The sequence below is a fragment of the Vespa crabro genome, chromosome 25, assembly GCF_910589235.1.
Source record: "Vespa crabro chromosome 25, iyVesCrab1.2, whole genome shotgun sequence".
Taxonomy (NCBI): Eukaryota; Metazoa; Arthropoda; class Insecta; order Hymenoptera; family Vespidae; genus Vespa; species Vespa crabro.
In genome coordinates, this window is record NC_060979.1 from 977,067 (window position 1) to 1,097,154 (window position 120,088).

At 27.8% G+C, this 120,088-nt stretch overlaps 9 protein-coding genes and 1 long non-coding RNA gene across 23 annotated transcripts; 6 read left to right on the top strand and 4 right to left on the bottom strand.

Moving 5' to 3' along the window:
* Positions 1 to 11,884: 11,884 nt before the first annotated feature.
* LOC124432426 (fatty acyl-CoA reductase wat-like) lies at positions 11,885 to 102,294 on the bottom strand. 9 transcript variants are annotated; one of them, XM_046981392.1, is made up of 14 exons: positions 102,114 to 102,239; positions 100,583 to 100,914; positions 100,064 to 100,312; positions 99,826 to 99,971; positions 99,606 to 99,715; positions 99,340 to 99,535; positions 98,999 to 99,238; positions 98,648 to 98,905; positions 96,673 to 98,561; positions 13,868 to 14,071; positions 13,532 to 13,616; positions 12,724 to 12,871; positions 12,525 to 12,606; positions 11,885 to 12,308 (listed from the first exon to the last, which is right to left on the bottom strand). In XM_046981392.1, the coding sequence occupies exons 1-9, from the start codon at positions 102,130 to 102,132 to the stop codon at positions 98,456 to 98,458; spliced, it is 1,656 nt and encodes a 551-aa protein (XP_046837348.1). In that variant the 5' UTR covers positions 102,133 to 102,239; the 3' UTR covers positions 11,885 to 12,308; positions 12,525 to 12,606; positions 12,724 to 12,871; positions 13,532 to 13,616; positions 13,868 to 14,071; positions 96,673 to 98,455. The 9 variants fall into 9 exon arrangements, 5 of the variants coding, with proteins under 5 accessions (XP_046837348.1, XP_046837351.1, XP_046837347.1 ...); XM_046981394.1 differs by lacking the exons at positions 11,885 to 12,308; positions 12,525 to 12,606; positions 12,724 to 12,871; positions 13,532 to 13,616; positions 13,868 to 14,071 and adding exons at positions 94,340 to 94,763; positions 94,980 to 95,061; positions 95,179 to 95,320; positions 96,002 to 96,087; positions 96,340 to 96,543; XM_046981393.1 differs by lacking the exons at positions 11,885 to 12,308; positions 12,525 to 12,606; positions 12,724 to 12,871; positions 13,532 to 13,616; positions 13,868 to 14,071 and adding exons at positions 94,340 to 94,763; positions 94,980 to 95,061; positions 95,179 to 95,320; positions 95,745 to 96,087; positions 96,340 to 96,543.
* On the bottom strand, positions 16,128 to 32,297 carry LOC124432430 (fatty acyl-CoA reductase wat-like). Of its 4 annotated transcripts, none has more exons than XM_046981403.1 (9): positions 32,163 to 32,297; positions 18,375 to 18,706; positions 17,847 to 18,095; positions 17,609 to 17,754; positions 17,390 to 17,499; positions 17,123 to 17,318; positions 16,782 to 17,021; positions 16,432 to 16,498; positions 16,128 to 16,345 (listed from the first exon to the last, which is right to left on the bottom strand). In XM_046981403.1, exons 1-8 carry the CDS (start codon positions 32,179 to 32,181, stop codon positions 16,465 to 16,467), a joined length of 1,326 nt encoding a protein of 441 aa, XP_046837359.1. In that variant the 5' UTR covers positions 32,182 to 32,297; the 3' UTR covers positions 16,128 to 16,345; positions 16,432 to 16,464. The 4 variants fall into 4 exon arrangements, with proteins under 4 accessions (XP_046837359.1, XP_046837356.1, XP_046837358.1 ...); XM_046981400.1 differs by having other exon boundaries at positions 16,432 to 16,689; XM_046981402.1 differs by lacking the exon at positions 32,163 to 32,297 and adding an exon at positions 32,043 to 32,056 and having other exon boundaries at positions 16,432 to 16,689.
* LOC124432433 (putative fatty acyl-CoA reductase CG5065) lies at positions 17,400 to 29,404 on the top strand. Of its 2 annotated transcripts, none has more exons than XM_046981407.1 (4): positions 17,400 to 17,517; positions 28,165 to 28,466; positions 28,544 to 28,633; positions 29,273 to 29,404. In XM_046981407.1, the coding sequence occupies exons 2-3, from the start codon at positions 28,185 to 28,187 to the stop codon at positions 28,580 to 28,582; spliced, it is 321 nt and encodes a 106-aa protein (XP_046837363.1). In that variant the 5' UTR covers positions 17,400 to 17,517; positions 28,165 to 28,184; the 3' UTR covers positions 28,583 to 28,633; positions 29,273 to 29,404. The 2 variants fall into 2 exon arrangements, with proteins under 2 accessions (XP_046837363.1, XP_046837364.1); XM_046981408.1 differs by lacking the exon at positions 17,400 to 17,517 and adding an exon at positions 26,778 to 26,802.
* Positions 29,484 to 30,821, top strand: LOC124432435 (fatty acyl-CoA reductase wat-like). Its single transcript, XM_046981410.1, has 5 exons — positions 29,484 to 29,743; positions 29,874 to 29,983; positions 30,054 to 30,249; positions 30,369 to 30,605; positions 30,699 to 30,821. Exons 2-4 carry the CDS (start codon positions 29,929 to 29,931, stop codon positions 30,421 to 30,423), a joined length of 306 nt encoding a protein of 101 aa, XP_046837366.1. The 5' UTR covers positions 29,484 to 29,743; positions 29,874 to 29,928; the 3' UTR covers positions 30,424 to 30,605; positions 30,699 to 30,821.
* LOC124432432 (fatty acyl-CoA reductase wat-like) lies at positions 30,709 to 31,172 on the top strand. Its single transcript, XM_046981405.1, has 2 exons — positions 30,709 to 30,956; positions 31,043 to 31,172. The coding sequence occupies exons 1-2, from the start codon at positions 30,709 to 30,711 to the stop codon at positions 31,128 to 31,130; spliced, it is 336 nt and encodes a 111-aa protein (XP_046837361.1). The 3' UTR covers positions 31,131 to 31,172.
* Positions 40,048 to 57,297, bottom strand: LOC124432436 (fatty acyl-CoA reductase wat-like). Its single transcript, XM_046981411.1, has 8 exons — positions 57,118 to 57,297; positions 43,728 to 44,035; positions 42,677 to 42,925; positions 42,432 to 42,577; positions 42,231 to 42,340; positions 41,955 to 42,150; positions 41,066 to 41,305; positions 40,048 to 40,972 (listed from the first exon to the last, which is right to left on the bottom strand). Exons 2-8 carry the CDS (start codon positions 44,013 to 44,015, stop codon positions 40,669 to 40,671), a joined length of 1,533 nt encoding a protein of 510 aa, XP_046837367.1. The 5' UTR covers positions 44,016 to 44,035; positions 57,118 to 57,297; the 3' UTR covers positions 40,048 to 40,668.
* Positions 59,981 to 76,468, bottom strand: LOC124432429 (fatty acyl-CoA reductase wat-like). 2 transcript variants are annotated; one of them, XM_046981398.1, is made up of 9 exons: positions 76,344 to 76,468; positions 62,308 to 62,639; positions 61,789 to 62,037; positions 61,551 to 61,696; positions 61,332 to 61,441; positions 61,065 to 61,260; positions 60,724 to 60,963; positions 60,374 to 60,631; positions 59,981 to 60,287 (listed from the first exon to the last, which is right to left on the bottom strand). In XM_046981398.1, exons 1-9 carry the CDS (start codon positions 76,360 to 76,362, stop codon positions 60,182 to 60,184), a joined length of 1,656 nt encoding a protein of 551 aa, XP_046837354.1. In that variant the 5' UTR covers positions 76,363 to 76,468; the 3' UTR covers positions 59,981 to 60,181. The 2 variants fall into 2 exon arrangements, with proteins under 2 accessions (XP_046837354.1, XP_046837355.1); XM_046981399.1 differs by lacking the exon at positions 76,344 to 76,468 and adding an exon at positions 63,829 to 63,964.
* LOC124432438 lies at positions 73,384 to 74,055 on the top strand. Its single transcript, XR_006944257.1, has 3 exons — positions 73,384 to 73,611; positions 73,742 to 73,851; positions 73,922 to 74,055. It is a non-coding gene; the product is annotated as an uncharacterized LOC124432438 (long non-coding RNA).
* LOC124432434 lies at positions 92,022 to 94,186 on the top strand. Its single transcript, XM_046981409.1, has 2 exons — positions 92,022 to 92,440; positions 93,509 to 94,186. The coding sequence occupies exons 1-2, from the start codon at positions 92,366 to 92,368 to the stop codon at positions 93,752 to 93,754; spliced, it is 321 nt and encodes a 106-aa protein (XP_046837365.1). The 5' UTR covers positions 92,022 to 92,365; the 3' UTR covers positions 93,755 to 94,186.
* A 6,571-nt stretch (positions 102,295 to 108,865) lies between the features above and the next one.
* On the top strand, positions 108,866 to 118,886 carry LOC124432431 (fatty acyl-CoA reductase wat-like). Its single transcript, XM_046981404.1, is given in 11 exon segments — positions 108,866 to 109,670; positions 109,751 to 110,359; positions 112,880 to 113,062; positions 113,065 to 113,186; positions 113,989 to 114,237; positions 114,337 to 114,482; positions 114,574 to 114,683; positions 114,764 to 114,959; positions 116,291 to 116,530; positions 116,624 to 116,881; positions 116,968 to 118,886. Coding segments are annotated over 8 exon segments (1,464 nt in total). The 5' UTR covers positions 108,866 to 109,670; positions 109,751 to 110,359; positions 112,880 to 112,899; the 3' UTR covers positions 116,862 to 116,881; positions 116,968 to 118,886.
* The last annotated feature ends 1,202 nt before the right edge of the window (positions 118,887 to 120,088 follow it).

Consider the following 120,088-nt stretch of genomic DNA (forward strand, 5'->3'; position numbering starts at 1 on the left):
GTCTACACTTAAAAAGAATGTGTTGTATGTGTTCTATTTATCATCACATGGGCCATGATTTCCAGGCTGCTTGTAACATTTGGATCTCCGTAAAAGAAGCAAAGATAAGCAAATGAATGAAGGATAAAAATAAGCATAATTTAGGCTATCGCCTACGAATTAATAATTTCTTGAATGAAAATAAATCAAAATTAAACGGTTTTTATTCGTGAAATCTCGGACAGATATGTGGGCTAGAACTTTTTCCTTATATACTACGCCATTTATTGCACATAATATATGCTTATTTTTTTATATTTAATTTTTATTATGGCCGAATACTTAGTTACGAGTTTCATTCCTAAACTTCATTGAAACCATATATCACTTTTTTTGCATTTTCTCTTTCCTAGTAAAAATGAAAGTAAAATGAATAAGACAATAATTCAAAGTTCATTCGACAAGATTGTAAGTCATTTATTTCCCTTTCGAATTATAATTCATATCTTTTGCCCGAAAACGCATTCTGTATTGTTAATTAATTGACCTCTTTTTTGAGTAAAATTCCTATATGCCCGTTTTCATAGTCGGTTGACAGTGGAAAATATTCATTCCGAAGCAAATATATAAATTCTTATAACTATATCTATATCTATATCTATATCGCACAGATATTACATTGGTTCGTTCCTCTACTTGCACGAAATTCGTCAATAAATACAGCCTGAAATATGTTAAATCTACGTATGTACAGTTTCCCAATAAATATTTATATTCTCCAATATAAATGTCAAAAAAGGAAATAAAATCAAAACAATGCGAAAGAGCGAATATTGTTAAATTTAGAAGCAATATTATTGAAAAACTTATTGAATTTAATACGATTTTAATTTTTCTACGACACGTGCATGATATTTAAAATTCAAAATAAATTTACTATATATATTTCCAGGTTACAAACAGAAGAATTGGCAGATTTTTTCTTTTTAATTGCACTTTCCACCTTCTTGACAAAGACAATTATTCTCTAATACAGTTTCGATTATAAATAACCATTGTAATAACAATTGTTATTAGAAATTTTTATGCTAAACGTAGAAAAATAAACAAACTAATAAAAAACAAATGATAGATTAGGCTATCATCGTGCACTACATAGCGAGTTGAATGTACCTATTTTCTTTTAAACCTTTCGCTACGGGCGGATTTTCCGCTGCGGTACTTCCGCAGAATGGAGCGCCGCGACATCATTGCACGCTACGCGACGCCGTAGATGCCATCAGTAGCATCTTATGGAAGGCCACTATAGCGGCCCGTAGTAGCGAAAGGGTTAATCGTTTTGTGAATAAATCTATTAATAAATACAATAAATTATTTCGTATTTATCCTGTTCCTTTACAAATGAGTGTAAAATAAAGTGTGTCTATATCTATTATAAATAGATTTTAACGAACGAAACTAATCAAGTACACCATTGACTTTCACTCGCCTCATTAAGACATATCATGACAATTAATTTTACGATTAATTAAACGGTGAACGCTTGCCATTGAAAATCATTGTTCTTATCCCGTAACAGATAGAAAAAAAATATAATTATTCAATGCAAATTTTTTCATTAATCTTCTAAATAATCTAAACTTCTTTTTATTCCCCTCATCCATCACTATTCTTTATCACTAAAAATACCTGACTGTTTAATTAAGTCGATTTGATATTTACCGATTCTAATTATTATTCGAATAATCCCACAGTTCGTGATATTCTTAGACGAAGATAAGATAAAAGATAATGTAAAAAGAAATTATAAGATATGCCAAAAAATAATAATAAAAAAATAATAAGTGCACATGATATTTTTTATTGCTTTTTTTTCATTATCATTCATTCCGGAAGGCGACTTGATTATGACGTTAATGCATAATGTTAATGTCGATTTATTATTATATATCCGTCAGACTATATGGTTTATTAACAAGAAGTTATAAAATGTGATTTTCTTAACAAAACATAATTACGTATTCTAGAATGGATATGGCTTTAAAGTAAAGGAAAGAGCCTGAACTAGAAGCTAAAAAGTTACATTCATTTTTACACTCGCACGAAACTGATCGACAAATATAATTTGAAATATACATTTATGCATATACGTACAGTTTTCGAATGAATAATTATATTTTTACAATATGAACAACAAAGGAAAAAATAAAAGCAGCGGAAATGTGGAAGAGTGAATGTTTAGATAAATGAATGACTGTTATCTAAACGACTTAACTAGACTAAAGTCCACTTACGCTCAACTAGTTATATTAAATAAGCTTTCCTTCCTTCGTTGTTCTTTTCTGAATAACCATTGAATATATCCGACTGTTTATTTATATCGAAATGAAAAAAATCTCTCTTTTTGACTAAACTGAAAAGTCTCTTTCTGACTAAACTTAGTTTTCTTTCTTTTTGTATATTTTTAATTCGAATGTTAGCAAACTGTAGAAAAATTCTATTAAAATCGATATTGAATCTTCTATGGAATGTTTGATTTTTCTCCATTTTATTATCGTAGATTTTTTATTTTAGTGATTTTAATTGTGACATTCTTACAAATTAAGATACCGTTTAAAATTTTTTTTGCGTATTTACCTAAGATTTATAATTTTGGCTGCCCTCAATAAGTAATAATAAGCTTTACAAAAACGTCTACTACCTCAAAATGCATAGAAATAGGCATAAATTTTCTAAAGGTAACAAATTGTTTAATAAATAACGAAATATTCAGTCCAAACAAAACAAATGTCCGGACTGTTCGAAAAAAGAATTCCTGCAGATTGTATTGTGAACCTCTTCAACGCCACGTGTTGATTATTTTACATCTCTTATGCATATGTGGTACGTTACAAGGGTTTGTAAACCATAGCGCACGCTGTATTTTATTATAGTTCAATATTTTATTATATTTTACGTTGATGGTGACCCAAAGAAAAGATCGAAATGTTCGCCGTATTTGTTTGTATGTTAATAAATTAAAAAAAAAATGTATTATTAAGTTAATCAAATCGTTATATAATATTAAAATATATTAATGTATCAAAAAGTATAGGAAAACGTTCTCCCCCTTCCCCATTTACCTTGGCATGGCCCTAAATGCCTATTTAACATTATACAAATTTTGTTTTTTTATTAGACATTAACGATACATAATGGCAGCTTATTTTATTTGATCTTATTAAATTATAATCAAATTAGATTAATCAAATATCTAATAATCAAATAATTATTATAAATATAATCTTATTAAATCAAACGCCTGGATTGATTTTTCATCGTAATTTCACGTAAATCATAAATTTTCTTATATAACTTAAAAATTTTAATTATTTACTTGACTTATTTATTTGAATTTTTATAGAAATGTATCACTAAATTTTCATATCACGCATAGTTGTGATTTTTTTTTGTTCTTAATACATATACAAATTCTATTCACCTTTAAATGTATTTTCGATTTCACTGAATTGGAAATACACTCAAACGATAAAGTATCAAGATTCAAGTCGAACATCTTTCTTTTTGTTCTCACGACAGAAATATGTTGCTCGTATGAAGCTCGCGTTTATACTAATAATAAGCAGTAAAATCAGGTAGAGAGGTAAATAAATTAGATAACACTGACCTCTTTCCCGGTAGGACATGATCGTGTAGCATTACTTCCTTTCTAGGCGCACACATTTCCCCCTCTACACGCACAATTTCATAATTTTAATCGATTTACAATTATGAAAATCATAGGGAATTTAAAAACAAGTAATTTGTTAGTTTTAGTTTTATCTTTTTTTTTAAACATTCTATAAAAAAAATTATATTCTTTCGAAAATAATTTATGCTTTTAAAGTAAAGCTTTTTCAAAAATTCGAGATAGCAAAATCCTCGCTTAAACTTTCATATTTAAAATGAGGCATTGCTCATCAAAATTGTTTAAAAATTTTTTGCGTAAATATTGTTTTTAACGTTTAAAATAAATATTTACTTTCGACGAGAAAATGTTTCATACAGTGGCACTTTTAAAAACTTTCAGCAAAAGAGAAGAAACTTGTACTACCGACTTCAAAGTAGATGATTACCTTTTTATTCGTGTGTATAAATTGATAATGCTTCGATTTTCAAACGCAAAGAAATGAGTTTCGAGAGAAAATTACTGTAACTCATTTGGATATTTTAATGATGCTTTCGATAGATAATTTTATGGCAAAAATAAAGAAATAGGTGTTCAGCCGTTCATTCAAATGAATTTCAGTTTCTAAGATATTGTTAAATTTTAGAAAAAATTTATTCTTTCTTTTGTACTTTATATTTTAGAGCCTTACATTTTATAAGCAATATGAGACATCAATTTTATAAGCACATTGACAAGCGTTTAGATTCTGATCATATTTCGTCAGTTATTTTTTTATTGTATAGATTTAAGCAAATGTAATTGACTAGTTTATTCTTATTTCTCCTTATTTGATAGTTCAGTAGGACGTTAATATTTAATCTCTTATGGTTGATGTGCGTTTCTTGATGATTAGTTTTACATAGGACACAACAATCATACATTATTTAATTTTGTTATAATTATCTTTTAATTCTTTAAGTCAATTTGAAATATTTTCATATAAAGTTTAGAAATGAGATGTTACGATAGAGTTCACTATATTTGTTTATTTTTCGACTATTTAAAAAATTCGATAGGGTCAGTACGTGCAGAATTGGAAAGTACTTTCAGGGAAGGAAACCGAGTTCAATTGAATAAAGTAGAAGAAAACGCTGCCTCTCAATTCTATTTTGCAAAGCACTCACACGTACTTTATCGACTGTTAGCGCTTGGATATCCTACATACTTTCATTTCGATCGTAAATACTTCTGTATCAAAATCATAACAAACTTCGGTTTAGACTGTGGCGCGCGAATACTTAATTATGCTATTTCTTATTCATGGAATGTTAAACCAAACTTTTTCTTACTATATTATTCACTTTGATAAGCGTTGGGGACAAAAAACTGATTAATAAGCTGCCGTTAGATAAAATGCTAAATAGATCGCGTGACGATTGTGACGTAAATCATGAATACTACAGATCGAAAAAAAATGAGACGGCGAGCGATAAATTAAAGATGAAATCGTTGTAATCTCGGATCCAAAAAAATTTATTTTTCATCTTTTCCTCTTAAACTTGTGTTGGTTATATCTCTCTCACTCGTACATAATAATCGCTTTCTCGTTGCAGATTGTTATGATTTTGAAAATCATAACTGAAATTACCTATAGTTTTTTTTTTTCTTTTAAATGTGTGGAAGAAGAAATTAAATTCTATTAAATTTGATAAATTTTCAGTTTTGATCTCTATCGAATATTGCTCCCCAATTTTGTATGTAACATTTGCTCTTCCACATCTCTTTGTTTTTATTTTTCTCTTGAAATTGCAAAATATTCATGTTCATTCGTAATATTTATCGTTGACAAACTACCGCAAGACATAGAAATATCATTTAGATAAGAACCCATTTATCTAGCAATGCAGAGTCCATTTTTACATTTCAAATTAGGGGACTCGAACAAAACAGAGGCACTATAAATACTTATTTCGCCTTTACTATCTCACTTCTCCCAACATCCAATTAAATAAATAAGATTCATTAAGAAAATGATGTTCTACAAGTTCTTGCTAATATATTGTATAACCTGATTTATTGTAATCTTGTGTATATAATAATAAATTAGTCTTTATGAATTGATGATTATCCAAAAAAAGAAATGACGCATACATTACTAAGGTTACTTAATTCAATCACGAAATATGCGATAACGTGAATTACATATAATCAGATACGATAAATTTCATTTCGATATAAATAAACAGTCGGATATATTCAATGGTTATTCAGAAAAGAACAACGAAGGAAGGAAAGCTTATTTAATATAACTAGTTGAGCGTAAGTGGACTTTAGTCTAGTTAAGTCGTTTAGATAACAGTCATTCATTTATCTAAACATTCACTCTTCCACATTTCCGCTGCTTTTATTTTTTCCTTTGTTGTTCATATTGTAAAAATATAATTATTCATTCGAAAACTGTACGTATATGCATAAATGTATATTTCAAATTATATTTGTCGATCAGTTTCGTGCGAGTGTAAAAATGAATGTAACTTTTTAGCTTCTAGTTCAGGCTCTTTCCTTTACTTTAAAGCCATATCCATTCTAGAATACGTAATTATGTTTTGTTAAGAAAATCACATTTTATAACTTCTTGTTAATAAACCATATAGTCTGACGGATATATAATAATAAATCGACATTAACATTATGCATTAACGTCATAATCAAGTCGCCTTCCGGAATGAATGATAATGAAAAAAAAGCAATAAAAAATATCATGTGCACTTATTATTTTTTTATTATTATTTTTTGGCATATCTTATAATTTCTTTTTACATTATCTTTTATCTTATCTTCGTCTAAGAATATCACGAACTGTGGGATTATTCGAATAATAATTAGAATCGGTAAATATCAAATCGACTTAATTAAACAGTCAGGTATTTTTAGTGATAAAGAATAGTGATGGATGAGGGGAATAAAAAGAAGTTTAGATTATTTAGAAGATTAATGAAAAAATTTGCATTGAATAATTATATTTTTTTTCTATCTGTTACGGGATAAGAACAATGATTTTCAATGGCAAGCGTTCACCGTTTAATTAATCGTAAAATTAATTGTCATGATATGTCTTAATGAGGCGAGTGAAAGTCAATGGTGTACTTGATTAGTTTCGTTCGTTAAAATCTATTTATAATAGATATAGACACACTTTATTTTACACTCATTTGTAAAGGAACAGGATAAATACGAAATAATTTATTGTATTTATTAATAGATTTATTCACAAAACGATTAACCCTTTCGCTACTACGGGCCGCTATAGTGGCCTTCCATAAGATGCTACTGATGGCATCTACGGCGTCGCGTAGCGTGCAATGATGTCGCGGCGCTCCATTCTGCGGAAGTACCGCAGCGGAAAATCCGCCCGTAGCGAAAGGTTTAAAAGAAAATAGGTACATTCAACTCGCTATGTAGTGCACGATGATAGCCTAATCTATCATTTGTTTTTTATTAGTTTGTTTATTTTTCTACGTTTAGCATAAAAATTTCTAATAACAATTGTTATTACAATGGTTATTTATAATCGAAACTGTATTAGAGAATAATTGTCTTTGTCAAGAAGGTGGAAAGTGCAATTAAAAAGAAAAAATCTGCCAATTCTTCTGTTTGTAACCTGGAAATATATATAGTAAATTTATTTTGAATTTTAAATATCATGCACGTGTCGTAGAAAAATTAAAATCGTATTAAATTCAATAAGTTTTTCAATAATATTGCTTCTAAATTTAACAATATTCGCTCTTTCGCATTGTTTTGATTTTATTTCCTTTTTTGACATTTATATTGGAGAATATAAATATTTATTGGGAAACTGTACATACGTAGATTTAACATATTTCAGGCTGTATTTATTGACGAATTTCGTGCAAGTAGAGGAACGAACCAATGTAATATCTGTGCGATATAGATATAGATATAGATATAGTTATAAGAATTTATATATTTGCTTCGGAATGAATATTTTCCACTGTCAACCGACTATGAAAACGGGCATATAGGAATTTTACTCAAAAAAGAGGTCAATTAATTAACAATACAGAATGCGTTTTCGGGCAAAAGATATGAATTATAATTCGAAAGGGAAATAAATGACTTACAATCTTGTCGAATGAACTTTGAATTATTGTCTTATTCATTTTACTTTCATTTTTACTAGGAAAGAGAAAATGCAAAAAAAGTGATATATGGTTTCAATGAAGTTTAGGAATGAAACTCGTAACTAAGTATTCGGCCATAATAAAAATTAAATATAAAAAAATAAGCATATATTATGTGCAATAAATGGCGTAGTATATAAGGAAAAAGTTCTAGCCCACATATCTGTCCGAGATTTCACGAATAAAAACCGTTTAATTTTGATTTATTTTCATTCAAGAAATTATTAATTCGTAGGCGATAGCCTAAATTATGCTTATTTTTATCCTTCATTCATTTGCTTATCTTTGCTTCTTTTACGGAGATCCAAATGTTACAAGCAGCCTGGAAATCATGGCCCATGTGATGATAAATAGAACACATACAACACATTCTTTTTAAGTGTAGACTTCTATAATATTTACTTACTTTTTACAGAATTATTTTTCATATTGCAGAAATAAATAGACGTGTTTACAGTAAAGTTATGAACATTCGGAGTAGAGATTTTTTTCTATTCCTTAGGACAGTAGTAGGTATTGATTGAACAAAGCTCACTTTTGCATTGAAATATAAAAACAACCAAAAGCATTTAACCTTATTCTCCCACAACGTTTTATTGATCAATTCTTGATTGTCTTCGAAACTCTTGCTTTTTGTCCTTATATTCGAATATAAATCATATCCTGAATAATTCCATTTGATCATCGACAAAACGATGTAAAAAAAATTCCTCCATTATCTGCTTGCATTTCTTTTCAGCTAAGTAATTATGATCGTTCAAACTGACATATGGTAATCATAAAACAAGATAGAATGCAAATATAATGATGTAATGATAAATAAAAACATAATATAAGCGATATAGATCCGTATTTGTTTTGCATATTAAATTATGATAATTTTTTTTTGTATTCTCGCATTAAAAGTCCATTTATTCATCGTGTACATATCGTGGACAAAGTATTAGATCATATGAAATTTTTCAAGTTTAAAATTTTTAAATCTTCAATTGGTTTTTCTGTCTACCTTTTTGTTAATGTTAACATTAAAATTAATATTAAGACGGCATATGTTCTCTATTTAGTTATCTAATAATTTGCCTTGATGGAAGTGTTGTAAAAAATTACAGTGAAATACACTTTCGAATTTATGAAGAATGATCAAAAGAATGGTTTAGAAAAAGTGTTCCAAATTGCTGGAACACTGCTTCTCGTATATTAAAACATTTATGACCAAATGTGTAAAGCGAGACGAATAGTTGTCTAATTTCCAAAAGTCTATACTTGAATACCTCAATGTTCTGTTATTACAATATGTATGAATATAGGAAATATTGTTTCTTGATATTATTTTTACAAACATTATTTGTTTAAAATTTAAACAAGAAATATCAAATATAATTGAACAAAGTAAAACTGAAAATATTAAATTTAGAAAGAATTACTTAAAATGATTAAATATATTTCTTGAAAACGAATATAACGAATTTACGGTATTAACTCACGATTTTAACCGCTTTTATTTTCCATGCTGATAAAGAAGCAACCAGAATTCTGAAAATTTATGCCTATTTCTAAAGTAGTAGACAATTTTGTAGATGTAATACTTATCGAGAGCAGCTGAAATTATAGATTTTAGATTGATACTAAAAAAAAAATTTCAAACGGATTCTTTATCTGTAAGAGATACTAGTCACTATTAAAATCACTAAATAATGGAATTACTGTCACTATTAAAATCACTAAAATAAAAAATCGGCGAAACGTAAATCGAAAAAAATCAATAGAACGCTCCATAGAAAATTCAATATCGATTTTAATAGAATTTTTCTACAGTTTGCTGATGTTTGAATTAAGAATTTACAAGAAGAAAGAAAACTGAGTCTAATCATTTCAAAAGGAGTAAATAATAGATTTTAAATAAAGTAGAATATTTTCTTGAATCGAACGGTGATACAACTTTTTTTTTCTTTCCTTTTTATATTTCCTTATCTTGATCTAAATATATTATTGCAGGTTGTTATTTTTATAAATGTGATCTTATAATAGATGTATTTTTATTATTCCGGGTTATTCAATATTATTTCTTATGAATTTATATTTTTTTGTGAATGAATTGTAATATTATGAAACGATTAGATTGAAGTTTATGTTAATTATATTTGAAAACACAAATAATATATTTTTTCAGACGATCAATTGTTAAGCTTTTTTAATATGTAAAACTGAAATGTTACAAATGCGTATGTGATAATTTTGCAAACGGTTTAGTATTAATGTTAAAAGATTATTGCCATTCGAATACATTAATAATTCTTTAGTAACTACTAAGAGTGTTATTTACAATTAATAGAATGTTCAGCAATTTCCTGACTTTTATGAAGATTCCATTCGTCAAGTTCAATATAATCAGGTAGGTTTGAAAATAATAAGTACGAAGAGTTTCAAAGTTTAACCCTTTTATATATTTAATATGTGTATATAAAAATTTTTTCACTTTATCGATACAAAATCTTCATTGTTGCTTCGTATCCAAAATATTCATTGTTTTTTAAATATAAGTTATGATTCCTATATTGTAATAATATTAATACAAATAATATTGCGATTTTTTTCTACATAAAGCCAGTACAAATATTACACATTGCCCCTGAAAGTAGGCTTCTCCCAGTACAGTTCTGAAATTAGGATTTTAAACTCTATTATAATAAGTTGAAGGTATATAATAAGAGATGAAACGATAAATTATTAAATTTAAAAGATTTGAAGGTGTTCTTTTTTGTTAGGGGAATCAGTATAGTAACTGATAATCCAGAATAAGATGAATTTAACAAAATTTTAATTTATGTATGCTATTATTGATATTTAATTAATATTTAATTAATTAATTTAATTAATTAATTAATTAATATTTAATTAAATTTTTCTTTATAAAATTAATTCAAGGCAAAATATATAATATTGTTAAGATTTTAGAGAAATTACATTTATATCAATTAATTGGATTAGAAAGTTTCATTTTTATATGAAATCAAATTTGACGGTAAAATTAAATAAATTAATTGAATTAAATAAAAATTAAAATATGTGCAAATTATCTGTCAATTCTAATAAAATATTCTATCTAAGAAATTTTAAATAATTACTATTGCAGGTAGGTATCACAAAATGTTTTCTATTCAACATCGAGCTAACAATCATTAAATTAATTTTTTAAATTAAATAAACAGTTTTTATCTAATGCATTTAAGAATCCATTAATAAATAAAAAAAAGCACGAAAAGGAGAAAGAAATAATTGCAAAAGAAGTTTCCTCGCTAAAAGCACTGTTTCAGCTAGACACGAAGATTCATCCAAACAAGATGGATAGAAATTCGCGTCTCGAACACATCGAAAATTTTGCTTTGACCAATACACTCTCGCCCAATCTCGAAAAGATCAGCCAAAAAGTTTCCTATCCTACAATCGAGAAATATGGCGAAGAAAGACTTATAACAGCTACTAAGTTACGGCACTTTCTGCCGAAGGGTCCAGGGACTTTATTCAGAGCAAGTTGAGAGTTACTGACGAACACTACTAGTGGCTCACGAGAAAATTTGAATACTGTTTTCCATCGAAGTATATTACATAGGAATAGCAGACGATCTGAGTACTTGTGAGAAATGTAACAGTGACTCTCAATTTCTACCTAACTTTGCATTTTATTCGAACAATCATATAATATAAATTTTATTCTAATACAGAATGATTTATAATTTTAATATATTTCATTACTTATGACTGACTTTATAATTTATATATATTTTGTAAAATTTTACATAACTATTTACAAACGACAAAACCTCTATTTTTTCTATATTGAGATACAAAATTAGAAATATATCAAAGAACTTAATCAACAAGTTTACCAGAAAATAAAGTAATATATTAAAAATCATTGAGATACTTTTGAAATGACTTATATCGAAATATATATGCACAGAAAAAGTACAATTCGAATGTAATTAGTACGAAATACTATAAAATAAAAGAAATTACTTGTGAATTTGAAATAAAAAATTATTTACCCTTGTTTTCTGACAATCCAAACATTCTCATAGTTTATTTCTCTTCCTACATATTTGTAAGAAATAGTGTAGATCAATCGTTAGCAATTAATATAGTCTAAGGAGTAAAAATAGATTAAATATGACACAAATATGTACATATTAATAGATTTACAGGGTTATGAATCGATTGGAATGATTCATTTCAGACATTCTCTAATTAAGAGTGTTGACAATTGAATTAAAACTGACTGCCTTTTCCTTCTTCTTCATCTTCAGCGATAAAACACTATTCCTTTAAAAGAAGCAATTGCACAGTGGAAACACAGAGGGAAAGTGTGAGATATATCAAGATGCGACAATATCACATCAGCACCATGAATTTATCGTAATTTGGATGAGCGTGTCAGCAGAAGTGCATGTGCATATAACTGAAGATGTTTACTAAGCCTACAACGGAAATATTATCATATAAAATTGTATTTAATAGTTTTAAGTATATTAATATTTTAAAGTCTTTTAATGAGTCTGATATTAGTGCTTTTAATACCGACAGTGCTATTCCATTAAATTTGAAAGTAATGATATATGCATTTATATATAAAACGCATAATTAGATAATTTCAAAGTCGCTATTTTCTTCCTTATAGACATTTCACTACTCACGTTTCTCTTCTTGTTTATTTTCTTCCTTTGTTGCATAATTCTAGGTTCCTTCCATTACTACTAATTTCAATTCTCCCACAAACTACAATTATAAATTTATTAAATGTATAAGGAAATATAAATGTTGGTAATATAAAAATAAAAAGAACCATATATATGGATGACATACTTTGTAGTAGAACTAATTACGATACTTTACCTGCAGCTTATATGTCTTTTCTTGTTGCAGTTTTGTTTTACAATAGAATTTCGTAATTTCTTCCTTACACGTTTATTTCTTTGTCACAGAAGTTATCTCCTTTGTCAATTCTTCCAAAAGTAGATGATTCTATAATCGTGGACGTTTCCTGTATTAAAAGAGACTTTACATTAAAAAGTATTTCATTTAATTTTCCCATTTATATAGTAACCATTATATCAGTGGCTCATTTGAATATTGTATCTCTCTGAACATAATAAATGTGTATATATAGAATAGAGATTCTAATTAATATTAACTGGGATGATAACAAATTAAGTGCCTTAATTATTTCTATAGCTATAGTTTTTCTTAATCATTTCATTAGTCAAGTAAAAGGCAAAATATTACTCTTTTTATATAGTTCCTCGTTATCTGAGTAAACAATATGACTTTTAACTTATTTCGAGATCTATGCGATGAGAATTTAATTTTTGACAATTTTATTCAGTAGTTTTATGAATTTTATGAATGAATATCTATTTGTAATCGCTCGATTATAATCTAAGTTAAAATCTTGAAAGTATCAATTAGATTAGCATAACCATAATTCTCCAATGTTGCATATCTATCGAATTATATAGTTTGGTCTATATTATGAAAATTCAATATGTCTTCGTATGTCAAACAAATGTGCATCTGTCGTTTCATCCTTATCTTCTAAATATATACAGTATTTTCATCATTTAATTTCATGTCCATTCTTTCTTCTTTGTCTTGGCTAACTAAAGTATTGATTTCAACATCACGTTTTCATTATCGTCATTACCATCTTCGTTTTCTTTTTCACTGTTTTTAGAGATAAGCTTATTTTCATTTGTAGATAATTCCGAGTTTTCCTGGATGATTTGTTGCTGAAATTGAATATTTCTTTTTAATTGGTATAAATAAAATTATGCAGTGATACGAGTATTAGTTATATATGAGTATACACTAGATTTTGATTTACGAATTCATTTTATTATTGAAATAAGGTTATAATGTCTGCTTTAGAAAGAAATAAAATCTATATAATCTATCAAATCTTCAGACATAAACTTTTTAAAGCGAGTAAATTAATTTTACTTTCTTGCAATTTCTTCTAAAAAGAAATTGTAATACTTACTCTCATTTAATTTTTAACTATATATATTTTAGGAACGTTCGATGATATAGTGTTCCTTATAGAACGATTATTTAAGAATAATAATTTTTCTCATTTATATTGTAGAACTACAATAGTCATATGTTAATTTCAGGAGATTCCATTTTTGTATCGTTTCATGAAAATACATTTCCACTTCCTCGTCTTTTTCTTCCCTCCTGCAAGCTACTCAAAGAAAATACTTGTGTCATGTACTTTTTCAAAAGAACGATTTAAATTATAACAGTAGGGAATATTATTAAATAACATTTGGTCAAATATTATTGTATTATTACTAATATAATAAAACCTGAAATGTATCTTTCCATTTATGACGTGTTGATCTGTTCTTCATTTTAATATAATATTTCAAAACTGCAATTAATGATTCTAATTTTAATAATATTTTACGTCATCAACTTTATTAATTAATTGATAATAATGGTTTTCTTTACAGTCAGAACTTTTATTAAGCTGAACGTACATCTTTGTTAAAAAATTTTTATTTTGGTTAGTAGAAGAGTGGAATAATCAAAGCAATAACTTAGGCGACACCTTGCGGTAGTAATGTGTAAGCTTATTATGGTGGCGTTCGAGTATTTTGTTTTAGCTAGACTATCAAATCATAAGTTCCCTCGAAATATAGCTTCCTTATTTATCGACACTATGGTATCAGCCATATTTAAAAATAGAATCGATGAACGACATACTAGGCTCGATAATGATGCCGGGAGCGTGCCTGGAGAAAGATTACCAGAAATACAGTAGATTTTGTGAAAAATAAAACAGTTTTTGGAAAATGATTTTGTATGAAATACTTGTTAAGTATAAGATATAGTGCTACAATTAACTATCTTTTCAAATTCTCCATAGCATCTTATTATTTACGTTTATAAACTTTAAAACGTCTTATTTCTGTTCGTGTTTTTCTGAATTCTTTATAAACTCAAATGTTACTACGTTCATTCTTATTATATTTTTGCATTTACATATTCGTATCAACATGCAATGCAACTATGTCACATTAATTGATTTCATATTATTATAACAATTTTTTAATCTATTTCTGTCGATGCACATATACTTTTCGTTGATCCTATTTAACTCGCATTCTTTAGAATTATTTTTGTTCCTATTTGGTCTCTATTTTTCTATTAATCTTGTTCAAACACCTTTTTATAAAAATGTAACTACTAGATATCAATATGAACTCCAAGATAAAGGAAACTGTTCTCTACTTTGGTAAAGAAAAATCATGGATTTTCTTTAAATCAATTCAATCCACCATTTATCCTTACATCTGTTAGAAATCCATTCCAACTTTTTTCAATTTATTTTATTAATAAATGCTCTTATTTATTTGGTATAAGAACGTTTTCTTTTGATCGTATCAGCTCTTTTTTAAACGACAAATAATTACAAACATGATATCAGAAGACAATATTTTTATTATATTTATATATATTTATATATTTGTATCCTTCAATATTTAGTTATAGATTTTTTAAAATTATATGAAATATCCAGTTAAATATCTCGATCGAAAAACACCGTTCATAAATGTGTTAATATGTGAGAAATATGGCAAGGGAATAAAATTAATATATACTTTACTTATTTCCGAAAGTATTTCTCGTTTTGCATAAATAAAATTGAGGCACTTTCATCAAAATTATAAATGTTTGAAGCAAGTATTATTTCCTTATGTTCATGTCACGTACAGATGTTGTTGTCGAATGTACTCATCCGAACAATAACTTCTCCCTTCAACCATAGAAGGCTTCAACTATCAGTGTATGCAACACATAACGATCAAAAACTTTACATTTGGAAATTAATTTTCGACGTTTTGGTTAAATTTATGGGATTTGAGATCAGTATCATGAATGCACTTCAAAAAAAAATCCAAAATAATGAATTTACCAGTAAAAATGATACGGAATTAATATGTATATCGGCAACAAAACTCAGCAGTTATGATTTCGAAATACGTATTTGTCGAAAGAACATTGAATTATCTTACTCATTTTATCTTAATTTTCAATAATAAAGAGAAGATCTAGTAAAAGTGATACATTGTTTTAAAGAAGTTTAGGAGTGAAACTCATGGGTAAGCATTTGGCCACAATTTAACACTTAATAAAAATTAAATATAAAAAAATAAGTATATATTATATGCAATAAATGGCGTAGTGTATAAGGAAAAGGTTCTAACCCAAATATCTGTCCGAGATTACACGAATAAAAACCGTTTAATTTTGATTTATTTTCATTCAAGAAATTATTGATTCGTAGGCGATAGCCTAAATTATGCTTATTTTTATCCTTCATTCATTTGCTTATCTTTGCTTCTTTTACGGAGATCCAAATGTTACAAGCAGCCTGGAAATCATAGCCCATGTGATCATAAATAGGATACAGGCGATAAGAAGTTTCAATCCTTGATGCATCAGATAAAACCTTGAAAATTTGAAAAATCAATATTATTTGAAAGTGATTGTTAATAATAGAGGGACAACGAAGTAAAAATGCAATAAAAAGGATACCTTCGCCATTTTATACGAGCTTGTGGGAGTGTTTCAATAGGATCCTTTAAGATATATTTTCTTACACCTGTGAAATATGTTTCAAAATAAGTATTCCAAACGAGATCCTTCATATCACAATAGAATAATTCACGATCTTCGATCGTTAACTTCTTCAACAATTCGTTCCATCTTTCATTCGTAAATTTTTTTTCGTTTATAGAAAAATAACTAAGTAGATTTGACATTTCGTGAATCTTATTGTACATTCTGAATAACCTTGAACGGAAAGGATTATCGCCAGATGAAATTTTTCGCTTCTTTATCGTTCTAATATGCTCTCTCCAGAAAATAAGATAAGAGAAATTTACCTTGGGTTTCTATCCGTGCACAAAGAGAGTGTATCGATTATAAGAGCTGGTAGTAAATGTAGAAAATATACGTAGAAAAGATAGATCGACCGATATTTTGTTATTTCAAAGATAGGGCACCAAATTGCCTTTTCAAACGGTACCAATTCTCCATATGTAAGTATCTTTTCCAAAAATCTACCGTAAGTGAATGGATTGTCCTTTGATACGTAATTGTAAATGGGAATATCTTCGTTGGTTCTAAAAAGATTATTTATTCATACGGACGAATTAATTCAATATATTCTAATATCATTATTTAATTTGATCCTAAAAATATTGTTTCGAGTATTTGTCGTTACTTTCGATTATTTGCAATCTCCCATGCGCTAGCGATTATTCCATTGGTGGTCAAATCTCCAGGTACTATGTCCATATTTATCGATCCGTCACAATGGTGAGTTCGCATTAATCCCATAAAAACATTTGTTGTGATTCCTGTTGGTCCGTTCCTGTTGTCGATCCATCCTCGGATAGGTTCTCGATACGTGGATATAACTAGAAATAATACATCAATTAATACAACATTATTTATTACTTTGTTTTATAAGAATTGTTTTGCTACCAACCCATTCCTGGCCGAAATATTCCCAGCGGTATAGAATCAGCATGCTTTCTTATAAGATTCTCTGCGACTGTTTTCGTATAAACATAAGTATTTGGCCATATTCCGAGTAATCTACAATCAAAGAATTGTGTGAGTGTTTTATTAAGTGTACTATTCATTTTATATTTTTTTATAAATAAATATGAAACTAAGCAATCGATATTCCGAGATATAAACGTACTGTGGGGTAATATCGTCGAGCAATTTTTCATTTATACAGTTCACCAAATTTATCAACTCGTCGGGATCTATCGGTGGGTCATAAAATTTCTCCTCAAGTGGAATATGAAAACAATTGGAATAAGCCGTTGATACGTGCACAACACTCTGAAATTTTAAGCATAACAAAGATTTGTTAAAGTCAGATTTTGAAAGACCATGATTGTTATTAATACGTATACAGAGGACAAAGGTGGCACCTTCAGTTTTGACATTTCTTTGGACAAATTTATTATATCTTTTACACTTCGAACGTTGATTTCTGTCGCCAATTTTATTTTCTCGTTGAACTTAACGGTTGTGGCGACATGAAAAATAATTGAGACCTCGCGTATTAATGTAGCTCTATCGACCATTGAGATATCGAGATTCGGCAAGGTACAATCGCCATTGATTGGAACTATACGATTCTGGAATGTTGGTTGTTTCTCTCTCAAAGTGGAAAATAACTGGAAAGTTGATACAGAGTTGTGAATATTTTCTCTCTCATTATTATCATAATTATTATCATAAATGACAGGAAAACGACTTTTTGCGACCTTTTCCACGTTATGATAGACCAATACTTTGTTTCTCAAATATCTTTATTTTATATTCCAATTATATTATTTAATAGAAAGAGATAATTTCAAAGATGAATCAAAGGTGAAATAATAATTTACTAATCCCTGTAATAGATATAATAACTCAATGAATCTAATGCATGGAAATAAGATATAATAACTTACAGAATTTTCTATTAGTTCTTTCATGCGTTGATGCACACTTTTCCCTTTTTTCGTACGGATCAAAAGATAAATGCAAGTGATACCGGGACATTCTCTTAACAATTTCTCGATCAATAACTTTCCTATGAATCCTGTTCCACCAGTTATAAAAATACTTTGACCATTGTAAAATTTTTGAATGGGTGTAAGTTCGTAATTATCCCCGATGGGTTGAATATATGCAGGAACATATTTAGTTTCCGTAGCATCTCTCAAAGAACTTTCCGATAGGGCTATTTCTTGTTCACCTCTTTCTGGCTGTACGTCTATCATATTTGCTTTTCTAAATCGATCTGTAAACATAAACATGAACGTAAATGCAGAAATCTTCTCTGTTTCTCTATTGTATTTATTTATTTTAATCGTTTAAACGATAATGCAAATAAGTTCAAGTGTCCGTTAAAAGTATTATATGCGAACGTTTGTTTATCATTAACACAATCTTTATTCCGATGGGTTTGCTCTTTCTATCTTAATATCGATTATTAAAAGGCATTCATTGCATCTATTACTCGTCCTAATATATATCTATAATTTAAAATAGACAATTTCTTTATGATAGAAAATGATCGATAATTGGTGCTCTCAATTCGAAAGGGAAAAATATCACATATCATGTAAGAAAGAAACATGTACGTATATTAATATTAATTGCTTCATGATATTGTTTTTTATCTAGTATAAGGTAAAGAAAAACGTTTCAATTGCAAATGTATCGTTCAACCTGCCTCATAATAAAGTGTAATTAGTGAACATCATAGGCGAAGATATACAAGAAAAATCAATTGTGTCTTCGACTGCGATCATTTCTCTCTACTAGTCTACCTATAATTTTTCGCTTACTACGCAAACAGAACAACGTCTAATATTTCTCGTTAATAAAATGATATGAAATTCTTTCAACTAGAAAAATTTTTTAGTCTTCCTTCGTTCAGACAGGAAAAAAATATTTATTACGATTCTTGGAGAAATCTTTTCAATATTTGATAAAAGATAAGTGCAAAAAAGTTAAAAGTTGGTCTATGTGAAACTAAAGGGGATTATATAAAAATCGACAAAAAAGAGTGTCAAGAAATTTACTGTAGGTAATTACATTACAGATTCCGTATCAACAATGTTTATGTTAGATAAAAATATCTTTTATCGGTCCACTAACAAAAGAATAATCAAAGCTGATCACATTCCGTGTTTACACTTCTGAATATTTCGAAAATTAAAAAAAAATTTTGGCGTTCTATTTATCGTATTAATTATGGTGGTTGCAGCTAATTTTTCTAGATTTTGTTGAATTATAATATTAATCGAATACCTTTATTTCTTATATTTCCGTAATTTCGTGTAACTCACAAACCTTTTTATGCTTTTTAAAATTTTCACGTAATTATTTACTTGAATTTTCGTAAAAGAATGTTAGTAAATTTTTATACCACACACCTTTTTATTCTGATTCTTTTTAGATGTATACTTCTATAAAATTTACTTACTTTCAGAATTATTTTCTATATTACACAATTAAAATAGACGGATTTATAGTAAAGTTATGATCATTCGGAGTAGAGATTTTTTTCTATTCCTTAGGACAGTAGGAGATATTGATTGAACGAAGCTCACTTTTGAACTGAAATATAGAAACAACCAAAAGCATTTAACCTTTTTCTCCCACCACGTTTCATTGATCAATTCTTGATCTTCTTCGACACTCTTGCTTTTTTTTCTTATATACAAACATAATTAGTATCCTGGAAAATGCATGTGGTCCAAAAGAAGCGATCAGCACACACAGGTTATTGCTTTTTTCAATGCTTGATGTATCCAATAAAGCCTAAATTCGGAAAGGGCGCATTATTTTAAATTCTAATGACAAAGGAGGAATAAAAAAAATGGCAAAAAAAAAGATGTCTTTGTTATTTTATATATGCTTGTAGAAGTGTTTCAATGGCATGTTTAAGACATGTATATTTTTATCGTTAGGAGACGTGATCAATAGTATGTACTTAAACATTAAGAACGAGACTTAAACGAAAATGAAAATTATCAATCTTATTTTAGAAATGGATGAAACATTCATGCGATGAAGAAAAGGAGGGACGATCAAAATTAATGCGTAAAGTAGAATAACAGAAAGAATTTCTACATTCGAATTTACATGTTGCTTTCTAGATGAGTTTGGAAATGATGCAAGAAATTATGTAATTATTGGTACAGGCAGGCAGATAAAAATTTACATGGTCAATTACTTTCTTCTGTTCGGTACGTGTCAAAAGATAATTCAATTTTTTAAGTGATATCCTCGTCACAATTTTTTGTTTAATTATTACCTCCTGATTTTATTCCCCTGTTTAAAAATATTTATTTACGTATTTATTTTTTTTTCAATTGGTCGAAGGATCATTATCTAATTAAATGTTTAGAACGCTGTTAAATAAAAATTTTCGTAATTGCAAAATCTATGATTATTATGAATAATCTGATATCATAACATATGAATATATCAGTTTTTTCGAAATGGAAAAGTATCAAAATAATACGTAATATGTAGTGAAAAATGTTTATTACGTCTCTCAAAGTATCTTTGAAATGAATATCATTCATTGTTATGACCTTCCACCATAATTAGTTATCACGCTATACTTTCTCTTTTATTCATGGAGACCAGAGAAATGTGATTTCTAATTTTAATCAGGTTTAACCGGATTTTAATTTATTTGTAAAATAAATCGACACGATGCGTCTTAGTGAGACGAGTGAAAGAGGAATTACCTATAGTAAATTTCTTCTGTATTTTTATGTTAATTGTCGTGTGTTTCATAAAAAATCTTTAATCCTTTTAAATTCGTCAAGTTTTTAGCTATGGTCGAATGTAGAATATTGTCTCCGAATATAATTACATCCTCTCTTCCTCATTTGCTTGCTTTTATTTTCTCCTTTGATCTTTATATTAAAAATATAAATATAAATATTAGTAAAAATAAAAATTTTCTGTATTAAAGTATTACATTAATATTTAAAAAATTTTTGTCTTGCCAAATTGTAATCGTAATAATTGTGATTTATTAATTTAATTGTTTAAATTATAATATATTAATTTGAATTCTTCATATTTATTTAAATTTTGATTATACAAAAATATATAATATTTCAAAAATTATGAAAAATTTGTTAGTATTTTAATTATCACGGGCTATTTAAATTATTCGGTTTAGCAATATCTTATTACAATTAGAGTGCGATATTTTGCAGCTAGTTTTTTTTTATTTTGTTAAATTATGATAATATATAAATAACTGAAAAAATATTTCGCATAACTGCGTGTAACTCGAAAAGATTTTTTATACTTTTTTCAACGTAAACTTGGAATTTGTTGAATTATCATAGAGGATTATGACTACATCTTTTTAACATATTTTATAATTATGAATTTTTAATGCAAATTTATATTAACTTAACTTAGTTTTAGAATTATTTTCTGTTTTGCACAATTAAAATTGACGCCAATTCATCGAAGTTATAAACGTTTTTCTCTTGTGCTCATGCAATTTTTAGATGCTACACGAAAGAAGGGCATTCTTGCACTGAATTATAAAGTCTACTAGAAGTTGGTAGTCCTTTCCCTCTACCTTTCAAAACTTTAACTATCATTGTACACAACAAATAACGAACGAAAACTCTACATTTCATAATTAAATTTCGACGTATTTGTTAAATGTTTATTATAATGCTTATGTAATATATTTAATTTAAAATGATTTATTTCCCTATTTTCTGTATTTCTTCATTGTACTCATTGATTTTTAGTACTACCTTATCTTTTTATTTTTCATTTATTTCTAAAACTAATCCGATAATTCTATTTACTCTTTGAATAATTATCAACGGTAACGAGATGAAATTATTCAACGAAAAATTATTGAGAAATTAGTACGTCATCAGATTCATTTAACTTTTGATATTTTCGAAAATTAGTAAAGAACGTGCTTCCATGCATGACGAAACTCATGGAAGATTCGAATAATGAGTTGTTTAAATGTGATCGATTATTATTTCTTACTAATATCTAATAATATAATTAAATTATCTATATGATATCACTCTGATTAAATTCTGAGATTCCCTGTTACCACTAGAAACGGTATTTAATATTCAGTACATGTAAAAAGAAAAAAGTTGATAAATAAGTTTTGTAATATGATACACGTTGAACATGCTAGAAGTTGCAAACGGTTGTTTTTCATGAAATAACACTTATTTATGATGCGTATGTGAAAAAAACGGAAAGATTCACAGATCTTTCAATGTGTGATTTCCACAGTTATTTTTCAAGCTGAGGAATAGACAATCAGAATTTTGACATCGCATAATCGCAATCAAGGGCGACTGTAATTTGCCGAATCTCAGTATCTTTATGATCGATAGAACTATACCTATACGAGAGATCCCAGTTCTTTTCTATGTTGCTTCGACTGTGAGATACAAGGAGAAAATGAAATTGACGTCAGCTATTAACGTTTGAAGTCAAAAATTTTATATCATTTCAATTTGCATTAAATTATTCGATTAATATTGTACTAGGAGAGAATATCATTTGTATGCTGTTTCACTTCTTTTCTACATTCACGCAAGCACGATTATACAAATTTATCGATAATATTAATAAAGATCGAATGCAAATTCAGTCCAAGAAAAAAGTAAAAACGTAACCGGTTAACAAAAAATATTAGTAATTTATTCTTGTAGGTGCGCCAGAAATCTTAAATTATAATAATCATCGTCGAATAAAAATTAAAACGAGACTATGACTATGACTATATGAAGATATTGGTCACGAATCATTTTAGAATATCATTTGCCTAAGGGTTATATAGTTCACATGTAAAAGAAAATCCATATGTTTTTGTGATTCACGCCTTATACGGATGCTGCATAATAATCAGGTTTGATAAATTTCTGATCGACTTAATTAAACTGTCAAGGATTTTTGCTGATAAATTAAAAAAAGAGTAAGAAATGTAAGCAAGAGAAAAGATAAAATGATCTATTTAACTGAATGCACTAAATAAACTATTATGTAGATCTATGTACATATCTAAACTCGAACGAGTCGTTTGCATCAAATAATTTAATATTTTCGAATTTGTTTTTCAACGGGCAGTGTAAACTTTTGTATAACATAGAAATACCTTTTGGATTTTAATCTTTTTGGAATTTGATCCCATTTCAGTTCCAAATCTATAATTGGCATTTGTATTGTATTTAACGGTACATATTTAATGGTATAATATAATATATGATAGTAAATAATGAAATATAAAATATAAATATTAAATATAGTAAATAATATAATAGAAATAATATATAGTAAAAAATATAATAGAATGCAGAATACGAAGAAAATGAACGAATGATTGTGATTTTTCCCTCGTACTCGTCATACGTTATACGATATTCATTTATAGCCATGCGCGATAATTACGAGAAAAAAATTGTTTTCCTTATCAAATATTAATATATTTTAATGTAATATAAATTTGATTAAAATTTTTTAATTATAATTGATACAGTCGAATTGAACGAACCTTATGAACCTATCCTTGAGTCATTTTCAACGCAAAAATACAATAAAAAATTAAAAATAAACAAATAATTGTTAAAATATTTTGACAAATAAGACATAGGTAAATTCGCAATATGAATAAATATAACATTTTACAAAATAGTTTAGTGTCAAATTAAAATCGAATTGTCTCTCGTTAAATAATTCTCACGATAATAATTAATATAATTTATTAATACAACAATTATAAAGTCTTAGTATGACAATAACGTTTACTAAGCGAATTGATCATTGCATTTTTCAAAATGGAAATATTACTCACTTGATATTGAGTATGCAAATTTATGGAAATGGCAAGCGTGAGAGATATGATCGTGATCATTCATTTATTTCATATTTTCTCTGTATTCTTGTATTTTATAATATTGTTTAATGGTACAAGTATCACTGAAATATAATTATAGAGTTTTATTTCAATTGGGATCAAATGCAAAATTAGAAGAAGAAAATGAAAGCGAAAAATCACTCTTTCGAAAGTATTTCCACATTGCATGTAATTATAACTGCACGTGGTACGAATATTCAAAATTGATAAATATCTATGTTCATAAATCTAAGCTACATTATTTTATAAAATATACGAGCTCAATTGCACAGTTTATGCATCTTTTTTCTTCTCATCATCTGTCACAATTCTCTTTTTTTTTAAATAACCATTATTAATATCAGACCGTTTCTAATCGAGTCGATTTAAAATTTATCGAAATTTATTATTATTCAAATAATGTCAATATATTTCAATAACGATTAATGAACGATAGAGAAATATTACAAAAAACTAATTAATAAATTAAGCGTGCGTTATTTCTTTTTTTATTAGATTTCAAGATGAAGAGAGACTGACTGTTAATAATATATGCAGAAGATTGAAAGATTCATTTGATGTATTAATCATACATATTCATCATATTTTTAGTCGGTTATGAGAAAATATGTTACTTTTATTTTCCTTATAATATCTCCTTTCTTTTTCTTTCATATTTTTTATTCTTATTGAATACCTTCACAAAATTTGTCCTAATGTTTTCAATTATTCAGTTAGATCGTAAGATGTTAGCACTCGAATAATCTTTCTAGATCAAAATATATAACGGTTATTGCGACATTTCAAATGTTTCTAACGATTACATGTTTTAGCAGATTTCATTTAAAATTAAGTCATCGGGGTTGTATGATTATTTTGTAGAAAGACAAAAAAAGATATGGTACGTATATGGTACGTATAATAAATTAAGCGAGACATTATTTATTTGTAAATTCTGTCAAGTTTTTCTTCATAGTGGTGATTTTTTTATTGCTACCGCACTTTGGTTAAATACTAAATGATAATAATTATATATATATATATATATATATATATATATATATATATATATATATATATATAGGCTATATAAATTTCTTTTACTTGATTTTATTTTTCTTCACTGATTTTCCTGGACATAATTATTCGTGACTTTAGTCGTCTCTGATATTTATGAAGGATTTTGAACGTAAACCACTTTAGTCGATCATAATATATTAGGAAAATTTTATAGTGAGCAACAATAGTCACCCATGGAACCGAAAAAATTAATGTAATATTTTTAATAATATTCAAATATTAAGAATCTATTTAAGGATGAATTTATAATATACACGGACCAATAGAAATTACAGCAGGTGCTGGAATGGGATTAATAGAAACTAATTATCAGGATGGATTGGTAAAAGTGAACTTAATGTCCGGAGTTCTGATGATCAAACCGCTAATCATTAGTGGTTGATAAATCGCATAAATTAACAACCAAAAATCGTGAATACTTCTTTTTCCTTTTACGAAGGACTTTGTTTTTGAAGGATATTTATTTTCAAACATATCTCTTAAAGAATCTCATTGAAAAGCATCTACATGTTCGTGTAGAATAACAGAGATATCTTCTTTCTTGCATTTTACGTTCACTATCGCATTCTAATGATATTTATTGTTCGAATTTGTAATGCTTTAATGGAAGCATCAGATATTGAAATTCGTTATTCCCTGTATTTTCTTTATAATTACATGATTTCATGGCTTATCGTAATGTTCAGATTTTCGTGAAAGAAACAAGATTGTCAATGAAAATGAAGAGGAAAGAATAATTTCAATTCACGTTCTTGCAAAGTGCGGATCAATGTGTTCTCTTATTTAAGGGATTTTGTTTAAAATGTAAATTTTATGAAAAATTGTATCTTTAGCCTTCCTTTCGGGTGGCACGGAAAGATGGCTGAAATTATAATTATTTGGATATTTTTATTCATAAAAATTTGGTCGGATATTTTTTTTCTTATTAATTAACTTATTTATTACTTATAAAAATATATCCCACTATATTCTTAAAAACTTGTATAAAGTAATTAAATATTTTTTGAAAACGATATATCACTATTAGATGATTTGTTCTTCGATATTTATTGGAAGGCAGTGAAAATTAGCATGAAATTAATAATGCAATAATTATGCGTCAGGCCAATAGATGCATAAGTACATTGAGGTTATTATTGGCGAGTTTTTATTTCGAATATTTCTTATCATTTTCATCAGGATAAATTGATTTGCATTTTTTGTTTACAGTTATTTTAGATTTCAATAATCCGAGTAAAAATATAAAAATTAAATTTTGACCTTTAGAATTGTTAAACTTTCAGGTCGTGTTGGATATGCTGAATAAATAGTAGAGGGGAACAATATTAAGCTGCTTCTATCTGATTTTATAGTTTAGTGTAAAAGTGAACTCTGTTCGAGTATATACACTTATCGTGAGTACGGTAGGAAAGTACATTAGGGATCAAGTTAGTAATTACGTTAATAATTTTTTTTAAAGCACATACGCCATTTCAATCCATAATTGGAAAATACCTGTGAAAGAGAGTAAAATTTGTGTATTTATGAAAAAAAAAATATTTCAATTATTAAAGATTATATTTACAATTATGCGTGATATTACGCGAAAATAATAGTCAGTGTGAGAGAAACAATCACGATACTTCGTTTATATGTTTCGTATCTTTTTTATTATATTATTTTATAACATATTGTAATTTTATGAACATTTCTTTTCTGAAATTTTACATTATTATAAAATATTATATTATATAATTTTATTATGTTAATTTGCAAGTAGCATTAAATATAATACATATATAAACTATATATTTAACATTTGATAGGGGATTAAAAGTAAAAAACAAACATAGAAACGGATATCTAACATTATGTATTCAATATTGTATATTATAATATATAAACGACACTATTGTAGAAAAATCGTTTTCTCAATTAAATGAATTACATAAACATTTCTTTCTTTTTATTATATGCAGCTATTTCTTTTTTTTTTTTTTATTTCTCCATAAAATCGACAGTTCGATTGTTTAATAACATTGATTTGGAATTTATCGAATCCTGATTGTTATCTAAATGCTATGTTTTCTATATTGAATTGGGAGATGATAAATCAAGAATAGAGAGAAAACTATCGTAAAATTTGGCGTAAGATTTGAAAACAAAAAAGATAATGAGTGCACAACCTTAGCGGTTGTTTTCTTTTTTGTTTTCGTTTTTTTTTTTTTTTTTTTTTTTTTTATCGAACAATGTCTCAAAACGGTAGACTGAAAATAAGATACATATTTATTATAGATATAGATATGTATCTTATATTGCCTACACACTTACTGTGGATAAATTTCGACGAACCAATGTCACAATTGACTCTCACTGCCCTCATAACGCATTGGGTCAATTGATTTTTTTCGAATTATTTCAAGACAAGCCAAAAAGGTGAAAAATTCTTCCCACGAAATATTGCTTCTTTGATCATAATCATAATAGATTAAAGAAGAAAATATATTGTAATAAACAATTAAAATGCAAATTAATTAGAGGATATTTTGTTAACCGTATTTAACATTCTTTATTTCGCATTATTACTTTTTGTACGTTCGCATCAAAGAAAAGTAATATATAGGTATATATACACAAACGTGCTTGCCATGAATTTATATTTTATAATTGGAAGTGATCGTGGTCGTGTGGTCACATGAATATGAAAGCGGATTAAAGAAGAGAAAATTATGATATAGAATTTAAAAAAAATGTCTAATTCACGCTTACTTTTATAGGTCGATTTGGAAGAGTAGAAATGATGAAACCGCTGTTAGAAGAGTCTGACCAAGAAGTGGCCCTTGATTCAACAGTTGGAACATCAACTATAGAATCGTCTGCCGAAATAATCGACAAGCCTATTCAAAAGTTTTACGACGATGAAAGTGTATTTTTGACTGGCGGAACTGGATTCATGGGAAAATCATTAATCGAGAAATTGTTAAGAGGATGTCCTGGCATCAGATGCATTTATATTTTAATACGTTCGAAAAAAGGGAAAAATGTTCTTGAACGCTTGGATGAACTTATGGAAGAATCGGTTAATTGTTTATTATTTCTATATTTTCTTTGATTCTTTATCTATGAAATTCTATATTTATTAAATAATGTATACAGCGTGCCTTATTTATTTTGAAAAATGGGAATAACTTGTGAGAGGTCGAACTTAATAAAGAAAGTCTTTGTACGGAATTGTTTAATGTGAAGGTATACATCATATTTTAATTCCTTTTTAAGCGTGTTAAGCGTTGGGAGAATTTCAAAGTCAAATTCCTTTTTTTTAAATCGAACTATATAACTGCTTTTTAATAGTTGGATTGATATACTTTCATGTTCAATTGTATGCAGTATAACAGTCAGGAACTAGTGATATATATTTGTATTCCTTACTATTTAAGATCTCACGAATTTATAATGTAATGTAATTTAAAATATTTTATAATAATGGATGGCTTCATATAGAAAGTCGTCGAATTCGTCTCAAAAAATCATCCAAACGTTAAAAAAGAATATATATTTCTATTAAAAAAATCAATTTAGCTGTATAATTTTCCATATCGTTCGATTTATAATAAATAAATTTGACACCATACTAAATGTTTCCGATCATACCAAACAAATCTCTTCAAAAATTTTTTTGCTCGTTTCAATCTCTCAAATTTCAATTATTTGAGATAAATTGAATACCTTATATATACTTGCTAGATATAAATAACAAGAAATTAATAAATAAATTATTGGTTTAGTGTACTTTGAACATGTACAAAGTCTTCTAATGCTATTTATTTTTTTATGACATTTAATTAAACGAAATAGACAAAATTTACAATTCTGTGCGTTTTCTAGTTGTTTTCCAAGTTGAGGAAGGAAGAAACAAAATTCCGAAAACGAATAGTCGCAATCAAGGGGGATTGTAGCTTACCAAATCTCGGTATTTCCAAAATTGATAGAGCTACACTCATACGCGAAGTATCAATTGTTTTCAATGTCGCCGCGACCGTAAGATTCAATGAAGCAATGAAAGCGGCGATAGCTATTAACGTCCGAAGTCTAAGGGATTTGATAAATTTGTCCAAATAAATGCCGAATCTTAAGGTACCATCTTTATCCTGTATATACTTACTAAAGACTATCAAGATCTTTCAATTATTCAAGAACTTCAATAATTTAGAATTTCGTACACGTATCAACGGCTTATGCTAATTGTATTCATAATCCTATTAAAGAGATATTTTATGATCCACCCATGGATGGGGACAAGTTGATTGATCTGATGAATTCTTTCGATGAAAAATAGCTCAACGCCATTACACCGCGGTACATTTAGATTTCCAAATAATAATTCTTTTTACTTATTTCACTTATTTCACTTATTTACAAAAAAATAATTTAAGAATTTGTATTATGCATTAATTAATAATACATTTACATCGTTCCTTTTTTTTAGATTACTTGGAATATGCCCGAATACATACGTGTACACGAAATCAGCCGCTGAAGATATGATACGGAAGCATACTAAATCGATACCGATTGAAATCTTTCGTCCTGCAATTGGTTGGCAGTAATATAGTTTTTGTAGAATAATACAATAAATAATGTATATTAATTAATGTAATATTTTTAGCAATATCAACGTATCGAGAACCTTTTCCGGGATGGATCGACAACATGAACGGACCAGTAGGAATTATTGCAGGCATTTTAATGGGATTAATGAGAACTCATTATTGTGATGGGTCGTTAAAAATAAACTTGGTACCCGAAGATCTAACTATAAATGGTCTAATTGCGAGTGCCTGGGACATTGCAAATAATCATCGGTAGGTTCAAATGATTTCATTTACACGGAAATAGTATTTTCACGACCAAATTAAATAATGATTTTAGAAAAAAATAAATTATATCCTCTTTATTCGTATCGATAATCTTTCTGATTTAGCGATGATATTCCCATTTACAATTACATATCTGAAGATAATGTAGGAACTGACTGAAGGAACAGACTGAAGGAAATATTTAAATACGCACAATTAATACCGTCTAAGGAAGCAATTTGTTACTCTTCTTTAAACATAACGAAATATCTGCCCGTCTATTTATTCTACGTGTATTTTCTACATTTACTACCAGCTTTTATAACTGATACGATCGCATTGTGTTTATATGAACGGCCAAGGTGAATTTCTTTGATCTTATTCTCTGGAGAGAAGACATTAGAACGAAAAAAGGGAGAAAAATTTTATACTGATGATAATATTATTCGTTCAAGATTACTCTGAATGTATAATAAAATACACAAAATGTCGGACAATCTTTGTTATTTTTCTACGACTGAATGGAACTTAACAAATGAAAGATGGGACGAATTGACGAAGAATTTAAAGTCTGCGGATGACGAATTGTTCTTTTGTAATATGAAAAAGCTCGATTGGGATAGTTACTTTCAAACTTATATCCTAGGGATAAGAACGTACATTTTAAAGGATTCCATTGATACACTTCCGCAAGCTCATATAAAATGGCAAAGGTATCTTCTTTCTTTCATTTTAACATCATTGTTCATCTGTCATTAATAATAATTTCTAAATGATACTTATTTTTCGAATTTTCAAGACTCTATTGGATGCATCGAATATTGAAATTTGTCATCGTCTATTTCTTTCTTATGGTCACCTGGGCTATGGTTCCGGACCACTTTTAACGTTTAGAACATCGTAAAAGAAGCATAATTGTGAAAGAAAATAAAGATAAAATAATAATCATAATTTAAGTTTTCATGTATATACAAATCAATTATTTCTCATATTTGATGGATTTTAATTAAACGGTATGGTGAAGAAGCAGGAGCAAATTACTATTTTTTATTTGTTATATTTCAACAGATATATGGATTTTCCTTTTTTGAATTTACTCTACTACTTATTATTTACAAATAATATACTTATCTATGATTGGATGGGTATGACAAAATAAATATCATTCACAAAATATATATATAATATATATATAATATATATATATATATATATATATATATATATATATATATATGTATATATATAATAATATATATATTATTGTGATTATTGCAAATCTGTTTTAAAATAAATTTATAAAATGCTATAGATCGTTCTGTTTCTCTTCATAAATATAATAAAATATTTTTCATGAATTAAAGAAACAGTATATGCTTTTAGCTTTTCCTTCTATTTCGTGACGCTGGAACAATGGATATTTTGAAGCGGTAAAAATAACTTTGTTTGCAATGCAATTAGGTATTCCACAACATTTTGTATCATGAATGTGCATGGACTGCTTGGAAATAAAATCTTTTTGTACTTTCCTTACCTTTCCAACAATCGCATATGTTTCTAATTAGTAAGCTCGTAGTTGAATAATTTACCGCTTTCTTCAAAATTTCTCAGAAAAATATTAATTTGTTAACAAATTATAGCAGTTTCTTCGGATTTAACGTGTTGGAAAATAATGACACATCATCCTGTATTTAAGTGAATTAAAGCATTAAATGAATTTTCACAAAACAGTACTTTTTAATTTTCACAAAAACCAATAAAATTACGATTTTCTAAATGCATATCTATATAAATTTTACTTTCAGAATTATTTTTCATAATACTTTAAATGAATTTTCACAAAACAGTACTTTCTAATTTTCACAAAAACCAATAAAATTACGATTTTCTAAATGCATATCTATATAAATTTTACTTACTTTTGGAATTATTTTTCATAGGGCAGAATTAAATTAATGCGCTTTTAAAAAAATTATGAAAGTTTAAAATAAACGTTCCTTCCTTTCTTTAACTTTGGATAGAGATGTTGCTTGAACGAAGTCTATCTTTGCACTGTAGCAGTACCCCTCTACTTTCAATTATAAACTCAATATTTTTTTTAACAACCTTGCTTCTTTTACGCATAATCGAAGGTAAGTAGCCTGAAAAAAAAGTAGAAGGTAATAACTGGTTAGAACAAGTATTTATTCTTAATACATACAATGAGACCATAATTATTCAAAATCAAGAGTCTTTTAAAAATGATTGTGAATCATAAATGAGCATTCAAGAAAGAAGGAAAAAACAGGTGTATTTATCATTTTATATAAAATTATACAAGCATTTCAACAAGATTATTTAAGATACATATCTTATGCTCAGAAGATACGATAATTAAAAAGTACTTAAATATTATAAATGATTTCATCTAGAAACAATTCATTCACCGATCATTACTTGTTAACTTTCTTTTCGGTTCATTACATTTATTCATATACTTTCATTTGATAGTAGAAAAATGATCGACTACATCCAATATTTTGTGATAATCATTCAAAAGTTTGGAATCAATTTATATAGAATGATTACATTGTAAGTATACTCAATAAAATTGTACTCCTTTTGAATAATAATCGAAATCCCTGAAATGATACTTGATTATCATAATAAATAAATAATTTAGGATATGTCACACATTATATTACATAATCAAATATTAATTGAGAATTTAAATAAAGTAGAAGTAATTATTATTATAATAAATAAATAATTTAAGATATGTCATATATTATACTATATAAATAAATTTTTTATGAATATTCTTATTATAATTAAGAATGTGATTGGATAGTTACCTTATAAATTATAATTGATAAATAATTAATATTTATTTAAAATTAGAATTATAAGATATTGAATTATTTTAGAATCTTGTGTTTAATTAAATATTAAGTGGAATTTAAAAAGTAAGAAGATTATTGAAATAAAGAATATTTGTTAAATTAAGAAAAAAAAAAGAAATATTTAAAAATAAGAATTTAATTATAACATAATATAATGTATAAATAATTAATTAATGTATATATTTAAATTATAGAATATATTTATTAATTAATTATTATTATTTATATTTGTTAATAAATTTTATTATATTTTAAAATGGACTCAGATTCGCAAATACATCTTGCAGTTGATCTTATCTTTAAAAAATCAAGAATCCATCTTTTGTGTCATTGAATGAGAAAGCCATACAAAACTATCTTTCAAGTGAATAATTTAATTCTCTTTCAAAGAAGTGTTTACGCTCTCTTGATTTTATTTCTGTTTTTCTCAATTGATTTCGTGTAAACATAAAAGTTCGTTCATATTGTAAATATTCTAAAATCAAAAATATTAATGTATTTTATATAATGGAAGGTAAACGTACTCTAATCTAAATAAAATAATAAAACAAATCTTTTGATGAGTCGATCGTACTTTTTATCTCAATTTCATATTTGTTCATTTAAATATTTTGAAAGAATATTAATAATATTTTCTTACGATATAATTAATAATATATTTAATAATATATTCTTATAATTTTAATAATATAATAATATATTCTTACAAATTTTTCAATTTGGATTATATACATGGAATATACAAAATAAGTAATCGAGAATTTTATGACAAATAATGTAGAAAGTATACACAGAAAAATTGCTTAAGCCAATGTTTAGTATATCGTAATGAGCGATCGTGTCGTTCAATTCGTCGTCAGTAATGGAATTATCCTTAAATACGTAATTATCAACATGAATATCTTCGTTGAATCTGAAAGATCAGATCTATCAGTATGAGTTAATTCAATTGATTCTAATCATTATTTGTTTTGATTAAGAAAATATTATCTAAAAGTACATGAGCTCATTAGACTATTTACATTCGATTATTTACATGTTATCAATCCATTCTCGATATGTAAATATTACAAAAAATGTTACAACAATTAACATACATCATTTATTGTTTTCTTTTACAATAATTACTATTAACCAATTTCTGGATGAAATATTTCAATCGGTATCGTGTCAATATTCTTGGACACCTCATTCTGAACGACTGATTTCACATGTAACGCAATTATTCGGTCATATTTCAAGTAATACGAAATTAAAAAATTGTATAAGTGTATTATTAATTAACGCGTATCATCTATTTTTTAAATATATTTTTATATTAATAAATGTAAAAGTGATATAAAAGATTTATACTTGGAGATAATAAACGTTCTGCGTTATATTATCGTCGAGCGATTTGTCGTCCATAGAATCAATCAAATTGATCAACTTGTCGGATTGTACCAGATAATTAGCATAATTCGTAAATACATGAACGAAATTCTGAAATATTAATAATAACGGACATTTGCTAATGTCAGAATTTTCATTGAAAAATTCAATTTTTGACATTTACTTCAACAAATTTATCGCATTCTTCAAACTTCGAACATCAATAGCTGTCGCTAATGACATTTTCTTGTTGAACTTGACAGTCATGGCGACATTAAAACGAATTGAGATCTCGCGTATAAGTGTAACTCTATTTGAGATTTGACATAATCGCTCTCAATCATGACTATAATATTTCAGAATTTTGATGGATTTTCATTCAACGTGGAAAATAACTGAACAGAACAACACATTCAAATAATTGCAAATCTTTCACGTCTCGTATAAATAAGTACCATAAATACTTATTACGTTAAAGATGAAGATTTTTTGTACGTTCATAGTGCACTAAATCAATAATTCATTTATTAATTTCTCTCTTCTCAAATTTACTAAATACGAAATATACCAGTGGTAGTAGAAAATTTCAAAATTCAATCAGATTGAAGAAATGATATATACTACGTATACTAAACAGTTACATACTACATATACTATAATATATACTTTATATTAAAGTAAATCCTTGATAAATTCTTCTCTGTGTTGAAATATATTTTTTCTTTCTTCGAACATATATACACTTAAAAATAAATACACTTAATGCCGATACATATTTTTAATAATTTCTTGATGGATAATTTGCATATAAATCCTGTATCACCGGTTATGAAAATACCTAAGAAATATTATATATAGTATATACATCATAGAAGTCCTGAGTAAGTGAGTAAACAACCGAGGTAAATTTCTCATATCTTATTTTCTGGAGGTAAAGCATTAGAATGCTAAAAGAGAGAAAATTTTCATACTGGCAATAATACTTATCGTTAAATAAAGGTTACTCGGGATGTATAAAAAGATTCATCAAATGGCGGACGTTTTTGGGTATTTTTGTACGAACGAATTGACGTATACGAATGAAAGATGTAATAAACTAATGAAGAAGTTGACACCCGAAGATCGTGATTTATTTCTTTGTGATATGAAAGATATCGTTTGGAATATTTATTTTCCAACATATATCGTAGGACTAAGAACATACATATTAAAGAATCCCATTGATATAAACTCGTATAAAATGGCGAATGTATGTTTCTTCTTGGATGTTTTCTTCATTTCTTATCTACCATTGACAATCACTTCCAAATGATATTTATTTTTCAAATTTTCTAGACATTATTGGATGCAACGAATATTGAAACTTCATTTACTGTGTCTTTCTTATCATCATATGGGCTATAATTTTCAATCCACTTGTAATGTTCGGATTTTCGTAAATTATACAAAGATATCTAAGACTGTGAAGAGAAAAAAATAATTATAATTTATGCTTTCGCTTATCTATAATTTCATTTCTCAAATATAATGGATCTGAATTTAAGCGATATAATAAGAAATAAATTACTATTTCTTGATTTCCGAAAGATATCGAAATTAAATCTTTCAAAGTGTTTGTAAAAATGAACTGCAATTGGATATAGCGTGTCAGATAAATAAATAATTATCGAAAATGTTGAATAAATGAAACATAGTTGAATTCGCAATATGAATAAATACAAAATTGTAGAAAACAGAAATCAAAACAGTTGTCTATCAAATTAAAACGAATAGTACTTAATACTTAGTAGATATAACAGGAAAGAAATAATAAATAAATTAATCTTCTAGTGCATTATGACCACGCAGAAAGTTCTCTTCTTTGAAATAATACATATTCATGGTAACTACTTAACACGTTCCGTGCCATGTGTACCACCGGTGGTACACGCAGTTATTTTTTTCTTTAGTCAAAATATCAAATGCCCTGAACGACAAATCAGGAAAAAATGGCTTGGCACGGAACGTGTTAACTACGTAACTACTTAAGAAATAGAAAATATCTGTTGAAAGGGACAGTATTTTGAAAAACATTGATGTACCAGTTATTTTTCACTTTGAATGAAGACATACAGAAATTCCAATATTGATTAATCGAGAGGAATTGTTCAATCTCGACATCTCGTGATGGAGTAAAGCTACCCTCATATGCGAGGTATCAATTATTTTTAACACGACCATTAGATTAAATGAATCACTTTGTCTAAAGAAATAATGAAAGTAATTGTGCCATCTTTATTCTATTGGGTCGTTCGGAAAGTCATTTCGTTTTTTTTTTTGTGAAAATGAAAGAAAATTTTCGCATAATGAACAAATATTTTATTAAATTATATATTGGCCATTCTGGTCCAATACCTTTTGCCATCTTTTTGGTAGTAGCATGATTCCACGCTCATCAAATTTTTGGTCTTTGTTGGCAAAAAACTGATCGAGGTGGTTTTTGACCTCCTCATTTGAAGTGAAGGTTTTACCGTCTAAACAATTTTGCAGTGACCGGAACAAATAATAATCCGAAGGTGCCAGATCTCGAGAATATGGTGGGTGTGGCATTGTATCCCATTCAAGCTGTAAAAGATTTTGGCGAATGACCAAACTTGTATGAGGTCTCGTATTATCTTGGAGGAACACTACACCTTTTCTGTTGATTAATTCTGGCCTTTTCTATCGAAGTGCATCATTCAGTTTGTCCAACTGATGACAGTCTAAGTCCGAATTAATTGTTGTGTTATCCAGTAAAATCTCAAAAAAAAACGATTCCTTTAAAATCCCACCAAACAGACAGCGTCACTTTTTTTTTATGGATATTGGCTTTGGAAATGCTTTGAGCCGGTTCATATTTTTTGCTCCATGATCTCTTGCGTTTGACATTGTTATATACAACTCATTTTTCGTCCCAAGTAGTGATGCGCTTCAAAAATGGATCAATTTCGTGACGTTTGAGAAGCGAATCACGGACGTCAACGCGACGACACAAATTTCTCTCCATGAGAACATGGGGAATCCATATATCGAGCTTCGAGGTTAAATCCAGGCCTTTCAAGTGGTCATAAACTGTTGAATTTGATAAATTTAAACTCTCACCGATCTCATGTGTTGTTATTCGCCGGTTTGCATCAACTAATGCCTTTATCGTGTCTTTATCAGCTTCAACCGGCTTTCCAGAACGTAGTACATCTTCGACATCAAAATTGCTTGATCGAAATTTTTCAAACCAGTTTTAACACTGGCATACTGTCAATACATCTTCTCCATACACATCGGTTAATTTCTTTCTGGCTGGAACAGCATTTTTACCTTTTCTATAGTAAAAAAGTAAAATATGACGAAAATGCTGCTTGTTGCTCTCCATATTAAAAGGGGCACCAACCAAAAACTACTGCGTAGAATCAATTGAACTTTTTCACACACAAGCATTGCTATATCAGCTTTCAAAACATATAATGATCATGCGTCTTAAGTGTGAAATTGAGTGCAAAAAAAATACAATTAAATCCTCTGTCGGGAAAAAAACAAAATTGCTTTCCGAACAACAAAATTGTGAATGTAGTAATTGCAGATCTGGTTAAAAATATACTGTTCACAAATTTCTGTGAACATTGCCAATATTCGAAGGTAACTTTCAAAATATTGTTTAATCGGTCAGAATATTTTACCGTTCAAATAAAGTATAAAAATTATGGAAAAATCTAAATTAATGCGTGCTTTATCAAATACATAATCTTTCAGATACAACGAAGATATTTCCAATCGCAATTAAGTATCTAAAGATAATCGTCATCATTTTTTTGAAAGACATGACAGCAAGTACGAATGATTTTTACCAAATAATTAGTACTATAGCTTCAAAATGACGATACACAGACCAATGATTCTGTGTTTACTTTCTACAATTTAATACCAGCTCTTATAAACGAGACGGTCGCGTTGTTTGAAAATAAACAAAAATAAAGTTCTCTTATTTAATTTTGTTAAAGAAATAATATATGGGCAGAAAAATAGAGAAGAAATTCATGCGTGTAGCGACCAAGAGAGTTTTATGAATAAATGATCATTTATGGCAAGAAATTTTATGAAAGATGAATGGACACTGGTTGATAGATTTGGTGGAACGTATAAACAAGATAATGTTGGATGAGTTTATCGAGATTAAACCAGAGTATGTTTATTTTCGAGTTTTGATAACGCTATTAATTTTAATATTTACTAATATAAACTACATTTCTAAAAAATGTTATATGTTCGTTAATTAAAAATACATTAATATTTCTGATTTTAGAATGCTTGCAATACGGACGAACATTTACGTATGTACGAAATCAGTCGCGGAAAAGCAGAACCAATACTAAATAAGGGTAAGAGAATTAGATTATTCACTCGGAATGCTTATAATTATATATTATTATATTATAATGCTTATAATTACTCATTGCTTCGTATGATTTTGTATTCTAAAGAAGATGGATCTTTATTTTTTTTAAGGATATAGTCAAGTTTAATATATACTTGAGAATCAAAGTCCAATGAATAATCAAGTTTCATTTAAGGGATTTCCATTACTACTGAAAAGGAGTAAAATTGGATTAAGTGTACTTACAATATATACATGTAAGTTATACATATAAGTTCATTTCGAACATCTGAATGAATATTTGTAGATTCGAAAATGTCTTTTCAAGTAGTCTGATGTTAGAAACATTCGAAACTTTTACAAGTAGTACTTGAATTTTAAGTTAATTTTTGTTAAATGTGGATTGCTGATTCCACCATTAAATTGTCGGGCTTTTAAGTTTTAATGTAACTCGATTCTGGTTGCCGAAAATTGAGTAATTAGGAGTTAAAGATTATCGCAGCTGTAGTGACAATAGTTCCGTTATTTCAACGAAGTGATTATGAAAGTTTCGAATCTAATCAAAACTAGAATTCAAATATATTTAGGAGTAACGTTTATGCTTCTCAAAAATTTATAAAGAGTTCGAATCTATTTCTTCTGTACATCGAATGTACTTGAAACTATTGCTTCCCCTTTCGACAATACCAATGAATCATTCAAAACTGACTTTTATCCCCATTTTTTTCTATATGTATTTTCGCAAGATTAACGAAAACCTCTAGGAATAGAAACCCTCTATTTACAGTTCTTCTAGGAAAAATAATCTAGCAATACAAGAGCGAATAGCGAACGTTATACACCGTAAGTCATCTGATCGCTCGAGTTCAATTATAGTTTTCATCCACTCTTTATCGAATTTTAAAAAATAAAATGAAAATCAATCTCTATTCGACATCATTGATACTCGGCGTTCCTTTTCTATCTAGATTACTCAAAATTTATAATAAAAATCACAAAATGTTCTCGATCATTTTTGTACGATCGAATGGAAGGGTACGAATGATAAATAGAATGAACCGAAAAGAAAATTAATTTCTACAGTCTTGTATAAAATAAAAAATATATCTTCTTTCTTTCTTGCTTCTTTCATTATTCGTCTCTTATTGACAATCATGTCAAAGATTTATTAAGTTATTTGGAAAGTCAGCAAACTATTGAAAAAAACGATATTTGAATTTTCAGAGAATCATAGAATTTTTTAAATCCACGTCTCGTACATTTGTTATTTTGTGCATTTTGTACAACGTACATTTCAATAGCAACATTCGCACAGATTGAGAATTCATTTGAAATTTATATCTATTTCTTTTTTTTTACATCAATTTGCGACCTGCGGCAGATGGCCGTCATCAAGAGGAGTAGAAGAGTACCAGACCTTCAAAATGACGCAAAAAAGATCAAACCTGCTCGAAATTTTATAGATAAAAATTCACTAAAATATCCTTAACCCGTACCAAAAGTATCATTACCTCTCACCAAACCGTTTAACAAAGATTCATTATTATAAAAGAAATAATTGACTTATATTAAGATGAAAGAGTAAACTATTATTATTCCTCCTACATTTTCTTTGACGATCTTGCTTACTTCATGAAGATGGTAGCGTTAGAAATAGTCTTGGAACGCTCAGTAAAATACCCCATATGATCACAAAAAAAATACAGGCTATAGAAAGTTTGAATCCTTGATGGGCCCAGTAAAGCCTTAAAAAATCGAAAAATCAATATCATTTGTAAATGATTGTCAATAATAAACAGATGATGAATTAAAAATGCAAGAAACAAAATACGTTCGCCATTTTATACGAGCTTGTGGAAGCGTTTCAATGGGATCCTTTAAGATGTATTTTCTTATTCCTACAACATATGTCGCAAAATAAATATCCCAAATGATATCATTCATATCACAAAGGAATAATTCACGATCTGCGGGTGTCAACTTCTTCATTAGTTCATTCCATCTTTCATTCGTATACGTCCATTCGTTCGTACAAAAATAACCAAAAACGTCCGACATTTGGTGAATTTTCTTATACATTCCAAGTAACCTTTAACGATAAGTATTATTGGCAGTATGAAATTTTTCTCTCTTTTAGCATTCTAATACTTTCCCTTCAGAAAATAAGATTTGAGAAATTTACCTCGGTTGTTTACCCACGCACAATGCGATCGCATCGATTATAAAACTTGGTAGTAAGTGTAGAAAGTACACATAGATTAGATAGATCAGCCGGTATTTTGTCATCTTAAAACTACAGTACCAAAATTTTTCTTTAGACGGTATCAATTGTTCATACTTTAACGTCATTTCCTTCAATCTCTCGTAAGTGATTGGATTATCCTGAGATACGTAATTGTAAATAGGAATACCTTCATTGGATCTGAAAAATTATATTAGATCGGTGTATATGAAATGTCGGATTTTAATTACATATGAATGTTAATTACAATGCTTCTGTTATATTTTCGTTTAGTACATAAGCTATTTAGGAGTCATATTGTCTATTGCCATAGTGATATTTCGTCTAAAAAAAATCTTACCAGAATTGTTTATTCTTGTTATTTATTTTGAATATTGTTATTTTGAATATTGTTTATTTGAAATATTGAATAACAAGAATAAACTCGACTGCATACGCCACAACAAATAATCGCAAAATTGACTGAGTTAATGATAAAAATTTTCACACCACCGCATTCAGCCGACCTATCTGCAACGGACTGTCATTTCTTTAAACACCTTGAATTGTTATTAAGCGATAAACATTTTGAAAATGAAGAGAATCTTAAAACTTCCATAGCAGAGTTTATTAACTAAAACCAAAACATTTTGAAAAATGGCATTTATACACTAAAAATATATCTAAGCAAATGAAGCCTATTTAGATTAAATAAACATTTTTTAAAAAATATAACGTTTTTAATATTCATGAAGAGACCAAACTATCATATTCGAATAAGGATGAATTAATTTAATTTGTTCTAAAATCATTATTTAATTCATTTGTGAACGATATCATTTGACGCTACCTTAGATTATTAGCAGTGCCCCAGGCACTAGCAATTAATCCATTAATCGTCAGATCTCCGGGTACCAAGTTCACTTTCATCGATGCATCGCAATGATGAATTCGCATTATTCCCATTAGAATATTTGCTGTAATTCCTATAGGTCCGTACATATTATCTACCCATCCTTGAATAGGTTCTCGATACGTGGATATCACTAGGAATATTAAATTGATTAATATACACCATTTATTGTTATATTCTATAATTTATTACATATATTACATTACTACAAACCAATTCCAGGACGAAATATTCCAATCGGTATCGTGTCAGCATGCTTTTTTACCACATTCTCAGCAAGTGATTTCGTATACACATAACTATTTGGCCATCTTCCAAGTAAACTAAAATCAAAAAGTTCTACAAGTGTATTATCAATCAACGTGCACCATCTATTTCTTTAATATGTTTATTATAAATAAATATGAAACGTACTGCGGTGTAATATCGTTAAGTAATTTTTCTTCCATAAGGTCAATCAAATCGATCAATTTGTCAGCATCTATCGGTGGATCATAAATCTTTTCCTCGATCTGATTATAAAGGCAGTTCGCATAAGCCGTGGATACGTGAACGAAACTCTAACATATTAAAAATAACAAACATTTATTATAATCAGAGCTTTCATTAAAAGATCTTGATAGCCATTAGTAAGTATATATAAAGGGTAAAGATAGTACCTCCAGATTCGGCATTTCTTTGGACAACTTTATCAAATCCCTTAGACTTCGGACGTTAATAGCTATCGCCGCTTTCATTGCTTCATTGAATCTTACGGTCGCGGCGACATTGAAAACAATTGATACTTCGCGTATGAGTGTAGCTCTATCAATTTTGGAAATACCGAGATTTGGTAAGCTACAATCCCCCTTGATTGCGACTATTCGTTTTCGGAATTTTGTTTCTTCCTTCCTCAACTTGGAAAACAACTAGAAAACGCACAGAATTGTAAATTTTGTCTATTTTGTTTAAATAAATGTCATAAAAAAATAAATAGCATTAGAAGATTTTGTACATGTTCAAAGTACACTAAACCAATAATTTATTTATTAATTTTTTGTTTCTTATACCTAGCAAGTATATACAAGGTACGTAATTTCTCTCAAATAATTAAAACTTGAGACTGAAGCGACCAAAAAAATTTTTGAAGAGATTTGTTTGGTATGATAGGAAACATCGTATGGTACCAAATTTATTTATTATAAATCGAACGATATGGAAAATTTTACAGTTAAATTCATTTTTTTAATAGAAATATATATTCTTTTTTTCACGGCTCAATGATTTTTTGAAACGAATTCGACGATTTTCTATATGAAGCCATCTATTATTATAAAATATTTTAAATTACATTACATTATATATTCGTGAGATCTTAAATAGTAAGGAATACAAATATATATCACTAGTTCCTGACTGTTATACTGCATACAATTGAACATGAAAGTATATCAATCCAACTATTAAAAAGCAGTTATATAGTTCGATTTAAAAAAAATGAATTTGACATTGAAATTCTCCCAACGCTTAACACGCTTAAAAAGGAATTAGAACATGGTGTACCCCTTCACTTTAAACAAATCCGTACAAAGACTTTTTTTTTAAGTTCGACCTCTCACAAGATATTCCCATTTTTCAAAATAAATAAGATACGCTGTATACATTATTTAATAAATAGAGAATCTCATAGTTAAAGAATCAAAGAAAATATAGAAATAATAAACAACTAACTGAATCTTCCATAAGTTCATCCAAGCGTTCAAGAACATTTTTCCCTTTTTTCGAACGTATCAAAATATAAATGCATCTGATGCCAGGACATCCTCTTAACAATTTCTCGATTAATAATTTTCCCATGAATCCAGTTCGGCCAGTCAAAAATACACTTTTATCATCGTAAAACTTTTGAATAGGTGTAAGCTTGTTGATTATTTCGACAGATGATTCTATAGTTGATGTTCCAACTGTTGAATCAAGGGCCACTTCTTGATCAGACTCTTCTAACAGCGGTTTCATCATTTTTACTCTTCCAAATCGACCTATAAAAGTAAGCGTGAATTAGACATTTTTTTAAATTCTATATCATAATTTTCTCTTTTGGACGGGTTTTTTTAATCCGCTTCTGAAAAGATAACTGATAATTTTATAATCTTGACGTCACAGTATATATGCTAACGCGACTGAAATGTCTTCTGAAAAAATTATAAATTGTACTGTCTATTACTACGGACGCATTTTTTTATTCTAACACATTTTATTCTAACTGCTTCTTTTCTTTTATCTTCATATTCATGTGACCACACAACCACGATCACTTCCAATTATAAAATATATATTCATGGCAAGCACGTTTGTGTATATATACCTATATACTACTTTTCTTTTATGAGAACGTACAAAAATTAATAATGCGAAATAAAGAATGTTAAATACGCTTGACAAAATATCCTCGAATAAATCTGCATTTTAATTGTTTATTACAATATATTTTCTTCTTTAATCTATTATGATTATGATTAAAGAAGCAATTTTTCGTGGGAAGAATTTTTCACCTTTTTGGCTTGTCTTGAAATTATTCGAAAAAAATCAATTGACACAATGCGTTATGAGGGCAGTAAGATTCGATTGTGATATTGGTTCGTCGAAATTTATCCACTATAAGTATGTAGGCAATATAAGATACATATCTATATCTATAATAAATAGGTATCTTATTTTCAGCCTACCGTTTTGAGACATTATTCGATAAAGGAAAAAAAACCAAAAAAAAAAAAAAACAACCGCTCACGTTATGCATTCATTATCTTTTTTATTTTCAAATCTTACGCCAAATTTTACGATAGTATTCTCTCTATTCTTGATTTATCATCTCCCAATTCAATATAGGAAACATAGCATTTAGATAACAATCAGGATTCGATAAATTCCAAATCAATGTTATTAAACAATCGAACTGTCGATTTTATGGAGAAATAAAAAAAAAAAAGAAACAGCGGCATATAATAGGAAAAAAGAAAAGTTTATGTAATTCATATAATTGAGAAAACGATCTTCCTACAATAGTGCCGTTTATATATTATAATATAGAATATTGAATACATAATCTTGAATATCCGTTTCGAAAATGCGATTCTATGTTTGTTTTTTACTTTTAATCCCCTATCAAATGTTAAATATATAGTTTATATATGTATTATATTTAATGCTACTTGCAAATTAACATAATAAAATTATATAATATAATATTTTATAATAATGTAAAATTTCAGAAAAGAAATGTTCATAAAATTACAATATGTTATAAAATAATATAATAAAAAAGATACGAAACATATAAACGAAGTATCGTGATTGTTTCTCTCACACTGACTATTATTTTCGCGTAATATCACGCATAATTGTAAATATAATCTTTAATAATTGAAATATTTTTTTTTTCATAAAAACACAAATTTTACTCTCTTTCACAGGTATTTTCCAATTATGAATTGAAATTGCATATGTGCTTTAAAAAAGATTGTTAACGCACTTAATAACTTAATCACAAACGTACTTTCCTTCCGTACTCACGATAAGTGTATATACTCGAACAGAGTTCACTTTTACACTAAACTATAAAATCAGATAGAAGCAGCTTAATATTGTTCCCCTCTACTATTTATTCAGCATATCCAACACGACCTGAAAGTTTAACAATTCTAAAGGTCAAAATTTAATTTTTAAGTTTTTACTCGGATTATTGAAATCTAAAATAACTGTAAACAAAAAATGCAAATCAATTTATCCTGATGAAAATGATAAGAAATATTCGAAATAAAAATTCGCCAATAATAACCCCAATGTACTTATGTATTTATTGACCTGACGCATAATTATTGCATTATTATTTTCATGCTAATTTTCATTGCCTTCCAATAAATATCGAAGAACAAATCATCTAATATTAATATATCGTTTTCAAAAAATATTTCCTTTTACATGATTTACGATTTAAATTTATGCAGGAAATATTTTTATATAAGTATATAATTTTTTAAAAATACGGCGGGATATCTTTTTATAAGTAATAGATAAGTTAATTAATAAGAAAAAAAATATCCGACCAAACTTTTATGAGTAAAAATATCCAAATAATTATAATTGTAGCCTTCCTTCCGTACCATCACTGAAGTTATAATTTTTCATAAAATTTATATTTTAAACAATATCCCTTAGATAAGAGAACTCATTGATCCGCAGTTTGACAAGAACGTGAATTAAAATTATTCTTTCCTCTTCATCTTCATTGACAATCTTGTTTCTTTCACGAAAATCTGAACATTACGATAAGCCATGAAATCATGTAATTATAAAGAAAATACAGGGAATAACGAATTTCAATATCTGATGCTTCCATTAAAGCATTACAAATTCGAACAATAAATATCATTAGAATGCGATAGTGAACGTAAAATGCAAGAAAGAAGATATCTCTGTTATTCTACACGAACATGTAGATGCTTTTCAATGAGATTCTTTAAGAGATATGTTTGAAAATAAATATCCTTCAAAAACAAAGTCCTTCGTAAAAGGAAAAAGAAGTATTCACGATTTTTGGTTGTTAATTTATGCGATTTATCAACCACTAATGATTAGCGGTTTGATCATCAGAACTCCGGACATTAAGTTCACTTTTACCAATCCATCCTGATAATTAGTTTCTATTAATCCCATTCCAGCACCTGCTGTAATTTCTATTGGTCCGTGTATATTATAAATTCATCCTTAAATAGATTCTTAATATTTGAATATTATTAAAAATATTACATTAATTTTTTCGGTTCCATGGGTGACTATTGTTGCTCACTATAAAATTTTCCTAATATATTATGATCGACTAAAGTGATTTACGTTCAAAATCCTTCATATGTATCAGAGACGACTAAAGTCACGAATAATTAAGTTCACGAAAATCAGTGAAAAAGAATCAAATGAAGAAAAAGAAATTTAGATACCCTGATAGGGTTTGCGCAAGAGAAAAAAATTTCCTGATTAGTTGAATTATAAGCGACGATTCATGATCGACGGGAGAGTAATGTCATCTTTTTATGATATAAAGTACTCTTTGTGGTTCTGAAAAAACGATCTAACAGTCAAACTAGCAATAACGAAACGGTTAATTAACATATGGTTAATTAACATTATATTTAATATTTTCAACTACAAGGATTAGATTACTATGAATCAATTTCTATATAAAATACTTCAATCATTAAAAGCAACGAAGACATAGCTTTGTAAAAGAGTCACTGAGACACATACGTATAAAAAACAAATTTCAAACACTTATAAACTTCAAACGTTAATAACGCCTATTTCACATTCACATTAAAACTCTACATCTTAGCTACGTAAAGCAATGTAGTTCGCTTATTCGGTAAATTAAAATCGCCCTTGATTGTGATTATGCGATATCGAAATTTTTATTTTCCACTTCTCACGTATAGAATAATTAAAAGCACTTATTGAAACAGTTATAAATCTTTCCTGACTAATATAAGTACGTAAGCATAATAAATACGTGTTACTTCAAAAAAATACTTTCTTGTACATTCAATCTACCTTAGATCAATAATTTTTATTTCTGAATTTTTTTTCCTTCTTATCTTTTGCATCAAAAAATGCAACTGTACTTTCTGATGGAAACCAATAGTTTCGACTATATTAATTGATTAAATATTATTATAAGTATATACTACTATATATACTATTATAAGTACGATATATGTATATACTTATAAATACTAAATAAGCTATATAATATACTTTATTCATGACCTTTTGGAGTTATGAAGGTCAATATAGTTTTCTTTTTTCATCTAATTACTTCATTTATTTTTCCAGAATATTTAACGGTATTATTAAGTTGATACATAAAAAATATTGGATTTTAATTAGATTTGAATGTTATTTTTGTTATAACCTTGTTAAAAGTCTTATTGTCTATAGCCAGAGTGATATTTCGTCAAAAAAAATTTTACTAAAATTGTTTATTCTTGTTATTTATTTTGAATATTGTACAAGAATGAAATCTGCTGATACACGTGTAATTTTCTTATACGTGTTAGAACTTGACAATATAGTTACGAAAACCATACACAATATAAATTAAGCAATTGAAGCAGGACACTGTAAAAGGGAGAAAAATGCAACGTTGCTCCGAAAAATTTCATTTCAGAGATTTATCAATACAAAATGAGCCGCGTGCAAGAACACAAGTTAACTGTGATTAATGATATTTTGAAGTAATTGATGGAAATGAATTCAAATGTAACAACAAATGAGCTTGCTGTCAAAATGAAGGTTGACCATACAGCAATATTGCAACACTTTTCTGCAATTAGGAAGATCAAAAAAGTTGATATATTGGTATTGCATGAATTGACCGAACGACATGAGCTTAATCGCTTGCACATAATTATATTCATCGCTACTAATCCGAGAGCCATTTTTTGATCGAATTGTCACTTCTGACGAGAAATAGATTTTGCATGATAATAAAAAGAGATCTGCTCGATAACTTGATAGAGACGAGACACGTGCTCATGCTCCGAAACCATCACTTGTTGAACATTGTTAAAAGAAATTTGTAGTAAAATAAATCAATATTGAATTTATTTTCATCTGAGCAAGCAACGAGTTTCCAAAGTTCAATCAAACTAATATACATAAGTTTTAGTCGACAGTTTTTATTTGCTCATCACTTACAGTTGGTTTCTATCTTACAACTCTGCCGTGTTATATTTCAGCAAGATGCAAAATATTTCTCATAATTTGAGGGTACATATTTTTCCCTAATATTGACACCGATATCACTACATAATATTCGAATATATATAAATGATTTTTTTGTAACTTCCTTAATAATGATCTGACGTTCTTTAATTGTTAGTATCTTCAGCCGTGATTTATTATCTGTAATTTGCGTTTTCTCATATTTCTTAACAATATATCGCACTATTGTGTACGTCAGTAAAAAATTATATTAAAATTTTAAGTTTTGCCAAATTTTTCTGGCAAAAATGATTAAAAAAAAAAAAAAAAAGTGAAATAACGTGATCCAACACGAACAAAGATAATATTTCATTTTTCTTTACATTCATGAATTCTGTACGCAATTCGAAGACACACTACTATTGTGAGAAGACTAAGATCATCACATAAACTTATAAGTTATTCCTATATATTTTAATTGGCAATGCAACATACGTACGTAAATATTTTCAAAATCAAGCAGTAGAATCATATAAATCTACAAGCACTTTCTCGATTTTCAAATTATTATATTTATTATATTATTTTTTTGTTTATGAAAAAGCATTATGACAAATTTTTAATTCGTACATTATCTCTACATATAATATACTATAAATGAAAACAATTTTTATTAGTGTATCACTCGTTTATATTAATCCTTTGCACTCGGCTCTCCCCTCTCGTGGGACATCGTAATTCTAGCATATCACTCGGATGTCCCCTCTCATGGGACATTAAATTTGATTAGTGATTACGGCTAATTGAGTTATTTCAGCGCAATTTTTTGAGACATGTATGCTTCCCTGAAGTTTTCTTTCGAAATGGCACAAGAAATCAAATCAAAATATAGTAAAATTACTAAGGTATACATAAAGAAATGTCACCGAATTTTGTCGTACGAAAACGCGATAAGATTGCTCACGACGATCCGACCACTTCAAAAGCGTTACTTGAAAAGAGCGATATAGCAAGATTTAGAAGAAAGGTCGGTAAGCAATCATAGCATGCACTGTATAGTGAGATTTATAATCATTGACCAGTTGAGAGGTGATTTTCGTGAATCGAGAACGCGTCCATCCACATCTTCTGCGGACAATAGATTAAGCAATAAACTACATATTCCTGATATGGGGCAAAGAAAAAGAGATTGTATTGTTTGTTCTGATAGGAAAACACCTGGTTGCAGGCTTCAAACAACATATTATTGTCAAACGTGCACTAATCAGTCTGCAATGCATTTTGGATAGTGTTTTAAAGTTTATCATTCTATACAAAATTATAAAAAATAAAACATTGATTTTTTTCCAAATATACATTTCTCGATTTCAACCAATTCATATAAGTCCAATATCATTATAATATGTTAGTTAGTTCCAAAATTATACTAAATAATACGAGGGTCTGTAAATGCACGTTTCTGTCACAATGTAGAATCGAGTAGCTTGTAGCCAACGTCCAGAATGGTTCCAAGTGCAAATTTAAATTAAATTTTTGCAGGAAAATTAGATGTACAAATACTTTTTTGACTCATTCTAAATCCTTATTAAAAAATTATTACAAAAATACGAAATACGAAAAGAATGAGCATCGAAATTTCGATTACTATGATACAATGTAAATATAAATCAGCAATATTTATATTTAGTCTATTTATATGAGTTGTGTTTATTCTATGAGATCGTCGAAGGTAGCATTTTAACATTTCCAAAATTAATTAATACACTAATTCAAAATATCCATCGTTCTCGACGATACAAGATCGAAAATGATCTAAAATCGAATTTAATATTACTCTAGGAATTTCATTTATACTTTCGTTTCACTTCATTTCATAATCAACGTAGTATTAATGTTTCATTAAGCGAATTTAAATTTATTCTTTTTTAATACTTTGTTCTTGTCATTCTAATTGCATTTACATGTTTTACACAAAATCTCTTAGAAAAAAATAGGACATACTAAAAGATATGATAATTCATACCTCAGAAAATACAAAAGTGTACTTATTATCAAACGATTTGATATAAAATACGGGACCAATAACATATGTCATTAATGTAAATATTGCTGATTTATTACTACATTTTATAGCATTAATTACAAGTATCCGATATTGTTCTCTTCATATATTGTATCCGTGTCATAACATTTTAATAATGCTTAAAAAGAAACAATCCATGTTTATATAAAATTTTCTTTTTCCTATTTCTACTAATAAAATATACTAATAAAGTTTGACAATTACAGCCTATGAAATAACGTCATAACATTGTAAAATGCGTAAATAATATTCTATTTTAATATTCTTTTTTTAAATTGTTTTTTCTAATAGAATCATTAATCAATCATCAATCACACTAATGTGAGGTGAATGGAAAAATTTCGTTCTAAAAAATATAAAAAAGAACAATCAAAATGAATCAATCAAATTAATGAGATAAGAAGTTTTGAATATCTTCAGGTTTATGTTCATCTATACGTTTGCAGATCGATTTGAAAGAGCAGAAATGATGGGAGTTCTGATAAATACGAATGAAAGAAATGGCTGTTACGAAAAATGATTTGAACTTTGGCATATCGACCGAATGTGCGCCAACTAATTTATTGGTAAAAATTAATAGAATTCTATCAAAGTAGCATCCCATACTTCTCACATACTAACACATTTATAAGCGGTGTTTGTCCGTGAAATACTTAGCTGTATATCTCATATAATTTTCCGAAGTCTATAACTATGTACTGAAAGATCCATCTATTTTAAGGTGCATGAATATAACAAAAATTATTAATTATATTGCTAATATCATACTTATAATTATTTGGCGTTTAAAACAGGGCTGACATGATCAAAATAAAAAGTTCTTATGTCAATTAAAAAAAAGTATTTATGAATATAAATAAATTAAAAGAAGTCGGAATTGCGTATCAATTAGCACTTATTCGATTGATGTACTAATTCTCGATAAAAAGTAATTAAAAGGATGAAATAGAATTGTAACTAAATGCAAAAAGACTCGTTAATTTAGTAAGAGATATATAAAATTAAGTTTTTTCAAAACTTTTCAAAACTTTTATGCGTAAAATAAGAAATACCGATAATAAATAATAATAATAAATTCAAATACATATATATTTTTGTTATATTTATAAATCTATATAAAAAGTTCATAAAATAAAGAGATTATCCGATCATTTGTGAAAGTTAGTCAGTAATCCTGTACTTGCTCTGAGAAAAATACCTGGACTTTTGGTAGAAGAGTGACGTTACTTTAGTCATAAAAATAAAACTTTCTGTCCCCCATTTTTCTCAATCCAAGATGGGGAAGTTTTAGTTGATCTTCTGAGATTGAGCGAATGTGTATTAGTCAAAGTAAAGCTAGATAATATGTTCGAGAGGAATTATCAATCTTGTGTAAAGTGATATTATCTAACTCAATAGAACTTTCAGTAAGATTGAAAGTTTAATCTTCTTTTTTCTTTTGGCATTATTCGTTGCATTCTTTTTTGCCTTTTTATATCTTATAAATAAATTCTACAATGCATCATAAAAATTTTGAAATTAATTTTTTAAATTAATGTAATTATTAGCTCGAAGTTGAATAAGAAACATTCTTATGTTGCTATAATATGGTTACTGCCTTATAAAACAACATTTTTTACTGGACGATCCCTCTCGAAAGTACAAGTATTACAAAAGTACAAAGTGAAGCCTTCTTTCAGGCGCTCTTATATAAAAATTAAATAAAAAAAATCTTAATCTTATTTATGTTAATATAATTACATAATACCAATCATAATGTATATTTAAGACACAATAACAATTTTGGATATAAAGCTAAAATCAAATTTGTTAAAAAGTAGATATATAAAAATGAAATTTAAAAATTACGTGATATTGTGAAGAGAAAATTTTCAGAATTCTTTGTACTTATTCGTTTCGAACCTATGTTATTATATTGAACTTAACAAATTGAACGTTCGTTAAAATCTGAGGATAGTCATTTAACATTTATATTAAGAATCTGACAAAATTATCGCATGAGTTAGTATAACATTTCAATTTTACTTACTAAAACAGGGTGACCATTGATGTTCTAAGACAATATATTATTTACGTCTTCAATGATAATTAACATAATTTTCAATCTAATTGTTTTGCAGTATTAGAACTTTTCAAAAGAAGGATATCAGATAATAATGAATAATATTGAATAAGCAGAATATTATATATTATATAAAATAATAATTATTAACATATATGTATAAAGTGTATATATATACTTTTAAATAACGCACAATCATGTTAAACAGTCGATATTAATTATTTATGTATTAAAATTATACATATATATTAGAAATATTAAAAAATAGATAAGCCATAATTGCTATTTCAAGTATTAAATGTTCTAACATTTGATACGAATACATAAAAGTGTCGAAATATTATTAAGAGGAATTAAAAAGTTTATTTTTATTTACTTTTAAATTAAAATTCTGAGTTTAACATCGAACCTTTACAATAGTTTGCCATAAAACACTATGATGTTGCGTAGACACGCGTTAGTGTCGTGTCAGGTCTCATATGTAAGTATATCAGGGATTAATCAATTTTCATATTATAATATTTGTATATAATATTTGTATAATATTTGCATCAGCATTGTATACAATGCTGATGCAAACTTGACACAGTCTTTTCCTGAGATTAGATTTGATTTAAAATTACTTAAAAATATTAAAAAAAACTTTTATCCTATAATAAAACTAAAAAAAATATTATTAATCTATTATGACATATAATTATGTGTAATAATGTACGAAGTACACTTGTTATGTAAAACACATTATTTGCTTTAAATCAATATAAAAAACATAATATATAGTTTCCTTATTAAGAATATTAAGTAATTGAAAATGTTTAAAAAAATTAAATAATTTCGATTTGTTATTACTTTTTCAAACTAATCATGTAAATATTATAATTCTTAACGAATATCAATAAATATGAATTTTTTATTTTATATACAAAAACGATTATAGTAATTAACTAATCTTATAAAATAATAAATCAAAAACCGTAAGAATCTATTAACTTGAAAAATAAATTATCGTAAAATAAAAATAATTTACTAACATCGTTCTTATATAATTAGCACATTCTAGTTTGATCGTTGTAAACTATTTCATTAAAAATAAATAATTAAGCTTAAAACCACTAAATTATCAACATTTCTATTGCCTCTGAATAATAAATAATGTTACTGTACCAATTTTCTTTACATTTTGTTTCATGAAGTTAATCGATCTAGCGAATGAAATTGGTCTGTACCTAAATCAAATAACTCGACAAAATTCGTCCACTCATTTCAATTAAATTTATCACTTAAGCTTTATTTACCTCTCATTATCCATTTCACTATTGTTCTTCTGTAAATTATTTATCGAAATACCTAAATGTTCACTTAAGTCAATTTGAAATTTACTGAAGCAGATTATTATTTTCATAATCTCGTGCCACTTAATCATATTGAACAAAAGTAAATCAAGAAGAATAGGAAGGATTATAAATTCTAAAAAAAAAAATAATTAATACATCACGGCCGAGTCATTTGCTGTACGTGTGAATTATAATTCATATTTTATGCTCGTAAAAATCTCAACGTTGAAAGCTAATTGATTTCTTATTTGAATAATATTCCCATCACTTCACTTTAGAGTCCGTCGACAATAAAAAATAATCATTTCGATGGAAACATTTACATTCCTATACCTGTACCTATTCCTAGAGCTAAACATATATCCATATCTATCTCGTACAGACAATATATTGGCTTGTTTATTTACTTGCACGAAGTACAGCACCAACTACAGCTTGCAATAAATTAAATCTACATATGTACAAGTTGCTAATGAATATTTATGTTTTTCAAAATCAACGTCAAAGGAGACAAAAAAAGCAAAACTATCCGGAATAGCGAATATTATATAATTCAGAAGAAATATTCGATATTCCATCACAGATGAGAATTTATCCAATTTAACAAGCTCTTCTGCGATACTATTCTTTTAAATTAGTCTTTTTTTTTAAATTAATCCTATTAAATTAATTTTGGAGGCAGTGAGAAATAAAAATATGAAGTATTTTTAGAATTAAAAAAAAAGAAATATTAAAAATTAATAATGTAGTTTAAATATAGTATAAAATATATAAAATTATTTGTAATAATTAATTATATATAATGTAATTATTTTATTGTAAGATATATTATTTATTAATTCATTATAATTATTTATTTATATTAAAACATTTTATAATTATCTTTTAAATTAATAGTAGGTTAAATTAATAATTTTAATCCAGTTGCGTCTACAAGAAGAAAAAGTTGAATCTTTTTTTTTCAACAGCATTATCTACGTTCTTGCCAGAGATAATTATGCTCTAATCCAGATTTGTTTATAAATAATCATCATTTATACTTTTCTACTAGAGATTTTTATGCTAAACGTCGACAAATAAAAAAACAAAATGCATGTTAAGTTATCATCATGCATTACATAACGAGTCAAATTTAATTACTATTGTATTTTAATCGTTATGTGCATAAGTGTATTTAAATAAATCAAATTACTACATATCCATTTTGTTTGCTTATAAATAAATATAAAATAAAATATATCCATAGTAAGTTCTGCAATGTGTTTCTTTTCTACTATAAAAATCAGTAGTGATTCTTCCATCGTTTGAACATAAAAGTAAAACAATACGATAACGACGAATTGGAAAATGCTTGAAAAATAACAAAACGTTCAATTTTAATCTCTTTGAAAGACGATTCCGCTTCGTCGCGTAACCTAACGTTGGGTTATACAATTGTTAATTTCATCTCATTTTCAGGAATGAATGAAAAAAACAGTTTACAGTTACGCTTATGTTTACAAATCGATTTGGAAAAGTAGAATTGATAGAAGCTCTTAGGAGGACGTAGACTAAAAGTAGTTGTTGGGAAAAGTACTTTGACTGGCGGCATGACAAGGAAATATACGCCTGTAAAAATGCAATTATCCAAGGCAACTGTCTTTAAGCTTACCCCACATTCAAAAGTTCTACGACGGTCAAAGTATATTTTTAACCAGTAGAACAGGAATATTATAAATTGTTTTCCACGCACAAGTCTTGGAATTTGTGGGTATCATTACTTAATAAATAATTTAAATATTGTATTAACCCTTAATGGACCAATGCCGCCATATGAACGGCATTGTACTTTACTTACTGGATCCAAAGTTGTTATATGTACTAGTAAAGCGTTAAATATTGTGCCATGTCATTTTTGTGAATTATCTATGTTCCGTTATCTTTTATCTTTTCTTGAAATACTTCCAGACCGTTAAAGATTAAACTATAAAACAAAGAATGAGCAGGAAGTTTTTTTTTATAGAATTTAATCTCTATATTGCAAACAAAGCACCTAATTTCTTAATTGAAAGCAAATAAATAGTATTGTTCATGAGTCTTGTTAAAAATTATCATCCCTACTGCTAATGATATCAGAAATATGTTATATAAAATATAAAATAGTCGTCTCACCACCATATTATCTAGAGTTACTCTATAATTAAGTATTTAGTATTTTGTAGACATAAAAAAAAAAGAAATTGATAAATAATGTTTTGAACTAACATATAAAAGCTATATATTAATTTCTTGAATTAATATGTAATTATAATATATACGTCCATGGTATAAAAAAGGTTTAGAATATCTTTGAATAAATGCTTTCCAGTTATTTTCCAGGTTGAGAGAGATATCTATACTTGTACTTACATCTATGTCACACGGACGTTACCTAAGTGAAACATAGGTCAATCTCTCCTCGCACAATATTTTCCACAACTGCATAATGTGGATGATAAAAATCGAGCTAAAGAAAAGTGAAAGAACCTTTCACGTACGATGAAGAAGTAAAAAAGAGTTACAAGTTCATCTATACTAACACGTTTGCAGATTGATCTGGTAGAAATGATGGAATTACTCTTAGAAGAGGATGGACAAGAAGTAGCCGTTACAGAAAACGACTTCGAGAGATTTTAATCCTTTCAAAAGATAGTTCAACTTCATCTCGCTACTGTGACATCAACAGTTAGGTCTTGAATGGCTGTAGAGTAAACAAAGTGCCTGCAGCCTCCCAATTACACCAACCTAATCACGCGCCTCTTTTTCGGTCAATCGTTTCGAAATCATATACGGGAGCGAGGCTCTTTTTTCCTCTTTTTTCTATACAATAGGGCAGTCAAACTGCGCCAGGAAAGATTTACTTTAACTTACTTATTCGATGAAACGATGAGAGATGCTCCGAATATTGTTCCTTGCGTCTATATTTCTTTTGTGGGTTCCTGACTCTGCTACTGACCCTTGAATTGGTTTCCTTTTGCTGACGAAAGCTGAGAAATAATCGGGCGTAGCGATGCTCGGTATTCGGCACCCTTTTCTTCTCTTTTACGAATTGATTTATTTAGTATAAAATCGGTGATGGAAATTTACAATGAATAACAATATAAGTCTTAAGTATCGTAACTGCTAATTGTAAAGAACTGTGCTTAGCGACTGTCTCCAACAAAATGATCTTAACGGCTAACTGCGATGAATTTATCTAGACGACTGCGGATGATGAAGTCCTGACGGCGAAATGTTGACGATGAAGTTTTTTCTGCTGCGGCCTCGCCTGCACATGACTCGCCTGCACGTACATTTTTGCAAGAATCGCATCATTTCTTGCGCATTTCTCTATGGTCAATTTCTAAGCGATAAGCCATTGAGTTACACTGTTCCTGCATATATTAGGGTGTCCCATAAGTTTCTTTCGTTTTCTAATATGAAATGAATATACAATGTTTAATGTTTAAGATATTATTTATTTTGTTATATAAGAACCCTTTTGCTCTATTACCTTCTTCCATCTCTCAGAAAGCCTCATTATGCCTTCTTTCCAAAATTGTGTTTTGGACAAGAAATAATCCTAGTGGTACGCTTTTTCGCTGATGGATTTAAAGCGCTTATCGCAAAGAGAATTTTTTAAGGATAAAAAGAAGTAATAATCAGATGGAGCGAGATCTAGAGAGTATGCAGGATGCGGTAAAACATCCCAATCAAATTGTAAGAGCTTTTTTCTTACCGCTAATGCAATATGTGCTATCGCATTGTCATAATGAAAAACAATGCCTCGTCGGTTCATTAATTCTGGTCGTTTTTCTGCTATAGCAGCTTTCAATTGATTCAGTTGATCGTAGAATTTATTGTATCATCTTGAGGAAGGAGCTCGTAGAAAATTACACCCTTCCAATCCCACCAAATGGATAAATGAACTTTTTCGTGGTGCAGTCCCGGCTTTGCGACAGTTGAAGGTCTATTGTTCTTACACCAAGTGCAGTTTTCTATGCACATATTCATATAAAATCCATATTTTGTCTCCAACGACAAGCCTCTTTAGAACCTTTTCATGTCACTGGAGAAGCAAGTCTCATGTAAAGATGCGATTCATAAGACTAATTTCCATCAGTAAGTGCGGAACCCAAACTTCGCAGCGATTAACATATCCCATCTTGGTTAGGTGATTATGTACTGTTGTTTTAAGAATCCTAGTGGCATTCACTATTTTGCGCATACTATATCGCGGATTTTCATCAAGCATGGCCTTGGTATCCGTTGTGTTTGGGCGGCCGTTGCGATCTTCATCTTTCAGATTAAAATTTCCCCTTCTAAATTTTCTAAACCAATTGCAAACGGTTGTAATATTTATAGCATCAACCCCGTACACGATACAAATCTCGTCGACAGTATTCTTTACACCATCACCTTTTTTGAAACAATGAAGCATAAGATGCCGTAAATGTCGCCTCTCTCTAACTATGTTTAACGCTGTGGATGAAAGTTTTAATAGAGATTGTGGCACAAACGAAACGTACTGTAAAAGAGATTTCGGACGACTGAAACCGATGACATAGACGGCTAATAAGAAACTTTTGGGACACCTAATAGTTCCTTGGTCAGCTTTATTTCTGCACACGTGGCTCTTGGGCGCGCTCCGCTGCCAAGGTTGGAAGAGGCATGACGCATCTGCATTCTTGCTCGTACTTTTTGTCCTCCTTTGTCTTCTCGTATTTCTTTACTACATGTCTTATAGATAGTTCTAAATTACATATCAACTACAAGCTGCCGATGGTTATTCTTATGGGAAAGATAGAGGAGAAACAATTAAAATAATGGTATCGCTCTACATGCACACGTACTCGTGCCTATAAGGCATATTAATTAAACATTAATACTCTTCTTTGAGGTGTCTTTTATAGTTTCTGGTTGACTAACGCACGAAGACGTGACACTATCAACGTTATATTAATTGTATTATCTACTAATGGGTTATTCGGATAGTAATTTTGTTTTTTTTTTTTTTTTTTGTGAAAATGAAAGACAATTTTCGTATAATGAACAAATATTTTATTAAATTATATATTGGCAATTTTGGTCCAATACCTTTTACCATATTTCTAGTAATAACATGATTCCACGCTCATAAAATTTTTGGTCTTTGCTGGCAAAAAACTGATCGTTGTGGTTTTTGACCTCTTCATTTGAACTGAAGGTTTTACCGTCAAAAAATTTTGCGGTGACCGGAACAAATAATAATCCGAAGGTGCCAGATCTGGAGAATATGGTGGGTGTGGCATTGTATCCCATTCAAGCTGTAAAAGCTTTTGGCGAGTGACCAAACTTGTATGAGACTATACAGTTTAGTAGAAGCAGGTAGCCTTTTCCCCTCAATCACGGAAGGCTTAAACTGTCAGTGTACGCAATTCATAACGATCAAAAACTTTACAATTAGAAACAAATTTTCGACGTTTTGGTTAAATTTTTGGGATTTGAGATCAGTATGGCGAACATTTCACAAAAAACACCAAAGTAATGAATTTACCAGCAAAAACGGAATTAATAAATATTTCGGCAACAAAACTCAACAGTTATGATTCCAAAAGATGTATTTGTCGAAGAAACTTTGAATTATGTTCTTATTCATCTTACTTTCATTTTTACTAGGAAAGAGAAAATGGAAAAAAAAGTGATACGTGTTTTTAGTGAAGTTTAGGAATGAAACTTGTAGCTATAAGTATTCGGCCATAATAAAAATTAAATATAAAAAAATAAGTATATATTATATGCAATAAATGGCGTCGTATATAAGGAACAAGTTTTAGCCCACATATATGTCCGAGATTTCACGAATAAAAACCGTTTAATTTTGATTTATTTTCATTCAAGAAATTATTGATTCGTAGGCGATAGCCTAAATTATGCTTATTTTTATCCTTCATTCATTTGCTTATCTTTGCTTCTTTTACGGAGATCCAAATGTTACAAGCAGCCTGGAAATCATAGCCCATGTGATCATAAATAGGACACAGGCGATAAGAAGTTTCAATCCTTGATGCATCAGATAAAACCTTGAAAATTTGAAAAATCAATATTATTTGAAAGTGATTGTTAATAATAGAGGGACAACGAAGTAAAAATGCAATAAAAAAGATACCTTCGCCATTTTATACGAGCTTGTGGGAGTGTTTCAATAGGATCCTTTAAGATATATTTTCTTACACCTGTGAAGTATGTTTCAAAATAAGTATTCCAAACGAGATCCTTCATATCACAATAGAATAATTCACGATCTTTGAGCGTTAACTTCTTCAACAATTCGTTCCATCTTTCATTCGTAAATTTTTTTTCGTTTATAGAAAAATAACTAAGTAGATTTGACATTTCGTGAATTTTATTGTACATTCTGAATAACCTTGAACGGAAAGGATTATCGCCAGATGAAATTTTTCGCTTCTTTATCGTTCTAATATGCTCTCTCCAGAAAATAAGATAAGAGAAATTTACCTTGGGTTTCTATCCGTGCACAAAGAGAGTGTATCGATTATAAGAGCTGGTAGTAAATGTAGAAAATATACGTAGAAAAGATAGATCGACCGATATTTTGTTATTTCAAAGATAGGGCACCAAATTGCCTTTTCAAACGGTACCAATTCTCCATATGTAAGTATCATTTCTATAAATCTACCGTAAGTGAATGGATTGTCCTTTGATACGTAATTGTAAATGGGAATATCTTCGTAGGTTCTAAAAAGATTATTTATTCATACGGACGAATTAATTCAATATATTCTAATATCATTATTTAATTTGATCCTAAAAATATTGTTTCGAGTATTTGTCGTTACTTTCGATTATTTGCAATCTCCCATGCGCTAGCGATTATTCCATTGGTGGTCAAATCTCCAGGTACGAAGTCCACATTTATCGATCCATCACAATGGTGAGTTCGCATTAATCCCATAAAAACATTTGTTGTGATTCCTGTTGGTCCGTTCCTGTTGTCGATCCAACCTCGGATAGGTTCTCGATACGTGGATATAACTAGAAATAATACATCAATTAATACAACATTATTTATTAGTTTGTTTTATAAGAATTATGTTGCTACCAACCCATTCCTGGCCGAAATATTCCCAGCGGTATAGAGTCAGCATGCTTTCTTATAAGATTCTCTGCGACTGTTTTCGTATAAACATAAGTATTTGGCCATATTCCGAGTAATCTACAATCAAAGAATTGTGTGAGTGTTTTATTAAGTGTACTATTCATTTTATATTTTTTTATAAATAAATATGAAACTAAGCAATCGATATTCCGAGATATAAACGTACTGTGGGGTAATATCGTCGAGCAATTTTTCATTTATACAGTTCACCAAATTTATCAACTCGTCGGGATCTATCGGTGGGTCATAAAATTTCTCCTCAAGTGGAATATGAAAACAATTGGAATAAGCCGTTGATACGTGCACAACACTCTGAAATTTTAAGCATAACAAAGATTTGTTAAAGTCAGATTTTGAAAGACCATGATTGTTATTAATACGTATACAGAGGACAAAGGTGGCACCTTCAGTTTTGACATTTCTTTGGACAAATTTATTATATCTTTTACACTTCGAACGTTGATTTCTGTTGCCAATTTCATTTTCTCGTTGAACTTAACGGTTGCGGCGACATGAAAAATAATTGAGACCTCGCGTATTAATGTAGCTCTATCGACCATTGAGATATCGAGATTCGGCAAGGTACAATCGCCATTGATTGGAACTATACGATTCTGGAATGTTGGTTGTTTCTCTCTCAAAGTGGAAAATAACTGGAAAGTTGATACAGAGTTGTAAATATTTTCTCTCCCACGTTGGTTATCATAAATGACAGGAAAACGACTTTTTGCGATCTTTTCCACGATATGATAGACCAGTACTTTGTTTCTCAAATTTCTTTATTTTATATTCCAATTATATTATTTAATAGAAAGAGATAATTTCAAAGATGAATCAAAGGTGAAATAATAATTTACTAATCCCTATAATAGATATAATAACTCAATGAATCTAATGCATGGAAATAAGATATAATAACTTACAGAATTTTCTATTAGTTCTTTCATGCGTTGATGCACACTTTTCCCTTTTTTTGTACGGATCAAAAGATAAATGCAAGTGATACCGGGACATTCTCTTAACAATTTCTCGATCAATAACTTTCCTATGAATCCTGTTCCACCAGTTATAAAAATACTTTGACCATTGTAAAATTTTTGAATGGGTGTAAGTTCGTAATTATCCCCGATGGGTTGAATATATGCAGGAACATATTTAGTTTCCGTAGCATCTCTCAAAGAACTTTCCGATAGGGCTATTTCTTGTTCACCTCTTTCTGGCTGTACGTCTATCATATTTGCTTTTCTAAATCGATCTGTAAACATAAACATGAACGTAAATGCAGAAATCTTCTCTGTTTCTCTATTGTATTTATTTATTTTAATCGTTGAAACGATAATGCAAATAAATTCAAGTGTCCGTTGAAAGTATTATATTCGAACGTTTGTTTATCATTAACACAATCTTTATTCCGATGGGTTTGCTCTTTCTACCTTAATATCGATTATTAAAAGGCATTCATTGCATTTATTACTCGTCCTAATATATATCTATAATTTAAAATAGACAATTTCTTTATGATAGAAATTGATCGATAATTGGTGCCCTCAATTCGAAAAGGAAAAATATAACGTGACATGTATGAAAGAAACATGTACATATATTAATATTAATTGCTTTATGATATTGTTTTTTATCTACTATAAGGTAAAACAAAACGTTTCAATTGCAAATGTATCGTTCAACCTGCCTCATAATAATGTGTAATAAGTGAACATCATAGAACAAGTTATACAAGAAAAATCAATAGAGTCTTCGACTGCGATCACTTTTCTATTCTAGTCTACCTATAATTTTTCGGGTACTAAGCAAACAGAACAACGTCTGATTTTTCTCGTTAATAAAATGATACGATATTCTTTCAACTAGAAAAATTTTTTAGTCTTCCTTCGTTCAGACAGGAAAAAAATATTTATTACGATTCTTGGAGAAATCTTTTCAATATTTGATAAAAGATAAGTGCAAAAAAGTTAAAAGTTGGTCTATGTGAAACTAAAGGGGATTATATAAAAATCGACAAAAAAGAGTGTCAAGAAATTTACTGTAGGTAATTACATTACAGATTCCGTATCAACAATGTTTATGTTAGATAAAAATATCTTTTATCGGTCCACTAACAAAAGAATAATCAAAGCTGATCACATTCCGTGTTTATATTTCTGAATATTTCGAAAATTAAAAAAAATTTTTTCCCGTTCCATTTATCGTTTTAATTATGGTAGTTTCAGCTAATTCTTCTATATTTGTTGAATTGTAGTATTAACCGATTATCATTATTTCTTTTTTTCCCATAATTTCGTGTAACTCACAAACCTTTTTATGCTTTTTAAAATTTTCACGTAATTATTTACTTGAATTTTCATAAAAGAATGTTAGTAAATTTTTATAACACACCGTTTTATTCTGATTCTTTTTAGGTGTATACTTCTACAAAATTTACTTACTTTCAGAATTATTTTTCATATTGCAAAATTAAAATAAACGGGCTTGCAGTAAAGTTATGAACATTCGGAGTAGAGATTTTTTTCTTTACTCCTTAGGACAGTTGTAGGTGTTGATTTATCGAAGCTCACTTTTTAACTGAAATATAAAAACAACCAAAAACATTTAACCTTTTTCTCTCACCACGTTTCATTGATCAATTCTTGATCTTTTTCGACAATCTTGCTTTTTTTTCTTATATACGAACATAATTCGTATCCTGGAAAATGCATGTGATCCAAAAGAAGCGATCAGCACACACAGGTTATTGCTTGTTTCAATGCTTGATGTATCCAATAAAGCCTAAATTCGGAAAGGGCGCATTATTTTAAATTCTAATGACAAATGAGGAATAAAAAAATGGCAAGAAAAAAGATGTCTTTGTTATTTTATATATGCTTGTAGAAGTGTTTCAATGGCATGTTTAAGACATGTATATTTTTATCGTTAGGAGACGTGATCAATAGTATGTACTTAAACATTAAGAACGAGACTTAAACGAAAATGAATATTATCAATCTTATTTTAGAAATGGATGAAACATTCATGCGATGAAGAAAAGAAAGGACGATCAAAATTAATGTGTAAGGTAGAATCACAGAAATACTTCCTACATTCGAATTTACATGTTGCTTTCTAGATGAGTTTGGAAATGATGCAAGAAATTATGTAATTATTAGTACTGGCAGGCAGATAACGATTTATATGGTCAACTACTTTCTTCTGTTCGGAACGTGTCAAAAGATAATTCAATTTTTTAAAGTGATATCCTCCTCACAAATTTTTGGTCAATTATTACTTCCTAATTTTATTCCCTTGTTTACAAATATTTATTTACGTATTTATCTTTTTATTCAAATGATCGAAGGATCATTATCTAATTAAATGTTTAGAACGCTGTTAAATAAAAATTTTCGTAATTGCAAAATCCATGATTATTATGAATAATCTGATATCATCACATATGAATATATCAGTTTTTTCGAAATGGAAAAGTATCAAAATAATACGTAATACGTAGTGAAAAATGTTTATTACGTCTCTCAAAGTATCTTTGAAATGAATATCATTCATTGTTATGACCTTCCACCATAATTAGTTATCACGCTATACTTTCTCTTTTATTCATGGAGACCAGAGAAATGAGATTTCTAATTTTAATCAGGTTTAACCGGATTTTAATTTATTTGTAAAATAAATCGACACGATGCGTCTTAGAGAGGCGAGTGAAAGAGGAATTACCTATAGTAAATTTCTTCTGTATTTTTATGTTAATTGTCGTGTGTTTCATAAAAAATCTTTAATCCTTTTAAATTCGTCAAGTTTTTAGCTATGGTCGAATGTAGAATATTGTCTCCGAATATAATTACATCCTCTCTTCCTCATTTGCTTGCTTTTATTTTCTCCTTTGATCTTTATATTAAAAATATAAATATAAATATTAGTAAAAATAAAAATTTTCTGTATTAAAGTATTACATTAATATTTAAAAAATTTTTGTCTTACCAAATTGTAATCGTAATAATTGTGATTTATTAATTTAATTGTTTAAATTATAATATATTAATTTGAATTCTTCATATTTATTTAAATTTTGATTATACAAAATTATATAATATTTCAAAAATTATGAAAAATTTGTTAGTATTTTAATTATCACGGGCCATTTAAATTATCGGTTTAGCAGTATGTCATTACAATTAGAGTGGGATATTTTGCAGCTAGTTTTTTTTATTTTGTTAAATTACGATAATATCTAGATAACTGAAAAACTATTTCGCATAACTGCGTGTAACTCAAAAAGATTTTTTATACTTTTTTCAACGTAAACTTGGAATTTGTTGAATTATCATAGAGGATTATGACTAAATCTTTATAACATATTTATAATTATAAATTTTTAATGCAAATTTACATAAACTTAACTTAGTTTTTGAAGTATTTTCCATTTTGCACAATTAAAATTGACGCTAATTCATCGAAATTATAAACGTTTTTCTCTTGTGCTCATGCAATTTTTAGATTATACACGAAAGAAGGGTATTTTTGCACTGAATTATAAAGTCTACTAGAAGTTGGTAGCCCTTTTCCTCTACCTTTCAAAACTTTAATTATCATTGTACACAACAAATAACGAACGGAAACTCTACATTTCATAATTAAATTTCGACGTTTTGGTTAAATGTTTATTATAATGCTTATGTAATATATCTAATTTAGAATGATTTATTTCCCTACTTTCTGTATTTCTTCATTGTACTCATTGATTTTTAGTACTACCTTATCTTTTTATTTTTCATTTATTTCTAAAACTAATCTGATAATTCTATTTACTCTTTGAAGAATTATCAACGGTAACGAGATGAAATTATTCAACGAAAAATTATTGAGAAATTAGTACGTCATCAGATTCATTTAACTTTTGATATTTTCGAAAATTAGTAAAGAACGTGCTTCCATGCATGACGAAACTCATGGAAGATTCGAATAATGAGTTGTTTAAATGTGATCGATTATTATTTCTTACTAATATCTAATAATATAATTAAATTATCTATATGATATCACTCTGATTAAATTCTGAGATTCTCTGTTACCACTAGAAACGGTATTTAATATTCAGTACATGTAAAAAGAAAAAAGTTGATAAATAAGTTTTGTAATATGATACACGTTGAACATGCTAGAAGTTGCAAACGGTTGTTTTTCATGAAATAACACTTATTTATGATGCGTATGTGAAAAAAACGGAAAGATTCACAGATCTTTCAATGTGTGATTTCCACAATTATTTTTCAAGCTGAGGAATAGACAATCAGAATTTTGACATCGCATAATCGCAATCAAGGGCGACTGTAATTTGCCGAATCTCGGAATCTTAATGGTCGATAGAACTATACTTACACGAGAGATTTCAGTTCTTTTCTATGTTGCTTCGACTGTGAGATGCAAGGAGAAAATGAAATTGACGTCAGCTATTAACGTTTGAAGTCAGAAATTTTATATCATTTCAACATGTATTAAATTATTCGATTAATATTGTACTAGGAGAAAATATCATTTGTATGCTATTTCACTTCTTTTCTACATTCACGCAAGCACGATTATAAAATTTATCGATAATATTAATAAAGATCGAATGTAAATTCAGTCCAAGAAAAAAGTAAAAACGTAACCGGTTAACAAAAAATATTAATAATTTATTCTTGTAGGTGCGCCAGAAATCTTAACCTATAATAATCATCGTCGAATAAAAATTAAAACGAGACTATGACTATGACTATATGAAGATATTGGTCACGAATCATTTTAGAATATCATTTGCCTAAGGGTTATATAGTTCACATGTAAAAGAAAATCCATATGTTTTTGTGATTCACGCCTTATACGGATGCTGCATAATAATCAGGTTTGATAAATTTCTGATCGACTTAATTAAACTGTCAAGGATTTTTGCTGATAAATTAAAAAAAGAGTAAGAAATGTAAGCAAGAGAAAAGATAAAATGATCTATTTAACTGAATGCACTAAATAAACTATTATGTAGATCTATGTACATATCTAAACTCGAACGAGTCGTTTGCATCAAATAATTTAATATTTTCGAATTTGTTTTTCAACGGGCAGTGTAAACTTTTGTATAACATAGAAATACCTTTTGGATTTTAATCTTTTTGGAATTTGATCCCATTTCAGTTCCAAATCTATAATTGGCATTTGTATTGTATTTAACGGTACATATTTAATGGTATAATATAATATATGATAGTAAATAATGAAATATAAAATATAAATATTAAATATAGTAAATAATATAATAGAAATAATATATAGTAAAAAATATAATAGAATGCAGAATACGAAGAAAATGAACGAATGATTGTGATTTTTCCCTCGTACTCGTCATACGTTATACGATATTCATTTATAGCCATGCGCGATAATTACGAGAAAAAAATTGTTTTCCTTATCAAATATTAATATATTTTAATGTAATATAAATTTGATTAAAATTTTTTAATTATAATTGATACAGTCGAATTGAACGAACCTTATGAACCTATCCTTGAGTCATTTTCAACGCAAAAATACAATAAAAAATTAAAAATAAACAAATAATTGTTAAAATATTTTGACAAATAAGACATAGGTAAATTCGCAATATGAATAAATATAACATTTTACAAAATAGTTTAGTGTCAAATTAAAATCGAATTGTCTCTCGTTAAATAATTCTCACGATAATAATTAATATAATTTATTAATACAACAATTATAAAGTCTTAGTATGACAATAACGTTTACTAAGCGAATTGATCATTGCATTTTTCAAAATGGAAATATTACTCACTTGATATTGAGTATGCAAATTTATGGAAATGGCAAGCGTGAGAGATATGATCGTGATCATTCATTTATTTCATATTTTCTCTGTATTCTTGTATTTTATAATATTGTTTAATGGTACAAGTATCACTGAAATATAATTATAGAGTTTTATTTCAATTGGGATCAAATGCAAAATTAGAAGAAGAAAATGAAAGCGAAAAATCACTCTTTCGAAAGTATTTCCACATTGCATGTAATTATAACTGCACGTGGTACGAATATTCAAAATTGATAAATATCTATGTTCATAAATCTAAGCTACATTATTTTATAAAATATACGAGCTCAATTGCACAGTTTATGCAACCTTTTTCTTCTCATCATCTGTCACAATTTTTTTTTTTTTAAATAACCATTATTAATATCAGACCGTTTCTAATCGAGTCGATTTAAAAGTTATCGAAATTCATTATTATTCAAATAATGTCAATATATTTCAATAACGATTAATGAACGATAGAGAAATATTACAAAAAACTAATTAATAAATTAAGCGTGCGTTATTTCTTTTTTTATTAGATTTCAAGATGAAGAGAGACTGACTGTTAATAATATATGCAGAAGATTGAAAGATTCATTTGATGTATTAATCATACATATTCATCATATTTTTAGTCGGTTATGAGAAAATATGTTACTTTTATTTTCCTTATAATATCTCCTTTCTTTTTCTTTCATATTTTTTATTCTTATTGAATACCTTCACAAAATTTGTCCTAATGTTTTCAATTATTCAGTTAGATCGTAAGATGTTAGCACTCGAATAATCTTTCTAGATCAAAATATATAACGGTTATTGCGACATTTCAAATGTTTCTAACGATTACATGTTTTAGCAGATTTCATTTAAAATTAAGTCATCGGGGTTGTATGATTATTTTGTAGAAAGACAAAAAAAGATATGGTACGTATATGGTACGTATAATAAATTAAGCGAGACATTATTTATTTGTAAATTCTGTCAAGTTTTTCTTCATAGTGGTGATTTTTTTATTGCTACCGCACTTTGGTTAAATACTAAATGATAATAATTATATATATATATAGGCTATATAAATTTCTTTACTTGATTTGATTTTTCTTCACTGATTTTCCTGGACATAATTATTCGTGACTTTAGTCGTCTCTGATATTTATGAAGGATTTTGAACGTAAACCACTTTAGTCGATCATAATATATTAGGAAAATTTTATAGTGAGCAACTATAGTCACCTATGGAACCGAAAAAATTAATGTAATATTCTTAATAATGTTCAAATAATAAGAATCTATTTAAGGATGAATTTATAATATACACGGACCAATAGAAATTACAGCAGGTGCTGAAATGGGATTAATAGAAACTAATCATCAGGATGGATTGGTAAAAGTGAACTTAATGTCCGGAGTTCTGATGATCAAACCGCTAATAATTAGTGGTTGTTAAATCGCATAAATTAGCAACCAAAAATCGTGAATACTTCTTTTTCCTTTTAGGAAGGACTTTGTTTTTGAAGGATATTTATTTTCAAACATATCTCTTAAAGAATCTCATTGAAATGCATCTACATGTTTGTGTAGAACAACAGAGATATCTTCTTTCTTGCATTTTACGTTCACTATCGCTTTCTAATGATATTTATTTTTCGAATTTTTAATGCTTTAATGGTAGCATCAAATATTGAAATTCGTTATTCCCTGTATTTTCTTTATAATTACATGATTTCACGGCTTATCGTAATGTTCAGATTTTCGTGAAAGAAACAAGATTGTCAATGAAAATGAAGAGGAAAGAATAATTTCAATTCACGTTCTTGCAAAGTGCGGATCAATGTGTTCTCTTATTTAAGGGATTTTGTTTAAAATGTAAATTTTATGAAAAATTGTATCTTTAGCCTTCCTTTCGGGTAGCACGGAAAGATGGCTGAAATTATAATTATTTGAATATTTTTATTCATAAAAATTTGGTCGGATATTTTTTTTCTTATTAATTAACTTATTTATTACTTATAAAAATATATCCCACTATATTCTTAAAAACTTGTATAAAGTAATTAAATATTTTTTGAAAACGATATATCAATATTAGATGATTTGTTCTTCGATATTTATTGGAAGGCAATGAAAATTAGCATGAAAATAATAATGCAATAATTATGCGTCAGGTCAATAAATGCATAAGTACATTGGGGTTATTATTGGCGAATTTTTATTTCGAATATTTCTTATCATTTTCATCAGGATAAATTGATTTGCATTTTTTGTTTACAGTTATTTTAGATTTCAATAATCCGACTAAAAACTTAAAAATTAAATTTTGACCTTTAGAATTGTTAAACTTTCAGGTCGTGTTGGATATGCTGAATAAATAGTAGAGGGGAACAATATTAAGCTGCTTCTATCTGATTTTATAGTTTAGTGTAAAAGTGAACTCTGTTCGAGTATATACACTTATCGTGAGTACGGAAGGAAAGTACGTTTGTGATTAAGTTATTAAGTGCGTTAACAATCTTTTTTAAAGCACATATGCAATTTCAATTCATAATTGGAAAATACCTGTGAAAGAGAGTAAAATTTGTGTATTTATGAAAAAAAAAATATTTCAATTATTAAAGATTATATTTACAATTATGCGTGATATTACGCGAAAATAATAGTCAGTGTGAGAGAAACAATCACGATACTTCGTTTATATGTTTCGTATCTTTTTTATTATATTATTTTATAACATATTGTAATTTTATGAACATTTCTTTTCTGAAATTTTACATTATTATAAAATATTATATTATATAATTTTATTATGTTAATTTGCAAGTAGCATTAAATATAATACATATATAAACTATATATTTAACATTTGATAGGGGATTAAAAGTAAAAAACAAACATAGAAACGGATATCCAACATTATGTATTCAATATTGTATATTATAATATATAAACGACACTATTGTAGAAAAATCGTTTTCTCAATTAAATGAATTACATAAACATTTCTTTCTTTTTATTATATGCAGCTATTTCTTTTTTTTTTTTATTTCTCCATAAAATCGACAGTTCGATTGTTTAATAACATTGATTTGGAATTTATCGAATCCTGATTGTTATCTAAATGCTATGTTTCCTATATTGAATTGGGAGATGATAAATCAAGAATAGAGAGAATACTATCGTAAAATTTGGCGTAAGATTTGAAAATAAAAAAGATAATGAATGCATAACGTGAGCGGTTGTTTTTTTTTTTTTTTTGGTTTTTTTTCCTTTATCGAATAATGTCTCAAAACGGTAGGCTGAAAATAAGATACATATTTATTATAGATATAGATATGTATCTTATATTGCCTACACACTTACTGTGGATAAATTTCGACGAACCAATGTCACAATTGACTCTCACTGCCCTCATAACGCATTGTGTCAATTGATGTTTTTCGAATTATTTCAAGACAAGCCAAAAAGGTGAAAAATTCTTCCCACGAAATATTGCTTCTTTGATCATAATCATAATAGATTAAAGAAGAAAATATATTGTAATAAACAATTAAAATGCAGATTAATTAGAGGATATTTTGTTAACCGTATTTAACATTCTTTATTTCGCATTATTACTTTTTGTACGTTCGCATCAAAGAAAAGTAATATATAGGTATATATACACAAACGTGCTTGCCATGAATTTATAATTTATAATTGAAAGTGATCGTGGTCGTGTGGTCACATGAATATGAAAGCGGATTAAAGAAGAGAAAATTATGATATAGAATTTAAAAAAAATGTCTAATTCACGCTTACTTTTATAGGTCGATTTGGAAGAGTAGAAATGATGAAACCGCTGTTAGAAGAGTCTGACCAAGAAGTGGCCCATGATTCAACAGTTGGAACATCAACTATAGAATCGTCTGTCGAAATAATCGACAAGCCTATTCAAAAGTTTTACGACGATGAAAGTGTATTTTTGACTGGCGGAACTGGATTCATGGGAAAATCATTAATCGAGAAATTGTTAAGAGGATGTCCTGGCATCAGATGCATTTATATTTTGATACGTTCGAAAAAAGGGAAAAATGTTCTTGAACGCTTGGATGAACTTATGGAAGATTCGGTTAGTTGTTTATTATTTCTATATTTTCTTTGATTCTTTAACTATGAGATTCTCTATTTATTAAATAATGTATACAGCGTATCTTATTTATTTTGAAAAATGGGAATATCTTGTGAGAGGTCGAACTTAAAAAAAAAGTCTTTGTACGGATTTATTTAAAGTGAAGTGGTACACCATGTTCTAATTCCTTTTTAAGCGTGTTAAGCGTTGGGAGAATTTCAAAGTCAAATTCCTTTTTTTTAAATCGAACTATATAACTGCTTTTTAATAGTTGGATTGATATACTTTCATGTTTAATTGTATGCAGTATAACAGTCAGGAACTAGTGATATATATTTGTATTCCTTACTATTTAAGATCTCACGAATTTATAATGTAATGTAATTTAAAATATTTTATAATAATAGATGGCTTCATATAGAAAGTCGTCGAATTCGTCTCAAAAAATCATTGAAACGTTAAAAAAAAATATATATTTCTATTAAAAAAATCAATTTAGCTGTATAATTTTCCATATCGTTCGATTTATAATAAATAAATTTGACACCATACCAAATGTTTCCGATCATACCAAACAAATCTCTTCAAAAATTTTTTTGCTCGCTTCAATCTCTCAAATTTCAATTATTTGAGATAAATTGAATACCTTATATATACTTGCTAGATATAAGTAACAAGAAATTAATAAATAAATTATTGGTTTAGTGTACTTTGAACATGTACAAAGTCTTCTAATGCTATTTATTTTTTTATGACATTTATTTAAACGAAATAAACAAAATTTACAATTCTGTGCGTTTTCTAGGTGTTTTCCAAGTTGAGGAAAGAAGAACCAAAATTCCGAAAACGAATAGTCATAATCAAGGGGGATTGTAGCTTGCCAAATCTCGGTATTTCCAAAATTGACAGAGCTAGATACGTGAAGTATCAATTGTTTTCAATGTCGCCGCGACCATGAGATTCAATGAAGAAATGAAACCGGCGATAGCTATTAACATGCAAAGTCTAAGAGATTTGATAAATTTGTCCAAATAAATGCCGAATCTTAAGGTACCATCTTTATCCTGTATATACTTACTAATGACTATCAAGATCTTTCAATTATTCAAGAACTTCAATAATTTAGAATTTCGTACACGTATCAACGGCTTATGCTAATTGTATTCATAATCCTATTAAAGAGATATTTTATGATCCACCCATGGATGGGGACAAGTTGATTGATCTGATGAATTCTTTCGATGAAAAATAGCTCAACGCCATTACACCGCGGTACATTTAGATTTCCAAATAATAATTCTTTTTACTTATTTCACTTATTTCACTTATTTACAAAAAAATAATTTAAGAATTTGTATTATGCATTAATTAATAATACATTTACATCGTTCCTTTTTTTTAGATTACTTGGAATATGCCCGAATACATACGTGTACACGAAATCAGCCGCTGAAGATATGATACGGAAGCATACTAAATCGATACCGATTGAAATCTTTCGTCCTGCAATTGGTTGGCAGTAATATAGTTTTTGTAGAATAATACAATAAATAATGTATATTAATTAATGTAATATTTTTAGCAATATCAACGTATCGAGAACCTTTTCCGGGATGGATCGACAACATGAACGGACCAGTAGGAATTATTGCAGGCATTTTAATGGGATTAATGAGAACTCATTATTGTGATGGGTCGTTAAAAATAAACTTGGTACCCGAAGATCTAACTATAAATGTTCTAATTGCGAGTGCCTGGGACATTGCAAATAATCATCGGTAGGTTCAAATGATTTCATTTACACGGAAATAGTATTTTCACGACCAAATTAAATAATGATTTTAGAAAAAAATAAATTATATCCTCTTTATTCGTATCGATAAACTTTCTGATTTAGCGATGATATTCCCATTTACAATTACATATCTGAAGATAATGTAGGAACTGACTGAAGGAACAGACTGAAGGAAATATTTAAATACGCACAATTAATACCGTCTAAGGAAGCAATTTGGTACTCTTCTTTAAACATAACGAAATATCTGCCCGTCTATTTATTCTACGTGTATTTTCTACATTTACTACCAGCTTTTATAACTGATACGATCGCATTGTGTTTATATAAACGGCCAAGGTGAATTTCTTTGATCTTATTCTCTGGAGAGAAGACATTAGAACGAAAAATGGGAGAAAAATTTTATACTGATGATAATATTATTCGTTCAAGATTACTCTGAATGTATAATAAAATACACAAAATGTCGGACAATCTTTGTTATTTTTCTACGACTGAATGGAACTTAACAAATGAAAGATGGGACGAATTGACGAAGAATTTAAAGCTCGATTGGGATAGTTACTTTCAAACTTATATCCTAGGGATAAGAACGTACATTTTAAAGGATTCCATTGATACGCTTCCGCGTATCTTTTTTAAATAAAAATTACTATTTTTATAATAAAAAAAGTAATTTTTTAAATAAAAAAATTACTATTTTTTATTTGTTATATTTCAACAGATATATGGATTTTCCTTTTTTGAATTTACTCTACTACTTATTATTTACAAATAATATACTTATCTATGATTGGATGGGTATGACAAAATAAATATCATTCACAAAATATATATATAATATATATATAATATATATATATATATATATATATATATATATATATATATATATATGTATATATATAATAATATATATATTATTGTGATTATTGCCAATCTGTTTAAAAATAAATTTATAAAATGCTATAGATCGTTCTGTTTCTCTTCATAAATATTATAAAATATTTTTCATGAATTAAAGAAACAGTATATGCTTTTAGCTTTTCCTTCTATTTCGTGACGCTGGAACAATGGATATTTTGAAGCGGTAAAAATAACTTTGTTTGCAATGCAATTAGGTATCCCACAACATTTTGTATCATGAATGTGCATGGACTGCTTGGAAATAAAATCTTTTTGTCCTTTCCTTACCTTTCCAACAATCGCATATGTTTCTAATTAGTAAGCTCGTAGTTGAATAATTTATCGCTTTCTTCAAAATTTCACAGAATAATATTAATATGTTAACAAATTATAGCAGTTTCTTCGGATTTAACGTGTTGGAAAATAATGACACATCATCCTGTATTTAAGTGAATTAAAGCATTAAATGAATTTTCACAAAACAGTACTTTCTAATTTTCACAAAAACCAATAAAATTACGATTTTCTAAATGCATGTATATATATATAAATTTTACTTACTTTCAGAATTATTTTTTCTAATACTTTAAATGAATTTTCACAAAACAGTACTTTCTAATTTTCACAAAAATCAATAAAATTACGATTTTCTAGATGCATATTTATATATATAAATTTTACTTACTTTCAGAATTATTGTTCATAATACTTTAAATGAATTTTCACAAAAGCGGACTTTTTAATTTTCACAAAAATCAATAAAATTACGATTTTCTAAATGCATGTATATATATATAAATTTTACTTATTTTCAGAATTATTTTTTCTAATACTTTAAATGAATTTTCACAAAACAGTACTTTCTAATTTTCACAAAAATCAATAAAATTACGATTTTCTAGATGCATATTTATATATATAAATTTTACTTACTTTCAGAATTATTGTTCATAATACTTTAAATGAATTTTCACAAAAGCGGACTTTTTAATTTTCACAAAAAGCAATAAAATTACGATTTTCTAAATGCATATATATATATATATAAATTTTACTTACTTTCAGAATTATTTTTCCTAATACTTTAAATGAATTTTCCCAAAACAGTACTTTCTAATTTTCACAAAAATCAATAAAATTACGATTTTCTAAATGCATATATATATGTATAAATTTTACTTACTTTCAGAATTATTTTTTCTAATACTTTAAATGAATTTTCACAAAACAGTACTTTCTAATTTTCACAAATATCAATAAAATTACGATTTTCTAAATGCGTATCTATATAAATTTTACTTACTTTTGGAATTATTTTTCATAGGGCAGAATTAAATTAATGCGCTTTTAAAAAAATTATGAAAGTTTAAAATAAACGTTCCTTCCTTCCTTTTACTTTGGATAGAGATGTTGCTTGAACGAAGTCTATCTTTGCACTGAAGCTGTACCCCTCTACTTTCGATTATAAACTCAATATTTTTTTTAACAACCTTGCTTCTTTTACGCATAATCGAAGGTAAGTAGCCTGAAATAAAAATAGAAGGTAATAACTGGTTAGAACAAGTTTTTATTCTTAATGCATACAATGAGGCCATAAAAATTTTAAATCAAGAGTCTTTTAAAAATGATTGTCAATCATAAATGAGCATTCAAGAAAGAAGGAAAAAACAGGTGTATTTATCATTTTATATAAAATTATAAAAGCATTTCAATAAGATTATTTAAGATACATATCTTATGCTCAGAAGATACGATAATTAAAAAGTACTTAAATATTATATATGATTTCATCTAGAAACAATTCATTCACCGATCATTACTTGTTAACTTTCTTTTCGGTTCATTCCATTTATTCATATACTTTCATTTGATAGTAGAAAAATGATCGACTACATCCAATATTTTGTGATTATCATTCAAAAGTATGGAATCAATTTATATGGAATGATTATACTCAATAAAATTGTACTCCTTTTGAATAATAATCGAAATCCCTGAAATGATACTTGATTATCCTAATAAATAAATAATTTAGGATATTTCACACATTATATTACATAATCAAATATTAATTGAGAATTTAAATAAAGTAGAAATAATTATTATTATAATAAATAAATAATTTAAGATATGTCATATATTATACTATATAAATAAATTTTTTATGAATATTCTTATTATAATTAAGAATGTGATTGGATAGTTACCTTATAAATTATAATTGATAAATAATTAATATTTATTTAAAATTAGAATTATAAGATATTGAATTATTTTAGAATCTTGTGTTTAATTAAATATTAAGTGGAATTTAAAAAGTAAGAAGATTATTGAAATAAAGAATATTTTTTAAATTAAGAAAAAAAAAAGAAATATTTAAAAATAAGAATTCAATTATAACATAATATAATGTATAAATAATTAATTAATGTATATATTTAAATTATAGAATATATTTATTAATTAATTATTATTATTTATATTTGTTAATAAATTTTATTATATTTTAAAATGGACTCAGATTCGCAAATACATCTTGCAGTTGATCTTATCTTTAAAAAATCAAGAATTCATCTTTTGTGCCATTGAATGAGAAAACCATACAAAACTATCTTTCAAGTGAATAATTTAATTCTCTTTCAAAGAAGTGGTTATGCTCTCTTGATTTTATTTCTGTTTTTTTCAATTAATTTCGTGTAAACATAAAAGTTCGTTCATATTGTAAATATTCTAAAATCAAAAATATTAATGTATTTTATATAATGGAAGGTAAACGTACTCTAATCTAAATAAAATAATAAAACAAATCTTTTGATGAGTCGATCGTACTTTTTATCTCAATTTCATATTTGTTCATTTAAATATTTTGAAAGAATATTAATAATATTTTCTTACGATATAATTAATAATATATTTAATAATATATTCTTATAATTTTAATAATATAATAATATATTCTTACAAATTTTTCAATTTGGATTATATACATGGAATATACAAAATAAGTAATCGAGAATTTTATGACAAATAATGTAGAAAGTATACACAGAAAAATTGCTTAAGCCAATGTTTAGTATATCGTAATGAGCGATCGTGTCGTTCAATTCGTCGTCAGTAATGGAATTATCCTTAAATACGTAATTATCAACATGAATATCTTCGTTGAATCTGAAAGATCAGATCTATCAGTATGAGTTAATTCAATTGATTCTAATCATTATTTGTTTTGATTAAGAAAATATTATCTAAAAGTACATGAGCTCATTAGACTATTTACATTCGATTATTTACATGTTATCAATCCATTCTCGATATGTAAATATTACAAAAAATGTTACAACAATTAACATACATCATTTATTGTTTTCTTTTACAATAATTACTATTAACCAATTTCTGGATGAAATATTTCAATCGGTATCGTGTCAATATTCTTGGACACCTCATTCTGAACGACTGATTTCACATGTAACGTAAGTATTCGGTCATATTTCAAGTAATACGAAATTAAAAAATTGTATAAGTGTATTATTAATTAACGCGTATCATCTATTTTTTAAATATATTTTTATATTAATAAATGTAAAAGTGATATAAAAGATTTATACTTGGAGATAATAAACGTTCTGCGTTATATTATCGTCGAGCGATTTGTCGTCCATAGAATCAATCAAATTGATCAACTTGTCGGATTGTACCAGATAATTAGCATAACTCGTAAATACATGAACGAAATTCTGAAATATTAATAATAACGGACATTTGCTAATGTCAGAATTTTCATTGAAAAATTCAATTTTTGACATTTACTTCAACAAATTTATCGCATTCTTCAAACTTCGAACATCAATAGCTGTCGCTAATGACATTTTCTTGTTGAACTTGACAGTCATGGCGACATTAAAACGAATTGAGATCTCGCGTATAAGTGTAACTCTATTTGAGATTTGACATAATCGCTCTCAATCATGACTATAATATTTCAGAATTTTGATGGATTTTCATTCAACGTGGAAAATAACTGAACAGAACAACACATTCAAATAATTGCAAATCTTTCACGTCTCGTATAAATAAGTACCATAAATACTTATTACGTTAAAGATGAAGATTTTTTGTACGTTCATAGTGCACTAAATCAATAATTCATTTATTAATTTCTCTCTTCTCAAATTTACTAAATACGAAATATACCAGTGGTAGTAGAAAATTTCAAAATTCAATCAGATTGAAGAAATGATATATACTACGTATACTAAACAGTTACATACTACATATACTATAATATATACTTTATATTAAAGTAAATCCTTGATAAATTCTTCTCTGTGTTGAAATATATTTTTTCTTTCTTCGAACATATATACACTTAAAAATAAATACACTTAATGCCGATACATATTTTTAATAATTTCTTGATGGATAATTTGCATATAAATCCTGTATCACCGGTTATGAAAATACCTAAGAAATATTATATATAGTATATACATCATAGAAGTCCTGAGTAAGTGAGTAAACAACCGAGGTAAATTTCTCATATCTTATTTTCTGGAGGTAAAGCATTAGAATGCTAAAAGAGAGAAAATTTTCATACTGGCAATAATACTTATCGTTAAATAAAGGTTACTCGGGATGTATAAAAAGATTCATCAAATGGCGGACGTTTTTGGGTATTTTTGTACGAACGAATTGACGTATACGAATGAAAGATGTAATAAACTAATGAAGAAGTTGACACCCGAAGATCGTGATTTATTTCTTTGTGATATGAAAGATATCGTTTGGAATATTTATTTTCCAACATATATCGTAGGACTAAGAACATACATATTAAAGAATCCCATTGATATAAACTCGTATAAAATGGCGAATGTATGTTTCTTCTTGGATGTTTTCTTCATTTCTTATCTACCATTGACAATCACTTCCAAATGATATTTATTTTTCAAATTTTCTAGACATTATTGGATGCAACGAATATTGAAACTTCATTTACTGTGTCTTTCTTATCATCATATGGGCTATAATTTTCAATCCACTTGTAATGTTCGGATTTTCGTAAATTATACAAAGATATCTAAGACTGTGAAGAGAAAAAAATAATTATAATTTATGATTTCGCTTATCTATAATTTCATTTCTCAAATATAATGGATCTGAATTTAAGCGATATAATAAGAAATAAATTACTATTTCTTGATTTCCGAAAGATATCGAAATTAAATCTTTCAAAGTGTTTGTAAAAATGAACTGCAATTGGATATAGCGTGTCAGATAAATAAATAATTATCGAAAATGTTGAATAAATGAAACATAGTTGAATTCGCAATATGAATAAATACAAAATTGTAGAAAACAGAAATCAAAACAGTTGTCTATCAAATTAAAACGAATAGTACTTAATACTTAGTAGATATAACAGGAAAGAAATAATAAATAAATTAATCTTCTAGTGCATTATGACCACGCAGAAAGTTCTCTTCTTTGAAATAATACATATTCATGGTAACTACTTAACACGTTCCGTGCCATGTGTACCACCGGTGGTACACGCAGTTATTTTTTTCTTTAGTCAAAATATCAAATGCCCTGAACGACAAATCAGGAAAAAATGGCTTGGCACGGAACGTGTTAACTACGTAACTACTTAAGAAATAGAAAATATCTGTTGAAAGGGACAGTATTTTGAAAAACATTGATGTACCAGTTATTTTTCACTTTGAATGAAGACATACAGAAATTCCAATATTGATTAATCGAGAGGAATTGTTCAATCTCGACATCTCGTGATGGAGTAAAGCTACCCTCATATGCGAGGTATCAATTATTTTTAACACGACCATTAGATTAAATGAATCACTTTGTCTAAAGAAATAATGAAAGTAATTGTGCCATCTTTATTCTATTGGGTCGTTCGGAAAGTCATTTCGTTTTTTTTTTTGTGAAAATGAAAGAAAATTTTCGCATAATGAACAAATATTTTATTAAATTATATATTGGCCATTCTGGTCCAATACCTTTTGCCATCTTTTTGGTAGTAGCATGATTCCACGCTCATCAAATTTTTGGTCTTTGTTGGCAAAAAACTGATCGAGGTGGTTTTTGACCTCCTCATTTGAAGTGAAGGTTTTACCGTCTAAACAATTTTGCAGTGACCGGAACAAATAATAATCCGAAGGTGCCAGATCTCGAGAATATGGTGGGTGTGGCATTGTATCCCATTCAAGCTGTAAAAGATTTTGGCGAATGACCAAACTTGTATGAGGTCTCGTATTATCTTGGAGGAACACTACACCTTTTCTGTTGATTAATTCTGGCCTTTTCTATCGAAGTGCATCATTCAGTTTGTCCAACTGATGACAGTAGACATCCGAATTAATTGTTGTGTTATCCAGTAAAATCTCAAAAAAAAAACGATTTCTTTAAAATCCCACCAAACAGACAGCATCACTTTTTTTTTATGGATATTGGCTTTGGAAATGCTTTGAGCCGGTTCATCTTCTTTGCTCCATGACCTCTTGCGTTTGACATTGTTATATACAACCCATTTTTCGTCCCCAGTAATGATGTGCTTCAAAAATGTAATGGTCGGAAAGTAATTTCGTTTTTTCCCGACAGAGGATATAAATGTAATTTTTTTTGCAACCAACTTCACACTTAAGCCGCATAATCATTATATGTTTTGAGAGCTGATTTAGCTAGACTTGTGTGTGAAAAAGTCCAATTGATTCTACGCAGTAGTTTTTGGTTAGTACCCTTTTAAATATAGAGAGCAATAAGCAGCATTTTCGTTATATTTTACTTTTTTACTATAGAAAAGGTAAAAATGCTTTTGAAGCTAGAAAGAAATTAACCGATGTGTATGGAGAAGATGTGTTAACAGTACGCCAGTGCCAGTTGCAAAATTTCGATTCGGCAATTTTGATGCCGAAGATGAATCACGTTCTGGAAGGCCGTTTGAAGCTGATAAAGACACGATAAAGGCATTAGTTGATGCAAACCGGCGAATAACAACACGTTAGATCGAACGTTACACGCAGTGAGTCACCAGACCCCTTTCAATTATAGTTTTCATCCACTCTTTATCGAATTTTAAAAAATAAAATGAAAATCAATCTCTATTCGACATCATTGATACTCGACGTTCCTTTTCTTTCCAGATTACTCAAAATTTATAATAAAAATCACAAAATGTTCTTGATCATTTTTGTACGATCGAATGGAAGGGTACGAATGATAATTAGAACGAACCGAAAAGAAAATTAACTTTTACAGTCTTGTATAAAATAATAAATATATCTTCTTTCTTTCATGCTTCTTTCATTATTCGTCTCTTATTGAGAATCACTTTCAAATGACGCTCAGTTATTGAACTTTTAGAGCTTCGATGAATGCATTAAGAATCGAAACTTGTTATAATCAGTTATAAAAATGACCTACTTTCTTCAGATTGCTGACATTCGAATGTTTGTATAATAAGCAACGTTGTCAAAAAATGAAAACATAGATGAAATCATTTGAAAGTAGCGAGGATACTCCTTGAATTTACCTTAATAATTTAGTGCAAAAGTAAACTTTGTTCGAATAACACCTACTTCTGAAGTAAGAAGGAAGAAATGCCTGTGTTGATTGTTGACGAGAGCATTTTTGAAAATGCGCTTCTCGCACCGCGATGACAGTCGATTCGCACGGAGGAAATGTCCCACGTCTCGTCCTTGTTGTCCGAGCTATAGATCCATTGGTCGCGATGAATATGAGCGGCGGCACTAGGCTAGGATACCGTTGTAGGCCGTCAGCAAAATACCGCTCGCCGCGTTCCCGCAAATTAATGGGAAAACGCACTTTCTTTAAAGGATCCCGTGAGAAATGGAGAAGTAATTGCGATATGTAAATCTCACCGTGTATTTCATTGGATGAGTTACATTTGTTTGTGTGTCTCTTGTATAATGCGTAGTTAGCCGAACTGATTGTTTGAGAGCTTAGTCGTTGTAAGTCTGAAAGATGGAACTTGTCACCTCAGATGTTGTAAATCTGAAAGATGTAATTTGACTACCTTTTTGCCTATTTTGAACTATCCACGTAACCTTAAATTAGATTGGTAAATGGCGGAGTTTGACCTATAGAAAGGGAAAGAATAAATGCCCATTGGTCGAGGATAGTTCGTAGAAATGTTTGAACCTTCCATGTGTGCCCTTTTGTTCTAATGATCGTGATTGGAGTATGACAATGGATATTTTAAGGCTAGGCGCAGATAGCCCTTAGCTTATCGAGCCTAGGCTTCTACTTTTATGGTTTATTTATTAATCGGGTCAACACATTATTGAAACACAGGTACTTTACTAAGAATGCCTAACCCCAGACAAAGGTGGCCATGTGTTTCTTATCTATACGTTTTGTTTTCCTAATGGCCGATGTATTCTCAAGGATAATTTTTTCCAATGGTGTTATATAATCCTTAAGAGAAAGTACCGTGAACAATGAAGAGACACAAGTGTGCGTCAACAGCCTATTTTAAATTTTCGTAACTATCTTGAAGGCGCATCAATTTAATTTTGCAATATGGAAAATAAATTTGAAAGTGAACAAAAATTATATGGAAATGAATTTAAAAAAATCCTATTAAAGCATGTTATAAAAACTTATTAACAGTATTTTATAAAAATGCAAGAATAGAATTGTGTGGAAATTGAAAAAAATATAAAAATGTTAATGAATTACGCAGAATTCCGCTAAAAGAATAATTCGAGTATTTGATTAATACTGCAATTAACCAAAATCAACAAAAATAATGTACGACTGACGGTAAATATGATACAAACCAATTTTTCTGTAATTTTTGAAATATTAACACATTAACGTCTTTTATAGCTGGAGATAATCTAGATACATTATCATTTCGTGTCATTACTTTTCAACGCGTTACGTTCGAAGAAACTGCTATAATTTGTTAACAAATTAATATTTTTCAAAGAAATTTTGAAGAAAGCGGTAAATTATTCAACTACGAGCTTACTAACTAATAACATATGCGTCTGTTGGAAAGATAATTATATTAAATGTATTGATTATAGTAACCTTTTTACCTTTCGGAGATTTCAAGATCACCTTTTGTCTTTTATGCATAAACTTGTAATATTTTTACACTTATCCTTTAATAAATATTGAGAAAAAATCATAAAGAGTCGTAATAAATTTTTTTTCGATCCGAATATAAAAATCATTAAAAGAAAATCCAAGTTGAATGAATTTTGTACAATCTTATTAAAGAGCATACTAGACTGTTTTCGGAGTTCATGATAAATTATTGGTATTATATTATTTTATGGTATAAGTATCTTTAAATGCTATACAAATACCATCTATAGAATCGCATTTGAAATAACACCACATGTCATTTCAATTTTTCAAGGTGTCAATTTATTATCTCATATACATAAGAAATACACAATTTCCTATTAACATATTATATGATCTAACGGGTAGTATAATCCTACATTAATATTTTCAATATGTCATTAATAATGAGCCTGTCGTCTTAAAATATGAGCTAATGAAAAAAAATAAATAACGCAAAGGCGATACATTAATTAATTTTGGTCGTATTTTGCAGTGATTTTATCTGTCTTCGAATAATAATATGATTCGATAAATCCTGATTCGACTGAATTAAATGTTGTACATTTTTAATTGTAAATTAAAAAGAATGAAAGGACAGTGATGGATGACGCAAAGGACGAAAACTTTGCACGATCTATTTAATTGAATGTACGAATTTAATTAGAGGAATTATCTAATTACACATAGTAATGGCGTTTACATCTATGTACATAACTACCGACAATATACTTTTTAGCAAACATCTCAATAATTTTCAATCTTAGATATTCGTCTCAAGTGCAGACTTACTAATTTCGTGCAACGTAGAAATAATGGAAAAGTGATTTATTTTTCAATTATATTTCATTTTAATTATAATTGATGTCATTACAAATTCTATTTCATAATTGGGATTTATATTGTATCTAATGGTACCAGTACCATTTAATTTAAAATTATTTTAAGCCTTAATATTATATAGTAAGATTTCATATTTATTATATTTATTAATAAAAAAAAATAATTATAGTAAGAATTATTTGACGAGAGACAATTTGATTTTAATGTGACAATCGTATTGTTTGACTTCTACATTGTAAAATTTTCTAATGATGTAAAATTACAATTATAAAATTTTTAATGAACATATGAATTTAACTTACTTTCAAAAGTATTTTCCATTACGCAGAACAAGAATTGATTATGTTATCTACGAAGTTATCAAAATCAGTCATCTGTCAACGTTACTCGAATGAAGCTATGCGTTACACCAAATTTTATTGCAGAAAGTAGTTACCTTTTATATCCACTGTTTAAACTATCTAAACTTGACACAGTAACGTATAGATTTAAATTTATAATTTGATTTCAATGGGTTAAACAACTTTTATAAGATTTCAACAATTGTGCTTGCCGTACATCTTAAAAAGTGCAAAGTTATTCGATTAAACTGATAAATAATTTAAAACTACTTTGACAGTGAAACTTGGCAATCATGGCATTCATATGTATGTACTTGCATGACATGAATTTTTGGATTTATCAATTTATAGTAGTTTTTTTTGTTTCGGTTGTAAATATCAAAAAGCAAGCCTTAGAATAGTAATAAATTCTCTTACAAAAATATGGGTTAATAAAGCATTAAGATTTAATATTATAGGGAAAGTTTTTCGTCCACAGTAGGAAAACAAAGATGTATAAGTATATGTTGTTACAAGTAATAAATAGCGTAATAAATGAAAAGAAAAATCATCGAAATATCTGTCCGATATTTCAGGAATCCATCAAAATTGTAGCTTTGTACAAAGATCTAGACGAAGAGATTCGTCATCTTAATAACTAGATCTTATTGGTTTCGATTGAACGATAATACTTATGTGTGACATGAAAAAATTGAAGCAATGAATAAATTAAATTTTTCTGCATCGTATTATCAATCATATGATTGTTAAATACAACACAATAAAAACGGAAGGCGAATAACTAGAAATATCACAAACCACTAAACAATATCCTCTACATTTGAGAGATATACTATTCTGCTACAATATTAAATTTGTTTATGACTAACAACTGTCTCGATTTTTTACTACAGATATGTCTGTACGAAAAATTAAAAAGTAAACAGTGAGAGAAAAAAACAAATTTGTGATTAGGCGGTTATGATGAACCACATGGCGGATTAATTTTAATCATTTTTTATCGTTTTGAGTATAAGTGTTATTTGATTTTAAATTAAATTATTACATTTCCGTTTTTATGTAAAATATAATACATATTTCATTATAAATAGATATCGAAGAACGAAACGAATCAAGTTCAGAAACGACTTTAATCTGCCTTCTAATACCTATTCTTTTACGAACAATTTATTTTACGAATAAATTTAACTTTAATGAAGGTAGTTTTGAAAGTCATATCTTTTATTATGTAATAGATAAAAAAGGACAAGAGTTTATAATAAACTGATAAAAAGAAATGAAATGATTAATATAGGCGTCAGAGCAACGGAGGTTACTTAGAAGTCATTTTACAAGTCGTATTCAACATAATGTACTTTTCATTACCTATTATTTTTAGAACATTTATATTTATATAACAACCATACATAAATATATATATATATATATATATATATATATATATATATACACCGAGTCATTTCATAAAAATGGGACAATCTTTGAAAAAAGGTAATACATGCTAAGATAAGCATTTTTCATTCATAGCTGACGAAATCACGAATTAAACATTAAGGTTATAGGTCTTAAGGAAAATGTTGCTCTGTGTTATTTAGTTAATTCAAATTTTTATTTACTCTGTTGAAGAAGAAAAATACGTATGCAAATTTAATCTAAGGAAGTGACTTTATACTTTTATGTAAATTCTTTTAACCCGAAATATACGGCCTTTTCAGTTACGATGACACATTATATTTTTTTACACATTTTCACACATTATTTATAATTTTACAGTATTATAGAGGCATAAATGTAAGAAATGTCATGATTAATTTTTATCCAATTGGAGTTAATAACGATCTTGTGGTCGCTCGATTATACGAAGAAGAATAATGTCATAACATTGTGAAATGCGTAAATAATATTCGAACCTTCGACTATAATATTTTTTTTTTGTAAATTGTTTTTTCTAATAGAATCATTAATCAATCATCAATCACACTAATGTGAGGTGAATGGAAAAATTTCGTTCTAAAAAATATAAAAAAGAACAATCAAAATGAATCAATCAAATTAATGAGAAAAGAAGTTTTGAATATCTTCAGGTTTATGTTCATCTATACGTTTGCAGATCGATTTGAAAGAGCAGAAATGATGGGAGTTCTGATAAATGCGAATGAAAAAAATGGCTGTTGCGATAAATGATTTGAACTTTGGCATATCGACCGAATGTGCACTAACTAATTTATTGGTAAAAATTAATAGAATTCTATCAAAGTAGCATCCCATACTTCTCACATACTAACACATTTATAAGCGGTGTTTGTCCGTGAAATACTTAGCTGTATATCTCATATAATTTTCCGAAGTCTATAACTATGTACTGAAAGATCCATCTATTTAAAGGTGCATGAATATAACAAAAATTATTAATTATATTGCTAATATCATACTTATAATTATTTGGCGTTTAAAAAAGGGCTAACATGATAAAAATAAAAAGTTCTTATGTCAATTAAAGAAAAGTATTTATGAATATAAATAAATTGAAAGAAGTCGGAATTGCGTATCAATTAGCAGACATTTGATTGATGTACCAATTCTTGAGACGATTTTTGCAGCAGCCATTTCTTATTTCTTCGTCGGCTTTTATCGGTACTACCATCTTTTCGATCTCTAAACGTATAAAAAGTAATTAATAGGATGAAATAGAATATATTAAATACAAAAGATATTATCGAAAAATACCTTTAATGTGATTTTCATTGCAATACTATCTTAATCATTTATCATGATCGTTCAACCTATTTCACTAATAACACCGCCATCCCTTGGTCCGCCATGATCAAAAACTCAAGAAGAAAATCCCAGATAGAGTCGCCTCCGATTTTAATTAGCTTTCACACAGTGAAATTGGACGGAAAATTAGCAGACACTTATTTTTTCTTAGATGTAAAAACTTGACGATTTTCGAAAAAATTGATCATTTTTTTGAAGAAAAAATTAATTATAATTGAAGAACTTGCTCATGCTACTTCAAAATAAATTAGTTCGTAGTGCAGCGGTTAAAGCGTTAGTGTGCCATTTTTCAAATTCATCGACGATTTTTTTTCTTTTTCTTCTTACTTGTTACTGTGAATATTATAAATAAACGATAGACATATTTTTTTTATTACACAGTAAAGCTTTTTTCATTTTTTATGTATAATTTTTTTTATCATCATTTGAGAATAAAACTTGAGAGAAAAAATATTCTTTTGCATGCATACATTCATTGTTTGCATGTGTCATTAACAGTCGCGTTATTATTTCGAATTTGATGAGGAAACATACGAATTAATTAATACATCAATTAGTTTTTACGGGATCTTATAATGTTTCCTTTTATCTTGGATTCGCTTGCAAATTCAATTGCAAAGAGAAAGATTATTTAAATAAATTTAAAATTTACTTAGTTAATCAATCGGACGTCTTTGATTTATTCCATGAAAGAAAAAGGATAAATGAATGAATAAATAAATTAATTAATAAAATAGCGATGAACGATGAGAATAGATAAGAGCTTACATAATCTATTTAATTGATAATGAGTGCACGAATTTTGTAATATCGAGTAATATCGTTTAAACTGATCTACTTAAAATTTGAAAAAAAAATTTTTTGCTTTTTTTTGCATTTGATTCTATTTCAAATTCGAATCTATAGTTGACATTTGTATTCTGTCTAATTGCACTTGTACCATTTTAATAAGCATTTAATAATAATTTGTAATTATAATAAACATTATTATTATTATAGCAAGATATATTTATTTATATAAGAGTATAATATATAAGACTACATATTATTTACATATTTTATTATTATATTTATTAATTATAGTAAGACATATTATTGTACTAATATATATTTGACAAGAGACAATCATAAATTGACAAATAAAAAAAATATATATATATTATTTTCTTTTTTGATTCAATTATCTACGTACATATTACTTCTTAACATACATATTACTTCAAAAAAAACGACTGTTTGTAACTTTATATACGTTCCAGGTTTGCTAAACCAATAATTTCTTTATCAATTTTAGATAACTAATAAATACGGAATATATCAAATACTATATACTAGTAAATCGAAATAAAGAATATCAAATTTGAATGAGTATGCCATAATAATCGATGAAAAGTAAACAACTATCTGATTCTACGATGAGTTCATTTCTTTGATAGACAAATTTTTGTTTATTCGGTGGTATCAAAAAATAAATCCACGTAATACCAAGTCGATCTGTTTATAATTTTTTTCTACAACGGTCATATTTTATCCGTTTGTTTTTAACAACACTTCAATTATTTCTACATCTTGAAATTGTAAACATAAACGGACACGTAAAGATCTTTTCTGTTTGTCTATCGTTTTCATTTATTTTGATCGTTCCTTTTTCTTCCCTTTCATAGGGGGTTTTTTTTTTATCATCTGCTCTTAGATTTAGCTTCATAATTGTATTAACACTACAACGGAATGGTTTCTAATGCGATGAAGTTCAAATTTCTTTTAAAGATCTTTCCGATTAATTCGAAAGAACAAAATAAGGAGGTAAAAATGAAAATATATATAGGATGTCCTATACTGTAAGTTTTCTAAATTTTTTCGGGTAAACATAAACCGACTACTAATATTAATCACAGATATTAATGTAAGATTAAAATTTTCATTAATAAGTATTCATTACCTATGATATTACTCGTTCATTAACACTCAGCGATAGACTCAAATAATTCAAAAAGCTTTTAATTAAGATAATTTTCTAACGTATTAGTTTAGGACATAAGTATGTCAATATTTTTATGTAGAGCATAAAAAATTACATCAATTGTTCCAGTCAAAAATATAAGTTTCCATTAAAATAAAAAATGCAGTTGGATTTTTCTGACGATCCGATCCACATAATTACATAAAATTATTTGCATGTTATGCACCATTTAATACCATTTAACTACATTTAATACCAATTAACTTATAATATTTTTTTTTATTGTCAATTGTTTAAATTATATAAAAGGTTAATCCCTTCCAGTTGTGCGGGACACCCTTCATACTATATATGTGGTATCGAGAATTTTAATTCTTGCTTTATGCGTGAAATATTAACGAGCCTGCCATGTATAAATATCTCATATCAGTCTATTTATGAATTTCCTGAGGCAATGTTCCACTGGAAAAGAGTGTGCATGTGTGTGTGTGCATGTGTGTGTGTGCATGTTCACGTGTGCATGAGCGTGGCTAGTTTTTTGTCTCATTATCGGCTTAGTTCTTTATTGCACACGCTCTGATGAAGTGAAAAACATAACGTAATTATCTAAATATATACACCGATATAATGAATTCATAGAAGTATAAACAGTATATTACTTAATGCATTTTTAATTCATTTTTTTTCGTACATATATATGTCAAGGGATATTGATTTAACGTTGAATAATCTCGTATCACCTTTCGCTCGAAAAGTGATTTCAGCATAAGTATGGACCTTACATAAAATATAAGCATGTCTCTCATATGGGTATATAAACTTTTCTAAATTATATATATTTCACGTCTGTAATAATTGGATAATATACAGATTCATATCCGGTTATAGTAATTAGTGTTAGTAAGTTATGAAATCACGCTTTTTAATTCTCTTATTTCTTCTACTTATCATTGTTCTTATTATTATTATTATATTATTAATAATAATAACAGTAATAATATAAATTGGATATTACTATATGAGAAACCATAACAAAAATAATACTGATCTTAACTGATAATATGGAAATATGATAATATGATAATATGATAATATGATAATATGATAATATGGAAATGAACTCATTTTTTTATTTATATAAATATATATATATATATATATATATATATATTCACTAATTATTATTTTTGATAAAATAATTGATAAATTTAAATATATACTTTATATACCTCTGTTATTAAATAAATTGTATCATTGTTGTGTCCTATGTAAAACTAATCATCAAGAAACGCACATCAACCATAAGAGATTAAATAGTAACGTCTTACTAAACTATCAAATAAGGAGAGAAAAGAATAAATTAGTCAATTACATTTGCTTAAATCTATACAATAAAAAAATAACTGACGACATATCGTTCAGTTTCTAGACGAATCTAAATGTGCTTATAAAATTGATGTCTCATATTACTTATAAATGTAAGGCTCTAAAATATAAAGCACAAAAGAAAGTATAATTTTTTTCTAAAATTTAATAATATCTTAGAAACTGAAATTCATTTGAATGAACGGCTGAACACCTATTTCATTATTTTTGCCATAAAATTATCTATCGAAAGCATCATTAAAATATCCAAATGAGTTACAGTAATTTTCTCGTGAAACTCATTTCTTTGCGTTTGAAAATCGAAGCATCATCAATTTACACACACGAACAAAAAGGTAATCATCTACTTTGAAGTCGGTAGTACAAGTTTCTTCTCTTTTGCTGAAAATTTTTAAAAGTGCCACTGTATGAAACTTTTTCTCGTCGAAAGTAAATATTTATTTTAAACGTTAAAAACAATATTTAAGCCAAAAATTTTTAAACAATTTTGATGAGCAATGCCTCATTTTAAATATGAAAGTTTAAGCGAGGATTTTGCTACTTCGAATTTTTGAAAAAGCTTTACTTTAAAAGCATAAATTATTTTCGAAAGAATATAATTTTTTTTTATAGGATGTTTAAAAAAAAAGATAAAACTAAAACTAACAAATTACTTGTTTGTAAATTCCCTATGATTTTCATAATTGTAAATCGATTAAAATTATGAAATTGTGCGTGTAGAGGGGGAAATGTGTGCGTGTAGAAAGGAAGTAATGCTACACGATCATATCCTACCGCATAGGGAAAGAGGTCAGTGTTATCTAATTTATTTACCTCTCTACCTGATTTTACTGCTTATTATTAGTATAAACGCGAGCTTCATACGAGCAACATATTTCTGTCGTGAGAACAAAAAGAAAGATGTTCGACTTGAATCTTGATACTTTATCGTTTGAGTGTATTTCTAATTCAGTGAAATCGAAAATACATTTAAAGGTGAATAGAATTTGAATATGTATTAAGAACAAAAAAAAATCACAACTATGCGTGATATGAAAATTTAGTGATACACTTCTATAAAAATTCAAATAAATAAGTCAAGTAAATAATTAAAATTTTTAAGTTATATAAGAAAATTGCCATTTGAATACATTAATAATTCTTTAGTAATTACTTAGAGTGTTATTTTCAATTAATAGAATGTTCAGCAATTTCCTGACTTTTATGAAGATTCCATTCGTCAAGTTCAATATAATCATGTAGGTTTGAAAATAATAAGTACGAAGAGTTTCAAAGTTTAACCCTTTTATATATTTAATATGTGTATATAAAAGTTTTTTCACTTTATCGATACAAAATCTTCATTGTTGCTTCGTATCCAAAATATTCATTGTTTTTTAAATATAAGTTATGTTTCCTATGTTGTAATAATATTAATACAAATAATATTGAGATTTTTTTCTCCATAAATCCAGTACACATTAAACATTTCCCCTGAAAGTAGGCTTCTCTCAGTACTATTCTGAAATTAGGATTTTATACTCTATTATAATAAGTTGAAGGTATATAACAAGAGATGAAACGAAAAATTATTAAATTTAAAAGATTTGAAGGAGTTCTTTTTTGTTAGGGGAATCGGTATAGTGACTGATAATCCAGAATAAGATGAATTTAACAAAATTTTAATTTATGTATGCTATTTTTGATATTTAATTAATATTAAATTAAATTAAATTTTTCTTTATAAAATTAATTCAAGATAAAATATATAATATTGTTAAGATTTTATACAAATTACATTTATATCAATTAATTGGATTAAAAAGCTTCATTTTTATATGAAATCAAATTTGACGGTAAAATTAAATAAATTAATTGAATTAAATAAAAATTAAAATATGTGCAAATTATCTGTCAATTCTAATAAACTATTCTATCTAAGAAATTTTAAATAATTTCTATTGCAGGTAGGTATCACAAAATGTTTTCTATTCAACATCGAGCTAACAATCATTAAATTAATTTTTTAAATTAAATAAACAGTTTTTATCTAATGCATTTAAGAATCCATTAATAAATAAAAAAAAGCACGAAAAGGAGAAAGAAATAATTGCAAAAGAAGTTTCCTCGCTGAAAGCCCTCTTTCAACTAGGCACGAAGATTCATCCAATCAAGATGGATATAAATTCGCGTCTCGAACACATTGAAAACTTTGCTTTGACCAATACACTCTCGCCCAATCTCGAAAAGATCAGCCAAAAAGTTTCTTATCCTACAATCGAGAAAGATGGCGAAGAAAGAGACTTATAACAGCTACTAAGTTACGGCACTCTCTGCCGAAGGTCCAGGGACTTTCCTCAGAGCAAGTTGAGAGAGTTACTAACGAACACTGCTAGTGACTCCAAAGTGACGCACGAGAAAATTTGAATACTGTTGTTCATCGAAGTGTATTATATAGGAATAGCAAACGATCTGAGTACTTGTGAGACACGTAACAGTGACTCTCAATTCCTACCTAACTTTGCATTTTATTCGAACAATCATATAATATAAATTTTATTCTAATACAGAATGATTTATAATTTTAATATATTTCATTACTTATGACTGACTTTATAATTTATATATATTTTGTAAAATTTTACATAATTATTTACAAATGACAAAACCTCTATTTTTTCTATATTGAGATACAAAATTAGAAATATATCAAAGAACTTAATCAACAAGTTTACCAGAAAATAAAGTAATATATTAAAAATCATTGAGATACTTTTGAAATGACTTACATCGAAATATATATACACAGAAAAAGTACAATTCGAATGTAATTAGTACGAAATACTATAAAATAAAAGAAATTGTGAATTTGAAATAAAAAATTATTTACCCTTGTTTTCTGACAATCCAAACATTCTCATAGTTTATTTCTCTTCCTACATATTTGTAAGAAATAGTGTAGATCAATCGTTAGCAATTAATATAGTCTAAGGAGTAAAAATAGATTAAATATGACACAAATATGTACATATTAATAGATTTACAGGGTTATGAATCGATTGGAATGATTCATTTCAGACATTCTCTAATTAAGAGTGTTGACAATTTAATTAAAACTGACTGCCTTTTCCTTCTTCTTCATCTTCAGCGATAAAACACTATTCCTTTAAAAGAAGCAATTGCACAGTGGAAACACAGAGGGAAAGTGTGAGATATATCAAGATGCGACAATATCACATCAGCACCATGAATTTATCGTAATTTGGATGAGCGTGTCAGCAGAAGTGCATGTGCATATAACTGAAGATGTTTACTAAGCCTACAACGGAAATATTATCATATAAAATTGTATTTAATAGTTTTAAGTATATTAATATTTTAAAGTCTTTTAATGAGTCTGATATTAGTGCTTTTAATACCGACAGTGCTATTCCATTAAATTTGAAAGTAATGATATATGCATTTATATATAAAACGCATAATTAGATAATTTCAAAGTCGCTATTTTCTTCCTTATAGACATTTCACTACTCACGTTTCTCTTCTTGTTTATTTTCTTCCTTTGTTGCATAATTCTAGGTTCCTTCCATTACTACTAATTTCAATTCTCCCACAAACTACAATTATAAATTTATTAAATGTATAAGGAAATATAAATGTTGGTAATATAAAAATAAAAAGAACCATATATATGGATGACATACTTTGTAGTAGAACTAATTACGATACTTTACCTGCAGCTTATATATCTTTTCTTGTTGCAGTTTTGTTTTACAATAGAATTTCGTAATTTCTTCCTTACACGTTTATTTCTTTGTCACAGAAGTTATCTCCTTTGTCAATTCTTCCAAAAGATTCTATAATCGTGGACGTTTCCTGTATTAAAAGAGACTTTACATTAAAAAGTATTTCATTTAAATTTCTCATTTATATAGTATCGATTATATCAGTGGCCCATTTAAATATTGTATTTCTCTGAACATAATAAATTTGTATATTTAGAATGGAGATACTAATTAATATTAAATGGAATGATATCACTGAGAATAAATTAAGTGCCTCAATTATTTCTATAGCTATAGTTTTTCTTAATCATTTCATTAGTCAAGTAAAAGGTAAAATATTACTCTTTCTATATAATTAATGATCGTTATCTGAGTAAACAATATGACTTTTAACTTATTTCGAGATCTATGCGATGAAAATTTAATTTTTGATAATTTTATTCAGTAAATTTACGAATTTTATGAATGAAAATCTATTTGTAATCGCTCGATTATAATCTAAGTTAAAATCTTACAAGTATCAAGTAGATTAGCATAACCATAACATAATTCTCTAATGTTGCATATCTATCGAATTATATAGTTTGGTCTATATTATGAAAATTCAATATGTCTTCGTATGTCAAACAAATGTGCATCTGTCATTTCATCTTTATCTTCTGTATATATACAATATTTTCATTATTTAATTTCATATCATTCCATTCTTTCTCCTTTGTCTTGATTAACTAAAGTATTGATTTCAACATCACGTTTTTATTATCGTCATTACCATCTTCGTTTTTTTTTTTCACTGTTTTTAGAGATAAACTTATTTTCATTTGTAGATAATTCCGAGTTTTCCTGGATGATTTGTTGCTGAAATTGAATATTTCTTTTTAATTGGTATAAATAAAATTTTGCAGTGATACGAGTATTAGTTATATATGACTATACACTAGATTTTGATTTACGAATTCATTTTATTATTGAAATAAGGTTATAATGTCTGCTTTAGAAAGAAATAAAATCGATATAATCTATCAAATCTTCAGACATAAACTTTTTTAAGTGAGTAAATTAATTTTTATTATCCTGCAATTTCTTCTAAAAAGAAATTGTAATACTTACTCTCATTTAATTTTTAACTATATATATTTTAGGAACGTTCGATGACATAGTGTTCCTTACAGAACGATTACTTAAGAATAATAATTTTTATCATTTATATTGTAGAACTACAATAGTCATATGTTAATTTCTGGAGATTCCATTTTTGTGTCGTTTCATGAAAATACAATTCCAATTCCTCGTCTTTTTCTTCCCTTCTGCAAGCTACTCAAAGAAAATACTTGTGTCATGTACTTTTTCAAAAGAACGATTTAAATTATAACAGTAGGGAATATTATTAAATAACATGTAATTTTGTCAAAAATTATTGTATTATTACTAATATAATAAAACCTGAAATGTATCTTTCCATTTATGACGTGTTGATCTGTTCTTCGTTTTAATATAATATTTCAAAACTGCAATTAATGATTCTAATTTTAATAATATTTTACGTCATCAACTTTACAAATTAATTGATAATAAAGATTTTCTTTACAGTCAGAATTTATATTAAGCTGAACGTAGATCATTGTTAAAGAATTTTTATTTTGGTTAGTAAAAGAGTGGAAGAATCAAAACAATAACTTAGGCGACACCTTGCGGTAGTAATGTGTAAGCTTATTATGGTGTCGTTTGAGTATTTTGTTTTTGCTGGACTCTCAAATCATAAGTTTTCTCGTAAAATAGCATCCTTATTTATCGACACTATGGTATCAGCCATATTTAAAAATAGAATCGATGAACGATATACTAGGCTCGATAATGATGCCGGGAGCGTGCCTGGAGAAAGATTACCAGAAATACAGTAGATTTTGTGAAAAATAAAACAGTTTTTGGAAAATGATTTTGTATGAAATACTTGTTAAATATAAGGTATAGTGCTACAATTAACTATCTTTTCAAATTCTCTATAGCATCTTATTATTTATGTTTATAAACTTTAAAACGTCTTATTTCTGTTCGTGTTTTACTGAATTCTTTATAAACTCAAATATTACATAGTTCATTCTTATTATATATTTGCATTTACATATTCGTATCAAAATGCAATGCAACAATATCGCATTAATTAATTTCATATTATTCTAACAATTTTTTAATCCATTTCTGTTGATGCACATATACCTTTCGTTGATACTATTTAACCCGCATTTTCTAGAATAATTTTTGTTTCTATTTGGTCTCTATTTTTCTATTAATCTTGTTCATACAACTTTCTATAATAATGTAACTACTAAATCAACATGAACTCCAGGATAAAGAAGATTGTTCCCTATTTCATAAAGAAATATTATAGATTTTCTCCAAATCAATTCAAACCACCATTTATCCTTACATCTGTTAGAAATCCATTCCGACTTTTTTCAATTTATTTTTATTAATAAATACTCTTATTTATTTGGTATAAGAACGTTTTATTTTGATCGTATCAGCCCTTTTTTAGTCGACAAATAATTGTAAATATGATATCAGGAGATAATATTTTTATTATATTGATATACATTTATATATTTCTATCTTTCAATATTTACCTATAGATTTTTTTAAATTATATGAGGTATTCAGCTAAACATCACGATCGAAAAACACTTTTCATAAATGTGTTAATATGTGAGAAATATGGGATAGGACTATAATCCATATATATTTTACTTATTGCAGAAATATTTCCCATTTTGCATAATTAAAATTGACACACTTTCATCACAAAAAAGTCCGAAGTAATGAATTTACCAGCAAAAACGGAATCAATAAATATTTCGGCAACAAAACTCAACAGTTATGATTCCGAAATACGTATTTGTCGAATGAACTTTGAATTATTGTCTTATTCATTTTACTTTCATTTTTACTAGGAAAGAGAAAATGCAAAAAAAGTGATATATGGTTTCAATGAAGTTTAGGAATGAAACTTGTAGCTAAGTGTTCGGCCATAATAAAAATTAAATATAAAAAAATAAGCATATATTATGTGCAATAAATGGCGTAGTATATAAGGAAAAAGTTCTAGCCCACAAATCTGTCCGAGATTTCAAGAATAAAAACCGTTAAATTTTGATTTATTTTCATTCAAGAAATTATTGATAGGCGATAGCCTAAATTATGATTACTTTTGACCTTCATTCATTTGCTTTTACGGAGATCCAAATGTTACAAGTAGCCTGGACATCATAGTCCATGTGATGATAAATAGGACACAGGCGATAAGAAGTTTCAATCCTTGATGCATCAGATAAAACCTTGAAAATTTGAAAAATCAATATTATTTGAAAGTGATTGTTAATAATAGAGGGACAACGAAGTAAAAATGCAATAAAAAAGATACCTTCGCCTTTTTATACGAGCTTGTGGGAGTGTTTCAATAGGATCCTTTAAGATATATTTTCTTACACCTGTGAAGTATGTTTCAAAATAAGTATTCCAAACGAGATCCTTCATATCACAATAGAATAATTCACGATCTTCGAGCGTTAACTTCTTCAACAATTCGTTCCATCTTTCATTCGTAAATTTTTTTTCGTTAATACAAAAATAACTAACTATATCTGTCATTTCGTGAATTTTATTATACATTCTGAGTAACCTTGAAAGAAAAGGATTATCGTCAGATGAAATTTTTCGCTTTTTTTATCGTTCTAATATGATCTCTCCAGAAAATAAGATAAGAGAAATTTACCTTGGGTTTTTACCCGTGCACAAAGAGAGTGTATCGATTATAAGAGCTGGTAGTAAATGTAAAAAATATACGTAGAAAAGATACATCGATCGATATTTTGTTATGTCAAAGATGGGACACCAAATTGCCTTTTCAGACGGTACCAATTCTCCATATGTAAGTATCTTTTCCAAAAAGCTTCCGAAAGTGAATGAATTGTCCTTTGATACGTAATTGTAAATGGGAATATCTTCGTTGGATCTAAAAAGATTATTTATTCATACGGACGAATTAATTCAATATTTTCTAATATCATTATTTAATTTGATCCTAAAAATATTGTTTCGTGTATTTGTCGTTACTTTCGATTATTTGCAATATCCCATGCGCTAGCGATTATTCCATTAGCGGTCAAATCTCCAGGTACTATCTCCATATTTATCGATCCATCGCAATGGTGAATTCGCATTAATCCCATAAAAACATTTGTTGTGATTCCTGTTGGTCCGTTCCTGTTGTCGATCCATCCTCGGATAGGTTCTCGATACGTGGATATAACTAGAAATAATACATCAATTAATATACATTATTTATTACTTTGTTTTATAAGAATTGTTTTGCTACCAACCCATTCCTGGCCGAAATATTCCCAGCGGTATAGAATCAGCATGCTTTCTTATAAGATTCTCTGCGACTGTTTTCGTATAAACATAAGTATTTGGCCATATTCCGAGTAATCTACAATGAAAGAATTGTGTGAGTGTAATTATGTGCACTATCTATTCATTTTATATTTTTTATAAATAAATATGAAACTAAGCAATCGATATTCCGAGATATAAACGTACTGTGGGGTAATATCGTCGAGCAATTTTTCATTTATAGAGTTCACCAAATTTATCAACTTGTCGGGATCTATCGGTGGGTCATAAAATTTCTCCTCAAGTGGAATATGAAAACAATTGGAATAAGCCGTTGATACGTGCACAACACTCTGAAATTTTAAGCATAACAAAGATTTGTTAAAGTCAGATTTTGAAAGACCATGATTGTTATTAATACGTATACAGAGGACAAAGGTGGCACCTTCAGTTTTGACATTTCTTTGGACAAATTTATTATATCTTTTACACTTCGAACGTTGATTTCTGTCGCCAATTTTATTTTCTCGTTGAACTTAACGGTTGCGGCGACATGAAAAATAATTGAGACCTCGCGTATTAATGTAGCTCTATCGACCATTGAGATATCGAGATTCGGCAAGGTACAATCGCCATTGATTGGAACTATACGATTCTGGAATGTTGGTTGTTTCTCTCTCAAAGTGGAAAATAACTGGAAAGTTGATACAGAGTTGTGAATATTTTCTCTCTCACGTTGATTATCATAAATGACAGGAAAACGACTTTTTGCGACCTTTTCCACGTTATGATAGACCAATACTTTGTTTCTCAAATATCTTTATTTTATATTCCAATTATATTATTTAATAGAAAGAGATAATTTCAAAGTTGAATCAATGGTGAAATAATAATTTACTAATTCATGTAACAGATATAATAACTCAATGAATCTAATGCATGGAAATAAGATATAATAACTTACAGAATTTCCGATTAGTTCTTTCATGCGTTGATGCACACTTTTTCCTTTTTTTGCACGTATCAAAAGGTAAATGCAAGTGATACCGGGACATTCTCTTAACAATTTCTCGATCAATAACTTCCCTATGAATCCTGTTCCACCAGTTATAAAAATACTTTGACCATTGTAAAATTTTTGAATGGGTGTAAGTTCGTAATTATCCCCGATGGGTTGAATATATACAGGTGCATATTTAGTTTCCGTAGCATCTCTCAAAGAACTTTCCGATAGGGCTATTTCTTGTTCACCTCTTTCTGGCTGTACGTCTATCATATTTGTTTTTCTAAATCGATCTGTAAACATAAACATAAACGTAAATGTAGAAGTCTTCTCTGTTTCTCTATCGTATTTATTTATTTTAATCGTTTAAACGATAATGCAAGTAAATTCAAGTGTCCGTTGAAAATATTATAATCGAACGTTTGATTATCATTAACACAATCTTTATTCCGATGGGTTTGCTATTTCTATCTTAATGTCGATTATTAAAAGGCATTCATTGCATCTATGTATATCTATAATTTAAAATAGACAATTTCGTTATCATAGAAAATGATTGATAATTGATGTCCTCAATTCGAAAAGGAAAATATCACGTAACATGTAAGAAAGAAACATATAAGTATATTAATATTAATTGCCTCATGATATTGGTTCTTATCTACTATAAGAATGAGAATGACCTCGTATGAAAAAGTATTAAATACTTCTCAATTGCAAATGTATCATTCAATCTGCCTCATAATAATATGTAATAAATGTACATCATAAAACAAGTTATACAAGATAAATCAATTGAGTCTTCGACTGCGATCATTTCTCTCTACTAGTCTACCTATAATTTTTCGGGTACTACGCAAACAGAGCAATGTGTGATATTCCTCGTTAATAAAATGATAGGATATTCTTTCAACTACATAAATTTCTTAATCTTCCTTCGTTTCAGATAGGAAAAAATATTTATTACGGTTCTTGGAGAAATCTTTTCAATATTTGATAAAATATAAGTGCAAAAAAGTTAAAAGTTGGTCTATGTAAAACTAAAAGGGACCATATAAAAACCGACAAAAAAGAATGTCAGGAAATTTACTGTAGATAATTACATTACATATTCCGTCTCAACAATGTTTATGTCAGATAAAAATATTTTTGATCGGTCTACTAACAAAAGAATAATCAAAGCTGATCACATTCCGTGTTTACACTTCTGAATATTTCGAAAATTAAAAAAAAATTTTGGCGTTCTATTTATCGTATTAATTATGGTGGTTGCAGCTAATTTTTCTAGATTTTGTTGAATTATAATATTAATCGAATACCTTTATTTCTTATATTTCCATAATTTCGTGTAACTCACAAACCTTTTTATGCTTTTTAAAATTTTCACGTAATTATTTACTTGAATTTTCATAAAAGAATGTTAGTAAATTTTTATAACACACCGCTTTATTCTGATTTTTTTTAGGTGTATACTTCTACAAAATTTACTTACTTTCAGAATTATTTTTCATATTGCAAAATTAAAATAAACAGGCTTGCAGTAAAGTTATGAACATTCGGAATAGAGATTTTTTTCTATTCCTTAGGACAGTAGTCGATATTGATTGAACGAAGCTCACTTTTGAACTGAAATATAGATACAACCAAAAGCATTTAACCTTTTTCTCCCACCACGTTTCAATGATCAATTCTTCATCTTCTTCGACACTTTTGCTTTTTTTCCTCATAATCGAATATAATTCGTATTCTGGAAAACACATGTGTTCCAAAAGAAGCGATCAGCACACACAGGTTATTGCTTGTTTCAATGCTTGATGTATCCAATAAATCCTAAATTCGGAAAGTGGGCATTATTTTAAATTCTAATGACAAAGGAACAATAAAAAAAAGGCAAGAAAAAGATGTCTTTGTTATTTTATATAAGTTTGTAGAAGTGTTTCAAAGGCATATTTAAGACATGTATATTTTTATCGTTAGGAGACATAATCAATAGCATGTACTTAAACATTACGAACGAGACTTAAACGAAAATTAATACTATCAGTCTTATCTTAGAAATGGATGAAACATTCATGCGAAGAAGAAAAGGAGGGACGATCAAAATTAATGTGTAAGGTAGAATCACAGAAATACTTCCTACATTCGAATTTACATGTTGTTTTTTAAATGAGTTTGGAAATGATGCAAGAAATTATGTAATTATTGGTACAGGCAAGCAGATAAAAATTTACATGGTCAATTACTTTCTTCTGTTCGGTACGTGTCAAAAGATAATTCAATTTTTTAAGTGATATCCTCGTCACAATTTTTTGTTTAATTATTACCTCCTGATTTTATTCCCCTGTTTAAAAATATTTATTTACGTATTTATTTTTTTTCAATTGGTCGAAGGATCATTATCTAATTAAATGTTTAGAACGCTGTTAAATAAAAATTTTCGTAATTGCAAAATCTATGATTATTATGAATAATCTGATATCATAACATATGAATATATCAGTTTTTTCGAAATGGAAAAGTATCAAAATAATACGTAATACGTAGTGAAAAATGTTTATTACGTCTCTCAAAGTATCTTTGAAATGAATATCATTCATTGTTATGACCTTCCACCATAATTAGTTATCACGCTATACTTTCTCTTTTATTCATGGAGACCAGAGAAATGTGATTTCTAATTTTAATCAGGTTTAACCGGATTTTAATTTATTTGTAAAATAAATCGACACGATGCGTCTTAATGAGACGAGTGAAAGAGGAATTACCTATAGTAAATTTCTTCTGTATTTTTATGTTAATTGTCGTGTGTTTCATAAAAAATCTTTAATCCTTTTAAATTCGTCAAGTTTTTAGCTATGGTCGAATGTAGAATATTGTCTCCGAATATAATTACATCCTCTCTTCCTCATTTGCTTGCTTTTATTTTCTCCTTTGATCTTTATATTAAAAATATAAATATAAATATTAGTAAAAATAAAAATTTTCTGTATTAAAGTATTACATTAATATTTAAAAAATTTTTGTCTTGCCAAATTGTAATCGTAATAATTGTGATTTATTAATTTAATTGTTTAAATTATAATATATTAATTTGAATTCTTCATATTTAGTTAAATTTTGATTATACAAAAATATATAATATTTCAAAAATTATGAAAAATTTGTTAGTATTTTAATTATCACGGGCTATTTAAATTATTCGGTTTAGCAATATCTTATTACAATTAGAGTGCGATATTTTCCAGCTAGTTTTTTTTTATTTTGTTAAATTATGATAATATATAAATAACTGAAAAAATATTTCGCATAACTGCGTGTAACTCGAAAAGATTTTTTATACTTTTTTCAACGTAAACTTGGAATTTGTTGAATTATCATAGAGGATTATGACTACATCTTTTTAACATATTTTATAATTATGAATTTTTAATGCAAATTTATATTAACTTAACTTAGTTTTAGAATTATTTTCTGTTTTGCACAATTAAAATTGACGCTAATTCATCGAAGTTATAAACGTTTTTCTCTTGTGCTCATGCAATTTTTAGATGCTACACGAAAGAAGGGCATTCTTGCACTGAATTATAAAGTCTACTAGAAGTTGGTAGTCCTTTCCCTCTACCTTTCAAAACTTTAATTATCATTGTACACAACAAATAACGAACGAAAACTCTACATTTCATAATTAAATTTCGACGTATTTGTTAAATGTTTATTATAATGCTTATGTAATATATTTAATTTAAAATGATTTATTTCCCTATTTTCTGTATTTCTTCATTGTACTCATTGATTTTTAGTACAACCTTATCTTTTTATTTTTCATTTATTTCTAAAACTAATCCGATAATTCTATTTACTCTTTGAATAATTATCAACGGTAACGAGATGAAATTATTCAACGAAAAATTATTGAGAAATTAGTACGTCATCAGATTCATTTAACTTTTGATATTTTCGAAAATTAGTAAAGAACGTGCTTCCATGCATGACGAAACTCATGGAAGATTCGAATAATGAGTTGTTTAAATGTGATCGATTATTATTTCTTACTAATATCTAATAATATAATTAAATTATCTATATGATATCACTCTGATTAAATTCTGAGATTCCCTGTTACCACTAGAAACGGTATTTAATATTCAGTACATATAAAAAGAAAAAGATTGATAAATAAGTTTTGTAATATGATACACGTTGAACATGCTAGAAGTTGCAAACGGTAGTTTTTCATGAAATAACACTTATTTATGATGCGTATGTGAAAAAAACGGAAAGATTCACAGATCTTTCAATGTGTGATGTCCACAGTTATTTTTCAGGCTGAGGAATAGACAATCAGAATTGTGACATCGCATAATCGCAATCAAGGGCGACTGTAATTTGCCGAATCTCAGTATCTTTATGATCGATAGAACTATACTTATACGAGAGATCCCAATTCTTTTCTATGTTGCTTCGACTGTGAGATACAAGGAGAAAATGAAATTGACATCAGCTATTAACGTTTGAAGTCAAAAATTTTATATCATTTCAATTTGCATTAAATTATTCGATTAATATTGTACTAGGAGAGAATATCATTTGTATGCTGTTTCACTTCTTTTCTACATTCACGCAAGCACGATTATACAAATTTATCGATAATATTAATAGAGATCGAATGCAAATTCAGTCCAAGAAAAAAGTAAAAACGTTACCGGTTAACAAGAAATATTAGTAATTTATTCTTGTAGGTGCGCCAGAAATCTTAACCTATAATCGAAAAATCATATAACCGAAAAATCACTCTTTCGAAAGTATTTCCACATTGCATGTAATTATAACTGCACGTGGTACGAATATTCAAAATTGATAAATATCTATGTTCATAAATCTAAGCTACATTATTTTATAAAATATACGAGCTCAATTGCACAGTTTATGCAACCTTTTTCTTCTCATCATCTGTCACAATTTTTTTTTTTTTAAATAACCATTATTAATATCAGACCGTTTCTAATCGAGTCGATTTAAAAGTTATCGAAATTCATTATTATTCAAATAATGTCAATATATTTCAATAACGATTAATGAACGATAGAGAAATATTACAAAAAACTAATTAATAAATTAAGCGTGCGTTATTTCTTTTTTTATTAGATTTCAAGATGAAGAGAGACTGACTGTTAATAATATATGCAGAAGATTGAAAGATTCATTTGATGTATTAATCATACATATTCATCATATTTTTAGTCGGTTATGAGAAAATATGTTACTTTTATTTTCCTTATAATATCTCCTTTCTTTTTCTTTCATATTTTTTATTCTTATTGAATACCTTCACAAAATTTGTCCTAATGTTTTCAATTATTCAGTTAGATCGTAAGATGTTAGCACTCGAATAATCTTTCTAGATCAAAATATATAACGGTTATTGCGACATTTCAAATGTTTCTAACGATTACATGTTTTAGCAGATTTCATTTAAAATTAAGTCATCGGGGTTGTATGATTATTTTGTAGAAAGACAAAAAAAGATATGGTACGTATATGGTACGTATAATAAATTAAGCGAGACATTATTTATTTGTAAATTCTGTCAAGTTTCTCTTCATAGTGGTGATTTTTTTTATTCCTACCGCACTTTGGTTGAATACTAAATGATAATAATTATATATGTATATATTATTTATATATTATTATAATAATTATATATACATATATAATTTTATAATCTGATTAATCATTCATCATATTTCTATTAAATCGTTAAATACAATCTTTTAATGGTTACTATTAATTCCAAATTGTAATTATTTAATGAAATTATTTCACAAGAAAATATTAATAATAAAAGTAATCGTGGCATAGATACGTTGCTCAATTTTCAAACCAAAATGTTCCATACTTTTCACAGATATAACAATTATTATAAAGTTTTATTTTAAATGTAAAAATATAAAAATTATTGCCGCGATTAAGCAAGTCCCGTAGATTCCAGATCAACGGAATGTTATGTTCAATTCCATGTCATCCATATCTACTGTAATACTATCATTGTGATTAATATCTTTATCATAATTGTTATTATTATTATAATATTATTAACATACTATTATTATCATTATAATTATCATCATCATCATCATCATCATTAGTCATATTATTAGTCATATTCTTATTATTATTATTATTATAATTATTGTAATTAGTATATTTAATCATTATAAGAATGTTAAATATAGACATCCTGACAAAACCATAACACCACAAGACCTCCATATCCCCATCCAACGCTTTCTCCTCTCTTACAGGACTTTTTTTAATTCTCACCAACTCTATAAAACAAATCTGTCCTCCTTAGTTTTCCTTTTTTCGAAAATCTATCCTACAAATCACTCATCACTCTATATCTACTCTCTACTCTTAAAAATTTTTTCTTCAGTTACCATCTAGGAATACAAACCATCTAGAGAATAAATAAAACGCAACTCAACATTTCTATTCTAGCAAAAATATCTGTTATTCATTGCATTGCGGAGACAAACTCATATTGCGTTTTGGCACGTAACACATATAGACGCACATAAAGATGTGCGTCTTCAGTTTTGCCATTTCCTTGGGCAAGTTATGTGAATGAAAGCATATTCATCGCATTCAATTGTCGCCAGAAGAAGGGTGAACATAAAACAAAAAGAAAAATAATAAATGTTTTCATTTACGATGAACTTTAAGATCCCTCACATTCTCATACTCACTACCACATTAATGTTGAAATATTTATATACCATTTGCTATCTGCATTTTGTATAAGCAAATTCCTTCATCAAGTCAAAACCACTGGAGAAGATTTTTTCGTTAAACTTTATGATTACGGCGTAACATAAAAAACAATTGATGCTTCGTGTATGTGTGTAATTCTATCGATTATCGGAATAACAAAATTCTTCAAATTACAATTATCCTCGATCACGGGAAATAGTTTCGATTCCTTTTCGTTCGGAATTTCGATTGTTTCTCTCTCATCGTAGAAAATATCTAGCAAATAAACATTAAAGAGTCGTAAATCTTTTTTGCCTGGCATACATATGTAGACAATTTCAAGGAGAACCACTTTCTGCGTCTTCTTGCACGTTAAACATGCTCCAAATCAATAATTTATTCACCAATTTTCTTTTTTGTTACATTTATAAAATATTAAATACTACTTTGTTTTTTTAACGGAATCAAGAAATCTATGATTTGAATGAAGATGAAATAAAATATAGAAATAATACTCGATCAAAAATAATAACTCATTGAATCCTCAAATTATCTTTTCCTTTTTTTCGAACATATCGAAAGATATTTCAAAATATATAAGATATAAGACTTGACGTCTCTGAAAAATTTCTCGATGAATAATTCCTCTATAAATATTGTTCTCCAGCTTATGAATATACTTTGATCACGGTAAAAGCCCTGAATGAAGATGATTAATTACCGATTGCATATCTATAGGCGTATATTACTCTCGAATTCAGGAATGGAATTAAGTATGTTACAAGTAGATTCGATTCTAATTGGATAATTTCGAATGTTTCATATCTATTTCAAAGAAGAGAATCAGTAATTTCAAGTAAATTCAAACGAGAAATAGGTTCGAACTTTTTGTTAATATTTTGAGTAAGAGTAAGTATATTCCAAGTATATTTGAACCTTTTATAAATACTTCGATCGAATAACGTCACAACAAATTATAATCTATGATATTCTTTTGTGTTTTTAACTAACATCTTGTGTTAATAAGAATTATCGTTTTAAGTTTAACTAACATCTCGGTTCTCTAATAATTTTAAAAGTTAAAAGCTCGATACAATCCTCAATGTTGCGATTAATTATACATTCAACTATTATCAACACTTATACACTCCTTCTGAAAGATTCAAATTTTTCTAACTTCGAATTACTTGTAAGTACATTTTCGAATTTCTGGAATTAAAGATTCATAACGTCTAGTTCGACGTTAGCATGTTACGATATTGTGTTGAATGATTTTTTATTAGTGACATTATACATAATATATCTCGAATTTAACAGTTAATTTTAAGTAATCCCTCTTCTCACGTCCTTCGTACTTATAAAATACGGATTGTGGGAAGGTGAACTTTCGGCAGAACTCTTTTGTTTTTCGAGCTGTACAACGTGTCAAAGGCTACGCGCACCCATTGGATGCTTCACCAACATGTGATTGGCCATCCTCATTGAAGTGGTCATCAGCGCTCTCTGTTGACGGCGTATCGATTTACGGTGCTTTAACAGATAGTTACATGCTTTGATAAAAGAAGTGAAGTTCATTATTTTAAACATTCTCTAAAATAAAGTATACTTCAGTAACATTAATGTTTGGATTATAATGTTATATAAGTACTTTTATTATATAAAATATAATTTTTTCAACAAATTATCGAACAAATGTATATTTATCTTATGTTAGTAAATTTTTATGACGTCACCTACAATGTCGTGTAGAAAAAATTATATAGTGACATGTGAAAAAATGAATGTGTGCTTTCGATTTTATTTTTATTGAGAAAATATGATTGCTGGAATTTTTATTTTTCTAATTCGTCGACGATTGTATACAGTATGTGTTTTCTCTCAGAATCGATTTTGTCGTACGAACGTGATAATTTTTTGATTCTTTCTCCTGTTGTTCTAGTGCATTAATCTTGTTTGTTAATTATTACATTTAACCATGATACGAGCTAAAACAATGTTTAAAACAGTAATAAACAATGGGAATCGATACTACAGAATTATATCGGAAGTTGCGAATGAGGTTAGGATTGTAACTTTATCCTATACATCAGTTTCACAGACTTGTACTCCTTTAAGTTACTTTAAAAATGAAGTGAAGTGTGATGACGTGTATTCAAGTAAGACAAATTTGAATGAAAGAGATATTAATATAACTGTATATTTGGATATATTCAAATTCGATGTTCGATGAGTTTACAAGTTGCAGCAGGAAAGATAAACATCATGGAAAATGTTGAGAACAATTTTTTTACATAACACGGTAAGTGCAAGAATAGAGAGAAGTATTTATATGCGACTTTCATGAAGGAAGTATAAGTATTCTAAGATATCGCTTTCTAGCAGTGTAATTATACAGGATCGTCTGACAGATGTCGTCAATCAGCTATTAGAATATTATGACCAGGCCGTAAGAAGCAATGAACATAATCTAGATAATATATAGGACAACATTTTTCCATAAAATTTCAAGATGTTCACAACTTTTGTTCAAACGATTGATTTAAATGTAAAACTGCTGAAGCAGCTGAAACTCTATATTGGTTCACATGTAAGAATTCTGCGTTAATCTGTTATATCAGTTATGAAGATAATTACCATAAACCACTATCGAAGAATTAAATAGGAAACATTAAATGTAAATGAATCATTCTATTGCATTGTATTGATAAGAATATCAAGAAATGTGTTTGTCTGAATCTCATATATCAAAGCTTGGTATATATGATACTGTCATTACATTTAATGATGGTAATGCTAGCAAATTGAAAGTTGCTCACAATAGCTGGGAATGGAATACGACAGTCATAACTAAGATGTGAAGTGACTTTCAAGGCAATGTTACAAGCTTGAAAAATTTCTAAGAAGATGTGATCTTTGATATGCTTGGAAGGTTTAGAAAGATATAAATTTTATAGTAGCAGAGGATTTGGTTGCTTTTTCTACTGAAAAGTAAGTTTTTACTAGAATTATTTTTTTATCCTAATTTCTGAAAAGTTTTCTTCTTTTTTAGACTAATGATCCGTTTTCTCTCGAATTATTTAAGATTTGCTCTTGATTTTTCTACAGTTCATTTATAATATTCTTTTGATACCAAATATTTCAATTTATAATAATTTTCAAGGGAATAAAAAGAAGATAATTATAAGTTAGAATAATATGATAGAACAAAAATTTCATTTTGACCCCTAACATATGTAGTCCAGTGAAACTAGAAAAGTAAGTTCTTGAAGCATATAAGTGACTTACTAAAGTTTTATTAGTTATTAAGAAGATGGATCATGATATTGGTAAATTTAACATTAGTGGGATTGATCATTCATATTGTTCTTAACATTTGCTATTTCTTGTTATAGTTTTTTGCACGTTTGCATCTCGGTAAAATATATGCAGAATTTAATTATCGTAGGCTGTAATTGTCAAACTTTATCAGTATATTTTATTATTAGTCGAAATAGGAAAAAGAAAATGTTATATAAACATGGATTGTTTCTTTATAAGCATTATTAAAATGTTATGACACGGATACAATATATGATGAGAACAATATCGGATACTTGTAATTAATGCTATAAAATGTAGTAATAAATCAGCAATATTTACATTAATGACACATATGTTAATGGTCCCGTATTTTATACCAAATCGGTTGATAATAAGTATACTTTTGTATTTTCTGAGGTATGAATTATCATATCTTTTGGTACGTCCTATTTTTTTCTAAGAGACTTTGTGTAAAACATGTAAATGGAATTACAATGAGAAGAACAAAGTATTAAAAAAGAATAAATTTAAATTCGCTTAATGAAACATTGATACTACGTTGATTGTGAAATGAAGTGAAACGAAAGTATAAATGAAATTCCTAGAGTAATATTAAATTCGATTTTAGATCACTTTCGATCTTGTATCGTCGAAAACGATGGATATTTTGAAATAGAGTATTAATTAATTTTGGAAATGTTAAAATGCTACCTTCGACGATCTCATAGAATAAACACAATTCATAGAAATGGACTAAATATAAATATTGCTGATTTATTTTTACATTGCAAAAAAAATATTACAATTATTAAAGATTATATTTACTATTATGCGTGATATTGCGCGAAAATAATAGTCAGTGGGAGTGAAACAATCACGATACTTCGTTTATATTTTTCGTATCTTTTTATTATATTATTTTATAGCATCATATACTTTTATGAACATTTCTTTTCTGAAATTTTACGTTATTATAAAATATTATATTATATAATTTTATTTTATTAATTTGCAAGTAGCATTAAATATAATACATATATAAACTATATCTTTAACATTTGATAGGGGATTAAAAGTAAAAAACAAACATAGAATCGCATTTTCGAAACGGATATTCAAGATTATGTATTCAATATTGTATATTATAATATATAAACGCCACTATTGTAGAAAGATCGTTTTCTCAATTATATTTCTCAATTATATGAATTACATAAACTTTTCTTTTTTCCTATTATATGCCGCTGTTTCTTTTTTTTTTGTTTTTTTATTTTTATATTAAATCGACAGTTCGACTGTTTAATTACATCGATTTGAAATTTGCCGAAGCTTGATTATTATTTAAATGTTATGTTTCTTAATTGGATTGGGAGATGATAAATCAAGAATAGAGAGAGAACTATCGTAAAATTTGGCGTAAGATTTGAAAATAAAAAAGATAATGAATGCATAACGTGAGCGGTTGTTTTTTTTTTTTTTTTTTTTGGTTTTTTTTCCTTTATCGAATAATGTCTCAAAACGGTAGTCTGCAAATAAGATACTTATTTATTATAGATATAGATATGTATCTTATATTGCCTACATACTTATTGTGGATAAATTTCGACGAACCAATGTCACAATCGACTCTTACTGCCCTCATAACGCATTGTGTCAATTGATTTTTTTCGAATTATTTCAAGACAAGCCAAAAAGGTGAAAAATTCTTCCCACGAAATATTGCTTCTTTGATCATAATCATAATAGATTAAAGAAGAAAATATATTGTCATAAACAATTAAAATGCAAATTAATTAGAGGATATTTTGTTAACCGTATTTAACATTCTTTATTTCGCATTATTACTTTTTGTACGTTCGCATCAAAGAAAAGTAGTATATAGATATATATACACAAACATGCTTGCCATGAATATTTATTTTATAATGAGAAGTGATCGTGGTTGTGTGGTCACATGAATATGAAGATAAAAGAAAAGAAGCAGTTAGAATAAAATGCGTTAGAATAAAAAAATGCGTCAGTAGTAATAGGCAGTACAATTTATAATTTTTTCAGAAGACATTTCAGTCGCGTTAGCATATATACTGTGAAGTTAAGATTATAAAATTATCAGTTATCTTTTCAGAAGCGGATTAAAAAAACCCGTCCGAAAGAGAAAATTATGATATAGAATTTAAAAAAATGTCTAATTCACGCTTACTTTTATAGGTCGATTTGGAAGAGTAGAAATGATGAAACCGCTGTTAGAAGAGTCTGATCAAGAAGTGGCCCTTGATACAACAGTTGGAACATCAACTATGGAATCGTCTGTCGAAATAATCGATAAGCTTACACCTATTCAAAAGTTTTACGACGATGAAAGAGTATTTTTGACTGGCGGAACTGGATTCATCGAAAATTATTAATCGAGAAATTGTTAAGAGGATGTCCTGGCATCAGATGCATTTATATTTTGATACGTTCGAAAAAAGGGAAAAATGTTCTTGAACGCTTGGATGAACTTATGGAAGATTCGGTTAGTTGTTTATTATTTCTATATTTTCTTTGATTCTTTAACTATGAGATTCTCTATTTATTAAATAATGTATACAGCGTATCTTATTTATTTTGAAAAATGGGAATATCTTGTGAGAGGTCGAACTTAAAAAAAAAGTCTTTGTACGGATTTGTTTAAAGTGAAGGGGTACACCATGTTCTAATTCCTTTTTAAGCGTGTTAAGCGTTGGGAGAATTTCAAAGTCAAATTCATTTTTTTTAAATCGAACTATATAACTGCTTTTTAATAGTTGGATTGATATACTTTCATGTTCAATTGTATGCAGTATAACAGTCAGGAACTAGTGATATATATTTGTATTCCTTACTATTTAAGATCTCACGAATTTATAATGTAATGTAATTTAAAATATTTTATAATAATAGATGGCTTCATATAGAAAGTCGTCGAATTCGTTTCAAAAAATCATTGAGCCGTGAAAAAAAGAATATATATTTCTATTAAAAAAATGAATTTAACTGTAAAATTTTCCATATCGTTCGATTTATAATAAATAAATTTGGTACCATACGATGTTTCCTATCATACCAAACAAATCTCTTCAAAAATTTTTTTGGTCGCTTCAGTCTCAAGTTTTAATTACTTGAGAGAAATTACGTACCTTGTATATACTTGCTAGGTATAAGAAACAAAAAATTAATAAATAAATTATTGGTTTAGTGTACTTTGAACATGTACAAAATCTTCTAATGCTATTTATTTTTTTATGACATTTATTTAAACAAAATAGACAAAATTTACAATTCTGTGCGTTTTCTAGTTGTTTTCCAAGTTGAGGAAGGAAGAAACAAAATTCCGAAAACGAATAGTCGCAATCAAGGGGGATTGTAGCTTACCAAATCTCGGTATTTCCAAAATTGATAGAGCTACACTCATACGCGAAGTATCAATTGTTTTCAATGTCGCCGCTACCGTAAGATTCAATGAAGCAATGAAAGCGGCGATAGCTATTAACGTCCGAAGTCTAAGGGATTTGATAAAGTTGTCCAAAGAAATGCCGAATCTGGAGGTACCATCTTTACCCTTTATATATACTTACTAATGGCTATCAAGATCTTTTAATGAAAGCTCTGATTATAATAAATGTTTGTTATTTTTAATATGTTAGAGTTTCGTTCACGTATCCACGGCTTATGCGAACTGCCTTTATAAATAGATCGAGGAAAAGATTTATGATCCACCGATAGATGCTGACAAATTGATCGATTTGATTGACCTTATGGAAGAAAAATTACTTAACGATATTACACCGCAGTACGTTTCATATTTATTTATAATAAAGATATTAAAGAAATAGATGGTGCACGTTGATTGATAATACACTTGTAGAACTTTTTGATTTTAGTTTACTTGGAAGATGGCCAAATAGTTATGTGTATACGAAATCACTTGCTGAGAATGTGGTAAAAAAGCATGCTGACACGATACCGATTGGAATATTTCGTCCTGGAATTGGTTGGTAGTAATGTAATATATGTAATAAATTATAGAATAAAACAATAAATGGTGTATATTAATCAATTTAATATTCCTAGTGATATCCACATATCGAGAACCTATTCAAGGATGGGTAGATAATATGTACGGACCTATAGGAATTACAGCAAATATTCTAATGGGAATAATGCGAATTCATCATTGCGATGCATCGATGAAAGTGAACTTGGTACCCGGAGATCTGACGATTAATGGATTAATTGCTAGTGCCTGGGGCATTGCTAATAATTTAAGGTATCGTCAAATGATACCGTTCACAAATGAATTAAATAATGATTTTTGAAAAAATAAAATTAATTCATCCTTATTCGAATATAATAGTTTGGTCTTTATGAAGTGACGGATTTTTCATGAATATTAAAAACGTTATATTTTTTAAAAAATGTTTATTTAATCTAAATAGGCTTCATTTGCTTAGATATATTTTTAGTGTATAAATGCCATTTTTCAAAATGTTTTGGTTTTAGTTAATAAACTCTGCTATGGAAGTTTTAAGATTCTCTTCATTTTCCAAATGTTTATCGCTTAATAAAAATTCAAGGTGTTTAAAGAAATAACAGTCCGTTGCAGATAGGTCAGCTAAATGCGGTGGATGTTGAAAAATTTTAAGCATTAAGTCAGTCAATTTTGCAATTGTTTGTTGTGGCGTATGCGGTCGAGCGTTTTCACGGAAAAATATTCATGCGAAGAGCGTATAATTTTTAATTTTTAATGCATTTCATCAATGTATTGGCAGTATTTTGCATTAGTAATGGTTTCCTCAGTTTGTAGGAATGAATAATGAATCATTCCACTTACATTCCACCAACCAGTTTTTCGTGGATGAAGCGATGGTTTCGGAGCAGGTGTCTCGTCTCTATCAAGTTATCGAGCAGATCTCTTTTTATTATCATGCAAAATTTATTTCTCGTCAGAAGTGACTATTCGATCAAAAAATGGCTCTCGAAGAGGTCGTGTTAGTAGCGATGAATATAATTACGTACAAGCGATTAAGCCCATGTCGTTCGGTCAATTTGTGCAATACCAATATGTCAACTTTTTTGATCTTCCTAATTGCAGAAAGTTGTTGCAATATTGCTGAATGGTCAACCTTCATTTTGACAGCAAGCTCATTTGTTGTTACATTTGAATTCATTTCCATCAATTATTTCAAAATATCATTAAGCACAGTTAACTTGTGATCTAGCACGCGGTTCATTTTGTAGTAATAAATCTCTGAAATGAAATTTTTCGAAGCAACGCTGCATCTTTCTCTCGTTTATAGCGTTCTCCTTAAATGCTTAATTTATATTGCGTTTGGTTTTTGTAGCTATTGTGCCAAATTCGAACACGTATAAGAAAATTACATTAATGGAGTTTATTCTTGTACAATATTCAAAATAAATAACAAGAATAAACAATTCTAGTAAGATTTTTTTTTGACGAAATATCACTATGGCAATAGACAATATGACTCCTAAATAGCTTATGTACTAAATGAAAATATAACAGAAGCATTGTAATTAACATTCATATGTAATTAAAATCCGACATTTCATATACACCGATCTAATATAATTTTTCAGATCCAATGAAGGTATTCCCATTTACAATTACGTATCTCAGGATAATCCAATCACTTACGACAGATTGAAGGAAATGACGTTAAAGTATGAACGATTGATACCGTCTAAAGAAATATTTTGGTACTGTAGTTTTAAGATGACAAAATACCGGCTGATCTATCTAATCTATGTGTACTTTCTACACTTACTACCAGGTTTTATAATCGATGCGATCGCATTGTGCGTGGGTAAACAACCGAGGTAAATTTCTCATATCATATTTTCTGAAGGGAAAGTATTAGAATGCTAAAAGAGAGAAAAATTTCATACTGGCAATAATACTTATCGTTAAAGGTTACTCGGAATGTATAAGAAAATTCACCAAATGTCGGACGTTTTTGGTTATTTTTGTACGAACGAATGGACGTATACGAATGAAAGATGGAATGAACTAATGAAGAAGTTGACACCCGCAGATCGTGACTTATTCCTTTGTGATATGAATGATATCGTTTGGGATATTTATTTTGCGACATATGTTGTAGGAATAAGAAAATACATCTTAAAGGATCCCATTGAAACGCTTCCATAAGCTCGTATAAAATGGCGAAGGTATTTTGTTTCTTGCATTTTTAATTCATCATCTGTTTATTATTGACAATCATTTACAAATAATATTGATTTTTCGATTTTTTAAGGCTTTACTGGGCCCATCAAGGATTCAAACTTTCTATAGCCTGTATTTTTTTTGTGATCATATGGGGTATTTTACTGAGCGTTCCCAGACTATTTCTAACGCTACCATCTTCATGAAGTAAGCAAGATCGTCAAAGAAAATGTAGGAGGAATAATAATAATTTACTCTTTCATCTTAATATAAGTCAATTATTTCTTTTATAATAATGAATCTTTGTTAAACGGTTTGGTGAGAGGTAATGATACTTTTGGTACGGGTTAAGGATATTTTAGTGAATTTTTATCTATAAAATTTCGAGCAGGTTTGGTCTTTTTTGCGTCATTTTGAAGGTTTGGTACTCTTCTACTCCTCTTGATGGCGGCCATCTGCCGCAGGTCGCAAATTGATGTAAAAAAAAAGAAATAGATATAAATTTCAAATGAATTCTCAATCTGTGCGAATGTTGCTATTGAAATGTACGTTGTACAAAATGCACAAAATAACAAATGTACGAGACGTGGATTTAAAAAATTCTATGATTCTCTGAAAATTCAAATATCGTTTTTTTCAATAGTTTGCTGACTTTCCAAATAACAAATCTTTGACATAAAAAAATGTAATTTAATTATTTCAAAAAATTAATAAAAATTCAATACACTTTGAACATACATTGGTTTTAAATCAATTATTTAAGTAATTTTTCTTTTTGTAATTTTCGTGATCGGAATTGAAAAAAAAAATTGTTAAAATTTGAAATGTAAGTTTCTATGGTAAATTCTTATTAAGTATATTTAATATATTTAGAATTGATATAAAATGCCAACCCCGAGAACTGAATCCTCTTGAAATTTTGAATTCTTTTTTCAATTGCTACTTTTTATTTCTTTTTTGGCAGTTTTGCTCGTTTTTTTATATCCTTTTTGTTGTATCTGTTTGAGGTGCAAGACCAACACATCACAGGCCAACTATAAACACAATTTAAATCAAATAAATGTTTGTAAATAGGACTAGGGCCGCCATTTGTCAGTAGATGAGATATGTATCTTTATATTGCCAGAACAGTTCGCATTGTGTCAGTCGGTGTATTTTGATGGAGTAATATTGAAGTTCGTGAAATTTTGGGCGTGCTACTCCTCCTGAGCACAATAAATTTGTTTTGCGTTAATTTTTGATTTTCTATTATTAAAAATTTTTAGTCCATTCATGCTTTTTACCATCATGCGTGATCCTATATATAAGTATGATAGAAGTTATTTTGTAACCTTATGTCTCGTTATATCTCAAAATCAAACGCAATCAATGAGAAGGAAAAACAAGTTATTATACATTATTGAATGATATAATGAAAATAAAGGAGGAGTCGAATCTTTTGATCAGTTAAGTCATTTAGTCACTGATAATAGAAAAATTAATCGTTGACCTATAAGAATTTTCATCGGGATATTAGATATAGTTGCTATAAATGCCTGAATATTACTGAAAAATAAAAATGCTCATAGAAATGTCAAAATTCTATAATAAATAGAAATATTAATATGTTCAAATTCTCAATCTTGTGTGGTAGAACTTTATATTAGAGCGTTTCAATATGCTATTTCTTTGATTTGATTTAAAATTAGGAATTAAGAACATACTCGGACTTGATATTCGGCAAATGAATTCTCTCGAATTATAGTATATGAAAAGCAGCAGCCTTATGATTTGTCCACGTTCGAAAGACGGGAAAACTAAAATTGAATGTCCCTCATATGTCGCTCAATTTGCCATAAGCACCACGTTGGGTTATTCATCGTTCAGTTCATCGGTCACGAGTAAACATTTTATTATTTTTTTACTGTAATTTCGTTTTTTTATAACTCTTTGTTAGAGATAAGAGATTGTATGTATGGTAATTTCAATTAAATAAATAAATAAATAAAAAAAAAAAAACTGAAAATAATGGAGATTGATGGAATTAATGAGTATTTTTTTTGTTCTCAAAATAAGATATTTTTGTACTAGAAAATAATTGTATGTTTTGCAACGACCATTAGAGTATTTATTTTATTCTCAAAGAAAGAAGAAAGACTCGTCTCTAAATGATTATGGTGCTTGATGTTTTTTGAAATATTGAAAATTAAAAACCATATGAGGTTTTTAACGAAAAAAAACAATTTTTACGTATTGCACGATTCATGAATGTTTTTTATAATATAAAAATTGGAAATGCATTTTCAAATCTACTGATTATTATTTCCGAGGCTTCAAAGAATATAAAGTATTTTTTTGAAGTCAAAATTATTGGTTCAATATAAATGATTGCTGTTCAATGTGCCTGAGGTGTAGCGCACACTAAGTGCACAACTTGAAATTATTTTGAAATGTGCACAATTAGATTTCCGGCAATTGTAAACATATGCATAGTAAAACAAAGAGGGTTTTCCTAGAATTTTACGTAAATTGTAAAATTTGTATTATTCAAGACTGTCGAATGTGAGAGGAACAATGTATCACATTTGTTGTTTTTTATATACATATACCATAGCGTATTCTTTCGTAGGATGGTTTAAAAAAATTTTTGCAATATTTTATTTTTAATAATAAACAATATTTGAATTGTCCGATTTTCAGATATTTTTATTGATAATCATTAACAAAATTTACGAGCGTTATTCAAGAATGATACCGTTTTAAGAACAAATAATAAAGTAAAACATATGAAAAAGAAAGTTGATATCCATTCATGGGCTTTACTATGGTCAAAGTATATTTGTAACCGGCCGAATTGGATTTATGAAAAAATTCTTGATCGAGAAGTTGTTGAAAGGATATCCGGACCGTTAAATCCATTTATTTTTAGATACATTCGAAAAAAGAGAAGGTAATGTTTCAATGCACGGAGGAAATCATTAAAGATCCGATGGGTTTTTTTCTGAATAATAATCCTTATTCAACCGTCTTTTTTATTATTCACCGATTTTTATTAATTAAAATTTGAATTCGTTCCACTTTTTCAGGAGTTTTAGTAGTTACGAGTCTTCCAGAATGAGGTTCGCTTTCAATTCTACGATCACTTTTAAATCTACTCTATCACTTTTAAATTGACTCTGTATATCATTTATAGATTCATCGCCATACATTTTACGAATAATATGTATGGTTTC

Excerpts from the sequence above, each read along its gene's own strand:
- LOC124432433 (XM_046981407.1), top strand. The coding sequence starts at position 28,185 with ATGATGAAACCGCTGTTAGAAGAGTCTGACCAAGAAGTGGCCCTTGAT. Across the intron at positions 28,467-28,543 it reads ATGAACTTATGGAAGAATCG|CGTGCCTTATTTATTTTGAA; the intron begins GTTAATTGTTTA and ends TAATGTATACAG.
- LOC124432435 (XM_046981410.1), top strand. The coding sequence starts at position 29,929 with ATGATACGGAAGCATACTAAATCGATACCGATTGAAATCTTTCGTCCT. Across the intron at positions 29,984-30,053 it reads AATCTTTCGTCCTGCAATTG|CAATATCAACGTATCGAGAA; the intron begins GTTGGCAGTAAT and ends TAATATTTTTAG. Across the intron at positions 30,250-30,368 it reads GACATTGCAAATAATCATCG|CGATGATATTCCCATTTACA; the intron begins GTAGGTTCAAAT and ends TTTCTGATTTAG.
- LOC124432432 (XM_046981405.1), top strand. The coding sequence starts at position 30,709 with ATGTATAATAAAATACACAAAATGTCGGACAATCTTTGTTATTTTTCT. Across the intron at positions 30,957-31,042 it reads GCTCATATAAAATGGCAAAG|ACTCTATTGGATGCATCGAA; the intron begins GTATCTTCTTTC and ends CGAATTTTCAAG.
- LOC124432430 (XM_046981400.1), bottom strand. Across the intron at positions 16,690-16,781 it reads TGCACGGATAGAAACCCAAG|GTTATTCAGAATGTACAATA; the intron begins GTAAATTTCTCT and ends TTTCCGTTCAAG. Across the intron at positions 16,346-16,431 it reads GCTCGTATAAAATGGCGAAG|GTTTTATCTGATGCATCAAG; the intron begins GTATCCTTTTTA and ends CAAATTTTCAAG.
- LOC124432436 (XM_046981411.1), bottom strand. The coding sequence starts at position 44,015 with ATGATGAAACCGCTGTTAGAAGAGTCTGATCAAGAAGTGGCCCTTGAT. Across the intron at positions 42,578-42,676 it reads AAGAAATGCCGAATCTGGAG|AGTTTCGTTCACGTATCCAC; the intron begins GTACTATCTTTA and ends TTAATATGTTAG. Across the intron at positions 40,973-41,065 it reads TGCGTGGGTAAACAACCGAG|GTTACTTGGAATGTATAAGA; the intron begins GTAAATTTCTCA and ends TTATCGTTAAAG.
- LOC124432429 (XM_046981398.1), bottom strand. Across the intron at positions 62,038-62,307 it reads AAGAACTAATAGAAAATTCT|TTATTTTCCACTTTGAGAGA; the intron begins GTAAGTTATTAT and ends TCAACTTTCCAG. Across the intron at positions 61,261-61,331 it reads AATATTTCGGCCAGGAATGG|TTATATCCACGTATCGAGAA; the intron begins GTTGGTAGCAAC and ends TATTATTTCTAG.
- LOC124432434 (XM_046981409.1), top strand. The coding sequence starts at position 92,366 with ATGTTCGACTTGAATCTTGATACTTTATCGTTTGAGTGTATTTCTAAT. Across the intron at positions 92,441-93,508 it reads AATCGAAAATACATTTAAAG|AATCCATTAATAAATAAAAA; the intron begins GTGAATAGAATT and ends AATGCATTTAAG.
- LOC124432426 (XM_046981392.1), bottom strand. Across the intron at positions 99,536-99,605 it reads AATATTTCGGCCAGGAATGG|TTATATCCACGTATCGAGAA; the intron begins GTTGGTAGCAAA and ends TATTATTTCTAG. Across the intron at positions 98,906-98,998 it reads TGCACGGGTAAAAACCCAAG|GTTACTCAGAATGTATAATA; the intron begins GTAAATTTCTCT and ends TTTTCTTTCAAG.